The sequence below is a fragment of the Balaenoptera ricei genome, chromosome 11, assembly GCF_028023285.1.
Source record: "Balaenoptera ricei isolate mBalRic1 chromosome 11, mBalRic1.hap2, whole genome shotgun sequence".
Classification (NCBI taxonomy): Eukaryota; Metazoa; Chordata; class Mammalia; order Artiodactyla; family Balaenopteridae; genus Balaenoptera; species Balaenoptera ricei.
The window spans coordinates 60,497,597-60,638,482 of NC_082649.1; the positions used below are offsets into that span (position 1 = coordinate 60,497,597).

Consider the following 140,886-nt stretch of genomic DNA (forward strand, 5'->3'; position numbering starts at 1 on the left):
CATTGTTGTGCAACCATCACCACCATCCATTTCCAGAACTTTTTCATCTTTCCCAACTGAAATTCTGTGCCTATTAAATAACTCCCCATCCATCTCCCCTCCCCACACCCCCATCCAGTGTTGGTTTTCATCCTTCAAGGAGCCCTGCAGCAGTCCGCACAGAGTTCTTTATACATCTCTCTGTCTGAAACACTCTTCTTCCCTTTGCCTAGTTAGCTACTACTCATCCAGTGTCACGTTCTCAGGGAAGCCTCCTTGAACCCCCAAGTCCAGACCAGATGCTCCTGTAAATTCTTTCAAAACCCGTGCTCCTCTCGGAAGAGCACATAGCTCGGTTTGTACTTAAACATGTGCTGTGTGTTGTGGGATGGGTGCTCTCACTCTGCTCTCCTATCGTAGTTTTTACTGTCAGGAGTTACTCGCTGTGTCCACAGTGCCCGGCATAGTGTCTGGTTCGCAACAGGTGCTCAAAAATTGTTTAATGAATAAACGGATGAACACTCCTTCCCAATCTCCCTTCAGCCGGTCATCCGTCTGTGAGTACGTCCGCCCCCAGACTGGGGTGTGTTCCTGGGGGTCGGACTTCGGCATCTCATCCAGGCTGGCAGGTGGCTGTGCTCTTTGGTTTGCCTATCTCGGGCCTCCCGCCAAGCAGACAACTGAACCCACGCCCCGGGCGTGTCGCGGCGTCACGCGGAACCTCCCTGCCTCCACACGTCAGTCCGTTCGCTACCCTGGCAGGAACTGAGCTTAAACTGCAAAACTTCTCTCACCTCCGGACGTGGGAATTACAGGCTTGGAACTCAAATCCACGCGGGTGAGAGCCGAGAGATGTGAGGAAAATTGGGAGGCGCGCCCCAGCCACGCCCCATCTACATTTCGGTCGCAGTCCTTTAAGAACCGCTTCATTCAAGACTCCGCCGGGACCAGGCAGTGTGGGCGCACCAGGATTGGTCGGTTCGGGTTTGGGTGTTGCTCAGCAGCAGCGAATGAGGGCGTGGGGTGGTGTTTCAAGACTCGCGCATGCGCATCGCCGCCTACCTGCGCCTGGGCCGCCGGTGACCCGGGCCAGGTTCGCCGGGTGGGCTAAGGTTGCGGAGAAGGCGGAAGGTGGCGCGGCGGCGCGGCGGGAGGGCGCCGACTCCCGGAGGCCGCCGTCGGGGCGAGGTGAGGGCTGGCGGGAGGAGGCGGGCGCTGCAGTCCGTTAGTCAAGAGCTGGCGGGGTCGGTTGTGGCGCAGGGCGGGCCTGGAGGTGGAGGGCCGTCCCTCCCCCCCGGGCCCGCCCAGCCATCAGGCCCGGCTTAGCTCTCCAGGGCTTCGTCTGGCGTCCCGAAGTCTTCTGCCCACCCTTTTCTGCCGCCGGCTGCTCTCCTGACTCCAGGACGATCCGAGGTGCGCGCCTGCCAGGAACCCTCAGCGGCCGACGCGGGTAGAGCGCTGCCCCCAGTGGGAGGAGACGGGGTGTGTCCAGTGATAGAGGGGATGATTGTTTCCTTAATTATCCACGAAACTCAGGTAGAGTGTTTTAATAGCAAACTTCCCTTCGCGTGCCAATATTATAAGACTTGGTTTACCAAATACTGGGTGCACTAGACCAGCTTTTCTGAATATCAGATGTTCAGAGGTACTGTATATTTGTGTCCATTACAGGATTACATCTAGACTTCCAGAGCCAGAAGGATTAAGCACCCCGGTGCTTAATTAGGTTTGTAGACATCAAAGCCACAAAAGAATATTCCCAGTGGTTAAAAGTAACTGGTGAAATTTGTGACACGATCAGAAAAGTAATAAAGCTCAGACTGTGGATAGGGTAAATTTTCATTAAATTTTACAAAGGAGGGAATGAATTAATTCCCTTCTTTGTAAAATTTAATGAAAATTTACCCTATCCACAGTCTGAGCTTTATTACTTTTCTGATAGAGATAATTTTAGTAAAATAAAAATGTAAATAATTGAAAGTGCTTTAGTGTTGCTAAACAGAATTAAATTGACATAACAGTTTGCTCTGGAAAATACATTTTAGACAATGTTGTTATAGCTCCAGGAGTTTGTGTTTACAACACAGAGGACATCTTGGGGCCCCAAAGCTTTTTATTCTTAGAAGGAGCCTCAGAGATCCACCGCATCCAAAGATGACCGATGATCAGAGAGGAAAACCAACTTATCCAAAGTAATACAATGAGTAAGGAGCAGTTGTAACTAGTGTAATCCTAGGCCTTGGCTGCTTTTATTAACAGGTCTCTGATTAGTTCTAAGTATTAGTGCTCCAGGGGAAGGAATTGTTTTCGGGAAATAGAGAAGCTGTAATCCCAAAGACTGGATTTAGAGAAGCAGAATGTAGTGGAAAGATCATAGGCTTTCCAGTATTTTGAGTAAGGAAGTTTTGGATGGAATACTGGCTCTACCACTTGAGCCTTGGAGCTACAGTTTCCTTTCTGTCCAGTGTAGATTATGCCTACCCCATAGATGGTTATGAGCATTAAATAACATTATCAGTGTAAAAGTTCCTAGCACAGTGCCTGACATATAATATTAGTTGCTATCAAATTCAGCCCCCTACTCTTCTTAGCTCCTAACAAGTGACAGACTTGACGCGTACCCTCTCCCCACCCCATCTCCAAGCAATGCGGAACCAAGGCACTTTCTTGAACTACAAATGAGGTAACCAGTTCTCAAGTCCTGTGGCTGAAGGTGAATTCAGTAAGGGTGATATAACTATTTTGTCTTCTGTATTTTTTAAATTTTATTTTAAATTTATTTTATTTTTGGCTGCGTTGGGTTTTCATTGCCGCGCGCGCGGGCTTTCGCTAGTTGCGGCGAGCGGGGGGTACTCTTCGTTGCGTTGCGCGGGCTTGTCATTGCGTTGGCTTCTCTTGTTGCGGAGCACGGGCTCTAGGCACACAGGCTCAGTAGTTGTGGCTCATGGGCTCGGTAGTTGTGGCTCACGGGCTCTAGAGCGCAGGCTCAGTAGTTGTGGCGCACGGGCTTAGTTGCTCTGCGACATGTGGGATCTTCCCGGACCAGGGCTCGAACCCGTGTCCCCTGCATTGGCAGGCGGATTCTTAACTACTGCACCACTAGGGAAGCCTCTGTCTTCTGTATTTTGGATTTGAGGAGTGGGTAATGCCTTATTGTGAACGCTTGTGTTTGAATATTTGTGTGCCAAGTGAAACTAGTTTTGCTTGTTTAAATTACTATTTTGCAAGGCCTGGTCATTTAATGCTGTTTGTCTCTCCCCCTTTCTTTCTGTCTCTCTTTTGGAGGGAGGAGAAGTGTATGTGGCAGGGGTTTGAGAGAGGGTTAAGGATACAGGGATGAAAAGAAACCAGTTGGAACAAGGGGGCCCTCCAGCTAAGCACAGTCTTTTGCCGGTAGAATATGGGTAATCTCTGACATGAGCAGTTTATAAATAGATGCTGAGAAAAGGATTTAGGAAATGGCAGAGGCAGATTAAAATATAATTTTGATAAAACCTAATAGTAACTAGAGTGCTATATTTGATTACTATTTCAGTTTCTATTTTAAAAAATTTCATTTATGTAAACCTCTTTTTTCCTCTCCAAGTAGAGATTTATCGTGGAAAAATTTTTATTAGTTTTAAAACCTAATTTTTTTTTTTTACAAGTTTTATTAGTTTAAAAGTTTTTATTGAGGGCTTCCTAATATGTGCCAGACGTAGTGCCAGGTTACAGGGCCTGCTGGCCTGTAGAAGGAGCTAGTTAGACAGATTTGTATGTCGGGGTGAGCACTCTTAGGCTGCCTTTGTCCTTGTGTAATTGATAATATTTTTTCTGTAACTGTGACATGATTTTCCAGATTCATGCCACTGCTTTCCTGTTTTAAACTGAGTACTGGTTATCTGCAAGTGGCTTTTATTTTAATGAATTCAGAGATTATAGTACCTACCAGTTTAGAAATGTCATGTAGGAATGGAGCTGCTCCCTATAAAACATGCCCTTCAACATTCATGCATAAATCATCAGAATTACAGTTAATTAGCATAAAAGATTATTGGTCTACTAGTAGAGATATTTTTAAATGACATTTAAATGTAAAAAGCAAGTATGAGCATACTTTAAGTGATATAAAAACCTTAAGGTAATACTTTTTTTTTCTGTTTTTACTTTAAAGTAATTATACTGACAGGAAATTGCAGAGATAGTACAGAGTATGATTGATAGACTGTATGATAATTGCAAGCTTAGTTTTGTTTTTTATTTATTTATTTTTTAATTAATTAATTTATTTATTTATTTTTGGCTGTGTTGGGTCTTCGTTTCTGTGCTAGGGCTTTCTCTAGTTGCGGCAAGCGGGGGCCACTCTTCATCGCGGTGCGCGGGCCTCTCACTGTCGCGGCCTCTCCCGTTGCAGAGCACAGGCTCCAGACGCGCAGGCTCAGTAGTTGTGGCTCACGGGCTTAGTTGCTCCGTGGCATGTGGGATCTTCCCAGACCAGGGCTCGAACCCATGTCCCCTGCATTGGCAGGCAGATTCTCAACCACTGCGCCACCAGGGAAGCCCCAAGCTTAGTTTTAAAATAAACTATTTTCCAGAGTGACTGTACTGTTTTACAGTCCTGCCGGTAATGTGTGAGAGATCCAGTTCTCACACATGATGCACATCAAATGCTGTGCATGCTTGCCACCATTTGATATTGTCACTTCAAAAATTTTTACCTGTGCCAGTAAGTATGTAGTATTATCTCATTGTGATCTTAAGTTGCATCTCCCTTAATAGCTAGTGATGCTAAACATCTTTTCACGTTCTTATTTGCCATTTCTATATCCTCTGGCGAAATGTCTGTTCATGTACTTTGTCCATTTTCTAACTGAATTATTTGTTTTATAACATTGAGGGTTTTTTTAAAATTTATTTTATTTTATCCATTTATTTAATTTTTGGCTGCGTTGGGTCTTCGCTGCTGCACGCGGGTTTTTCTCTAGTTGCGGCGGGCGGGGGCTACTCTTTGTTGTGGTGCGCAGGCTTCTCATTATGGTGGCTTCTCTTGTTGCGGAGCACGGGCTTTAGGCGCGCGGGCTTCAGTAGTTGTGGCTCACGGGCTTCCGTAGTTGTGGCTCACGGGCTCTAGAGCGCAGGCTCAGTAGTTGTGGCGCACGGGCTTAGTTGCTCCGCGGCATGTGAGATCTTCACAGACCAGGGCTCGAACCCGTGTCCCCTGCATTGGCAGGCGGACTCTTAACCACTGCACCACCAGGGAAGCCCAACTGTTGAGTTTTGAGAGTTCTTTAAAAATTCGAGATATCTAGAGTCCTTTATTAGGTATGTGGTTTAAAAATATTTTTTTCCCAGTCTCTAGCTTTTCTTTTCATCCTCTTCACATGGACTTTTGCAGTGCAAAAGTTTTTAATTTTGATTAAATCCAATTTACTGTTTTTCTTTTATGGATTATGCTTTTGGTGTCATACATAAGAACTCTTCCCCTAAGTCCTGAAGATTTTCTCCTATGTTTTCTTCCGCTTTTATAGTTTTACTTTTTACATTTAAATTTATGATGTATTTTGATTATCATCAAAATAATGAGAGGTGTGAGATTAGGTCAAGATTCTCTTTTTTTCTTTCATTCCTTCCTCCCTCCCTCCCTCCCTTCCTTCCTATAGATATTCATTGCTCCAGCACCATTTGTTGAAAAGACTATCCTTCCTCCATTTAATTGCTTTTGCACCGTCGTCAAAAATCATTTGGCTGTTCTTGTGTAGGTCTGTTTCTGGCTTCTGTATTCTGTTTCATTGATCTGTGTGTCTTGTCCCCCTGCCAGTACCACACAATCTTGATTACTGTAGCTATACAGTAAATCGTGAAATAGGATAGTGAGGTACAATCCACTTTATTCTTTTTCAGAGTTGTTTTAGCTATTTTAGCTTGTTTGCCCTTCCATATAAATTTTAGAATAATCTTATCTATATCTACAAGCTATCTTGCTGATGTTTTTACAGGAATTATATTGAACCTGTATATCACTTTGGGGGAGAATTGATATCTTTACTATGTTGAGTCTTCCAATTAATAACATGATATATTTCCTTATTTATTTAGGACTTTTTGATTTCTTTCAGCAATGTTTTATAGCTTTCAGCATACAAGTCCTATACATGTTTTGTCAGATTAACACCTAAGTATTGCATTAAAAAAAGTATAGCTTTATTGAGATCATTTTTTTGGATGATTGTCAGTGGTATTTTATTTTTAATTTTGGTTTCTATGTGTTTATTGCTGGTACATAGAAAAAGAATTGATTTTGTATATCAGTCTTATATTCTGCAACCTTGTTGAACTCATTCATTTTAGGAGTTCTTTTTTAGTAGGCTCTTTGGCATTTTCCATGTAGACAGTTATGCCATCTGCAGATAGGAGTAGTTTTATTTCTTCCTTTTCTATCTCCTGAGACTTTTCACATTTTTACCCTTCAATGGAAAGTGTGGGGAGATGGGACAAATGGGCTGAGTATGGTCTGTTGCCTGGTAGACTAATTTTTCTTTTTGCCGTCTCTTATTTTTACACCACTGCAGTTTCTTCACGTATAAAATGAGAATAATTATCCATTCATCCATTACAGATGGAAAAGCTATAAAGTATAGCTTTACGGAGATCATTGTTTGTTTGGATTTTTTTTTTTTAATTTATTTATTTATTTATTTATTTTTGGCTGTGTTGGGTCTTCGTTTCTGTGCGAGGGCTTTCTCTGGTTGCGGCAAGCGGGGGCCACTCTTCATCGCGGTGTGCGGGCCTCTCACTATCGCGGCCTCTCTCGTTGCGGAGCACAGGCTCCAGACGCGCAGGCTCAGTAATTGTGGCTCACGGGCCTAGTTGCTCCGCGGCATGTGGGATCTTCCCAGACCAGGGCTCGAACCCGTGTCCCCTGCATTGGCAGGCAGATTCTCAACCACTGCGCCACCAGGGAAGCCCCATTGTTTGGATTTTAAATGGTATTTTATTTTTAATTTTGTACTGGAGACAGTCCTTGGCGTGGATTTGAATGTGGAGAGCTCAGAGGAGTGTAGATATAGGCGAAGAATGCGCAGAGGCACAAAGGTGAAGAGAGTAGTGTACATCCTGGGGCTCCTGTTTCCTACAGCTCGTGGTAATTGAGATGCCAAATTACATCCCTAGTGTTCTTTGGGAGAAAAGTCCACCAGTGCCCATACCTGTTAATATCCTATCCAGGTAGAGGATCTGACAACAGGATCTGTGAAACAGGATGTGTAGATCCATAGAAAGATGCATCAAAGCTGTAATAACCTCCTCACTAATCCCTGGTTGCAGGGCTGCCGCATGCAGAGGTGCAGTTTATGCCCTGTATGAGCACCTGCAGAATTAATAGATGGGGGCTGACACCCAACTAGGCTCTGCCAGCAGAACTGGTCCAGGGCTGTTTCTACCCCGAGAAGCACCTTGTTCTAATTTGCCACAGGTGCCATGAGGCCTCAGAATCTGTCTCCTTTTGTTGCTTAATGGTGGTCACATATCATGGCTAAAAATTTAGTATCTTATTTGCTAAGTGACTTCCTTTAGCCATCTGTAGGAACTCTCATCATTTTGAAGACTGGCTCTGGGTCAGATGTGCAGAAATTCAGGAGGACATACTATCCTCTCTGTTTTATTTTTGCCTTCTGCTTTCCTTGCTGCCAGCTTTAGGTTAAAAGCTCAGAAGCCCTCCACTTCAGGTGAGGATACGGCAAGTAAACTGCTCAGCACCTACCTCGCTGGATGACCTGAAATGCACAGGTTCCTGGACCCCAACCCTGCTGCATCAGTGTCAGGCTCTTCCTGGCCCTTTGGGACCATCTTGCTACCCTTGTCCTGCTCCCCGCTGTCACTGCTGTTGCTCCTGAGCTCTTCTGGTCTCTGTTCCCTCATCCCAGTTGGTTTAATTCTGCAAATGGAGAGATTCATTAGAGAGAAGGAAAAGGAGGATTACAAGTGAAGAAGAGACAGGGAGGCTAATGGAGGGAGGACAATTGGGAGTGACATAGCAGTAGAGGGCAAGGAAATAAAAATAAAAGCCACATTTGCACTTGTGGTGGGGGTGAGGGTGAAACAACCCAGAGTGAACATTTCAAGGGCGGTGGTGTCCCTGGCTCATCACCCGGCCCTCAGTAACAAGGTGACCTTCCTTCCTCAGGTGTCCTCATGACTTCTCTTGTGGACCATGTCCATGATCCTTTTTGCCTGTGTGGTTAGGGTGAGGGATGGACTGCCCCTCTCGGCCTCCACTGACTTTTACCACACCCAAGATTTTCTGGAATGCAGGAGACGGCTCAAGACTTTAGCCTTGCGACTGGCCCAGTATCCAGGTCGAGGTTCTGCAGAAGGACTTGCCTTCAGTATCCAGTAAGCAAGCATGTTCACTGTTCAAGAACATCTTAACCGCGTGCAGAGGTGACATTATGCTGATCACACTGTGTGTTAAAAGCAGGTCTCACATCAGACAGCAGTCCAAGGTTGTGTGTCTTTACAATAGAATCAAAGGGACTCAAGCACTGTTGCCCCAACTCCCACCTTTCTTTCTTTCTTTTTTTTTTTTTTTTTTGTAGTTAGTTTTTATTGGAGTATAGTTGCTTTACGATGTTCTGTTAGTTTCTACTGTACAGCAAAGTGAATCAGCTGGCAGAGCGGCCCTGAGCATCGGCAGGCCCTGGTCACCCAGTCTTCATGCCTTTAGTTTGGTAGTTTTTTCTGCATTAGGTGCAGGGGTGGAAAAAAGGTGAGTTAAAAGGAGATACTAGATTAAAAGGTCAGGAAAGGAAAAAGACGAGAGTGAGGAAGCCAAGAAAATAAGAAAAAAGACTTAGAGTTCTTGCCTTCAGTTTTTGCTTTTTTAATTTTTTCACTTTTTAAACAAATTTTAAAGTAAAAAATGTTTATATGACAGGAGCAGGGGAGTAAAAATGAGCATAAGTAGGTCCCTCTTCTCAAGGAACTCCAGGTCTAATGAGGGGACAAGAGAAATATATAACTGAATATAACACAGTGGGGCAAATGCTCCAGTGGAAGTAGGAATCAAGTGGTTACAGTAATCATGGTAATAAGAGCTAATATGATTGTTTTCCATGGGCCAGGCACTATTCTAAGTGCTGTATGGGCTTATGAGGTAGATAATGGTATTATACCTGTTTTACAGAGGAGGAAACTAAGGTTAAGCAGCTTACCTAAGGTTAGACTGGTAGTAAATGGTAGAGCCAGGATTGGAATGGAGGCAACCAGGCACCAAGGTCTGCTCCTCATGTGTTACGTCATTTCTTATTCTAGGGGTTAGAGTAAAAAGCCGTACTATGGAGGGATGGCGCAAGGCAGGTTTCGAAATCTCAAAATGGCTTGTTATAGATTTTACATCATTGTTTTCCAGAATTTAGGCCTTCACTTACCAAGTTCTTTTTGTTCCCCTTGAATAGTAAATTTTTGATTGACCTGATAAGGTGGCATCCTTTCAGGGGAATTCAGTCTCAGAATTAGGAAAACAAAAGGAAAAGTCCAGGCCTAATTCCAGGCTTGGTGGTATTGTCAGGCGAGAAGGGTCGTGGCCTGAAGAGGGATCCAGATGGTAGGCATATGAAGCTGTCACCCTGTGGTATGGGCTCTGGGTGCTCAGGAGCAAAAGCTGAGCTGCATCTGCCCACATCTGCAGCTCCTTTCTCTGGGTGCCTGGAACCACCTTCCTCGGTGGTCCCTTCCTCATTATGCTGTGATTATCTAACAGTCTATGCGGACTTTGTGCTGTACCTCAAATAGGAAACCTTTTCTCTGTTCAAACAAACAAACAAAAAAACCTATCACTTCAAATGAAGTTCTGGGTACTTCAGTCATTTTTTGAAAAGTAGAATGTAAAATATTCTACTCATTTGTATTTTGACTTAAATAGTCACCATTATTTTCACAGAGGAAACTAAGGCTTTTGTTCCTTACAGGTGAGCGGTCCCATAGCTTAGTTAATAATAAGTTAGAGTGATCACACATTGTCAGTGGCAAATGCCACTATACATTTTAAAGGAAGTGTAAGAAAGGCACAGTCCCCGGCAGGTCTAGCTGAAGAGATGCAACAAGCAGCTCCAGGACTATTCAAGGCCCAGCAGATCCAGAGTTGAGGCAACGTGGCGTCTGGGTGCAGGATGCGAATACGTGGGTCTGTTCCCCGGTAACGCAGCTGACATTCTTTTGTTCCAGTTTCTCTTCTTCGAGGGATGTGGCCTGCATGGCTATCTGCTCCTACCAGTGTCCAGCGGCCATGGCCTTCTGCTTCCTGGAGACCCTGTGGTGGGAATTCACAGCTTCCTATGACACCACCTGCATTGGCCTAGCCTCCAGGCCATACGCCTTCCTCGAATTTGGTTCGTAACCCTCATTCGTATTGCTATTGTTCTCTCTTGCGGCATTGTATGTGTAGGATTTCCAGTTTGGATTTGGCTTTGACCATCAGGGAACACCACTGGAGGTGCTGTAACGTGTCACTGGAGAACAGCCTTGTACGATGAGATTTCACAGCAGTGGAAGGGGCCTGCAAGCGTGGAGGTTCAACACTCTGGCTTTTCATCTCTCCAGAGCCTGGGGCAGGGTGGAAGAATGGCGAAACCTGTATCTTATTCTGGAGCAGACGTCAGCAAACTGTGGGCCAAGGGTCTGTTTTTTGTAAATAAAGTGGAACGTAGCCGTGCTTATTCTATTACTAACGGGTTGTCTGTGGCTGCTTTTGCCCTTCCCTGGCAGAGGTGGGCTGTTGTGACGGACCATCTGGGGCCCATAAGCCTAAAACATTGACTCTCTGGCACTCTGAGAACACTGCCAACCCCTGCTCTAGAGCGGCGCTGCTCAAGGGTGGTACGTGGACCCGTTCTTCCAGCATGAGGGACGTACAGAGAGTGAGAATAAAAGTTTAGAAATTCTTGCAGTAATTTGGCACTCCTGCGATATTTTCAGTTGTATTTTATCAAAGTATCTGTCTGCAACCATTTGGAAATAAGAAAAAACTGGTCCTTCATGCAGAGGTTTGAGGAGCACAGCTCTGCCAGAGGACACTCCTTTTCTAGGCCCTGCCAGAGAGGCCCTGTGGAGGCTCAGGGCTTTGGAACACAGCAGGGTAATTGTAGCGTATGCTATCAGTATCTGTCAGCTGTGATTCAAGTCATTTTGAGCTCCTGGAGAGGAGGAGTAGAGGTGGGAGTTGGGGGACATTCTCTGGTCTCGATGTAAATCGCCATGGTCCCTATGATGCTCTTGAACGAGGGGCTGGCAGCATTTGGTACTCAGGGTCAGGTGCAGGGCTGGCACCTCGAAGTGTGGCCACTTATGCTTCTGGCAGCTACTGCTCACATCCCCTCATGTGGTCTCTGGCTGGCCCATCAGTGATGGGCCCAGCACCCCCTTTTGGTGTCACCCAAAGGTGCTGGGGAGCTAGCTCCCTGATACTCGGGCCCCAGCCTGGTAGCCCTGTGACATAGACCATGAGTTCTGCCTGAGTCTCCCTGTGAGGATTGGTCCAACTGCCGCTCTCAGCCCCACTTCTTCTTCTGAAGGGCATGCTGTCCCCAGTCAGACCACAGCTGCAGCCTCCCTTGGCTGTTATATGATTGGCAGCTGGTAGACCTGTGTTCTTCTCTCCCCTCATCTCTGCATGCGCCTTCCTTCCAAAGCGGTGGGCTTGGTCTCACAGGAGACCCTTCCCAGCATCACGTTTATTCATTATTGAGTGCGAGTAGAATATAAGTAAAAGTATGTGGATATTAGAATTATACATGATTTTGCTTTGCCAATATGTATGAAACTTCACTTCAAATACTTATTAAAACTTGGTAATGGTTAATACTAATGTAAATAAAAGAATTGAAACCAGTACCTTTCAGATATGTAATCCTAGTTTGCACAACATAACTCACAATGTTCACATGCCTTTTCTTGGGATAATCAGGTCAAAAATGACTGTCCCCATTTTTCTATCTTAGAAATATTCTGTGAATGGCCCAGGATTGTACTGTGAGTCGTGACTGAGCTAAGACTCAAGCCTCTGTCCCCTGACTCCCTTGCCACTGAGGTTCTGATGGACAGACTGTCACGTTTTAATTATTCTGCTTTGAAGAGATTGATGAGACCAGTCCTGATATGTACTAATCATGTGTAGTTGACACTCTTCAGAGTCTGGCTGACTTATTAGCTTGCTTAGAAACGTAAACTTCATTGTGTACGTGTTGTCTTATAACATCCCTTGTAATGAAGACACTCAGCTTGGGTTGCTCTCTTTTCGCAGACAGCGTCATTCAGAACGTGAAGTGGCATTTTAACTATGTAAGTTCCACCCAGATGGAGAGCAGCTTAGAAAAAATTCAGGAGGAACTCAAGTTCCAGCCTCCAGTGCTTCTCACTCTGGAGGACGCAGATGTGGCTAACGGGGTGATGAACGGTCACCCACAGATGCACTTGGAGCCTGGTAAGTGGCCTGCTGCTCTCTGACGTTGATAAAGATGAGGTGAGATTATGTATTTCAAATGCACAGTGACGGTTTTAGTAGGAAGGTGTTTGGGTGGGGGGGGCAGTGTATAAAATACCTGGGGAAAAACATGGGCTGATCTTGTTCCAGGTGGCTGTTATAAAAAACTCAACTGTTGTGACCAGTGAGTCGATCTGAAGAGAGGCAACTCTTCTGACGAAATGCAGGAGGAGAGTGACTTGGCAGGTTGTTTCCTTAACCAGGGTGAAATCTGCACATTTAAATGGTGTAAAGGAGATTTCACTCTCTTTTGCTGGAAGTCACTTGTTGAACTGTACAGATTTGTACATTCTCTCTCTCTCTCTCCTCTTTTCCTTTGACAGTGAGTCCCTATCTCATCATTTAGTGAAACATTGGGAATCTCCACTGAGAAGCCCCCGCTCCTTGATAGAGGGAGTGGAGGGCTATGGGGGTGAGAGTGGGCAGGGGCCAGAGCCAGGGCTTCTAGACCTCTCGCTCTCTGCTTCTCTGTGGGACCCGGGAACATCGCTCTATCCCTTTGGATTCCCGAGTCCTTATCTGAGGAATGAGGTGTTAATGGACGCCCACAGTGCCCTGGCGTGCGTCCGTCCGTGACTTAGTCTGGCATTAACACCAGTAGCCACTCAATGCCTAGCACATAGCAAAGCATGCATTTTTGCATTCCTTGTTTACAGTTACACACAATTAAACCAATCTTTAATTAAAGTTGATATTTATATTCTAAGAATTCTGTAATGGTGTAAAAGCTGAATCCTTCCCTGGAAGACAGAACCATCTACATTATAACAGTCTAATTACTTTGTTTTAACAGTTTTATACTAAACTCATTCCTTGAATTTTGAAAGTGGTGTATTAAAAATGTTCACATTTTTGGCTTAACTTTGTGTTTCGATTTGATCTGTTTCAACCAGTAAATTCCTGGATTGGCTCTTACGCCATTCAATAAGTTGTTGTAATTTATATTGGGATTGAACTTAACTTTTGTGGAAGGAAGACTGGGTAATCAGACCCCAAGCTTCTCCTTTGCCGTATCTGTAGACAGGGTAACTTTGTGATGTATGTTTTGTTTTATAAACACTTAGACAAGAGGAGAAAATCCAGAAAGTGTCAACTTGCCTATCTTTCTAGGATGTTTTACTGTGGTTTGACTCCCCCTATTGTTCCAAGACTAGAACCTTTACAGGTAGCATGCTCTGTTCTAACAGAAACTTTGAATTGCTCGGTGGAAACTCTAACACACTAACAATAGGCATCAGTTGGCTTGTGGCTAGATATTTGTGTGTGTGTATGCGTATGTGGGAAATGTAAGGACAAGAAAGGATGATTTAAAAGGAGCATAGCAAGAGAATGGGTGGGACACTATTTAATTGTGTGAACCAGAATCCGTTTCAGCAGTTACCTTTAAGGAGAGAATGATCATTTGTCCTAATTAGAGTTCCAGAAACAGCTTGTAGCTGAAATAATCAGTGTTCCCCTCCTCTTCCCAATAATTTTGGAATTAAAAAAATTGCATTTGCTGTGAATTGCTCCAGAAGCACGCATGACACTGAATGTTGTCCTTGTCAGAAAAAGAATGGAACATTTTACAAGCTGAGGGTTGAGCTGTGTAATAGAAATGCTTCAGGATTTGACAACCAATTTACAGCTAAAGCCATAAACTGCTTTAAATCAGGATTTCTCAACCTTAGCCCTATTGACATTTTGTACTGGAAATTCTTTGTTGTGAGGGCTGTCTTGTGCATTGTAGGACGTCTAGAAGCATTCATGGCCTCCACCCACTATAGATGCCAGTAGCAACCTGTCCCCAGTGGGGACAACCCAAAATGTCTCTAGACATTGATTGAGGGGCCATATCATCTCTGGTTGAGAAGCACTGTTTTAAATAGAAAGGAAATGAAGCACTTGAAAAATCTGTGCTTGCTCAGAGAAGGGGCCTCTTTCTGGAAGAAATTCACCTTGGATTCCCAGATCCATTCTGTCCTTCATTTCTTGCCTTTTCCCCCTCTAACTACAGCTGCCTTTTAAATTAATATGTTTGCAGTTGTGTGTTTAACGTAATAAACCTTTTCATTAGCAGAGGTCTAGTGGATGTCTTTATTTTTCCTTCATATGGAAATTGTTTTCACTAGACACTTCTCGTTTTTCATTGTGAAGCTCCTAATTTCCGAATGGAACCTGTGACAGCCCTGGGCATCCTCTCTCTTATTCTCAACATCATGTGCGCTGCTCTGAACCTCATTCGTGGAATTCACCTCGCAGAACATTCTTTACAGGTAACCTTTTCTATACCTTTTAAATCAAAAGACACATGATGGAAGAAACGGATGGGGATCCATATTATTTATAAGGTTATTATGTACTACATTTTTAAAAATTGAAGTAAAATTTTTACTTCTCGTTTTATTCTTTGTCGTAAGTTGAGCAAATATGAAACTTGCTCTTTTGTATCTGTTTTCCTAAGACGCCCAAGGGCCCTGCTGGGATATTGGTGAGAAATGGAAAACTTGCTTCAAGGACATCAGGCCTCCCCATGGACCCGGGGACTCCAGGAGTCACTGCGGGGGGCTGGATTGTTCATCCAGGGCAAAAGTTTGATGCTCAGACTTTAACGTTCAGGCCCTTTTTTCCCCTGGGGAGAGTGGCCTCATAGTCTGATTTATATCTTTCAGATACCAGCTTCCTGGTGTCTTTGTCAAAAGAACTGTATCACTGCGAAGTTGCTTCGCCAGCCTGCTCATCTCAAAGCACGTTTCTACTTCAGTGCTTTTTAAATATTATCTTTAAATTTTGAAGTATTTCCAACACTTTAAAAAATAGTATGGAACCACTATGAACATGAACAGATAGATGTTACTTTTAAAAACAAGAGCCGTAACGCTCACACCGAGGCATGTGGTGGCCAAAGCCTGAAGCGCAGCTTAGACTGAATCTCAGGTGGCTTATGGGGACCGAAGTGTTTGGGGAACAGCAGCAGGCCTGGGCCACGAGTGGTGGCTGGCTGTTTCCACACCCCGTCTCTGGCCAGTGTGTGGTATGGTTCCCACTCTTACTGTTTACGACGACTCATAAGCAGATGCTTACCGAGTGTCTGTATGCACTAGAACATGCGTTCGTTGGTCAAGACATAGTCCCTGAGTTGGGGCACATAGCAGAGTGCGGCAACATCACTAAGGAGGTGGCAGTCCCGGGGGGGTGGGAGGAGTTGGGGAAAGTTTAGCACTTACGGATGAGTTGGATTCTGAGAGGTGGCAGGGCTGGGGGTGGGGGCATTCCGGGTTGAGGGCTCAGCACACATGCGTGGGGACTGGAGGACGCTTGGTGTGTCCAGGCCACTCAAGGATTTCACGTCACCCCCGGTGCGATGCGTGAACGGGGGCTTATTTCTCACCCAGCCAGGGATTTTGTACCGTCAACCATACCAGACCCAACGCGGAGTAAAGCGCTTCACGTCGTAGTGTTTTGTGTCCTCTAAATATTCCTTTCCTTGTGTTCCTCATATCTGTCTTAGGTTGCACAAGAAGAAATTGGAAGTATTCTGGCTTTTCTTATTCCTTTTGTAGCCTGCATTTTCCAGGTGGGTGAAACGTTGATGTTTTAGTGAGTGCGTTAAACCCATGGCCTTATTTTGTTCTGTTGGAACTATCAACAAGTTTCTAGATCCTGCTTTTGTTCCACCAAGGCCTTGGTTCAAATCATGGATATAGTACCAGCCCTTAGTGGAAGGACCCTCCACCCATCCTGCCCAATCCTCTCATTGTACAGAGAAAAGACCTTTGGGCTCAGAAAGGGAAAGCCACTTGCCCTAGGCCTCAGGGCCTTTGACAGTGCAGGACAGAAGCCAGGAATTTGAACTGGGCTCCCAAGAAGCGAGGGATGAAACTGCGGTGGGGGTTGGGTTGGGCCTGACCAGTATGAGGCAGGGTCCTGCCTCGTGCTTATTGTCGGGGCGTCCAAGTATGGAAATGTCCTTCTGCAGAAGTGACACCTATGTCTATGTGTTTCTTTTCAAACACAGGACTAGGTTAAAAAATTTGTTGTTTTTAATAGTAATACCATCTGAGTCAAATCTGTCCTTAGGAAATGAAACAAAAACTATAACACTAACTAGAGCCCTTTGATTCTTAGTTATTTTCAAATAAGCTGTGTACTTAAGGAGTGGGGTAAAAAGGAGCTTTTGAATCCCCTATAGGCAGAGTTAATTCTAGTAAAAACCTGACTTTCTTTCCTCATCCTCCACATGGACCAGGATTTTAGTACCTTTTCTGCATGTTTGAGCTTCTTCTTCTTCTTTTTTTTTTTAAATTGAAAGTTCTGTTCTCAGGGCACTTCCTCTCTCTCCTGCATACATCCTAGATGGCCTGTTTTTAAGAATTACCTGATTGTGCAAAAAGAAATTTTCATCCCAAAATTGAAAATGCACTCATTTTTTTAGAAAACAAGTCTCCAAGACCTTGGGTGTTGCCAGGAGGAGTTTCCTGGAGCCTGCATTTCAGGGCTGCAGGTATCTTACAGTTCCACCTTCATCCCCTCAACTGCAGTCTTACCTGGAGAGCTCTTTTGATGGGAACTCTCTCCCTCCCCCCCCCTGAGCTTTTGTCAGATTGTTCTGTGTTTTGAGAATGTGTCTTTTTAAAAAAAAAACAAAAAACACCCCAACATTGAACCAAAAAACGATTTCCACCTTTTGCAGAACGAGAATGGCCTCTTTCTGTGTGATAGCCCTACAGGAAATATCAGTCACTCTCCCTGCTATAAGACCTTTCCCTGAGTCAGAGATGCTTTTTTTTTCTGTCTTTTTTTTTTTTTTTTTAGTCTGTGCCACTCGGCATGTGGGATCTTAGTTCCCCGACCAGGGATCAAACCCGTGCGCCCTGCAGTGGAAGCGTGGAGTCTTAACCACTGGACCGCCAGGGAAGTCCTCAGAGATGCTTTGGAAGACATAACAAGGAGGCTGTCTAGGGAACGGTGGTCCCCTATGCAGTTGTAACTCAGGAAAAGCTAAAAGAGTAAAAGCACGGCTTCTCTCAGCAGCTTTCTCACCTGTTATGACCCCCCTGAAGGAAAATTCATTTGGAGGCCTGTCGACCTTGTTAGGGTATTCTGGCCTGGCTGTCTACCCCTGACCTGCGCCTCTTCTCTCTCTACAGCACAGCCTGGGCATTTCTGTCTGTCTTTCTTGAATTCTTTCAAGAGTGCTGTGTTCTAGTTCCTCCTGTGATGTCTTTTTCAATTTTCTTATCTCTTCCAAATCCCCACTTTCATCCAGTGATTAACAGCAGCTGATCCAGGGAGTCCAAGCTCCACTGTAACGAATTCAGTTTAATAAGCTACTGTGTATGAAGTGACACTGCGTGGCAGGTACGATAAGTGAATCCTGCGTCTGACCTTGGCCATTTCGTTATCTCTGATGGGACTTCCTCTTCTGGTGTCATTTCAGTGTTATTTGTACCTGTTCTACAGTCCAGCCAGGACGATGAAGGTGGTGCTGATGCTGCTTTTTATTTGCCTGGGCAACATGTACCTGCATGGGCTGAGGAACCTCTGGCAAATCCTCTTCCACATAGGAGTGGCTTTCCTGTCTTCCTATCAGATCCTGACGAGGCAGCCTCAGGAGAAGCAGTCTGACTGTGGAGTGTGAGGATGACGTCATGGGCTGAACGGATCCTTTGATTTTCTTATGAGGGTCATGGGTGTTCCCCTTTTTGCTTCTCGACTTCACCTTAAGTTTCCATCCTTGAAGTTCCTTTCAACCAAAGCGGATTGATCCCGAGAGCTGAGACTTTTCATAGGTGCAGTTGAAAGCGTGAGATTGCTTGACATCAAGTCCGAGTTTTGTGCTGAGGGTTACTGCAGAATCTCCAGTTCAGCACGTTTATCTCGGACAGCAGAATCTGGGGGCTTATTCAGAAAGAGCATTATTGGAAGACCAAAATGGAATTATTTTGGTCTTTTAAATTGAGTGATGCAATAAACCACTAGATTCAATAATAGTAGTTTAAAGTAATTGGCAGTTGTCTCTGAGGAACCACTTAAAAATCTGTATCAGCTTTTCAGTGTAAATGTGACTTGGTTAGTTTTTTTTTTGAGGGCCAGAAGAGGGTGAATTTAAAACTTTAAAAAGTGGTTTATAACTATAAGATGGATAAATTTTGTTTACATTTTTTGATAACTTAGGTCTGATATGATACCTTTAGAATATTTAAATATATTTTAGGTATAAGTTGAACATGTCTTCACTTAGGGTAAGGACAAACTTAAGCTGAGAAAATGGTTAAGAAAGCTGAATTTATTAAATTTATATATAACCTTTTATGGTAGTGGGATTGTAGGGATATAGAAATGTTTTGTATTTATTTGCAGGGTATATCTGAATATTTTTAAAATTGAGTAACCAGCGCTACCGGATCATTAACTTATAAGCATGAGCAGAAATGAGTATATCAGGATTCCTTGCAGTTGGCCACAAACTAGAGTAGGCAAGTCACACATATTCATACGGTGGCACTTTACAGTCACAGGTGGGAGAGGCTGCTGTCATCAGCCTTTTAGGTGGCGGCCGAATACCTGTCACTTTAATCATGTCATTTGATACTTGACCCTGTGTACTTGTTCTCAGAAGATCTCCCAAATTAATTACTCCTCCGCAGCTTTCCCAATCACCTTCATTAGATTAAGGGCCTCATTTTTTTATGAACAAGAGTTAAGTGTGTGTTAACTTTTTTAGAGCTTTATAGCTTATAAAGTTTTATAATTAACCCTGTGCTCTGAAAAGTTACTTTTCTTTCTCTCATTGTCAAAATACTGACTGATTGTAATTTTCCAAAATTTAGATCTGAATATGATCCCTCAGGTGTCTAGAAATTTCAGACTGGGTTGCCCAGTACCATTCAGGAGGCCATTTTGGAAGTTTGCCCTTTGGATTGTTCTTCATAGAAGTCCAGAATCTGAATAGCTCCACCACAATTGCATAGAATACTTTGGGTTGTATTATGTGATCTTGATAAATTAAAAAATCCTATTTTGGTAGTTTTTAATAGTCAAAAACTGTTGCAAGGGTTATTGAGCAGATGGGGAAAGCAAGGATGTCATTTTAGGGAATTCAGTTGTACTTGGTCATTACTGGTGGTGAATTGTTATTGAGCTACCTTGGTGTCACTTAAAAGTCCATGTGACTATGAACTGTGTTGGGAAAATGTTGCCATGGTAATTTTATTTTCTTATAATAGAATTTCCTATTTTTAATCAAACAAAGTATCTGGATATGAAAGTTATGCTGGCAACATCCTCAGATGTAAACTTCAGAGTTGTCTCTCCACTGATTTTGCATCTGCATAATTTTCCGCATAGCCAGCAGGTGAATTTTCAGGCTTTCCGGGACATAATTTTGAAGAGATGGTGAAACAGAATGGGAAGCTAAGGAGGGGAGACAAATCTTTTTATATTAGAAGCACACACACAAAGCTTTAAAAGTTGATTAGAACTTTAAAAGCTTTAAAAGTTTGATTAGCTTACCCGATGTATTGTTTTCTTTTTGAGCCTGTGGGCTCTTGGTGTTGCCATGTAACCCTGTACCCCAGATGGTCTGGGGTCTGAGCCTGTGATCCACATTCAGCAAGTAGTGAAGAACAGTCCTTGCAGAGGAGACCTTCCTGGTGAATGCCTCCTGCCCTAGTGGAGAGGTTATTCACACCTGGTTGAATGTGGTCTGCATCCGTTAACATCTATATGGGGTTTGAGATTTACTTTTGCAAACAAAAGGGAAAAGATGCAGTCGACAAACGCTGCAAAATAATGACCACATAAACATCATTTAACTGAAATCCAGCTAAGAGCAGTCTCAGTTCACTGGTGGTAGAAGCTAATGATAGGAAAGGCGTTCTGGAGATTTTATCCAAGGGAAATCCCAGGCTCAGGGGTTGACTTGGTTCAGGCCTGGAGTTTTGTAGCCCTGTGTCATCCTTGATGCTAGAAAGTTGACCCCCACGTTACTCTCAGTCCACCACACACCTCTGTTTTAGCTGTTCTAGCACCTTGATTTTCTCAGACGTTAACCGATCTCACAGGGCTGGATCCTGGGATAGATGAAATAATGTTGGAAAAACCTTAAAAGTGCCTTCGGGTGTCAGATGTGGCAAGACCTTGAGCAGCAGTGTGTGAAGTGTCCCATCTGCTGTATCTGGGCGGGGATGTGGCTCAGTGCTCTCTGGCAGGGGCCAAGTCCGAGAGTTCCCAGTCCGCAAGTGTGCTAGTGTGGGAACCACATAGGCTCTGCTTTTCTTTCCCCAGGCTAGCCTGAGTGTGACGAGGACCATGCCTGGGTTTCCTGTCCTGGGCGGGGGCAGTCAGGCGTATATTTGGGTGGGATTTCCTCTCGGTACTAGAGGCCTCACTGCCCTCAGCGGGAGGAAGGTGACCATAGGCTCCTGGTTTTGCTTCTCCAGCTGGCACTCCTTTTATCTGTGAATCAAGGCCCAATGTTTTAAAGCTCTTCAAGGGGTGGGAAAAAGGGTATTAGAAGGAGAGCTGAAATTAGAACTTTTAGCATCATTGCTACCAACCCCCCCTTGAGCTCCCTGTTCTTTTCCTAGGTGCCCCCGTTCAGGTCTCCCCTGCCTCTTTCCACTTCTGCCCCCCACATTCCAGTCCTGGGGACCGAGGCTGAAACTGGAATCTCTGGAGGGACGGGGAAGCCACCTTTCATCTTAACGGATAGGGCGGGTCCAGGAGATTCAGAGAGGGCGTGCATGGCCCCAAAGCCCAGCCCTCTTCCCTGTGCACCCCCAGGCACACAGCAAGGCTGGCTGTTTGCGGCCCAGGAAGCAGGGCTAGATGAGAAGCGGAGCTGGGGGCTGGCTGGCTGCTGGAAGACAGCAGCTGCCCTTGGCACATGGGGGCTGCACGCCACACCTTCATCCAGGGCTGCCGTCTGTTGTTCCTTGAAGGAGTTGGCTGCTTGTTACATGAAGGACAGGTGGCCCTCAGAAAACAGTGCAGTGCAGGTGAGGACCGGTGGGGAGGGAGGGTTTACGGTGACCAGATGAGTGCACAGACCCCTGCCCCGATGTCGCTCACATTCCAAGTGATTCTACACAGAATCCTGCCCAGGTACGGGGAAACCCTATCTGTGCACTGTGAGTGTTAATAATGGTGGAAGAAGAGAGAGTAGATGTGCCCTGGAGAGATGGGGTGGGAAGGAGCTCCCTGTCAGCTGGCCCGAGGCCTGGAGGTCGGCGTGGCTCTCCCACTTGGTCCAGCCCCACAGTGGGTGAGTCGCAGCCCGTTGGCCGGGTATCCTCTGGAAAACGGTGGTAACGTCAGCCGGCTCCCCTGACGAGCTGTCAGGAGGGTAGAAGCAGTAGTGGAGGGGATGCTGGGTGAATCCATTGTTCATGTGCAGGAGGAGAAAGGCTTTGAGTTGGTTCACCCAACAGGCGGAGGTCCTGCAGGCTTCAGGCAGTGCAGCTCGGCACAGCTGTGTCTTCTGGCCTTTACAAAAAAAGGCCTCATGCTTTCATTCCAGACAGGTAGCAGCCTCTCTTCCTCCCCCTGGACCTGCCTCCTGCCTTCCAGGCACAGAGCCTTTGGTTCCAGTGGCATTGGGTCCTCCAGGATCCAGGGAGGCTGGTTGGACCAAACCTCATGGCCTGTTTCTGACCCAGATGAGGAGAGCTGATTCTCCCTTCTGGGAGCAGTGATGTCAAACTTCTGTTGCTGGGGAAACGTCATTGGCAGAGAACCTGTGGAAAAAGACTTGTCAGTAAAATCTGGGAATGGCCGGATATGGAAACATCTGCCCATGTGTACCGATGGCAGAGCTGTTGCCCACAAGCGCCTTTCATTTAGGGTAAAATTATCAAATCCAGTCTCTTCCTCTACCCTGTGCTTGGTACATATGACCTTCTTTAACCCTTATACTTACATGATTCTGGGTTGTTTCAGAAGTGTTATTTAATGAATGATTCATATAATGTGGCCCCAGGATTCCATTTTGTTTAGTGGACTTTTTTACTAAGAGCATTAAAGATTGAGGCTGGTTTAGCCAGAGAAAACAATTTCCTTCATGTATTCATTTTGAATGCTTGCTGCCCATGTTATACAAGCTTCTTACTGTTTTCATGTAATAACAAAGATCTATTTTGAGTAAACGATGAGTGCATTTTAACAAACTTTCACACAGTAGTAAAGCCTAAACTTGTGTTAATGTTGGTAACGAATGTCGTATAGCCGTTTATATACTATGTATATATAAATTAAACGAGGTGGCCTCAGAAGTGGGAGGAGAGTAAATCTAAGGTGCTTATCAACCTGTGTGTTTGTATTTGTGTGAAAAGTCCTGAGTTATGGGTCCATTTTCCTAGATGAGGTGATGTGGGCCTGGCATAATGGAGGGGGGTGTGTTGAGAGAAGTGAAATTCAGGTCCTCTTGTCCAGTGAGGTCTAGACAGGTGCAAGGGCTCAAATAGTCTTCAGCACTAATCCCCAGACTCTGGAATGCAATCATGGGTCCAGGAAAGACCTTGGAAAAACCAAAATAGCAATTGCCGCACTGCCCTGGGGACTGGAGGGGGCTGCCTTCTATGCAGGCTCTGCTTCTGCCCAGCCCTTTCCCTGCTCTGGGCTCTGAGCTCCGGTCTGTATGTACTCTAAGGGTGATGTCGTTTTCATTTCCCAGGACGAGCCCTGTCAGGAAATGGCCACCAGGGGGCACATCATCAGGTTCCCAGCCCAGGGGACTGCGCTGTTTTGCAGGATCGTTCCTTTAGCAGCTGATGAAATTCCCAGAAAGGAAAAAAATGCACCAGCCTCTCCTGACGGCACTTTAACCACACTGGGGGATGCATGTGCCAAGCTCCTCTTCACTATCTGTCCTGAGTGAAGATCTTTTGGAGGAGGGCAAAGACCTCCAAAATAAGCATCTGAATTACTGAGTTCTGGGATTCGGGCGTTGGCAGACCTTTTAGATACCACTGGGTTCAACCCCCTTGTTGCTCAGGTGAGGAAGTTGAGGTCTGTCCTAGGTAGCCAATGACAGTGTAGCCCAGAGCTCTGTCCTCTGGGCTGAGACCAAGGTGCCGTCAGCCCACTTGGCGGAACCCACAAAGAATAAAAAGGGATCTTGGCCCATGAAGGATGCCCTTTCTGTGCCAGGAGGGCTGGGTGCCAGTTCAGGCTGATGAATTGCCTTCCTTTTTCTTGGACTCTAATCCCCTGTGGGGTCAGGTAGCAGAAGTGCTGCCTGACAGCTGCCCAGCATCCTTGGGCAGTGCCAGCGGAGGAGTGAAGGGGCTCAGAGAGAAGGGGCCCACCTGAGTGCGCCTGGCTCTGCTGAGTCAGCCCTAAGACATCCCCGGATCGAATGTGCAGGGCAAAACCTGTTAAGTTCACTGAAGAGCACGACGGAGAGTATCTGTGACCTGGGGTGAAAAAGTACTTCTTAAACAAAACGTCATAGGCACGACCCTTAAGGCAAAATGATTGATGAATCTGATGACATACAAATAAGGATGTCATGGGCAAAGTTAAAAGGATGAGAGAAGATATTTACAATGTCTGAAACCAGTAAGGGATTAATATACAAGCACTTCCTTAAATCAGCAAGAAAGACGAGCAACTTCAATAGAAAAATGAGCAATTTGCAGAAGAGAAAACCCAGAAAGCTAATAAGCATATGAAGATGTTTACAATCATCAGGAATACAGAGAAATACATATTAAAACAACCATAAGACATCACTTTACGCCTGTGAGTTTGGCAAAATTTAGAAACCTGGATGGGAGTATTGGCGCGAGTATGGGTATCTAGGACTTCGTGTACAGCGAATCTGAACAGCAGTGCTACTGTTATAAGCTGAACTGTGTTCTCCCCAAAGTCATATGTCGAAGTCCTAACCCCCAGTACCTCAAAACGTGACTGTATTTGGAGACAGGGTCTTTAAAGAGGTAATTAAGGTTAAAAAAATTAGAGGTCATATGGGTGGGCCCAAATCCAATATGACTGGTGTCCTTATAAGAAGAGATTAGGACACAGACCCATACAGAGGGGAGACCATGGGAAAGTCCAGGGAGAAGGTGGCCGTCTGCAGGCCAAGAAGAAACCAGCCCCACTGACACCTTGATCTCCAACTGCTAGCCTTCAGAAATGTGAGAAAATAAATCTCTGTTCTTTCATCCACCCGGCCTGTGGCACTTTGTTCTGGTGGCCCTAGCAAACTAATACAGCTGCCTACCCAAATTTAGTGTACACATACCTTAGGATGTGGAAACTTCACTTCTGGTTCTATGTCCCTGGGAAATTCTTACACAGATCCTTAAGGAGTCACGTATGAAGAGAAATGTTTACTGAAGCATTATGTGTGTTGGCAGAAAGCAATCTGCGTGTCTATCGTGGACAGATAAAGCGTGTAGGCTCACCACGGAGCAGCAGACAGGAGGCAGAAGTACCAGATTTAGATGTAGTCTCATGGATGCATCTTCAAAACATAGAACTGAGTGAAAAATAACATTTATACGATTAGAGACATATGTGCACAAAATGATCTAATATTTCCTAAGAATGTACTCCAAAAGATACATGTCAAATGGTTGCCTACGAGGGGCCAGGAGTTTGCGAGTTACGTATAGAGATAATAAGGAATTTTTAAAAAAAAGGAGGGCTAGCTAAAGTCAGCGGTCAGGTCTGAGAGCCCTGGGAGAACCAGGGGGCCCGCGTTGCCCCTGGAGAGCTTTCCCAGGGTGCCCAGCCCTGACTGGACTTGACGAGGCCGACAGAGCCTGCCCCTGGGGGCCTCCAAAGCCCCGCGAGCTGCCTGAGTGGTTCGGCCTCCAGAGCTTCTTCAGTGGGCGACAGGGGTGGGGGGAACTCGAGCCGAGCTCAGGGGCTGTAATGGGCAGGGAGGGTTTCTGGGACCCAGGGGGGCAGGGGCGGAGGGGAGAAAGCAGGGAGGAGGGGGCTCCAGAGGGAGAATGCAGGCGGGTGGGAGCTGACCCTGGCCACCGGGACTCTCTCCTTCTCAGATTTGTAGTTTCCTGATGGAGACTCTCTCTCACATGAGGCTCTCAGGTGGACAAAGAGCACACAGCTGCAGGGGGACAGAGGTGCACCCAAGGCAAGGCCTTCCTCCCACCCCAGAAATAGCCTGTTCTGGCCACGGAGCCAGCAGTGTGAGCCCGTGCAAGTGAAGCAGGAGGGGCCTGGGGCTGGGAGGCGTGAAGGTGACCAGGACCACGACTGCCCTGAGGGGTGGTTGCAGGCACATTTTCTGAGGCCACAGGGATGAGAGCAAGGGCCATAAGCAAGGAACACAGGGCCAGAATGAGGATGCACTTTCTCACAGAGCTGTCCAACAGCGCTTGGAGAGGTCTCCAGCACTCCACCATGAAGGTGTGCAAGCAGATGTGAGACGAATCAGATGGGACCTTGGAACATGCTGTCCCCATCTCAAAGACATCGTCTTGTCCGGGATGCTGGTGTCCGCGGGGACATCTGCCTATCTCCCGGAGTGCCTCCTGTTGTGTCCATCCCACGGGGTGAGCCAGACGCCAGTTGCAGGAAACAGCCTGTGCCAGCTCCCATTTGAAGAGCAAATATTAGTCTTTTCAAGAGCTGCCTGTTCTCTGTCACTTGGCACGGAGGACACTGAACCGGGGGTGGGGGGGGGTGCCTCTTGGCCCCCATGCCCAGATGGAGTCTCTGGACCCGGGTCACTGCCACAATGTAGCCCCAAGGAACAGCCCTCCCCATGTCCAGGCAGGTATCCCCTCCTGGTGAGTGTGCGATCAGTGGGCACTGGAGCCCCTACCTAGGGGTGGCTTGGATGGCACCGAGGCCCCAAGTCCCAGTACATGGCTCTCACATACTGTCCGGGCTGCTGCTGCAGAGGCAGGAGACTGGACGTTTTGACCTAGACCTCAAGGTCTCTGGGCCCCAGTTCTGACATATATATGGTTTTAAAACCGTCTGATTACCAGGAAAGGGGAATGACCTGTTGCTGCCCCACTATCTCCCTTTGGGGAGACCTCTTCCAACTACTCCAACCAACAGAGCGCCCCTTAGCCAAGCCCCGCTTCTTGCCTTGTTTCTTCTGTAATTTTCCTCATTTATTATCGACTCCTCCATTAGAGGCTTAGCTGCGTGAGCGCAGGGCCTCTGCCTTGGTCGCTGCTTGGAACTGTGCACACAGTACGTGCTCAGTAACTGTTTGCTGAGTGAATATGATGACGTTAATACTTTGAAAATATTAAACCGATAGCATTCTCATCCGCTGAGCCCTGAAATCGTATTCCTCTGAAGGCCCTCCACCAGGATGACTGGGGCAGGGTGGGGTGGGTGAAGCCATCTCAAGGAGAAGGGAGGATGGAGGGGGAGGGAGGAAAGCCCAGCCTCAGCTGGTGAGTGGTGGGAACAGGAGGGGATGCACCTCTCAGACGCATGTCCTGGTATCATCCTCTGGGATGAAATCTTGAAGGGAAAGAAACTGAAAGCTGAAGATAGAGGGGGCGTGTGTCCCCCTCTGCATTGGAAGACGGCCCCCCAGGCAGCCTGTGGCCCTCAGGTGGCCCTGCAGGGTAAAAACGGTGGAGCTACAGATTTGATGGCAAGAAGGTCGGAGTGGGCGTCTTCTCTCAAGCCTCCCTCCACTCCCAGAGGCCTGGAAGCGTCCAGAAGTTCCTGTGTGCGCCACAGGGCACGGGGAAGGTGGCTGAGCTGGGACTGGTGGGCCTGTCTCAGCACCGCCGGGGCCAGTGCTGAGGTGAGAGCAAGTCATCCCCAGGGCCGGATGGAGGCACGGCGGAGCCTGGAGGGGTCTGAGGAGCCAGAGTGAGCTGAGGTGGGACCCCAGCCAAGAGAACAGACTGTGAGCTCATGAGCTATGAGCGCCCGGCCACCATGAGTGTCCACCAAGACCCTAGTAGAAGACCCTAGCCCTAGCTTTGTGCCAGGCTCCGTTCTCTCCTGCCAGGAGGCCAGCCGTATTGGACTCTGCCTTGTATCCTCTTCACCTACCTTTGCCAGCTCCTGCAGGAATAACGGGACCATCCCCCATCTCAGCGGTCCCACACAGCTCTCGCTTTCTGCCCCAGTCCCTCTGGAGTCACCGTGTAGGATGCCTGCAGGGACCCGCTTACACTCAGGCCTGCCCAGCCTGGCAGTGTGAGGGCATTGCCGCGGGCAGACCTTGAGGTGTGTTCTGCCCACTCCTCAGAGGGTCCCAGTGGGACACAAGTTCCTGTTGGCAAAGCAGTGACCAGTTCAATAACCCACCTTGATTTTGGCTTTCTCCGTTTCCCTGCATCACACTTCTCTGTTCCCTGTTCCTGTTTCCTGGTCACAGGCTCTGCTTTCTGGGGACTCGGGCTACAAGGCCACCTGAGCCTCTGTGCTAGAAATTGCCTATTGGCACTCGGCTTCCCTCTCTGGCCCCTTCCATATTTCCCTGTGTTGCAGGGGCTAGAAGGCTAAAGACTACCTCTCCCAGGCCCCCATGCTGCTGGGGATCTAGATGCAACTTAGAGGGAAGCGCTGTGGGAGAGAGTTGGAAGGCAGAAGGGAGATGGAGGCCTTTCTACCTGCGGTGCGGTGGCTGCCGGGTGGGATCTGGCAGACGTGAATTTTTGCAGCAGCAGGACGCTTTGTTCCTTCCACTTCCTTGTCACCAGTTTAATGGATGTGCAAGTAGGACACTGACAATAATTTCCTACAAGGTGGCAGCTGGGGTGGTGTGACCATGAAGCTAGGTGTGCCCTATTTTCCATTTCTCCAAATCTTTATACATTTAATTTCCTGCTTTTTTTTTTTTTTGACATCTTTATTGGAGTATAATTGCTTTACAATGTTATGTTAGTTTCTGCTGTGTAACAAAGTGAACCAGCTATATGTATACATATATCCCCATATCCCCTCCCTCATGCGTCTCCCTCCCACCCTCCCTATCCCGCCCCTCTAGGTGGTCACAAAGCACTGAGCTGATCTCCCTGTGCTATTTTACATTTGGTAGTGTATATATGTCCATGTCACTCTCTCACTTCGTCCCAGCTTAACCTTCCCCCTCCCCGTGTCCTCAGGTCCATTCTCTTCGTCTGTGTCTTTATTCCTGTCCTGCCCCTAGGTTCTTCAGAACCACTTTTTTTTTTTAGATTCCATATATATGTGTTAGCATACAGTATTTGTTTTTCCCTTTCTGACTTACTTCACTCTGTATGACAGACTCTAGGTCCAGCCACCTCACTACAAATGACCCAATTTCGTTTCTTTTTATGGCTGAGTAATATTCCATTGTATATATGTGCCACATCTTCTTTGTCCATTCGTCTGTCGATGGACACTTAGGTTGCTTCCATGTCCTGCCTATTGTAAATAGAGCTGCAGTGAACGTTGTGGTTAACTTCCTACTTTAAATCTCTTTCTGTGCAAAAGACCTAGAGTGTTTTCTCTTCCCTGCACTGACCCATGACTGGTTTGGCTTCCTCTCCTCCACCATCTACCACATCACCAGGCTCAGATGGAGGGAATCTGAAAGGCCACACACTTACCCAAAGAGACGTCCAAAAGGAGATTGAGAGTCAGACTCTGTTGGTTGCCTACTCAACAACCATCTTCCCTTAACAGATCAATCCTTCTTCCTTATCAGATCAACTTCCCTCTGGAAGCCTGGTCTCTCTTGCAGCCAGGGCTTGGGTGTGTGACCTAGTCCTGGCCAAGGAGCCTGAAGAGAGTATGTAGAAGGTGGGTTCTGGGATAGCTTATCTTCCTGACAAAAGGAGACACACAGGAAGCACTCTCCTCCCTGCCAGTGGATGGAGTTCTGTGAGAACATGATGCTTGGGGCAGAAACAGGTGCAATCAAGAGGGGATAAGTCTGCGGATGAAAGTCAACACACTGAGGATGGCAGAGTGGACAGGTAGAAAACATCTAGGTCTATGTTGACATTACTGAACCTCTGAATTAACCCTGGAGCCCCCTACTTCTCGTGGGCATCACCGTGGCAGGACCCCTTCCCTCTGGGCCACATAGAGGCTTGTTCAGAGCTCTTCAAAGTTTTTTCCATGCCAGTATGCTGGGCTCAGAGATGCTGGGATCTCTGGGAGCTGGGCTGGGACTAGGGTGAGGCAAGTGAGGCACTGTCCTCGGATGCAAAATTTAAGGAGGGTCACAAAAAACTCAGTAGGTAATCAGGATAAACGATATTTTACAGGACCTAAATTCCCTGACCAGGGATCGAACCTGTGCCCCCTGCAGTGGAAGCACAGAGTGAGTCCTAACCACTGGACCACCAGGGAATTCCCTTTAATGTAATATTTTTAAAAAATCAAAACTAATGTAAAAATACAAAGAGAACAAAAAATGTCAAGATTTTAAAATAAAGACGATGAAGATTCAGGGTCACCAGCCAGGTCGGCTTCTATGTTTCTACACAGGGCAATCCCAGTGAATGTCACCTATGACAATTCATACAGTGAGGCAGGGTTCTGGGACTGTGAGAATTGGGTTCAAGGCCGGGCTGTACCAGTGACTTGCTGGCGATCCCAAGCAAGTCCCTTCCCTCCTCTCTGGACATAATCTGCCCTGCATGGGGGCTGGGGCATCGCCAGGATGGCCTCCTGACCCATCCTCCTCATCCCCATGGCCTGCAGACGTTACTGTCCCTCTTTCTGGGTGGCTGTGTCCTGGCTATTAATATCTCGGCCATCCCTGGCCTGATCAGGGTGTTTCATGACTGCCAGCTGTGGCTCCGGCCCGCTCCCCCGGGAGAAATAAGAGGAGTTGCTGTTCCCACATGGGGGTGGGGGGCGGGCCTTGCTCATTAAAACAGGACCCGGGCAAGTGATGGGGACTGAGGCGCTGAGACCAACTCTTCACCCCACCTGGCCTGGCCCACCAGATGGAGGTGCCTGGGGATACAGACCCCCTGCACCCCACCCCCCCGGGGGCTGCCCTGGTCTCCCTAACTCCTGCCTGGGCCCTGTTGCCTTAGGTCAGTTTCCAACAGCCTTGGGACTTCTCCCCAGATGCCCCACAGACATTAGCTTCAGCATGTCCCAAACCAGGTCCTTCCTCACCTGGATGACGGACTGGCAGCTTTTCCTTGGCCTGTCCCCAGGGCCCTTCTCAGCAGCCCGAGTGGCCTGCCCCAAACCCACCCTCATCCCCTTGGCCTCATTTAAGAAGTCCCCCCTGAATTCCTACTGCAAAGGGCTCCCCGCACCTGCTCACCTCGATTCAGGTGTCCCTGGCATCTCTCATGCTCCCTTGGGATCTGGAGACTACTACCTGGTCCTCAGGGACCGCCCCTCACCTGGGAAGATGCTCCCTAGCCATTCTACTGGCAGACTGGTCACCCTCCTTGGGCAGCCTGTCCCCTGGAGTGGCAGGAGTCATCCACATGGTGGCCGTCTGTGCCAGGATGGTGAGGGGCTACTTGTCTTTGCCTTCCCAGAGGGAGCCCACCTGAGTTAACTGGGCTTTGTCCTCAGGGTCTGGGTTCAACCTTGGTAAAGGGTCAGGGCCTAGCCTGTGGGCAACCAGAGGTCTGGTTCCACCTGGGGTCACAGCCGGGTCTGGGACGGGAATCACTGCCACAAGGTCAGGGGCCTTGGTCTGAGGGCCAGGTCCTGGGTCTCCTTAATCCCAAACTGTCCCTGGGGTCATCAATCCTGTGTCCTCACCACTTCCTCTCTCTTGTATCTTGTTCTGAAATGGAGCTGAGGAGAGAGGTCTGCCCTCTGTGTCAACTGGCCTCCTGGGGAGGGGCCCGCACTCTGGGAGCTGGGAGCTGGGCTGGGACTAGGTATTTGGGCCCCTAAGGCCAACCTTGGTGATGTCCTTGAGGCACCACCAGGTGGCAATAGAGATGAGCCGGTCTGGTCTGTGCCGGGAAAGGCAGGAGAGGGACCGGGGAGCTGGAGGAAAGAGGGGCTGCAGGAGAAATTCTGCTCGTGGTCACCCCTATTCCACTCCCATTCCATGCGCAGCCTGGGATGTCTGCTCATGACCTCTGCTGGCCAGGGACAGTGTCTCACCTTCTCCCCATTCCTGAATGCTCCCCACTCCCAGGGGTTGGGGGGTGGGGAGCTTTTCACTTCCTGCTACCTCCCAGGCGGGGCCCCACTCCTGTCCTCCCTTTTTTGTCCCTGTCTTGGGTCTCTCTCTGTTTTATTCACTTTTTACCCTCCTGGCTGGTAACTCTGCTTCTCCCCAGACATGACTCACTAATGGTGGGATTTCAGGCACGGTGGTGGATGGGCCAGGTCCAGGCAGGAAGGTTGCAGGAAGGGGAAGCCAGGGAGGTCAGCTGGAGCAGTGGCTTTGAATCCATCCCTTGCTGACTAGCGTCATCTTCTTCGCCCTGCAGCCTCTGTGTCTAAACCTTTCTATTCGCTGTATTGTCTCTGTTTTGGTGACATCTGTTCTGTCCTCTATCTGCCACCTCTTGGCAACATGGTCATCTCACATGTGCTCCTTGGGCGCAGGTACCCCCATGTAACCATTTTTGGAACCGAGGGCAGCTCTGTCAGCTGATTTGTATAAATCCAAGAATAGAACTATCTCTTCTTGGTTGGATTCAGGGGGTGGGAGGACACTATGAGGATGGGGTATAACTTCACCACACTCAGAGGAGAGAGGGTACCACTCAACAAGATGTGAGTTGAAAGCCCTTAGAACTGTGTGTTCCTCACATGGAAGCCAGAGGGGTGGTGGCACCTGGCTTCAGTGATGTCTTGGACCAGCCCTTCTTGGAATGGGGGTGGGGGGCGTGGCCGCAAGTTGGAAGCTGGTCTCCATTTTAGCCCACATGGGAACACCAACCACCAGGAAAACCAAGCGAATTCAACCCAGTGTTTATTGTTGCACAAGCCTGTTTGCAGTCCCAAGGGGATCTTCCAGCTGGGGCGTGGGTAGGAAGCCGTGTGGCCACAGGGGTGCAGGGCGGACACAGGACATGACAACCACCAGTTTCTTGTCCAGATGGGCTGGAGGACTCCTCAGCCACACTCCAGGGAGGGTGGGGTGGGAAAGGGGTTTGGGGGATGGTGGTAATAACAATATCAGTGGTGATACAAATAAGCAAGAGGATCCAGCTTGTTACAATATATCAAAGGCAGCAGTTAAGAGTCTGTGCTTTCCCTTTCCCATCAGCAAGATCTGAGTTCAAATCCTGTCTGTGTGACAAGATGAGGTACCTGCTCTCTGTGAGGCTCACTGTGAAACAGGGACAGTAGTGCCCGCCTTGCTGGGTTGCTCTGAGGATTAAGGGGCCCAAGAGTGTACATCTCTGAGCCCGGTCCTAATAGTTGGCCAGCCAGGGGCAGCTCCCACAGCCCATAGGGATTGGTAGGGCTGGTGGCAAGCTCCTGAAATTGTTCCAGCCATCCCGGGATGACTCCACTTTAGCGGGGACTATGAAGATAGCTGCCCTCCCCAAACTAAAACCCCTTGTTTACAACCGCATCTGCCGGAGGCAGAAAAACTCATTCACCTTGAAGAGCTGGCAGCTATGAGGAGGCACTGAGGGAGGGGACCGCATCTTTGGAGAGATGCCTGAATGGTGATGCTTAACCCAAAGGAAACTGACAGCAATGGTGGAACTTCAGGCACTGTCGAGGTGGCGGTGGCAGGTGACCTTTCGGGGCAAGACCTCTGTCCCCTCAGATCACACCACGTTCCCACATGCATTGTCAGGGGATAGGCAGTGGCCCTCCTCGGATGGGTAGTGAGATCTACCAGGGGGTGGAATCAGGTGAGAGTATGCAGATTTCTTGCCCTTAATGGGCAGAGGGGGCCTTTGGGGGCGGAGTCTGAAGACTGAGCTCCACCCCGCATCTTCTAGGTAGGAGCTCCCAGCCCTCTCCCATCTATGCGTCCTCGTCTTCCCAGGCAGGCGCAAGGGCAGCGTTCTCCAGGGGCTTCCGGACAGTGAGCTGGGGGTGCCCGGGCAGCCTCCGAGCTCAGGGCTGGGGCTGACCTCGCCTGGCAGGTCTCTGCCCCCGGTGCCGCGCGGGGTGGGGGGCGGTGCGGACGGGAGGGGCCGCCCACCCGCCTGGGCACCTGGCGGTCAGACCAGGGAGACTTCGGCCTGGAAGCTGGAGGAGCGGCGCGCGCCGGGGCTGACGCGGGTCAGCATGGAGACCTGCGTGCTGCACGTGGCCCCGCTGCTGCCTGCTGACGGGGGCTGGTATTTGGGGTCCCAACACAAGACGCCCTGCAGATGCCAGCGCCGCCACTTCCGCCGCAGCTCTGCCTGCACCTGGGAGAAGGGAGGGTGGTCAGGCCCGCCCCTATGAAGCCTCCTGCATTGCTGATTGGGCTGCACTCCGTCTAGGGTGCGTGAGCCAGACAGTCACAGCATCTTGGGGAATCTACCTTGAAAGGCCAGATGCTACCTTGGGCAGTGCAGAGATGGGACCTTCTAGGGGCCAGGTCAAATCCAGGGATTGGAGTCGGGGGAGGTGGGAGCCAGAGAGGATCAGAGAATTCAGTCCAGGGAGGGAGAGGTATGCGGCCCAATCTCCTGATCCCTGCCCTCCAGCTCACTGGAGCTCATCCAAATAGATTTCTGTGCTTTGTAACCAGGGCTCCACAGTGACTCAGCCTTCACTTCACCCATCCCCACTCACTCTGCACACAGCCACCTAACACAGCACTTCTAAAACTCTGATGTGCACATGAATCCCCTGAGGTTTTCTTCAAAGCAGATTCAGAGTCAGCAGGCCTGGGGTGGGCCCAGAAATCAGCATTTTAAACAAGGTCCTAGGTGCCATCACTGATTTACTAGTCTGAGGACCACACTTGGAGTAGCAAGGTTTGACTCTTCTTTGCACATATCCCGTCAGGGGTTTTGGACCTTGGGGCTACCAGAGTTCTGTTCCTTGACCCCCCAAGGTCTGAGAAGGGCTTACCTCGCCATTGAGGAAGCAGTAGAGGATGGCCACCACAAAACCCTGGGGAGGAAGGGAGGGGGAGAGGTGAGGTTGACAGACCCCGGGAGCCCCAAACCCTGCCCCACTCCTGTGTTCCCCTGGTGAAACAAAGGACTAAACATACAGTTGGTGCTTAATAAATACTTATTGCAATGAAAAGATTGGAATCTAGCGGCAAGAGGCCAAGGCCCCAGGTGAATTTCCTCCCTTAAAGCCCAGAGAAGAACGCAGCCTTAAGTCCACAGTTCATACCTGGAAAGACCCCACGACGAGCTCAAAGACCATTTTCACTTCAGCCTTAAAGTTGTCGGGGAAGAAGGCAAACATGATGTAGTGCACTCCAAACAGGGGAATCAGCAGAAGGGTGGACTTGGCCAGCCTCCTGGGGGCAGGGGAGGGGCAGGCAGTGGGTATGGGTGTCCACACATGTGGGCACAGAAGACGGAGACAACGACCAGGATGTGTGAGGATAGACTGTTGGTTCCCATCAGTCCTATGTCCACAACTGTTTCTGTTCCCTATCTGCAGTGCCTATGACCTCATGCCCCCTGGGCCTCCTCCCTTGGACTTCCAGCTCCAGTGAAAGAGGGACAAAGGGAAGAGGTGGTTTTACCAGAACCCAAGGACAGGGCTACCTGGAAAGGGTTGGGATTCTGATGGTGGAGGCCTTAGTCAGCGCTAAAATCAACGTGGGAGGAGTCCCTTGAATGAGATGGAAACATGTTGAGAAGGGCTTCTTGAATGACCTTGAGCCACAAAGAGATATAGTCAATGCCAGAGACCATGCCAGGGTCAATGCTGGAGCCATGAGAGAGGGTCTGTAGCTTCCCTCCCCTTTGTCCTATCTAATCCCCTTCCAGAGCCTCCCACTGGTCAAATTTAACTAGAAGTCAGTGGATAAAGAATCCTAGCAAATGTAGCTTGCAAGGAGAGAGAAACCCCTCTATTTTCACTTTCTGGAGGAGAGAGTATAAAGGAGGGCCAGGGCTGAATCCCGAGGATTACGTGTAATAGTGGTATTTCCGGCTCTATGGCCGCTAATGGGGATAGTTTCTTGAGCAACAGGAGATCCTGGTTTCCCTTCCCCTGGTCTCAGTTTCTCCAATCTGTACAATGGGGCAAGTGTATGCTCAACATGGTCAAGTAATAGAAGTGCGGCCCACTGTAAACTTGGAAGCACTTTGGGTGCTATGAAATACAGTGCATTTATGAGAGACCAATACTCTACTGGAAATGAGGGCATTTGGGAAGGAAGGTTTTGTAACTGGGTTGCTGACCACAGATGCCCAAGGCCACTTGGGAGGATGACGGGTGCTCAAGTTTGTGTCTGGTCACCAGGGATGACTCAGGGTCAACTAGTAAAGCCCTGTCTTTGGCTTCTCTGCTGTATCCACTTCCCCAGGAGTTGCCACCTTTTCTGGGATTACCCCTTTCCCCTCCCCCCTGCTCCCCACACCAATACACGCACCCCCAGAATTCTCTGCAGGACCAGCTCCTCCTTCACCGGCCATGTGTGCTCAGCAGGGTCCACAGTCACTCTAAATGAGCTGCCCCTTTCCCATGGAGCAGAGCTCATCCTGGTTCAGGCCTCCCAGCCACTTGACCTCATAGCTGGTCCAGGCAGTGTGAACCCACAGTTCCCTGGCTGCGAGAGGTCTGAGGAGTGAGTGTGTCTCTGTCTCTGTCTCTGTCTCTCCTGCCTTGGCAGTCAGTCCAGGTAGGCCTGGCCCTGGGCCTGAGGACCCACAGCAAACTGGGGGCAGAGGAGCTGGCCTTGCCCCTCCCACTCCTTCCTGGACCTGGTTCCCAGCCACGCCAGTATCCCCGAGCACTGCCCACCGCTCCTTGACTGCAAACCTATCCCACGCGCCTGAGGCTGACAGATGGAGGCTTTCTTTAAATTGAAGGCTTGTGGGGAGGTAGAGAGTGGGAGCTGACAGTCTCTCCGCGGGGAGCTCCATCTCCTACTCCCCCCACCCCTTCTGCCTGCCGACAGCTGTTCAGTTTCCACCTCACCCACGTGGACCTGGTGATGACCGGCTCTCTTTGCCTCAGATTCAAGCCCTTTTGAGCAGCTGTATGTTGGGGAAAACAAGGCCCCACAGGGAAAGTAGAGGAAGAGGGGGCACAGGCCTGATGTGCTACCCCCTGGCAGACTGCAGACCCCCGCAGGGCCTTCCTTTCTCAAACTGGAAGGGAAGCTCCAACTCCACACCCCGAGGGAGGAAGTGCTGTCACACCAGGAACGGGAGTCTTAGTCTCATCAGAGAGAATCACAGGATTCCAGAATAGAATCCTAAATCCAGCAGCTCGTGACATTCTAGCCAGGAATCTTAGAACCACAGCACAGATTCCCCAGGAGATTCGCCAGGCCCAGGAGAACATTCTGGATCACAGGACTGGAAGGTCCCTGTGGGACACCCCAGGTTTGTCTTGTCTGTGCAGTGCTGATAATCAATCTCCTGTTCCCATCTGTGGGCACACAGACCGACTCACACTCCCACAGCCACCCCCTTCATGTTTCTGTAGTTCTATCTTCCAGCCTTGTTGTTCTCATGAAACCCTGCCTGTTCTCCAGGCCCCCCAAGCACAGGAAGAGCCCTCACACCTTTCCAAGCAAGGATATGACCCCTGTCCCACAGACACCGTGCCCTCCCCCTGCCAAGACAATGTGCTCCCAAACCCTAGAGGAGGAGGGAGTATGTGTCAGTTTCCTCATCTGTGAAATGGGGACAATTTAGAGGAGACTGTACAGATGAAATGAGATGATGCTTGGAAACCCCGTTGCACACACCTGGCATGTAACCTGTGGATGCCGTTACTACTCTCAGGGAGAACTGAGTCCCGAATATGGCCATTTCCTTGGTAGACTGGGGGCTCCCCAGGGGCACGCATCTACTGTGCCCCTTTTCTGTGCCAGGCCCATGCCAGGGACTGGGCACACGGTGTGAACAGGACACAGGTTATCTACTGTGTTCTTGAGCTCCCTGGCTTGACAGCAGATACACAGCGGGGCCGATCACCTGCTAGGTAAGTCATGCAGGAGAAGCAGACCTGGGACTCATGGGCCTGGTGAGGGTGGGACTGGGCAGGGGACACTCGTGCACTGAGCCAGGCCATGGGGGCAGAGGTGGGCAAGAGCAAGGTGGCTTTTTGATGCTTCTGGAGGGGGACTTCCAGGGGACGTGGGATGATTTGTGGACTGGGGCTGGGGATACCGGGAGAGCCGGGGCCCTGGGCCCATACTCACGAGTATGGGCTGCTGTCACTCTTCCCGACATCTGGGGCCCGCAGTTTGTGAACCAGGATTCTGATGATGCGAACAAAGAGGATGAAGTTCACCTGGTGGTTGGGGGCCGTGGTCGGGTGGTCAGAGAGGGGAGGCAGGGTGTCCAGCCCCCTGGGCTGATGGCCTGTCTTCTTCCCCAGGGCCCAGCTATCCATCCATCTTACCTCTCCCCTAGCTCTTCCCGCTTTGGGAAAGTCATCCAGGAACTCTCCCTCACATCCCTAAGGGCTGGGCCTCCCAATCTGCTTTCTCTACTCTAGAGGAAGAACTGGTGGGGAAAGGGCTGGGGACAGTCCTGCATTAGGCATTGGGAAGCCTAGGGTTCAGTTCTGACCTAGACACGAATTTCCTGTGGGACCTTGGTCAGTTGTCTACCCACTCCGGGCCTCAGTCTCCCCATCCCTAAGTGGTGGGAGGAGGCCTTACCAAGATGGAGGCGAGGATGGGGGCCTTTATGATCCACCACAGTGAGGAGATGATGGTATCCCAGCATCTGGGCAGGGTACGGTGGGGGAGAATGAGAGAGATTGTCCTTGGCCAGAGAGAGTCAGCAGTCCTCCTGTTGTCCCCGGCTCTGCCCCCAAACCCTTTAGAGACCACTGGCCCAGAGTCTGTTCCTCCATGGTCCCCCTCATCCACCCGGGGGATCTGCCCCGAGTGACAGCAGCCAGGAGGAGGGGGCAGGGTGACAGCTCACCCGTAATCCTCAAAATGGATCCTGATGATGGTCCACACCATGGTGAATGTGCTGGGCACCCCTGTCAGGGCCAAAGGAGAGAGAAAGAGGAGAGGGTGTGGCAGGGAGAGAGGGAGATCAAGGAGGAAGAACCAGGAAGAGGCAGGGAGAGAAAAGGGTGGGTTTCCAACGTGGCCACCTATGGTGGCATATATAGGTAGTTCAGTGCGCAAAGATGCCTCACTGAGCGGGTGACGCTCTAGGTCCGAGGGACTGTGTCTGCCTAAAGGGGACTCGTTTTCTCATTTTGGCAGAGGCACTGTAGAGATCAGCAGCGGCCCTGTGTGTTTCAAGGACTGGAGGGGAAATGGAAGGCTGCTCAGAGAACCTGCCTGTCCCACAGGTCAGCTCGAGGTGCAGCTGCAGCCAGAAGGCACCTGCCCAGGGGTCAGACAGTTGGAGGACTTTTATCAACCCATGGCCAAGTGCCTTGCAGGCAGGATCTGCAGCCCAGCAAGACCTAAGGCGGCAGGCTGGGTTGGTACCCACCCCCCTAATGAGCTCCCCAGGCTTTGCCCCCTTGTTCCCAGCCTGGCAGCCCTCCCTGGTACCATACCCCAGCCGATGAATATGTACCCCCAGAAGTACTTCCTCTCGGAGAAGAAGGAGACAGCAAGCAGGGTGTGCAGGTAGAGGCCCTCCACCAGCAGCCAGAAGAAGTTGGCCATGACACAGTACTGGAATAACACCACGGCTGCCTTACAGCCCACCTGCAGGGGGAGGAGAAGAGGGGGCCTCAGTGGAGCTAGCAGGGGCCCCTGCCTGCCCACATCTCTGTCTGGGGTGACAAACAGGATTGCAGTACAGCCAACTTACTCTCTTAGTTATTTTTGTATTATTCCTTTATAAATATACTCAGTGGTTTTCCCATTATCCCTAATTTTAGATCATCTGATGCTTTGGAATAAGCTTGCAATTTTAATTATCCACCCATCAATTTATCATCTATTCATCTTCCTATCTATATATCTATCCACCCACCTACCCATCCAACCATCCACCTACCCACCTATCTATTTATCCATTTACTTACCCACCCACCCACCAGACATCCACTGCCAACTCACCCATCTATCCATCTACCATCCATGCATCCATCCATTAACTATCTATCTGCATCCATCATCTTCCATCTATCAGTCCATCCACACACTCACCTGTCTATCTCTCCATTCATCTACTATCCACATACTAGACATCCACTACCAACCCACACACCTAGACATCTATCCATCCATTCTTTTATCCACTTGTCCATCAATCTGCTCATCCGTCCACCCACCAATATACCCCCACCCATGATCTATCCAATTTTTCTTACTTTATCCATCTATCCTTCCACTTAGTCATCCACACACTATCTACTCAGTCATCCAGCTACCAACCCATCCACTTACCATCTCCGCTACTCATTTATCTTATTCTTATTATGATTGAAGGTAGCTGGAAGACGTATGAGGGAGAATTCTTGCTTGCATTAGCAAGAATCCCTTGAAAGTGTAGGGATATGGGCTGTGGACTGTGGAGTGGGGTTTAGATGGAATTGTTGGGGGAAAGATGGGGACGGAGAAGAGGGAAGAGGAGGGTGAAGTAGAAGTTAAGAAAAAGAGGAGAGTGGAGGGATGATCATTCCTCCTGGGGGCCAGAGGAGCTAGAGGAAGAAGGGGTTCCCCAGGCAGGTGAGGACAATGGAGGAGTTAGGGAGACCCCTGGGCAGAGCAATCAGGGGCTCTGGGCAGCCCAGCTCGCATGATTAGAAGGTCTTCTGGGCCACCTGTCCTCTCCCAGAAACTATTTGCCGTTTCAGATTGAGCCCAGATACCTGTAAGCCAGAGCTTAAAGCCACCCTCCTCCAGGAAGCCCCCCTGCTTTCACTCCTCCCTGTACCCAGAACACAGGTTCCCACCCTTTCCTCCTGTGCCCTCGGCTTTGAGGCACCCTCAGAGAGCAGCCTAACCTCCTCTCCCGATGGTTGGAAAGTCCTTCCTCAGGTCTTACTTCAGTCCCTCCTGTTACAGGCACTCTGTTTCCCCCACCTTCCCTCATCTGCTTTACAGCAAGAATAACCCAGCTCTTTAACAGGACAATTATCTGTGCTTCTCCTTGCCTTAGAAAAGCTTCACAGAGCTGCTAATGAATCGGGAAGCTCATTTCCACGATTGTCCTCAACAAGTGCGCTGGAGGCTTCCGGCTGCTCCCCAGGCTCCGGGTAGGTCTGAGCCCTGCTCCCAGGCGGGATCATCTGAGGCGCTCTGGGAATGGCCAGGGTGGCTCCCCTGGGTGTTCCCTCCCCCTTGTCGAGATGTCTGAGATACCACCATCACTCTCTAGAGAAAGTCACTTCTTTTTTTTTTTTTTGGCCACACCTCGCGGCTTGTGGGATCTCAGTTCCCAGGTCAGGGATCAAACCTGGGGCCTTGGCAGTGAGAGCGTGGAGTCCTAACCACTGGACGGCCAGGGAACTCCCTGGAGAGATTCACTTTCAATTTCACTCTCTGGGGAGAAGGTACTTCTGACCCCTGAAATAGTGCACTGCCTCTGAGGTCACTCATGAGGCAAAAACTCACTGACCACAAGGGACAAATGGGAGCCAGGGCTGGTCTTGAGCTCTCTGTCTCAGCTCAGGGGGCACTCAGGGAGGGGGCCCTGAGCACAGAATCACCTGGAGATGGATCCCTTAGTGATGGGCGATGAATTCCTTATATGCTCTCTTAACCTCCCTTGCCTAGGAAGGTCCAGAGGACTGAGGGCAGGGGAAGAATAGAAGAAGAGGAGGGCTGTGTGGGTTTGGACTGGCTCCAGAAGGCAACGGGGGGAGTAGGAAGGCGGGCACGGTGAGCAGAACCATGGGTATGAAGATGGCAGAGAGGAGGGATGGAAGGAAGCTTGAATGTCCTTGCACGATGGGGAAACTGAGGAAGGGATTTCCCTAAGGTCACACAGGAAGTTAGCAGCAGAGGCGGGAAGGGGGCTGTGGGCTCTGGCACAAAGTGTACCACTTTGCACCCAGGAGAGGTGTTTCTCATTGGCAGGAGTGGGTGTGTGAACTCCCAGATGGCCAAGCACCATCTCCTGCTGCTGGGAGGGAAGTGGGATCCAAGGAGCTGGCAGGCAGGGTCGGAGGGGGGCCATCTTTGGAGAGAGAGAGAGAAAGAGAGAGGGAGAGAGAGAAAGGGACAGAGAGAGAGAAAAGGGGAGACAGGAGGGAGGCGAGGGAGAAGAGGAGATTCAGGTGAGAGATGGCAGAGGTGGGCCAGGGAGGTGGGCCTGGGCGGGTCCTCACCGAGCCCTTGGAGCAGTGATCCGACTCCCCGCCGTCGAAGAGGGCCAAGTCTTTGATGAAGACAGCGGTGGCCCTCAGGATGAACGATATGAAGAGATGCATGTGGATGTAGTTCCGTGTGCAGTGGAGCTTCCTGTGGGAGGTGGCCAGATCTGGGAGGCCGAAGGGGCCTCAGACCCCACCCCAACCAACACGTCCAGTGCTCTGAGGAAGGGTAGGGCTTATAGCCTCTGAATGCAGACCCCACCCTGAAGGGGGGCCCTGTCCCCAGATATCCTACCCATGTGTGCAGCCTGGCTTGCAGGTGCCTCATTCCAGGGCACAGGCCCCGCCCTCTGGTGCCCTATCCCCAGGTACAGGGCATCCTGTGAGGGATGAGGCCGACACAGGTGAACACTTCGAGCACCCTGCTGTCTCTATGGGAGGCTGGCCTGGCGGGGGCGCTGGGGCAGGACTGTGTGCTGCCTGGGAGCTGACAGCGGTGGGGGCAGAGCAAGCCTGGGTGAGGAGTGACCTGGCTGGTCTGCTCTGAGACCCGTTGCAGGAGCTGGTCCTCACCTGAACAGGCTCAGGATGGCAGTGGCGACCAGCAGGGTGGCGAGGGACAGGCTGTAGCCGACGGTGTAGCCGGTCTTCACAGAACTGTAGAACATTGTCTGCTGCTGCTAGAGGGAGGTGGGTGAGGATCTTGGGTGGGGGTGGGGGGACTCACCTAGGGGGTGTTGGCAGATGCCCTATGCATCCTGCCTCCCATCCCTGCCTTGGCAGATGAGGAGGCTGAGGCCCAGGGCTCCCAGGAGTAGCTGAGTGGCCCCTTCCAGTCCCCAGAGCCCCTTCCTCCCTGGTTTCCACAGATGAGACAGGACTGCTTCCCAGGGTGGGGCGGGGGTTGAATGCCCTTTCTCTGCTCCTTCACAAGGGAAATGTCAGCGGGGGAAGGAGCGAAGACCCCACACGACCCATTGGTCCATCCATTCATTCTTCAGTCACGTGTCCAACAGCCCTTCTGGGCCAGCTCTGGGCTTGGCATCCTCAAGCACAAGACTGCTTGCCCTTCAGACCCCCCCAATGAGGCCCTCTCGCCAAGTGGTGAGGGATGGACAATGGTAAAGAAGACGCTAGGGGGAGAGTAATTTCTCATTTGGGACTCTCAGAGGCTGGATTTAGCAGGAGGAGGGCAATCTGGCCTTTCTGGGGAGGAGGGACAAAGCTGGACACCAAGGGCTTCCTGCTGGCCCCTCCCCATGGACACACACACAGAGCCATGGTCACTGAGCAGCCCCTCCTTCCTCCCCACCTTCCACACCCTGCTGGAACAGAAGCCAGTGGTCAAGAAGGATCCTGCCCGAGGATCTGGTGGGCTTTTAAGGCCTCTGAGGAAATTGCTCCCCTCTTGGGAGGAGTGAAAGCCTTGTCTGTGAAGGGCTTCGGGAGTGGGACAGAGGTCATCACAGACAGACTACATTCACCCACCAAAGCAGAGAGGGGCTCCTAGCTCGGGACTTAAGTTATACTCCAGCCTCACCATCAATATCCTTCCCTGGCTCCTGGCCCCACATCCTTACAGAGACCACCTATGCTTCACCTGCTCCAGGGCAGATCCCCATCCTGGGACTGAGGACAATGGTCCTGTCCCTGTCCCTGCCCCTGACTGGCTCCTGGGTATCTGAGGCTGGTTCCTTCCAGGATCCGCACCTCAGTTTCTCCTCTGCATGTGGCAGGTGGGATGGGCTCTGTCTGCCCTGCCAGGGCTGGATCAAGGCTCCCACGAGGGAGTGGGGTGGCCTGGCCTGGGGGTGCTGCTTCAGCTTTGATGCTGTGAGTCATCCTCCTGGAAGCCCCCTCCTGGACCCTGTCAGGGGAGCCAGAGGATGCGCCCCTGGGAATGTGGGCCTGGAGAGGGAGGAGGCTTGAGGAGGGCAGACCCTGGGAGTCCTGGCTCCGACATGGAAGGCAACCGCGCCCCTTGTGGGGAGAGAGTGTTAGGAGCTAGCAGGCCCGGGTACTCTAGCGCGTGTGTGTGGGGTGCACTGAGGCCCACCTCGTCCAAACTCGATGCGTTGTCATCCAAGCCACAGGCAACGGGGTAGGGACCAGGCTCCAGGGGCGTCCAGCCCTCGTCAGTGCAGCTGCGGCTCACGTTGCGGCCTGGGTGGAGGGCAGGGGTGAAGAGGAGAGAGGTTGAGGCAGGGAGTGGGTAGGTCGGCGGAGTAGGCATGGGGCCTGGCTGTCTCTGTGCTCAGCCCTACTCTCACCACCCTCTACGGCATCAGGCTCCAGCTGTTCTGACCTAGACACCCAGGGCATCACGGGGCAGCCTGGGGCAGGGAGAAGCACCTCCAGGGCGGCCAGGGGACGCACCAACACAGATGACAGCCAGAGCAGACATTCCTGCCCCTTGTCGTGTCTGAACCTGACCCCAGGTGCAATTTAAACTTTGATGCTTGTCACAGGCAGCCTGGATCCTTGGTGTGGAATGATCCCTGACCCTTGTCATGAGCTGAATGCTGACCCCCGTCACAGGGCCATGGATGCTGGTGTGGCAGATGCTTCCTTTGTCTGTCCTGTAGGTATAGACAGCAGCCTTCTGGCTGGGGCAAGGGGCCCAGGCCTGCCCAGTCCTCCTGGGTCAGCCTGCCTGGGCCTACGGGTCTGGGTTTCCTCCCACGCCTGGGGGCTGGGGGTTCAGATGTGCTGCTGGAGAGGGACCAAAGGTGAGGCAGGAGGTGGGTGGGCGTCGGAGGATCTCTGATAAGGGCGCAGGTGTGAAGTCCTCACACACGGAGAAGGGGCACCTGCCCAGGCAAAGGCAAGTATGAGAATAATTGAGTGGCACACCATTGCAGAATCTCGGGGCTGAACCACTAAGGCTGGGGTTCCAGGACAGCGACACTGTCTGCTGTCCCTGGAGGACCAGGGCTGCAGAAAAGGGGCAGGACCACTGAGGGGCCATGTGAGGTGAGGGGTGACCCCAAGGCTCCCCACTCTCCAGGGAGGGGAGAGGCTGAATAGAAAATGGGTGAGCCAGAGAAGAGCCCTCTGCCCCCATCCCAGGACTCATTACAGAGGCACTGAGTCCAGGACACAGCCTTCCTGCCAGGCTTGTTGTGGGAGAGGAAAGGAGAAGGAGGAAGGAGGAGGGGAAGGAGGAAGAAGGAAAGGAGAGGGAGGGAGGATGAGGGGAGAGAGAACAGGTAGGAGGAGGAGGTAGGAGGATGAGGAAGAAGGGGGAGGGGAGAGAAGAGTAGGGAAAGAGATAAGGCGAGGCGATGAAGAAGAGCCGAGAGAGAAGGTGGGTCCTGACATCCTTGCCGTCTAGCTCCTTTCTCACCTGCACCACCACCATCAGCACCACCAGCAGCACCATCAGCACCACCAGCATCAGCATCAGCATCAGCATCAGCATCAGCATCAGCATCAGCATCACCATCAGCACCAGCACCAGCATCAGCATCAGCATCAGCATCAGCATCAGCATCACCATCACCATCACCACAACGCACGCTTTGAGAACTTTTCCCAGGTACACTGCACAGAGCACTGCAGGCATATTATCTTTTTGAAGCCCCTCAACCATCCAGTGGGAAAGTAATCCCATTTCACAGTTGAGAAGTAAGGCTCCGAGAGGCTGGTCACTTGCTCAAGGCCACATACATAGGACAGGGTAGGGCAGGTGTGGTCCCATAGTCTTCCCAGGTAACCTTGGCCCTCATCTGCACTGAGGTGACTGGGGACTTGTTTCGGGTGTCCAGGTGCAGAGCTGTAGGGGGCGTCAAGCCATCCTGAGCTCAGGGAGGGTCCCTGTGCATATGTTTAAAATTTCCAAACTTTGCCGTGTGCTCAGAACATCCCAGGTGATTCCCTATTCCCTATTTCTGTAAATCCTCCTGGCCACCATTTGAAAGAGGTTCTTGTCACCCTACTTTATGGATGAGGAACTGAGGGACAACTAGGGGTAGGGGGATAACCAGAAAGGAGCAGCCCATTGGGTCTCTTTCCTCTGTGAGGTCCCAGGGGTGGCAGGAAGGACTTTGCTGAGGAAGGGACCCTAGGCTGGGCCAGTTTCTTGCCCTGCTGGCCCACTTCTGCACAGGCCTCCCAACCGCACTGCCACAGGAGGCTCCCAGGGCATGAGAAAAATCTTCACACTGCCCCTCTGCACACCGGCCCTCCTCACCCCTTCAGCTTTCTCCCGTTGCAGCAGAGGGTGGGCCGGCCTGGAGGCTTCAGGCAGCCGCTCATCAAACTGCAGGCCCTCCTCAGCCCCAGATCTCAGGAGCTCACTGGGGACCCGGAGGCCATGCCCCTTCCCAGGAGCTGATTCTTGGGGGACTGTCCCCGACAGACTGGGGCAAGTAGGAAAAAGGGGACAAGGCCAAATCAGCCAGCCTTAAAGCGGGGGCACTAAAGCTCAGGCTTTGGGTTCCCCACTGGCTGGAGGGTCCAGGGCTTGATGAGGCCAGGCCCATGATGTAGTGGACACCTGGGATTATCATGAATTAAGCTAGCGAGCCTGGGTGACCCGTCAGTGTCTACACAGCAGCTTCACATGCCTTCTGTGGGAGCAGCGGGGAGCAAACATTAATGTGTTAAGGCTCGTGATCAGGAGTTACTAATAGTCCCATTGAAAGGGGGGATGCCAAGGGTGAGAGAGGTTGGGTGACTTGCCCATGGTCACACAGCAAAGAAGCAGCAGGCCTGGGATGCAGACCGAGGTCAGCCTGACTCCACATCTTTTTGGGCTCCCAGCAGCGGCTGAAGGGGGACCTTGTCCCTTGGAGCCCCGACTGCCCAGAGAGCAAGGGAGGGAAGGGGATAGTGGGTCATCTTCAGGGCTGGGTGGCCTCTTTGAAGAGCCTGGGTCTGAAGCCCAGGACTCCAAGGGAACTGCTCTTGAGATGATCTCAGTAGAAGTCACCATGGGACCCTGAGGATCAGCCAGCAGTCTCTTCCCCAGTCTGGGCTGGGGAACCGACAGACCCTGTGTGTGTAGAGGGGGATACGGAGGGTGCGAGAAAGGGCAAGGGACCTTAACCCTGTGCTGGGAGGGCCACTCCACATTCTCCCAGTCTCCTCCCGTTTGTCAGGTCTCAAAAAAGAAGTCACGGCCGCCCTGCCCCCTCTCCTCCCTCAGTTCTCCACGTGAAAAGCCCTACTCGGTGACTGGGGGTCGAACTTGGGGGTCATTTTCTCCCCACTCACCTCTCTCCTCTCCCCCATCAGTCACCAGGCCTGCCCCAGCTTCTCTTTCCTCGACACCAGCACCGACCGTCTCATCTCCCCTGGATTAGGTAGGAGCCTCCTGATGGGTCTCCCTGTTTTCCTGCCCCTCCAACCTGCTCCGCACCCTGAATCCTGGAGGGTTGTTCTAAAATCTAGACCTGATCGTGGCACTCTCTTGCTGAAATCCTGTCAATGGCGCCCCACCCCAGCCAACCAGGGCAGACGTCTCAGGTTGACAAGACCTTCTTATCTACGGCTTCACGTGATGCTGCGGGGAGGAGATGTCCCACAGACCCCATAGACACAGGTAATATAGACTGTGGTGTCTTCTTATCAAAATAGCCCTGCTACTTTTTACTCTTAAAAAACGTCTCTTCAAACATTTAATGGCAAAAACACCGCAGGTGAAAGACACGCAGACCACAAATAAAAGGACTAGACCTCCACAGTTGGGAGACTGGGATTGACATATATACACTACTATGTATAAAATAGATAACTAATGAGAACCGACTGTATAGCACGGGGAACTCTACTCAGTGCTCTGTGGTAACCTAAATGGGAAGGAAATCCAAAAAAGAGGGGATATGTGTACGTGTATAGCTGATTCACTGTGCTGTACAGCAGAAACTAACAACATTGTAAAGCAACAATACTCCAACAAAAAAAAATAAATTGAAAAAAAAAGGACTAGACCTCCACAAACATTTTGGTGCCTTGGTGAGCAGTCTTTGCCTGGCCACCCCTCCTTCCCAGGCTCTTTACCCAGCCTGGCCAAATGACGTCTTTTAACTCTCTTCAGCTTTCCCTGTAGAACCAGGTCCCTTCCAACCCTTCCAGGGAAGACACTCCTTCCCCAGTCCTGTTACCCAGAGGGGCAGGAGTTGGGGTTGCCATCACTCCTATCCCACACTTCCCTTACTTGCAAACTTTCCTCTTTGGAATTGAGGCTCACACCTTCTTCATCTAGTTGCCCAGGAAAACACAGCCTCTTTCCTTTACATATTCAGCCCCTAGCCCAGTCTCCTATTTCTTGCCATCATTTTCAGAGGCTAAGGCTGCCAAGTATAGCTGCACAGGTTGTTCACTGCACAAGGGCATCTGGCTGATGAACACTGGGGGCTAAAGTGTACTTCATATTCAGCTTGTCACTAGGTAGGGTCTGGTGAGATGTTGAATCCACCTGAGGAAGGGCTGCCTTTCTCTCATCTGCCGAAAGGCTTGGTGTGGGCCCCCCTGAGGCTGGCAGCCTCGGGGTTAGCCAGATGGTGGGCTGCAGTCCAGGTTCTCAAGTGAAGGATCTGCCTTTACAATTCCAGCAGGGACAGAAGGAACAGCATCAGGAGGAATGCAATTAGCAGGCGCTTCCAGGGATCCCAGGAAAGGCTGGTTGCCAGGCTCTGCTGAAGGGAGCATTATGAGAGCTGCCAGAGGAGCTCACCTCCTATCTGCCCAGGTGCTGGGTCCCCCTGGAAGAGGGCTGGGTTAGGTGGGCGCTGGCTTGGAATACAGCACACCTGTGGCTGACCCTCAGGGAGGGCATCCGGATCTCTCCTTCACTGCTGAGGTCACAACACCGGGCACTGGGGAGCGAAGCTGGCCTGCTCCAAAGAGACCATTTGGTCCACCTCCCGTTCCCACTTTACAAATAGGGAAACAGGTCCAGAGGGGCAAAGGCCACCTGGAGTGAGAGACTTTCTGCTCATCCTCTGAGCCCTTATCTAGGTCCCATTCATCACCAACCCTTCCCACCCCAGCCCTGCTCCTCCCTCTGTCCTCCCCCAGCTCACCAAACCCATACCTGAGCGGGGCACACTCGAGTCCTAACCCCCCTCCACCGCACCTTCCCGCTTCCCTCCTCTGCCCTGCTCTCCACCCGAGTCCAAACCATCATCATCTCTCGTCTGCCTTGGGGTTGGGTCTTCCTATTTGTACTCCTAGAATCCTCTCTTTTCACAGAAACCAGTTATCAGTTAAAAACCCCAACTGGACTGTTTCCGTCGCCTGCTTAACCCCTGCAGTGGCTTCTCAGTGAACGTAGGAAAAGCCCAAGTCCTGTCAGTCCTTAAGGCCTGCGTGGTCTGGCATCTGCCCGCCTATCTCTTTCCTCTCCTCCCTCCCCTGGGCTCCCTGCTCTAGCCACACTGGCCTCCACTGAGTTTCCTCAGGGCTCATCCCATGGGCTGTTGATCCTCTGAGCGATCCCCCCGCCAGGATCTTTGCGGCTCTTTCCCAGCCCAGGTCTTCAGACCGCAGCTGCAGTATCACCTCCTCGGAGAGAGGACGCCTGCCTTAGGTTGCTTCCCTCTCTTCTCTCTCCCAGCACCGCTTATCATTTATAATACATGCATTTGTTTTCTTGCTAAACGCCTCTCCAACTAGAACGTGAGCTCCCCGAGGACAGAGCATTTTATCCCTCTGCCCCCCACTGTGCTTGTCTAGCTCAGTGCCAGTCAAGATAGTAGGTGTTTAATGAACATTCATTGAATGAAAGGATGTCTTACTGTGTCATCTTTAATTACTGGTAGCAAGACAGCCCACTTCCTAAAGAGGTTCCCGCTTTTCTTTTCTGCCTTATATGTGAACATTCACTTAAGCAGAACATGACAAGGTGTGTAAGAAAGGTCAGTTTCGCAAAGTCTGAAAGGTCATTGCCTCCGAGAAGTGAAAGACTCATTCATGGCCAGCCCCAAATAATGGGAACATGGCAGCCATAACTATCAGTCAATCAGTTATCAATTGCTGAGCAAATATTTAGTGAGACCTTCCCACGTGCTTATCTTTCTGTGAAGAGCTAATCGAATCCCATGAGTCCTTCAGAGAACTAATGTCAGTGCAACCTCTTTCAGGAAGCCGCCCCTGATTGCTCCAGCCTCTTTGAGCACCTCCTTTGCCTTCTCACTTCCTTGAGAGGTGAGTCCCCACTCCAGCCAGCTCTACTCCTGCCACCAAGCTCCTGCCCTTCAACCCGGGGTTCTTACCTTGAATGGGGGAGAAGAGTTTAAAGATGAGGGGGCAGGCCAAGACGACCACCTGGCCCCGAGGGGTGGCTGGCCAGCAGGTGAGGTTGTCCCACATCTTGCTGCAGCCTGTGGGATGAAGGCAGAGGACACATGGGTCAGCGTGGCCACCAGGTGCCTCCAGCCTCGGGGCCTGAGCCCACAGGCACCCACCCTTTTCCTCCTCCTCCAGGCTCCCACCTTGAGGAACCTCCAGTCTGAGAGGGGAGGCACAGCCCTGCCCAGGCTGTACAGGGAAGGGGGAGAAGGAGGCATAGGTACAGCCCCATGGTCCTTGGTGAGAGACAGAGTGCCCCCTGTGTGTTTCAAACAGTGGTGGGGTTTTGTTTGTTGCAGAGACTGGGGGGGCTTCCCTGGCATTCAATGGGCAGGCGACAGGGATGCCAGGCAGGTACCCTGCATGGCCCTGCACAGCGATGAACTGTGTAGCGTTTGGGACTTTCAAATGAGTTGCTGGGCGTTTGCATAGACGAAAACCTTTTGTAACGACCAGAGGCTAGACTCTTACTCCATTTGACATATAAACACAAGGTACTTATTGTACAGGTTTGACAGTACGAGTTTTCCAGGAATGCAACTGCCAAGTAAAGGGAGAGAAGACTGGGCTTCGTTGTGCTCTAAGAGTTGTTCTCACTACGAGCTGTTCAATGTTTTGGAAAATCACGTTACCTACGGCGATGCTGCCGTGAACCTGGGTCGGTGATGCAACCAGCATATATATCAATCTATATTTAAAGCTCTCACATTCCCAGAATTTATATTTATAGGTACAACCTTTAGACTATGTCTTCTTATCTTTTGGTGTGATTGTGCTGGAATGTACACATAGTATTCCAGCACACGTAGTATTTTATTATACGTGTCTTTATTTTTGTTTTACGTTATAACTAGAACATCATTAACAAAACTGTGTGTCCTAAATTTCATTTTATAGCAGTAAGGGAGGCATTAGAAAATATTTGTTGTAAAAAGGAGCTGTTGGGTATGATAGGGTGATGGGTATGTTGGGATTTAGCTAGTTCTTGAGGAGTCTTCATAAAACTCACATACAACACAGATGCCTCCAACCCGGTCACGCTGTGAATTGTGACAGGGGTGGTGATTAGGGAGTGAGTTTGGAGAAAGCCCTGCATCGCAGGCTGAGCTCTCCACCGCGTACCTATCAGCCTTGAAGGCCTGGCTGGTGACGGATGCACAGACCCCCTAGGGGTGTCTAGGGGTCCACTTTAATAGGCAGATGCAAATGCCACGGTTTTGCCTGTTCAGGGTCTGGGTGCCCCCGAGGAACAAGGACTCCTCTGGATGCCGTCTCCGGACGGAGGTTTAATTGTCTCTTTGCAACCCTGCCAGTCCCATAGATTTACTCAGGAAACCCAACCCCTGAGCTAAAGTCAACTCCAGCTGGGCCAAACCCAGCCCAGCCCAGGTCCGAAGGTTCCCAAGTTCCCAAGGAGGGGGCCTGGGGAGAGGAGGTGGAGGGACATCCCCACTTGGGGAAGAGCCTCGGGCCTCTGAATGCTGAAGTGGGCTGACAGCGGGGAGGGGTGCCTTCCGGGGCTGCGGTAGCCAGGTGGCACCTGCAGCTGAAGGCTGAGAAAGCCTGGATCTCCGCGGCCTGGCCAGAGCGCACAGCCTCCCTGCCTTGGGGACCCCATCCGCTACCACTCGTCCTATCCTGAGTCTTCTGTGGCCTCACCCTGGCTCCCAGTCTCTCCTCCATTCCTGTGCCAGCATCTCTGGAGGCCATGTAGCTGCTCTTCAGGCCAGTCAGATCCTGCTAGTGATTTAAGACCCTGTTCATAATATCATCGGCAAACATTTATGTAGCCTTTATATATGGGAGACACTGTTCTACCCTCTTTACATAAATAACTTATTTAACCCCCTCCCATTTTACAGATGAACAACTGAGGCACAGAGCAATTAGGTAGCTAGCCCCCCAGGTCACGTCGCTGGCGAGGGGGACAGCCTGTTCACACGCTCCGTCTCCAGCAAACCTCTTGCGCTCTGCCTGGTCTGAAGGGCTCAGTGCCATTCCCAGGAATCTTGCTTGGCAGGACTGTGTATAGCCCTGACAATGCTGGGCACACCCTGTCTTGCAGGCCAGCTATTGTGTCTGGGTCCTTGCCAGGCTTCAGGCTCTCTGGATCTCCAGCGGCGGTCCAGAACAGGAGTGGATTCAGAGCTGGGTCTCTGGCCCTGAGTTCAGCTTCACCAGAAGTGGCACAGAGGGGAGGGAGGCTGGGCTCTGCCCTCAGGGCGGCCACGCTTGGCCTCAAGGAATCTCAGCACCACCAGGGCTGGGCTGTGAGCTGTGCTGGGGTGCAGGCCAGCAGGCAGCGGGGGAGCCAGGGAAGAGGGGCCGGTAGGGGGCACGTGGTCAGGGAGGCGTCCTGCTGGAGACAGCAGGGTCGGGAAGCTGAGAGGGGGTGACAGGCAAGAAAATGCTGGGCGCCTGGAGGGCCCGTGGTTGTGAGCTGGGCCCGGGAGTATTCCCTGTGCGTCTGCCCCAGGGAGGCCACTCAGGTCCCACCGCACACGTCATCAGGCCCACAGAGACCCAGGGCCCAGGCTGGCTGAGCATGCCCACTGGGGGCTGCCACCTCAACAGGAAAGAAAGCCCAGCCTGGGGTGGGGGATGGCGAGGCGGCGGCGGGGCTCTGCTTGTCCTTTTATAGACGTGTGTGCACAGAGAGACACGCACACGGACAAGCATCCCAGGCACACAGACTCACAAACACACACGCAGATATACATACATGTACACTTACTTGGACATGGAAAAACCAGACACAAGCAAACACAGGCACAGAGAGACACACACAACTCACAGACACACACGTACAGACATGACTGAGCGTGCCACAGACACACACACACACACACAGAGCACACCAGGCAGACACATCCAGGCAGGTCCAGGCTTACACAGACACATGCCTCCAACACACAAAGACACTCAGAGTCAGTCACGGAGCTACACAGCCCAGGGGCACAGCCGTAGCCCTAGACAGACAGGGGCCAGGAGCACACAGCTGGATGTGCGTGAACGTGCACAGAGCCTCTCACGAGGTCATGGGCAGACTCACCGCCCACAGACCCATACATGCCCTCCTCTGGATCTCGGGCCAGCTGCCTGGTGACAGGGTGTTGGCACCTGCCATGCACCCTGTGCCAGCAATGACCTCATTGGGACCACGAGGGTGGCCTGCCCTTGGGGCCTAGGAGGTGCTCTAGTGGGGCCTATAGTCTGGGGTCTGGGCCTCTCTGGGCTGCGCATGAGCCCGGATCCCACTGTGGAGCCGTTCCGAGGCCTGTCTGCAGCCTGCTCCTGCCTCCCTGCCCTGGCGGGGGGTTGGGGCATAGGCAGCAGGCCGGTCCGGCCACCCCTCTACCCAGGCCGCAGTCTCAGGGCCCTGGGAGACAAGGGGCCGTCCCTCCTTGCGAGCTGGGAGAGGCAGAGGCCATCCGTGATGCTATACACACACTCACTGCCTCTACAGGAGGCAGACAGCCTGGGCGGCAGGGCCCAGGAGGAGGGGCCCAGGACGGGGTGCCTAACTGCCAGCCTCAGTGAGATGGGGGCACCGGGGAGCCAGGAAGAAAGATGCTCCCCGCTCCTGAGCCAGGCTGCTATGTAACCGTAAGCTCAGCCTCGGGGGAGGTGACCTCTGGGAGGGAGGCCCAGAGCTGCTCCGGGCTCCCCACTGCTCCGGCCCTCCCCCTCCCTCACAGGGAGCCTTGAACGTCATAGCCACTCCCCACCTGCCACGGGCAGTCGGCCTCGGCGCCTCCCAACTTCCCAGCCTCTCTGCTTCTCCCAATCCTGCCCACCCTTCTGAGCCTGGCTCAGGCTGCAACTTCTGAAGGAAGCCATCTACTTCCTTCCGTTCTCACCCCAGGGCTGCTGAGCCAAATGCGGGGAGCACAGGACTGGGGGGTGAAGACCAGAGGGTGCTGCCATTTGATCTGATGGCCCTGCAGCTGGGCAGCCTCGACCTGAGGGTGGATCTGGGCTCACGGTGTGAGGGAGGGGGGCTCCTTGCCAGTGGGGGCCTCACCTGTTGTTTCATTCTCCAGCTGGGCCTCCTCCAGGCACTGGTTGTGCTGTACCTCGATCATCTGCATAAAGTCACACTCCTCCTGCTGCAGCCCGACTTCCCAGCCGCCCTGGGGAACAGAGACAGGGAAGAGGAGCCGTCACCCTCACCCACAGCCTACGTGTCATCCACGGACTCCAGGAGCACGGCGCCAAGCAAGGCCCAGTCACCGGACGGATCCAAGTTCCAGACTAAACCCCAATCCCAACCCCAGGCTGAATTCGACCTTAAACTGAAGCCTGACCCTGACCTAGATCTGACCCCAAACTCTTGTCCATTGTCCCCAAAGCGGGGGTCTGCCTTGAGGGCCCTGTCATGGCTTCCTGGTGGCCCTAGCAGTACCATGGCTGTAACAACACTGTCTCTTTGTGGGTGGTATGGCTATGGACAGAGGTTAGAGGGCCTCTCCTTAGAGCCCAGGGCTGGCCCACTGGACTTTGCAGTTTGGGTTGGGAGCCCTCAGTCCCTGCTTCAGTCTCCATGGATGAGTGGGGCCCAGCAGGTGCCACCTCGTCATGAGTTGGACCCTGGCTTCCTGTTCTTGGAGCCAGGCCTGGGAGGAATCCAGGAGTCTGGCTGCATCTTCCAGCCTCTGTCCCCATTCTAGGAGCCTGTGCTCAGTCCCCCTGGGTCACCAGGCTGGGAAGGGAATTCTGGGCTTCCTTGGCCAGACCCCACCCCCCCACCCCCCCACCCCCCGCCTCCTTAGCTTCTGAATAATTCAAGCTCTATCAGATCTAATGAGGGTGAGGGAGGTCTCAGGAAGTACAAGAGGCCCCTTTAGGATGGCTGGAGGTAGGGAAAAGGGATGGGAAAGCCCAAGCTTCTCCCCTCCCCTCCCCTGTGCCCCGGCCGGGGATTAGGGGTGAGATCTGACCTGTGTGCCAGGGAGACATTGGCATTGGGTCTGACACGTGAGTAGGGGTGATAGCTGCCCAGGAACAGCCAGAAAAAACAGGTCTTGGGAGCCACTGAGTGGGGAAGGTGAGTAAAGGCCTCCGTGAAGGAACCACTGGGCTGGTGGCAGCTTCTGCCTGTCTCTTTGGCTTTAGGGAAGTGGCTGCCACCTTACATCAGCTTCCTCATCTCTGCCCAGGGAGAAGAATGTCACAGTCCCAACAGGGCTGTGGGCAGAGGCCAGCAAGATTGCTCCAGAATCAGAGTTTATCAGCGTCTCTTCCACTTGTCCCCCCTCACCCTGGGACATGGTCTTCGACTCCCTGGACCTCAGTTTCCTGGTGGGCCAAATGGGCCTCAACCACCTCCCTTGCAGACCCAAAGGCTTCTTGCAGTAGGGCTGTGGGCAGAGCATAGGTATGATGGGGTTCCCCTTATTTCCTTCTTTTAAGGGGGTCCCCGTCTGGCATTGTTCTAAACAAGTCAATCCCATTGTAAGCATGTGACCCCAAAGAGGGACCACACTCTTAAATCTCATTATCTTTTCTTTTAAACAGTTATATGAACAAGTGTATCCTGCTCCATAATAGATCTGTGTTACTTTCCATATGCCAAGTTTTAAATGACTTTCCAGCTAGTATCTTTACCCTAATTGGCTGGTAGAGTTAATGGTCCAAGATGGAACCCACGTTCGCTGTGTGGCTTCCAGGCTCGTGGCACACAGGCGAGTGAGGTCTGGGTGCTGGGGTCACATGCTTCCCCTCCTGCCCAAAAGGGACGGAAATACTCATGGTGCTTTGTCTTAAGGGATCTGTGTCTGGCTCATCCTGCTGGGGCATGGGAAGAGGGGTGGCCAGAGGGATCCCAGAGGTGGCCTCTGGAAGAGGAACCCAGGGATTGGCCACCCCAGTTTGTGTCCCACCATTGGTCTCTCTTGCTTGCTTGGAGCACGTTTCTCCCCAAGGTAACTTCCCAGCTTGTTGTCCTCCAGCAACAGGGTTTGTTCTGCCTTCTGGTTCTTCCCTAGCCTTGCCTGCTTCTCCTGCCCATTTTCAGCTGCCATCACCCCACAACATGAAAGCAGAATGGGTAGTATTAGACATCTGTGTTGCTGCCTTCTACCATCCTTTACCTTCCTCGGACGCCATGTCCTCATCTCTACCTGGGAAACCACGTCCTTCCCCACTCTTAGTCCATGGGGTTCTGATGAACCCTCTTCCAGGGGATCAATATATGACCAGACTTAAGCCAGTCAAAGTGTTCCTGGCCATAGTCCCTGGCACGTGGCCTAATTCAGGCTCCTCAGAGCCAGGAAGCTCATTCCTGGGACCCTGGATTAAGCAATTAGGCAAGTGGATTTGTTCTTTCCCACTGGACTGGAAACCTCAAAGGACACAGGGGCTAGAACTACTGCCACCACCTTGTTGCCAAGTATAACACAATGATGAAGCCACACAGCTAAAGGAAGGATAAAGAGGTAGAGAAAAACTGGATCCTCTTGATATTGTCTGAGCCCCTGAACGCAGCCATGCCTGAAATCAGCCCTGCTTCCAGGAACATGACTCAATAACTTTCTGTATGGCTTAAGCCAGTTGAGTTTTCTGTCCTTGTAACCAGGAGTCCAGACTTGTGCTCTGAAGACAGGACAATGGACGCCCTCATTTGCTGAGCCCTCTTAAGCCTGGGCTATGGCCATGCTGTTTGCCGGGACACATGTATTTTCCAGTCACTGAGGGCATCATAGGGCTCCTGGTGGCTTCTGCCTGCTACTTTCTGAGGGTGAAGGGGTGTGGGGTCAACTTCTCTAGGCAACTCTGCTTCCCCAGCAGCACAGCCACAGTGTCTCTCCTGAGAGGCAGTGTGTAGAGGAAGGGCAGGAGCCCTTGGGATAACCTGGGAGCCTGGGGGTATCTCTGAATAAAGTGAGGGTGGTCTAGAGCACAGGTCCCCAACCCCTGGGCCGCAGGGTTAAGAACCGGGCCACACAGCAGGAGGTGAGCGGCGGGCAAGCGAGTGAAGCTTCATCTGCCGCTCCCCGTTGCTCACATTACCGCCTAAACCATCCCTCCCATCACTCGCATTACTGCCTGAATCATCTCCCCCCCACCACCTCACCCTGTCTGTGGAAAAATTGTCTTCCACGAAACCGGTCCCCGGTGCCAAAAATGTTGGGGACAACTGGTCTAGAGGATGAGTTCTGCTTTCACCACAATTGGGTGCTGGGCCCCATCTGGAGAAGGGTAAAGGAAATAGAGACCCAAAGTGGGGCTGGAGGTCACTCAGAAATGCACATTTCCAGAGGGACCTAAGTCTCTGGCCACTGGTCTGGACTGCATCAATCCCACTCCATGGCCTTGGGCCATCTGGTCAACCATTGCCCTTTGGGGGACAGGGCCAGGACAGCTCTCTCTAGCCCTTATCACTGAGGAATTCAGGCAGACTATGGACTTCCTCTTCTACATACTTCCCTATTCTAAACATCCTCATTATCCCTCTGGACTCCAGACACACAAAATTAGAAAATTCCCAGCCAGATGTAGCCAAGTTTAATGGTCCCAGGGGAGGGTTCCAGGGGAGGATACAGCTGGTGTGTGGGGTTCACAGAGAATGAGCAGTAGTGGTGGGCCTTTGAGGTTGTGTAAGAGTTTGACAATTAGAGGTAGAGTAAGAACATTCCAGAAAGTAGGAGAAGTGTGTGCAGAAGCGTGGAGGCATGAAAATGCCTAATACATTCAAGGTTGCAAGAAGCCCGATGTGGCTGCAGCAAGGGGCGCTGGAGGCATCAGGAGACAAGTTGGGAGATGTAGGCAGGGGCCAGGCCTCATCAGTTCTGCCTGGACTAGTGTAGTAGCTTTCAGCCCCACCACCTGCAACCTGAGGGATCTTTGTAAAATGTGTATCCCCAGCCTCGTTCTCCTGCATCAAATCTCTGATGGTCCTAGGAGTCAAAGCCCAGACATCAAAACTGGCATTCAAGACCCTTCCTAATCCCACCACTGCCTAGGTCTCCCAACTTGTCTCCTGCCATCTCATGTGGAGAGGAGGAAGCAGGCCTCAAAGTCAGTCTCACCTTGCAGTTGGTTTAAGGTGAGAGTTTCAGGCCAGACTGGACCCCCCAACACCTTCTCTGTGACAGCAGTTCCTGAGCCCAAAAGAAGGGACCAGGCAAGAGTGCAGAAGTCCGTAGCATCCCTTCAATCCTGGTCCTGTGTCTCCTGCCATTTTGTTGGCTGGATGTGGGAGGTGACTGACTGGGGGTTTGTAGGAGAGTCCTGAGTATCTGGCTGGGGCCGTGGATTAGCCAAGTCTTGTTAATTCCACCTGCTCAGTAGGCCCCTTCCTCTCTATTCCCACTGTGAGGGGCTTGGGAGAGGCCCTGCTTCCTCTTCCTGACGTGGGGCTCCCTGAGATATAGGGCAAAGGCTGAGGTTCTGGGGGAAAGGGTGAAGATGCTGAGAGTTGTAGCTGTTAGATGCTAGGGGCTCAGAGAGACAGGGTGAGGCCAGCTCAGGTGCTGTGGGCCATACCCAACCCCCTCAAGGGAAGCTTGAGACCACGGCTACCGGTCTTGAATCAGAACCTCCAGCTTCATCCCAGGGCCAGAGAACTACGGCTGGAGAAGCCACGGGAGACAGAAGCAGGGTGGTGGGTGCGCATGAGTCCCTCTGAGGAGCAGCTAGTCTGTGAGAGGGGTCTAAAATGCAGCAGGCCGGAATAGGTGAGATAAGAGAAAGAACTTCCTGCCTGTAAATTACCAAGCAGTGTGGGCCACCATAGATGATTTGTGCTTCTGAGGTTTGTCAAAGGAGGGCTCTTTTTTTTTTCCTGCTAGGGATGGTTGGAGCAAGCTGGGGAATGGGGAGTAGAGAGCAGGGGCTCGGGAGGGTCACATTTACCATTCTCCCATTACCATCTCATATCCCATGATTTATTTAAGCTCCTCCCCGCCCCCCACTGAAATAAGGGGGCAACAAAGAGTCATGAAGGGAAACTGAGGACCCAGAGAGAAAGCAGTGTGATCAAAGGCACATAGGACTGCAACCCAGCTTCGCCCGCTGCCCCCTTCATTTTGGCTTTTGTGTTTGAATTGGTAAGGAGATGGAGATCTTGTAGCCGAGGAGGAGGTGAAAGGGAGAGGAGAGAAGGAGTAAGAGGAGAAAAGAATGGGGGCAGGCATAGGAAGGTAAGGTAAATCATGGGATCCAGCAGTCAGAGAAAAGAGGAGAAACATGCTCCTGGCTTTGCAGAGGGCACTAAAAGAAGTTGAAATTATCATCTTAGTGGGAAGAGACACAAGGGAGTCTGTTGGGCTGATGGAAATGTATAATAGCTTGATCTGGGTGGTGGTTACATAGGTGCACACGTGCGAGACAATCCCCTGAGCCTGCAAATTCAGATTCGTACATTTCACTAATGAAAAACTGCCTCTAAAGTCCCAGGGCGATATGTGACATGCCATAACCACTTTGGAAGAAGTAGCTCCTCTTATAAGACGGCAGAGCCTAGTTAAGTCCACAAGTTCTGGAATCATACTGTCTGCCACTTCCGGGCTGGGCGACCTTGGGCAAGTCACCTCACCTCATCTGTAAAATGAGGACAATGGCGGCACCACCTACATCCAGGGTTGTTTTGGGTCACATGTAAGGGACACGAGGGGACTGCCAAGGGTTAGCAGTTGTTGCCAAAGCCCCAGCCCAGCCCAGCCCCTCATGCCCGGCTGCCTTGCTGTCTATGCCCGGACCCAGCCTAGCGCCAGCCTGAACGCCCTGCGGAACCCCAGGCAGTCTGAATGTCCTGCCCACTAACAAGTGGCAGCAGTGCCCTCCAGAGGAAAGGTCTCAAGCCTGGTTTTCCCCTACCCCCTACTGCCGTCTGATTTCTCTCCCCCTCACTGTATTTTCACATCCTTTTGCCAATAGTCCAAAGCCTCCTGTCTCTGCAAGTCCTGGGGAAGGCTGAGCTCTGGCGGGGTAGGAGGGTGGAGTGAGAATTGGTGTTGGTGGATGGGGGGTAAGAAAAAGAGGCAGACATAGGGCTGGGATGCAGGCTTGGGTTTGGGGCAAGAAAGAACTTTCCTCATCTTAGGGTGGTACCAGGGCAAGGGCTCTCATTATTAGGAGAATGCAAGCAAAGGCATTCAGCCTGGGGTTAAGCCTGGTCCCTCAAGAGGCCCTTCTTGCAAGGTTTACTGAGGGGCATGAAGCCTTACAGGCTTTCTTTGCAGAGGATCACCACGACGATGGCCAGCAAAGCCGGGGCGGCAGGGACTCAGGTTTAAATCCTCTGTCCTTTGAAAGTCATCCTGGGCACCACTGGGGAAAGAACACTCAGTTTCAAACACGGTGTCTGTGGGTGATGTTGATGTCGGGTCACCCACAGAGAGCAGGGCAGTGACACAGGGGGCCATGACTCCTCGATACGTCGGCTGGTGACCTCTTCTCCTCCTCTGATGACCCCCTGAGCAGGAAGAACTCGTTTTTAAGATGGTGGGAGGCACTTCCTGGGAGATATGGACCTTCACATCATGAACCACATGAGAGGAGGTGCATATAAGATTGGGTCCTGTCCAGTGAAGCCCAGCTTCCTGCCCACCCACCCTGCTCCAGGCCCCCTGCTCATCCCCTCACCCACCTGCCAGCTCGCTGTACAGTCCCATCATGGCACAGGCAGGAAAGGTCCTTGTAGTAGGTACAACCCTCCCACCCTAATAATATCACCACTCATCTTGTGATGCTGGATTAAATGCTGCTGGGGGATACCTGAATATCGACTATTAAGGAATCCCTGTTCATTTTGTTAGGTGTGATAATGGTATCATAGTTACATAGGAAAATATCCTTTGATTTTAGAGATGCATCTTAAAATAATTTGTTCTATGATGTCTACAGTGTATTTTAAAATGCTTCAGCCAAAAAAAGCAAATGATGCAAATATTAATGGTCAAAGGTTAATAATTTTCAAATCTAGAAATTGGGAGTGGACAAACACTGGAAATTCCTATACTGCCATTTTGCTGACATCACTCCAAGAAATGGGTATTTCCATGTTCATTATGCTATTCACTGCACTTAAAAAAAAAACATGTTTGAAAATGTTCACAATAACAGTTAAAAAAAACCCCATAATGTGATGGAAAGATTAAATTGTATTTCTTTTTCTTCTGAAATACATCTAAGGTATGTGGGAGAGTTTGCGTGTATTGTACGTTTTCCTGAGTGCAATGAGAACAGCTTTGTGTTGGGAAAGTCAGAGAGGGGAGGGCCGAGTCTGGGAGGATGAGAAGAAGCAGGGAGAAAGAGACGGGGCTCTGTCTAGTTCCCTGGCCCCATTCCTGCATCCACGGCCAGGGGTGTCACAGTGAAGGGCCCCTGCGAGTGGCAGGCTCCACCCAGGCTGGGTTGCCATGAGGCTGCCCGCGTGCAGGGAGGCCCATCATCTGTTGCCTGCCTGGGCCTGGAGCCTCACCCCCCAAATTGTCTGGCCGCCCATGAGGAAGCACTACTCCCTGTCCCCAGTACTCCTGCCTGCCCTGGAAGCCCCTGGGCAAGGGGGGCAAGAGAGGGCTGAAGAAGGGTCCCTAGGGCTCCCTAGCTGGGGATCAAGAGGAAAGAAAGACCTGTCACATAGTTCACACAGCACTTTCACCTCCTTCAAGTCTCACTGAAGTCCTGACTGGACAGCCAAGCCCATTTCACAGTCAGTCGTGATGCTGGGGGTGGGTGGGTGGGTGGGAAGACTCTGCCCCAGCCAGGGTGGAGTTGGCCTCTCTTCCCATTTCTCCTGAATCTTGGGCCAAGGGTTCTCACCCTCCCTTTTGTGATGGGTTAACAGAGGCCCTTCCACAGAAAGGAAACATGCTCTCCGGGTCAACTGGTCATTGCCATGGAGTGAGGGGAGGACCCAGCTCAGGCTCCTTATCATGGAAGCTCTAGAAACGTCAGGAAAGACGGAGACTCAGGGGAGCATGGGAGGGTGGAAACCTCCGAAGGGAGCTCGCTCTTCCAGTGCAGTCCCTGGGGAGCCCTGGGCAGGCCTAACTGACGTTGTCCCTTGACTTAAGGAGGAGACCTGACCCCTCTGTAGCAGTGTTTCCTAAAGCCCACAGGGTGGCTTGCTGGGGGCCAGGAGGGCTGGGTAGCCATGGACAGCTTCTGGAGCAGCTGGAAGCAGAGGGCTGGGGCAGCATGCCTACGGCAAGGTGAAGCCTTCAGGAGCAGATGGCCAGCAACCCGCTTCAGAGAAGAGTCAGAGGAACCAAGCGTCCCCCGAGCCCAGGGCCATCCCAGTCTCTGGGGGGAGCTGAGGGCTTCCTCCTCCTTCTGGGGTCAGGCTCATTGGTCCTGCCAACAGAGGCTGTTTTATGGTCTCAGGTGGAAGGTTGGACCATTTGGCTGAACGCTTCAGGGACTGCCCTTCCTCCTCCAGGGAGCCTTCCCTGACTGCTCCTCTCAGCGACCCTTGCCCCATTTCTGGGCAGCTGCACCCCACACCCACCTGGGCTGGTTCTCCTGGGTCACTGGCTCTGCTCTCCCCTACCAACTGGAGGATCTTCCCAGGGCAGGGCTTGGGTCTGTTCCTTCTCTATGACACCTCCCGTCCCTGCCCTGGGCTGGGCGCTGGCCTGAGCAGTTCTGCTACCAGTGAGGAGCACCTGTGCCTGCTGTCCAGGGGGTGGGGGTAGTGGAAGGCCTGGAGGGTGGTCTTGGGGCGGACTTCCTCTTCTGAGACACTAGAGGTTTTCTTTCCTTTTTTTGCTTCCCTGTTCAGAGATTTCCTCTTCACAGACTGAGGTCAGGGCTCCATAAACAGGAGTGATAAGGCCTTGAGCTTTCAAACTGAACTTTGCAGCTACGATTTTATGACTCTGGTAACGTACACCACCCCCCCTCTCCCCCCCCCCGCCCCCACCAAATCTGGCTGGAGCAGGATTGCCTGGTGTCCATTCCTTATGGGAGCAAGTGCTGGCTGGTGGGGAGGAGGGAGAAATAGAGAGGGAAATGGGGGCCCCTCATTCCAGCCTGCCCTCATCCACTCCTGGGTGAGTCCCTTCTGCCCTCATCCACTCCTGGGTGAGTCCCTTCTCCCTCTGTGGGCCCAGCCCTGCACTGGGCTGTAGGGGACATGGGAGGGTGAGAGACCTTAGCCCTTGATCCCATGGGATGGTCAAAAGAGCCCAGGCTGGGAGATGAGTAGGGTTGAAGGGTGGGGTCAGAGGGGGAAGGGCTGAGTGGGCTGGAGCAATCAGGGAAGGCTGTCTGGAGGAGCAGCTCAAGTTGGGAACTAACCAAACAAAATGTGGAAAGACAGGGGAGGGTAGGCACGGGAAGAGCCAGGTTTTGGACTCTCTCAGGAGGTGGGGGGCAGATGTTGCACGAGAAGGGGCCCCACTGAAACCACTCTGCCCCTAGGCTGAGAAGCCTCCAGGGATGGGAGAATGGGGTGCCAGTGGTGGTCCCAAGATCCCTGGCTCATCCAGGGAGAATCTGAGTGGTTGGAGCCCAAGGGTGGGAGAGCCCGAGGGTTGCTGGTGAGGCCTGAAGGCTTTGTGACACTGAGAGGCTGTAAGTGGTGCCAGAGCTACGGCCTCAGGGCCAGAACTTGGTGGGGCTTTGAGTGCTCAGGAGGTGGGTCTCACCACAGTGGGAGGAGAGGAATTATGCCAATTGTTTTAAGGTCTGCTCCCAGGACAAGCAATGAGCACCCCATCCCAGAGTGTGCAAGACATTAGCTAGACGGAAGAGAGATTCCTGCCCTGGTGGAGGTGATGGTAAGGGAGGTAATCATGGGATAGAAGAAACTAGATGACCAATAGACTCCATCCACCCACCAGCCAACCTGGAGCTGGTGCCAGACCTGGAACCCACAGGTTTTAGGCCCTGCCCAAGCAGCAACTGCAGATTCCTCAAGTCCTGGGGTAAGGGTAGAAAGAAATCAACCTCAGTCCAGGTCTGATGGGTGGGGGACAGGTGTGGCTCTGTTATCTTTGGGCCTCACTTTGCCCATCTGTAAAATGGGCATGGGTAGTCTTCAGGTCTTCCCTGATCTTACAGAGAGATGACCCATGCATCTCCTGCCTCAACCAGAATCTGCCCTGCAGCCCAGGTGAGCCACACCCCCAGGCACACACATGGGCACACCCACATATGGGGCACGAGGGCACACATGCACCAGGGGCACACACACACCCATATGGAGATGAAGCAGAAGTGGGAGGAAGAGGGTGGCCACTGCTTGTTGGTTGTTTGCTCCCTGGTCAGCTTTCCCCATGCACATGTCTGGCCCTCCCTGATAAACACCACCCCAAATCCTTACTGCCCACCACCTTCCACCTTGAGCTCCATACCTTTCAGCTCTGCTCAGTGCGAGGGCACAGAAGGGTCTGCCTGCCAGCCACCTGATCCCAAAAGCCCCTTCCCAGGTCCCGGGGTCCTCGGTGCTTGGTCTGCTGCTGAATGTCACTCCTACAAGTAGCTTAACGCCCCACAGACACCTCCGGTCGGGCACAGCACACAACGACGACCCTCACAGCCTGCTTCCAACCTCCTGTCTAGCAGACCTTCCATTTCAGTGGACCACAATCCCCGACCCTGCATCCACTGACCTCCCCGACCCTGCATCCACTGACCTCCCCAACCCACAGGTACTACACGGAAGGCAAGTTTGGAGTCTGCTCTTTCCCGCCTCCCCTCCACCGGTGTCCCAGATCCCGGCGCTGAGCGGGCTCCAAACAGCGCGGGAAGGGACTAGGCTCGACGGAGACCCCACCCAGCCCTCGGGTCTAGATCCGGTCTGAGGCGCAAGGGAGGCGAGACACGGTGCTCCGCGCCCCTTATCCCCTCCACACAGACTTGAGCACACGGCTGGGCTCCCGTCACCCTCGCTCCACCCCCAGCTGCCGGGACTCTGGGCGGCCCGGCGGACACTCACCGCTGGGCCGAGGGCGCAGGCTAGGGCGCCGACCAACACGTAGAGCCAGCGGGCGGACGGAGGGCTAGGCGGGCGCATGGTCCGCCCCGAGTCCGCGGCGGGCGGCCCGGCGCCGGTAAAGGGCGGGCGGACGGGCGGCGCACCGCGCAGCGGACGGCGGGGAGACTGACAGAGTGGCGCTGCCGCGGTGCCCCTGCGCTAAGAGGCTCCGCTCGGGGCGGGGGAGGGCCCCGGGGGCTCGTCTGACGGGCGGCGGGTGCAGCCAATGGCTCGGCAGAGGCGGGGCGGCCGCGCAGGTGTGGGGCGGGGCTGGGGGAAGCCCCGGCGAGCGGGGTGTCCCAGCGCTCCCTCCGCCAGTCCCACAAGTCAGTCCTCAGACGCGAGGTGTGGGCAGGCCTTTGTCCCTTCGGACCGCATCCCCGGGAGACCCCAACCCGTCCCATTCTTCCCTGCTTGGCTCACGACTTTTCCAAGCGCCAGGCTACGATCTCCCACTCCCACACGCCCCCTTAGCCCCACCCCAGGGCGCTCTGCGCGTCCAACTTCCAAGCCACCTCCTCTAGGAGGTCTCCCCGCCAGCCTCGCCATTTTCCACTTCTGCGCCTCGGAGGGCTGGTGCAGGCCGGCCGGATTAGGAGACAGCACAAATCACTTCTGATCCTCTAGGCTGAGGGCGCGACCTGCCTAGGGTCCTGGGCTGCAAATGCCCCAGATAGGTGAGGCTCACTGTTTGATCCAGTTTCAGTCGCCCCAACTCATCCCTCGCGCCGGAGAGGCCAGGCGAGGGGAAGCTAGGGCGCGAGTGAGTCCCGACTCTGGGTTCCTTGGTGCCTCCCCTGAGCCCTGGCGACCCGGCAGGGCGCGCTCGGCACCGGCTGGGCTCCCGGACCATTCACGACCAGGCGGGGGCGGGGCGTCGTGCTTCAGGAAGGCTGGCGAGTCCGCTCCCTCGCGCGTCTGGGCCGGGGCACCTCCGGAAGGAGGCAGAACCGAAGCTCCAGCGCCGCCACGCGGGGAGGGAAGGTCTGTTGCCCGCGCGCGGGCCCGGACTGCGCGCCTCCGACCTAAAACAACCAGAGCCCTCCTCCTCCAGCCTTCCCTATTTTACGTACTGGGAAACTGAGATACAGAGAAAGGCCCGGAGCCGGCCTCTGATGCCTCACTTCCAAGGTTCGGCGGGTGACATGGGGCCAGCCCTCCTCCACCGTGAGTCCTCAGAGCTCGGTTTATTCTTCCTTAGAATAAGGGGCAGGTTCACTGGCTCCGCGCCCTGGAAGGGCGCCTTCTTGTGGACCAAATGCCGGTGGCTGCCTTGCCCTCTTTCCGAGGGTTCGAGACGGTGCAGTCGAGGCTGGAGGTGGCGGTGGTGGCAGTGGGGTAGGGTGGCTGATGGGTGGCTGTGATAGGGGGATGAGGGCAGGCGATGTTCAGTGGAGAGGCGGAGAGGGCTGCGCGTCCTTGGGCGCCTGCGGAATGTGCGGCTGCTTGAAGGAAGTCTTACTCCAGGCGCTGGCTGATCAGCAAGTGCGTCAGAGTTCCCTGCGGGCCCACCCTGCTTTCCCTCCCTACAGCGCGGGGTACTCGGGCCGCTGACCTTCTAAGGGTAGGATGGAGTTATGGAGAGACAAGGGAAAGCCAGGAAGGGATGAGCGCCCAGCCCCTCCTCGATTTCGGCTTATTTGGGGTGCTAACATTTGCTTTATATTCTCCCTCCCTCCCTCCCTCCCTTCTTCCCTCCCTTACACAATCATTAAGAGTATGCTGTGTGCCAGGCTCTGCCCTTTGCACTGGGGCACAGAGATAGATAAGACAGTGGCACCTGTTGCCTGAGGAGGACTTGGGGAGCTATTGTACTCCCTCCAGATTTCTTCCTCCTTCCAGATATAATCTGTAAGCCTGGACATAAGCCCTTCCCCAGACAGGAGAACTGTGGAGATGCCCTTGCCCTGGCCATTCTGGGGTTTGAACTCACTTTCTCAGGGGAGGAAGTGTTTGAAAAATCACCAGCCATCTCCTCATCCATTCTCACTTCTGGAGGCCAGGTTAGGCTCAGGAGTCAGAGGTCCTTGCCTCCCCCTGCGACCCTGCCAGTACTCCCTCTCAGGCCTCAGTGCTCTAGCAGGGCAGTGGAATTTTGTCCTCATTCTGGAGAGTCACCTCTGCTTGGCACAGTGACCCAGGAATCCTAGATATGAATGGCAAATCCATGAGCTTTGGATCTCATAAACCTTTGCCCACTCCACACACACACACACACACACACACCCCATCTGATCAGCTGCAGAATGCTGATGAAATCCCACCATTAAAGCATGTCCTTTGGCCTGTTAAAGTTCTGCTCTCTCTGAGGACAGGTATCTTGGTTACTTGAGAGTGCATTTGAGGGAGGTGAGGATTGGGGAATAGGAGAGAGTCAAACCCCACTTTGCCAAGTGACCCTTGGCCAGGCCCAGAAGGGGGCAGATGGAGGAGGGGTGGGAATCTTAAGGCTCTCAGCTGGGGGTGGCTGCCTCTCCCCTTGTTCTGGAGGGTGTCCGCACGACGCCCCCTCCTTAGCTCAAGGACCACACGTGGGCAGGCTGGAAGCAGCGAGAGTGACTGGCAGGGCCCCTGGATGCCCTTGCAGTCCTCAGGCTCCCAGGAAGGAAGCGGGTGACTGAGGAATAATAGTTTCCATGCAGATTCTTTGCAATGAAAATGACTTCTTTGTTCTTTCAGAATTGTTCTCCTGGGAGACCCACCCTTCCTTACTTATCAAAAGTCACAAAACAACTTCAGAAGTGAAAGAAGCAGGAAAAAGAAAATAACAAAAACAAACCAATACCTGAACAATTCAACCAAGAGTATGTTTGTCCTTGTTTTTTCTTTTTTTTTGACCTTGTTTTGACGAATTGTTCCTGCATGTCCAGTTCTATGTCCTGAGGCATTGTGGGGATCACCCGGGGGCCTACTCCTGGGGAGTCCTTGTGATCTGATGAGAAAACCATCCTTTCACCTGTTTGATGATCTGGGAAAGCTTCTGGGGTGGGAGTGGGATATCAGAAACAGGAGGTGTGTGTGTGTGTTGGGGGGGGCACAGAGACAGACTATTTGAGGGGGTGGGAAGCAGTGACTTGGATCTCCGTCTCCATCCCCCCCCCCCCCACAAAGCCCGAGTCCCTCTGGAGTTGGCCTTTGCCTCATCAGTCCAGGTTTGGGGAGGGGGCCACAGCCACCTCTTTCTCTCTGCTCCCCCGTGTCCTCTTGAATGGATTCCTCCACGGGTATTCTGTTCTGAAGTCTCTCCTCCTGGATCCCTGGAACCAGTCTCCAGTCTCTGGCCCAAGCCCCACCTCCCTTCTGGATGCGGGAAACAGAGGGGTGCAGAAGGTGGGGGGAAAGAGAGAGAGGCAGAATCACTTGCCTTCCCCCGTGATGACAGGCGCGGCAGGAAAGAATCGGCAGTTACTCATCTGGAGCCTGCCTGGCTTCCTGACTGCCTGCCTCATTCTTGCTGTGGGTGCCACCTTGCCTCCCCCAGTCCTTCTCCCGCCTCTCTGAGTCGTGCACGCAGTGCTTCAAGGCTCCCAGCTCAGGAACTCAATGATGGTGAGGTCTGCAGTGGGGTGGGAAGGGCAGCTGGGGACCACGGTGTGGTCTTGGCTTCCTTGGCAGGGACCTGGCCTGGAGAGTCACTGCTCAGGATGCCCCTTCCGGAGCCATCCACATTTCTGTGTGGATGCAAGCAAGCTTTGCCCTTTCTGGGCTTCTGAGTTGAAGACACCTTAGGTCTTTATTCATCGAGTGGGGCTGGCAGCTCCCAGGATATGAGGTGCTCATCACCTCCCCAGGCCTCTCCTTCTTTGGGGCCGGTTCTTCCTGTGAGAAGATGTTTCTTAACTCCAAGCCGTGGTTTGGTGGAGGGCAGGAGAGGCCTATTGCTTAAAGAAGCAATATTCCCTTCATCCTTTCTGTGACTGCTTGCAGTGAATTGCATTCCTTCCTCCCTCTGGTATCACCACCTCCACTGACCTGGCCCTCTGATGAGCACTGGGGACGTTTCGGTGACTTAGACATTGGCTGCCCCTCTAGGACAGCCTAGCACTGCTTGAGCAGGGCACTGGAGGGACCTTCTGGTGATGCTGCAGCTGCACTAGCTAAAAAACAAAAGTTCATGGGAGTGCAGGTGATGGAGGGAGAATTGTCCTGACTTGAGAAATGGGGAAATGAAGCCCAGGGACGGGTTCGGAAATGGCCAGCATCACCCCTTGGTCCTGGAGGCTGGGGCTTAGAGCTCGAGAGGGAGGGGGCGGGGGGGAGGTGATGGCGCCAACTCTAGGTGCATCAGTTCAGGCCCCCCAGTGATCAGATGCTAAGACGGAGTTAGTATTATCGGAAGTTTATTGGATGGCGGGGGGACCCTGTGAAAGACAAAGGAGGAAAAGGCAGGACCCAGCAGGGAGAAACTCAGACTGCGACCCAGCTCTGACAGAGCCTCTGCTAGCCTGACCCTGAGCTGCAGAGCAAAGGTGACACGTGGACGCCTTAGTAACCCTACTCTGCACAGTCAATGTCTGGGGGCCATCTGGGAAGAGAAGCACCCTCACCTCAAATGCTGTGGTGAATCCTGAAAGCGCTACTCAGAGAGGCCGTCAGCTCACTGCATTCCCCACAGCTGAATGGCATGTTCTTTCTTGACAGGAGATCCAAGTGAGGCATGTCTGCGGCTACCACAGAGGGGAAACTGAGGCGTGGAAAATGAAGTCCGGGGGAGAGATCCTGCTCCAGGAGACAGAGGAAGAGGAGCCTAAGGTCCTACCCTTGGGGAATGCCTTATGCTGGGCACAGACAGGGATGACTCAGGAGGGAGCTCCTTTCCTCAGAATCCCAGGGCTCATTATGATCCAGGGGGTCAGCGGTCTGTCATCATGCGGCTTGGCATCGTGGTACAGCAAGTCTGGGAGACTCCAGAGGGGAGGACCGCCCCCTCCCCCATTTACTCTGTAACAGCAGCCACAGTTTCTTGGTCAAATGCCTACTGCCATATCTGTGTGCATGTGTGTGTCCGTGTATAAGAGCACGTGAGTGTGTGTGCTGTGTATGGGTGTGAGTCAGGACAGACGCATCTGCTCCCAGCCGGGTGTGAGAGTAGGGCGTGGCCAGCGTGTATTGGGAGGAGGCTGAGTTAGGGGCAAGGCTCTGCGTGATTAGTGGCAGAGAGGGAATGAGTCGCAGAAAGGGTTCCCAGGACCCCAGCACCAGGCTGTGTCTCAGAGCTCATTCCTGAGGCAATGAACTCTGTGGGCATTATGGCACCCCGACCCCAGAGGGAGCTCAGCCTAAGTCCACAGAAGATCTCAGTTCCCACGCTCACCTCTCCACTCCCAGCCCCGGGTTCCTGTGAATTGTTGTGTAGCTGGCCTTGGACAGAGATTCTGGAAAAGGACGATAACGTCAATGGGACAAAACAGACCTGGGGATTAAGTAACATAATTGATGCCATCAGAGACTAGTGTGTGTGTTAAAAATTTAAGGCTATCGACTGAAAAAGATGGAAGTCTCTATGGAACTCCCAAACAACTAGAAGAAGGTAAGATAACACAAAGAAAACTCCATCAATCCAATAAATTATTGTATGTGTGTGGGGGGGGATTAGAAACAAGAATACATGATACATGGAAGCATAAAATCAAATATCAGGAGTAATGACAAACATTAATCATCACAGTAAATGTGAAAGGAGGAGAATTTAAGATGGGAAATTTAAGAGGAATAGTTCGTATTATTAGAACATTCAGTCTATCAAAAAGATGAAATAATCATGAACATCTAAGCATCTAATGATATAGCCTCAAGATACATGAAAAAATGATGAATTGTCAAATCTGCAGTCAGAGTGGAAGACCTGAACACCCTTCCCTCAGGAATTCCATTCAGCTGTCAAAAAAAAAAAAAAAAAAAAATCAACTAGAGCCACATTTCCCAGCAGGGATAGATATCTCAAAATATGGTATTGAGCAAGCAAAGCAGGTTGCAGAATGAGGTGTACAATACAGTGTTCCTTATATAGAACTTAAAATCTGCAAACAATACTATGTAACTTTTATGGATACAAAAATATATAGAAAAAGTCTAACAAATGTCCAGGAAGGATAAACGTCTAAGTCCTGTTTTCTTTCTGTAAGGCGAGGGAGGGGAAAGGGATAAGGGAACTGTATTAGTTTTCTGTTGCTGTGTTACAAATTACCACAAACTTAGCATCTTAAAGCAACACCCATTTATTACCTCATATTTTCTGTAGGTCAGAAGTCCAGATATGGTCTACCTAGGTCCTCTGTGGAAATCAAGGTGTTGGCCCCCTACTCTCCAACCTCAGCAGGCAAGTTGAGTATTATTCTTGTTTTTTAACTTGTTAAGAAAAGCTTCAAAATATACAAAGTGGATAAAATAACATAATGAACTCCCATGTATCCCCCATCACTTTGTTTTCTTTGTGTCCCCACCCCAGCCATGATCATTTTAAATCAAATCACCGATCTATCATTTTACCTGTAAATATAACTCAGTAGGTACCTCTACAGGATAAGCACTCAAAAAACAAAAAAAAGACCCACAATATTATTATTACACAATACCATTTTTATGCTAACCACACCTCCCTACCTGCCAAAATTCCTTAACAGCATTAAATAGTGTCATTATTTAATTTTCTTTCTTTGTCTTATAAATGCTTTTATTTTCTACCAGTTGTTTGTTTAAATAAGGGTCACATATTATAATTCAATATAGAGGCTCCCTCATCTCTCTGCCTCTCCTTTCCTCACAAGTTCTCCTTGGAAGAAATTGGACTGGTCCTGTTCACTGGCTTCCCACAGTCGCAGTTTTGGTGACTGCGTTCTGTGGTGTTATTCAACTATTTCTCTAAGACTGATTATTTTAAAACACATCTTAAAACATAAATGAGGTGATTTGCTCCTTAGTTCAAAGTGCTTACAAATCCTGAGTGAGACCCCCATCACCTCCCCTTTACCTCTCCTCTGCTTCTCCCACTCTTGTCTCCAGCCACCCTGGCCTCCCTGCTAGTCCAATAACTCATTCCTGGCCCACTCTTTTTTAAAAATTGAAAGGTAGTTGATTTACAATGTTGTGTTAGTTTCTGGTGTACAGCAAAGCGATTCAGTTATATGTATACGTATATTCTTTTCCATTATAGGTTACTACAAGATATTGAATGTAGTTCCCTGTATTATACAGTAGGTTCTTGTAGTTTATCTATTTTATGTATAGTAGTGTGTATATGTTAATCCCAAACTCTTAACTCATCCTCCCCCCACCTTCCCCTTTAGTAACTGTAAGTTTGTTTTCTGATTCCCAGCCCACTCTTGCTCTTGGGTCTTAGGTCCCTCTGCTTGGAATGATTTTCTTCCAGGTATCGCCATAGCTCCTCACCTTTCTCTTTAAGGCTGACTCCTCTACTTCATACTAAACTGCTTCCTCCGCTCCGAATCCTGGGCTGGGCCCCCTCACCCTGTCTACATCTTTTCCCCATTGTGCTTGTCACCTCCTAAGGTACAATGTCCTTTAGTTATTTGTGAATATACTCTATTACACATATTGTCAGTTTCTCTCTGCTAGCATAGAAGTTCCACCAGGGCAGGGTTTTCCAGGTGTTTTGTTCCCAAATGTATCTCAAGTCCCTGGCATGGTGCCTGGCACATGGCCCTCTATTAGTGTTTATTGAATGAACAAATAAGTGAATGAGTCTTCCTAAAACCCATAGCTGATGCCGCCCTCCCTCTGTCCCAGGATTCTAATGCTGCCCTCTCACAGGCTCTGAGGGAAGCTCTTCCCAGCCCCTCCTTAGTCTGGCCTTGGATACTCTTCCCCACCCCTGCCCAAGCCTTGGGCTCTGCCTTGTAGAACACCAAGCTCTTTCATGCCTCCCTGGCATTGCCTGTGCTGTTCCTTCTGTCAGGAACGCCTTCCTCCACACGTCTCTCAGGGCGGTCTTTGTCATGCTTCAGGGCTTGAGTCCGTGTCAGTCACCCCCTCTGGGAAGACCTGGGATGATAGGCCCAGAGTGGTGATGATTGGACAGCAAGAGAGATGGAGCTCCTCCAGCAAGCCTATCCTGCTTAGACCTATCTTTGACTCTAGGCCAAATCTGACCCTTGATCACAGGCTGATCCCTAATGATCTAAGGCCTCCACCCAGAGTTACACATGATCTTAGACTGATCCCTGACTCTGACCTGACCCCTGACCCTTATCATGGGTCTCGATTAAAAGTAACCTTCGATCCTGATCACGGGCCTCAATCCAGAGTGACCCATGACCCCAGGATCATACCTAACTTCTGAATATGGGCATCAGCCTAGCCTGACTTCTGACCCCGATCCACCTTGCCTGTCACAGGGCGTGAGAATGTGTGGCTGGCTCCCGTCAGGCAGTGCCTGAGTGTCCAAGTCCACAGTCCCTAGAGAGGGGCCAGGGCCTCAAGGCTGGGAGTCTCCAGGACCCCTGCGGGAAGTTCTCACGTCTGCCTGTCCTCTTCCCATCCCGCCCTCTGGCTCCCAATCCGGTGGGTGCTGCCCCAGACTGACGGGAGACACCTCCCTACCTCAGGGAGCCCCACTACGAGGAAACACAGCCCTGCTCTCCAAGAAGCACAGTCTGAGGGGGAGACACAGCCCTCGCTCAGGGAGCCCCACTCTGCGGCAGTACAGCCCTGTCCTTGAGCGTCCACAGTGAGGAAGAGATACAGCCCTTCCTCAGGGAACAGGAATTTGAGGCGAGACATGACCCTGTCCTCAAGGAGCTCCAGTCAGAGGGGAGACACAGCCCTAAATCAGGGAGCCCGACTCTGAAAAAACACAGCCCTTCCCTCGAAGAGCCCCAGTCTAAGGGGGGAGACACTGCCCTGCCTCACGGAGCCCGGTATTGAGATCAGAAGCAGCCCTGCCTCAGGGAGCCCCTCTGAGGGGAGACACAGCCCCGCCCTCAGGTCTCTTGACTTTGTGGCCAGGCACCAAGGGATGGGACTAACTGGCCAGAGCAGCCCACACTTCTTTTTGCTCAGATCTGGGTAAAAATAGCCTCAGCTGCACATGCCTCTCTCTTACTCCCCCTTTATCCTGGACCCTGCCTAGGCCCAAGTCACTTGTCATCTCCTCCTGCCCCTCGGCCTCTTCTTGCCTGGGATGGGACAGGGCCCAGAAAGATGGGGCCAGGGGCCCAGACAGGTTCAGCAGTTCTGCTGCCGCCCAGGTGAATCCTGACACCCGTTGCTGCTTCTGGGGGGCCACGCTGGATTGGCTGTTGGCTCTCTTGCCTCATGATATGAGATAATTTGCTCCAGATATGAGATGATTTATCCGCCCCTGAGGTGCGTAGACATCTCTGTCCTCTGCCTTGAAAGGGGTGACGAGGCAAGGAGGAAGCTCAGCCCCTGCCCTGGGAGCCCTCAGAGTGGTTGAGGAGACCAGAATCTTCTGCAGGGATGAATTAGGGTGTGTGAGTGGAGGCCGCAGGCTGGGCTTAGGCTCTCTGAGTGATGCAGCCCAGAGGAGGCGCTCAGTGGGAACAGTGCTCTGAAGGGGACGGAGCGTCAGGGAGGGGAGGTCTGGAACTGGTGGTGGAGGCGGGATTGCGTGTGTGTGTGTGTGTGTGTGTGTGTGTGTGTGTGTGTGTATAACCTACAGCTGGGGAGCAAGAAGGGAGTAGAGGGTAGAGGCCTTGCAGGCTAGAGCCAAGGCCACATTTGAGGACAACTGGGCACCACCAGAGGACCAGGAGAAGGGGACTTGCCCCAGGAAAGTACACAACTGTGTGCATTAAAGAAAGGTCCCATCCCTGGTCTCAGAGAAGCGTCAACTCATGGGGAAGCTTGGGCCTGAGGATCCCTTAATCTGCGGCCAGAGTAGGGTTGGGGTCGTGGCCTCCCCTCCATGTGGAGGGGCTGGATGTATTTTATCAGGGCCAGGCTGCTCTAGCCTGGCACATGCTGGCCACTCAGCTATTGGAGACTCTTCCTTAGTCCTCCTGATGTCACGGTGAAAAATATATCCATGTAGAACACGTGCCCTTCTGGTAGCACCCTCTTGATTACTGGGGTGGAAACTACTGCTCCCCTAGTCTTGGCCCACATGGTTCAATGGTTGAGTGGGGGTCAGCCTTACTCTGGCTCCAGTAGCGGGTACATGCCCTAGGCCTGACCAGTGAGAGCCTTGCTGATGGTCACATGCCTCAAGCTGAGCCAGTGAGCACCAGCCCTGGAACTTTTGCCAGAACTCTGGGACAAAAGTGTGTTTCTCTGCTAGTAAGCCAGGAAAATATAAGCCTGCTGCTGTTGTGGCCATATTGACCTGCCTGAGATTTGAGCCAGGACACAGGAAATCAGACCCAAGAGATGATGAGAGACATATCTGCTGACATTATTTGAGTCCCTGGATCCAGATGCACCTAAGGCAGACTTTTTTTTTCCTTGAAGCCTTTTTTTTTTTTTTTTAAATTGGGGTACAGTTGTTTTACAATGTTGTGTTATTTTCTACTGTACAGTGAAGTGGAGTAGAGTTCTCTGTGCTATACAGCAGGTACCTAAAGCCGATTTGCCCGTGGACTTTTTAGTTTCTGAGATACAGCTCCCTTCTTTGCCTAAGCCAGTGTCTGCTGGCCTTCTGTCACATGAAACAGAAAGAGTTCTAATACTGAACCCCTTCTCCCCACCAGAGCCCAAGCTGTTCAGGGAGGCCACCCTCGGATCATGCTAAGCACCTCCATTGTGAATATACAGAAGCCCAAATCTGACCTCTTTAGGTGAGTTTAGGTGCTCTTTTAGGTGCTTTAAGTCCTTCTGAATGCATCTTCTCCATCAAAATTTACCTGTCCCATGTCCCATCCCCTTGACTTTTCTCCTGCCCAAGAGCTGGCTAATCTGATTAAACAACTAATCACACATGTAGACCTTGGCAAGCATTTGTCTCAAAGAGCCTTTTCAAGAAGGAGAGATTCTAATCTCAAGAATCTTGAGCCCTCTGTGGACAAGGTTTCCAGAGAGGCTTTGGGGACCTGTCTCATTTCACTGGTCCAGCTGCCCCTTGGGAGTCCTCAGTTCTGAGGACTTACCTTCACCTCTGGTTGCCTTCAGTGGGAGTCCCAGCCACGGGCCATGTGGCAGCATCACCACCAGGGGGCAGTGGCGCCAAGTTCCTGAGGCCTCAGGACACCGCTTAGCCCAGTTTACTCGATGTAAATAGAAAGAGGAGGGTGTAAGGAATGGAGCCCTGGCTTTGGAGCCATCCAGATAAAATGGGAATTACTGCTCTGCTACTTAGCGACTCCAGGCCTTGGACAAGGGGCTAGAATTGTGCCTCAGTTTCCTCCCTCAGACTCAGAACTAATTGTGTCACTGCAACAGCTTTTAAACTAAGCCCCACTCTCCCAGAATCTTAACTTCTTGAGGGCTTTTATGTTTCAGGCCTGCTCTAAGATCTTTACATATATTATCTCATTTGCTCCTCAGAAAGATTGTGAAGCACGTGCTATTATCGTCCTTATTTTCCAGATGTGGAAACTGAGGCACAGAGAGGTTCAGGAGCTTGTCCAATGTCACCCAGCAGAGCTGGCATTTGAACACAGGCAGGCCGGCTTCAGAGCCTCTCTTACCTAACCATTATGCTATTCCATGTCTAACACCAATGTGTGTTACATTCTTTTTTTTTTTTTTTAAACTTTGGGTTTATTTATTTATTTATTTATTTATGGCTGTGTTGGGTCTTCGTTTCTGTGCGAGGGCTTTCTCTAGTTGCGGCAAGTGGGGGCCCCTCTTCATCGCGGTGCTCGGGCCTCTCACTATCGCGGCCTCTCTTGTTGCAAAGCACAGGCTCCAGACGCACAGGCTCAGTAGTTGTGGCTCACGGGCCTAGTTGCTCCGCGGCATGTGGGATCTTCCCAGACCGGGGCTCGAACCCGTGTCCTCTGCATTGGCAGGCAGATTCTCAACCACTGCGCCACCAGGGAAGCCCCAATGTGTGTTACATTCTACTCCCACATTACTGTCATTGGCCACAGCCTGTGGCAGAGACTGAGTGTTGGGAAGATAGTAAAATCAGAAGAAATACAAAGGGAGTTGCTTCATGATCAGGTCACCCCAAATCCTTGCCAGTTTTCCAGAGTTCATGACCTGGGGCCCTAAGACTCTGTTGGGAGAGTCTTCTACAAGACACTGATGTCTTTTGTACCTGGAGGAAACAGCTTCCACCACCCGTGCAAATTCCTTCCACTCCAGATCAGAGGGTCTCTGTGTCCTGGCTTAGAGTATGTGGGGATTTGTGAGGGAGGCATTGCTGGTTCTCTTCTGGGGCCATTACTCCCTTTTGTGCCCGTCCTCAGTGTCTAAAGCTCATCTCTTAATCCTCCTTCCTGTGTCCTGGTGTATCCCTACATTCCCGGCAGGCCAGGGCTGACAGGAGGGATGGCTGGAGACCCCGAGCATCTTTCGGGCTGGGCTGGCCTTCTCCACAGTCCTGGGAGTGTTGTTGCCCGGGCTGCCCTAGGTCATAGACCTGCGACAGTGGCCTCCTGCTCCGGAATTCCTCAGGCCAAGCCCGTGGAGGTTGAGAGTGCGGGTTCCGGAACTAAACAGCCGGCCTCACACCTCAGTTCTGCCACCTGCCAGCAAGGTGACTCTGGGATACTCACCTAACTTCTTTGTCTATATTGCCTCATCAGGAAAATAGAGATAAAAAACACCTACCTTACGGGGTAGTTGCAAGGGTAGAGGGCCTGACAAAGGAAAGAATAATGCATTTAGAAAGTATTAAGCATAAAAGTGCACCAACTGGCACAGGGCTTGATCCGTGGGGGATTTTTGCACAGAGGCACACATATGGTGTGTGTGTGTGCATGTGTGTGTGTGTGTGTGTGTGTGTGTGAAAATCTGGTCTGAGTCCCACCATCAATCTGCTCTGGTGCTCTGAGGGAAGTGCTCCCTGCAGGTGGCAGCTGTGTTCTCATCTGATTTCTGAAACCTTACCCCGGCGGCTGGCTCTGGGGCTCCCTGGGATGCAGAACAAACATTTTGCTTCCCCAGCTGCTGGCCACGGGGTGGCGATGCACCCCAGACTGCTGTGTCCTGCGACCCTTCCTTGCCTGTGTCTCCCTCTTCAAGCTCAGAGTGAGGGGGCCTTTTAGATTCTCCCAGTAGTAGGGCTGCCAGATTTAGCACATAAAAATACAGGTCACCCAGTTAAATTTGACTTTCAGGTAAACAATGAGTGATTTTTTAGTCTGTCCCTAGTATTGTGTTTTATCTGCAACCTTAGGCGTGGACCCCATGCCTGTCTGAGGTCCCTGTCCTATCCCCCTGGTCCCTAGGTCCCTAGGAAAAGCCCCCCCCCCACAGTTTCCACCTAGCAGGTGGTGGAGGAGCAACGCCATTTCCAGGGAAAGCCCCAGTGTCCACCTCCCTTGCTGCCCACATGACTCCCCAGAGGCTGTCCCTTCTTTGATCCTGGGACCCTCCTCTCCTCTGGGGCAGGGAAAACTGGCCCTGAGCTATCACAAGTCTTCAAAGTTTCTAGATGATCTGTAAATTTCACGCCAAGTCCTTCAGTTTCTTACAACTCAGAATGACTTTTGACGTTTAAAAGCCAAGCCAAGGTTTTGACTTTCTTGTTCTCTCATCCTGCCCCTGTGGGAGGTCTTAGCTATTGGGCTGAGAAAGAACAAGGACACACGAGGAAATGCAGCTAATATTTCCACGTGTTCCCCAGCAACACACAGAGGGTCTCAGGGAAATCTCCCCACAGTCTCAGCACTATTCCCATCCCAACCCTGTTCTTTGTTTCCACGGCCACTGGGGTGCTGGTTGTTCCAGGTGTCAGGCTATTAAAGGACAGGTGTACCTGGTCCATTCATATCCTCCTCCCTTGTCATCTGTCAGAAAATACAGCAGTCAACTCTCGGAGCTGCTTCCCAGAGGGGACTGTCATTGTGTCTGTTCTATCAGTCAAATGCATCGCATCAGAGAATCAGAATCGTAGCCCATCTCTCTGCCATGAGCTCGGGAGGGAGAGAAGACAAAGGAGCCTGCAGAGACTCCTGAAAACTGAGAAGTGCTTTATCACAGCCAAGGACACCCTCCGGTAGATGTTGCCTCAACATCCCCTTGTCATTCAAGCGTCGCTGCCGAGTGAGCTGGGAACGCGCACTGCCAGGCTCAGGAGACTGAGGGGACCTGGGCATGACGTCCCCACATGGCACAGTGAGCCTGCAAGACAAAGGGAAATGGGAATTTAATTCTGGTAAGAGTTCTTCCTCGGCCATCAGGCTAAAAACGCACTCATTTGTGTAAGACATAGGTCTCAGTCACTGAAGAAAGTGAATGTGTGATGAAGGGAAGCGTCCTACACTTGGCAGACTTGCTGAGAATTCACACTTCCTGAGTCAAAGCCACTGACATTTCAGAAGAGCCAAATTTAATCAAGGCGTTTTGAAAGATCCAAACTGAATCAGAGAGACATGAGGCCCTATTATCAGCATGAATCTCGATGACTACTTGGAACTGTGTTTGCTGGGAAGTATAGCTTTCTCTGAAAGTGATGGGAAAATCGATTTTGTAAGAGGGCCTGTTTTTTTTTGGGGGGGGTATAATTGTTTTACAATGTTGTGTTAGTTTCTACTGTACAGCGAAGTGGAGTTTCCTGTGCTATACAGCAGGTTCTTATTAGTTATCTATTTTATACATATTAGTGTATATATGTCAATCCCGATCTTCCAATTCATCCCACCACCACCCCCGCTGCTTTCCCCCCTTGGTGTCCATACGTTTGTTCTCTACATGTGTCTCTATTTCCGGAGGGCCTGTTTTAAGTCAGGTCATTAGCGTCAAATATGGAAAGAATAGTTATGCCTGAGATGCCAAGTTTGCCCCAAGATGCAGCTTGGAGTGTCTTGGGAATACCATGGGCAGAAGTTTTGCAAACTTGAGGATTGTAGCCTTGAGGATTATGGGTTCAAGGGAAACCTCATTTAAAGGCTGAAATGCAAAACCTGAAAACGAGCTGCTCTGAGAAGGCCTGGAGGCCTTCGTCTGTCCCTGTCTGATATTTGCCACGTCTGTCTGTCTGTGTAGTATTTCTCCCCCTTCTAGAATGTAAGCTCCACAAGACCAGGAGTTTTTTAAATATAATTTTTAGAATCAGAAAAAGAATGAATATATGTATATGTATAACTGAGTCACTTTACTGTACACCTGAAACTAACACAACATTGTAAACCAACTATATGCCAATAAAATTTTAAATTAATAATAAAAATAAAATATAACATAATTTTTTTAAGTTTGCAGTTATTACAAAATATTGGCTGTATTCCCCGTGTTGTATAATGCATCCTTGTAGCCTATCTTACACCCAAATATTTGTACTTCCCACTCCTTCACCCCTGTATTGCCCCTCCCCTCTTCTCTCTCTGCACTGGTAGACACTAGTTTATTCTCTATAACAGTGAGTCTGCCTCTTTTTTGTATATGCACTAGCTTGTTGTACTTTTTTTTTTTTTTAATATTTATTTATTTGGTTGCGTTGGGTCTTAGTTGCGGCACACAGGATCTTCGTTGTGGCATGCGAACTCTTAGCTGTGGCATGTGGGATCTAGTTCTCTGACCAGGGATCGAACCCGGGTCCCCTGCATTGGGAGCACGGAGTCTTAGCCACTGGACCACCAAGGAAGTCCCATGTTGTACATTTTAGATTTTACATATAAGTGATATCGTACAGTATTTGTCTTTCTCTGTCTGACTTATTTCACTTAGTATAATGTCCTCCAAGTCCACCCATGTTGCTGCAAATGGCAAAATTTCATTCTTTTTGTTTGGCTGAATAGTATTCCATTGTAGGATTTTTTTCCCCTGATTTGTTCATTGCCATATCCCCAGTGCTGTGAACATTGTCAGGCACAGGGTAGCCCTTGGTATGTATTCACTCAATGAATGAATGAATGAACGAGTGAATGAATGAATGAAAAGACCTCTGAGGCCATGCACGTCACATCCTTTAATACTATTATTAATATTACTATTAGCATCCACTTATTATGTGCTCTATCCTGTGTTCTTACAGCATATTTAGCAGCTCATACACCTGATCTTATTCAGTCTCAGTCCTCACAATAAGCCTGTATAGTAGGTATTTAAGTCCCTACTTTACAGGTAAGGAAACAGAGGCTTCGAGAGATTTCCACATGGCCAGTAAGTGATGGAGCTGGTATCAGCACAGGCCTGTTTGGCTCAAAGACTGAGGTACCCCACTGCTCTCTCTCTTTCTTTCTCTCTCTTTCTCTTTTAAAATAACAGCTTTATCGAGATATAATTCAGTAAGACTCAACAGGGCCCACATCTGGTCCACAGGACACACACACACACACCCTTGATTTCCCAGGCAGGAGTACTGCTCTAGACCATGTTGCTCCCCAGCTCAGAGAACCCAAAAGCCTTCTGGATATTCCCACTGAAGTCCTCTCTCTCTAGACCAAAAGCAATGGAGGTAGCATTCCATCTAAGCTCTTGAGGTCCCAGCACAGTTTTCTCCAAAGAATTCCTCCTCAAATCATACCTCTTTCCATACTTTCATCTTGTTTGACATCCTTGATCCAGCTGAGGGTTCCCACTTAACTTGGTAAGTTTGTGTATTGGAAGGCTGTGTCTCATATTGACTTGGCTATCTTGTGGTTAACATAGTGAAGCATCTTCTGAAACTGAGGCCAGAGGAGCCCCGTTTTAACATCCTTGCACCAAGATCATACAACTACTCAGGGTTTCCTTTCCTTTTGTCCTCCTGCCTGGACATTGGGAGCTTCATGGTTCGTAGAGCCGAGTTCCGTTAGAGGAGAGTAGAATCAGAAGTAGCAAGATGCTGTTTTCCATGAATTTATGGAGAGATGTTACTTTCAGGTCCTGTTAACATTTATGTCTTCCCAGAAGTACCTGGAGAGGATCCAGAGATGCTCAGATGATGATTACCTCCACCTGCCTTCCTTCTTCCTCTTCTTTCAACTTATTTATCAAAAATACTTCATACATTGAAGGAAAGTCCCAGAGGACTGGAGTTGGTGGCAACATGGAGGAAGGTAGATGAGTTGGATACATCTCTGGGATCATGAATCTTGGGTGGAATTGAGGTTTTTACTCAGAGATTTTATCTGTTTATCCCCAAGAATCACTAACATCCACCAGATTTCCAGGAAGCCTGAATTTAAATTCACAATAGCAGGTCTTCTGTGTCTTTCTACCCAGGAGCTGTACGGAGGAAAAAATGAGTGGGGATTTGGAATAGATACTTCAAAGACTTGCAGTCCCTGATGAGATATATTTCCAAATAGTTCTCTAGTTCTCCAAAGCTTTTACGACTTCTTTTACACACACACACACACACACACACACACGTAAATTCAGGCATTTGATGTTTCTGAAACCCAGCCCGAGGCAGAACCTTAAACACATCTCAAGTTGTGATCACAGAAGCAACAGGCTCCCGCTGGGGTTGAGGTTCTGTAGGGCATTTCATGATAAATTTATCAAAGCCACAGGAGCCAGATCTTTATAAATAATTCTGACATCCTTCATTGCTCCTTTTTTTGCCATCAGCCCCTGGGGGGCAATTAGTTTTCATAGAAAAGAGAAGCTTCTCATTTACACCGTTGCATTCACAGCACTTCTGTTTTTATGAACACTTCATTTCCTCGGTCTCCAGATGAATTTTTGCAATATTGGAAATTTCTTATTTATGAAAACCCTGTAAAACTGTTATGTTTCAGTTGAACTTAAGGTTTTTCTATCCATTTGGGGGTCATGTTCTGACAAACTGCGGCCCCTCTGTTTGCTGGGCACTAATGGAAGGGGAAGTAAAGCCCCCGCAGACATGTCTCTGGAGATGAGCTGGAGAAATTCACAGAGTTGAAAACAGACAGAGTTCAGTGGGAAGAATTCTGACACAGAGGCCATGCATGGAAAGCAGATAAAGGAAAGGGCGAGGATACCAAGAAGGCTGGTTAGGTTTTGAAGGACGTATGGAAGTCAGACATGCCAGGAAAGAAGGAAGGGTTTTCCAGGCATAGGGAACAGCATGTGTGAAGGCACGGAGGTCTGAGACAAAGAAGACCTTGCCCACTTCTGGTGGATCCTGGGGAGGCAGCAAGATCTCAGAAGGAGGAAGGTTATGCAGTGTGTTTGAGCAAAATGGTCTTGATCCCTGGTGTGCTTGAGAGTAGTACTATATGACTCCTGATGAGTCAGCTATTTAGAAAATAGCTAAAATTAAAAGCTTAAAATATGTTTTTGCCAACAGTAGAATCATATTAATAAAATCAAAATTTAAAGAGAAGAAAAGGAGACTGATTTTGAGGAAAACAAAAATCAAAACTGCCAGGAGTAAAAGTAGCCAAGGGACTTCCCTGGTGGTCCAGTGGTTCGCCTTCCAATGCAGGTGGTGTGGGTCCGATCCCTGGATGGGGAACTAGGATCCCACATGCCTCACAGCCAAAAAAAAAAACCAAACCAAAACATAAAACAGAAGCAGTATTGTAACAAATTCAATAAAGACTTGAAAATGGTCCACATCAAAAAAATCTTTAAAAAAAGGTAGCCAAAAGAATAATTTCTTTTTATTTATTTATTTATTTATGGCTGTGTTGGGTCTTCGTTTCTGTGCGAGGGCTTTCTCTAGTTGGGGCAAGCGGGGGCCACTCTTCATCGCGGTGCGCGGGCCTCTCATTATCGCGGCCTCTCTTGTTGCGGAGCACAGGCTCCAGACGCGCAGGCTCAGTAATTGTGGCTCACGGGCCTAGTTGCTCCGCGGCATGTGGGATCTTCCCAGACCAGGACTCGAACCCGTGTCCCCTGCATTGGCAGGCAGATTCTCAACCACTGCGCCACGAGGGAAGCCCAAGAATAATTTCTTAATTAGACTTGGAAATGGTAGCATGTATGTAGTATATAATACATATATTTATAAAATAGCTACATACAGGCATATATATTATATATATAAAATGCATATATATATATTATATATGTGTGTATATATAATGTGCATATGGTATGTATATATATATATTAGTCTGTGTTTTAAAAAATTGAGGTATAAGTTACACACAGTGCAATTTTAAAGTCTTAAGCTTGATGAATTATTTTTTATTGACGTATGGTTGATTTACAGTGTTGTGTTAGTTTCTGGTGTACAGCAAACTGATTCAGTTATACATATACATATATATCTATAATTTTTCAGATTCTTTTTCATTATAGGTTAATGGAAGATATTGAATATAGTTCCCTGTGCTATACAGTAGGTCCTTGTTGTTTATCTATTTTATATATAGTGGTGAATACATCCATTTTTATAGATGGGGAACCGGAGACTCGGATGCAGCATGAGTTAGTAAATTGGAGGAGCCAAATTTTATCTCAGGTCTGCCTGGCTTTATTGCATGGCACAACCTTTTTCACAGGGCTGAAGAGAATTCACCTAAATCTGGGATCTGGCTGGCTGAAGCCTCTTCCCACTCTGGCTTGCTAGAAATCAACATTCTGTAATCTGAAAAAAAAATAACATGTGTATCGTTGAGGCCTAAGAATGATCTTGCTTAAGTAAAGGAGCTGTTACAGTGGAGGATTACTGGACTGAATGTCAATATTATGACATAGTATGAGTGTGTTTCGTGTTTGGTAATTGCAATCATTGTTGCTTTTGTTGTGGGCATCCATTTACAATGCTTGGTGTCAGTCTATTTATCTCTTGTAAAAATAAAATACAGTGTGTATGTGTGTGAAAAAAAAAAAAGAATGATCTTGCTTAAAGTTGCATTTAATGACAATTATAGCATTGAACCATTTGATTTCAGAATACTTGTGTTGTTAAGTATTGAGGTCCAAAATTGGGACCTCAGGTTAGGCTGCTTTAATCAGATTTACACAGTTCAGCTATTGCAATATGATATCACTATTTGCAATTCTGTGGTACATGATAAACATCACTGGTACATGTAAGTGAAGGAAACTTGTATCAGAAAGGGTTTATTTATACAGGAGTCTGGGATAAGCAGAGGAGTAACTGTAGGGATGAAGAGATTTACTGAAACTGAAAGGCCAAAACAAGTCATAAAGAACCCTTGTGTAGTGACATTATTTGTTTAACTGGTAGCTGCATGAAGGGCCATCAGGCTATCCAATGAGTTAATGAAGATTATCCATCTGAGCACTTTCTGTTGCATGTGACTCAAACTGCTTTAAGCATGGGCTTATGGTTTTGTTTACTAAACCATCCAAAGATAGATCTGACAGGACTTCAAGGCTCAAATGTCGTGTTCAGGACCTGGTTTCTCTCTTAATTTCTGGGCTCTGCTTGCTCTGTGTTGAGTCCATTAGCACACAGACTCTTCCCTGTGATCCCAAGATGGCAACTGCCAGCTCCTCGCTGCTGTGGCTACAGCCTTCCTGTTCCACATCAATAGGAAAGAGTAAAGGGCCTTCCTTTAATTTTCTCTGAGACTTATTGGTCTATCCAATAAGTCTATGGATCCTATCTATGGGTCCATGTGTCTATCCCTTGGCCAGTCACTGTAGCCAGGAGTATGGGATGTAATGCGTGGCTCAGCCCCAGGTCACATGCCCCAACCTTGAGTCCAGGAACTGGACGTAGGTGGACCCCGAAAGAAATAAATGTGGCATTATCAGAAGTGCTAATGAATGGTGGGAAGCAAACCAGCACAATTCCATTTTGGTCTGCTCCAGGACACTCTAAGATGGATTCAAGGAAGTGATTCAGGGGTCTGTGGCTTCCCTGAAGTTGCCAGTACTTTCTGTAGGTAGTTTGTGTTTATGTCCATTTTTTTTTTAATGTATTTATTTTTATTTATTTTTGTCTGCATTGGGTGTTTGTTGCTGTGCGCAGGCTTTCTCTAGTTGTGGCGAACGGGGGCTACTCTTCATTGCGGTGCGCAGGCTTCTCGTTGCGGTGGCTTCTCTTGTTTCGGAGCACGGGCTCTAGGCGCCCGGGCTTCAGGAGTTGTGGCTCGCGGGCTCTGGAGCGCAGGCTCAGTAGTTGTGGAGCATGGGCTTAGTTGCTCTGCGGCATGTGGGATCTTCCCGGACCAGGGCTCGAACGCGTGTCCCCCTGCATTGGCAGGAGGATTCTTAACCACTGCACCACCAGGGAAGCCCTATGTCCATTTTTTAGAGAGAGGGCCCATAGCTTTGATTAGATTATCAAAGGCCAACCCAAAGAATTGCCTCTGCTAAGATAACGGTGAATATTGAACCAGACTGAACTGCTTTTTAAAACTGAGTCTTCGTGTTTATACTGTCTTCTTGAATGCTTTCGGTATAAGATGTAGAATCTGCTTTCCAGCTGCCTTTTATCAAATGATGTTGAACCCATCGGGATTACCAGAGATAGTAAATACTGATTAAAATTTAGTTTATAGGACTTTCCTGGTGGCACAGTGCTTAAGAGTCCGCCTGCCAGTGCAGGGGACGCGGGTTCGAGCCCTGGTCGGGGGAGATCCCACATGCCGTGGAGCAGCTAAGCCCATGTGCCATAACTACTGAATCTGCGCTCTAGAGCCCACGAGCCACAACTACTGAAGACCCTGCGCCTGGAGCCCGTGCTCTGCAACAAGAAAAGCCACCGCAATGAGAAGCCTGCGCGCCGCAACGAAGAGTAGCCCCCGCTCGCCGCAACTAGAGAAAGCCACGTGCACAGCAACGAAGACCCAACACAGTCAAAAATAAATAAATACATTTATTTGTAAAAAATTTACTTTATACCATTCCTTCATGGTCCAGATGTTGTAGACCCCTTTTCCCTCCCCAGAAAGTCCTGTTTGTGGGGCCACAACAGAGGCTGCCCCAAGCTCTGTCACAGAGGTTGAGCTCATAGCCCTGCTGGGACCCCAGCCACCACTCACTCTCCTCAGACCCTGCCTCAGCAGCCCCTGTTTGCCCAACGATGAAGAGCTGCTCATTCTAGGTGAGGAAAAGGCCCTTTGGGAATTATTTCCCTATCATGATTCCAAGGCTTCATGCAGGCTGATATCTTCCTGCTAATACCAGGCCACGTGCATTGTTGACACCAGATAATGTTAGTCTTCTGGCTGATACAGTGGTGGATGAGCAAACACTGGGCGGCTGGTAGAATCCCTGACTTCCTGAGTGTCCGCGATCGTGGATTCATTGAAGTTTAAACATATAGAGACCTACCCCACCCTTGCCCTTTGCATTTGCCAGGAGATGAGCTTATCCGTGAATGATTGCTGTAAATAGCTGCCCCTCATTTCCCCCCTCACTTGCACTTTGGCTTTTAATGGGGTTCAAAGCCTGGCATTTTGCTGATTTTCCCCATCTGTGACCCACAGGCTAGCCCAGGGATGCTTAGAATTTAATGTACACACAAGGGACTTCCCTGGCGGTCCAGTGGTCAGGATTCCGTGCTTCCACTGCAGGGGGCACAGGTGCAACCCCTGGTCGGGGAACTAAGATCCCATATGCTGTGTGGTGTGGCCAAAAACATTAATTAATCAAAATTTTAAAAAGTAATGTGCACACGAATCACCCAGGGATCTTGCTCAAATGCAGATTCCGATTCAGCAGATCTGAGGTGGGTCCGAGATTCTGCATTTCCCACACGCTCCCAGTGACACCCATGCTTCTCGAAGGTCCTCACGTCTAAGAGCAAAGGGCTAGGCCAATGGCTTTCAACTCTGGCTGTACACTGGAGTCACCTGGGGATTTGCAGAAATACCGATGCTTGGGTCCTACTTTCAGATGTTCATAATTACCTGGTTTGAGGTGTGACTCCCCAGATGATCCTGACACACAGCCAGGGTTGAGATCCATCGGGCTGACGCCCCAGCCTTCAGCCTCTGCCTGTTAGCTCCCCTCACTGCCAGTCTGGCTCGCTCATACCACCTCTGCGCTGCACTCCTGGATTACCTTCTCCTTTGCCCTTGGCATTCATGGAGAGCTTATTATGGATTAGAACTTTCCACATAACCTGATGAAGTCAGCACTACTTCTATCCCCATCTTGCAGGCAGAGAAACTGAGGTTTGGAGAATGAAGTATCTTGTCCTAGGTCACACAGCTATTAAGCAGTAGTATCAGGACCCACCCAGGTCTTCTGTCCCTGGAGCACAAAAGCAGCAGAGCGTGGGTTTAAGAGGATGGCCTCTGGAGTCAGACAGACCTGGGGTCCACCACTAACTATTGGTGTGAACTTGGGGTGCACCACTCACTATTGGTGTGATCTTGGGGTCCACCACTCACTATTGGTGTGACCTTGGGGTCCACCACTCACTGTTGGTATGACCTTGGGGTCCACCACTCACTGTTGGTGTGATCTTGGGGTCCACCACTCACTATTGGTGTGACCTTGGGGTCTACCACTCACTATTGGTGTGACCTTGGGCAGGTTACCCTGATCCTGAAAGAGTTGGGTCCTCCTCTGTGAAATGGAGCCCCTTCTCAGGACTGTCAGGAGCATAAAATGGCATGATCAGTGTAAGCCATGCCCCCAGAGCCTGGGCCCTAGGACAGGTTCTGGCAGTCTCCACACCATAGTACTTGCTGTGGGCCCGTGTGCTTTGGCACTGGGCACAGACTTCTAGATTGTAACTCATCTTTTCTGTGCTCACAACAACTCTTCAGATGGAACTCAATTTCCTTCAACGAAGAAAGGTGCAAGTATGAGTATGGAATGTGTGTGAATGTGATTTTTTTATATTCATGGCCTCAAATGAGTTTTCCTTTGCTGCAAGAGGGCTTGATGGGGGAGGTAGTGGGTTCACCAGTGTTGGCCTGTTCACTCTGACCCTATGGAGTGACCGAAGACAACTCAGCCTGAATCCCCCAAACCATACGCCAGGCTGGCTATACGGCTTGTTTCTCCCCATGGTGGCGGCTGGAGGGATGAAGAGGTCGGGACTCCATCGCTTGTGAATCTCATGTATGCAGGGAACTACATTTTTAGAAGCTCCACATCTAGGACTTTCCCAGTTTTAACTCTAAAAGTCCCACAACCCTGGAAAAGCTTCAGTCCCAGAAAGATGGGGACAGTTGGTCACCCCACCCTGAGCACATGTGTCTGGGAGACGTCCTTCCATAAACAACCCAGATGGCTCCAAGCCTTTCTGCCTGCCTTCTCCATGGAGGGCTCTTTGGAGTGAGGTGGTTTCTCATCCTCTTTCTGATGTGGGCCCTTTGATGTGAGGTGGTTTCTCGTTCCCTTTGTGATGTGGGCCCTTTGGTGTGAGGTGGTTTCTCATCCCCTTTCTGATGTGGGCCCTTTGGTGTGAGGTGGTTTCTCATCCCCTTTCTGATGTGGGCCCTTTGGTGTGAGGTGGTTTCTCGTTCCCTTTGTGATGTGGGCCCTTTGGTGTGAGGTGGTTTCTCATTCCCTTTGTGAGGTGGGCCCTTTGGAGTGAGGTGGTTTCTCATCCCCTTTCTGATGTGGGCCTTTGGTGTGAGGTGGTTTCTCATCCCCTTTGTGATATGGGCCCTTTGATGTGAGGTGGCTTCTCATCCCCATTGTGATGTGGGTCCTTTGGTGTGAGGTGCTTTCTCATCACCTTGGTGATGTGGGCTCTTTGGTGTGAGGTGGTTTGTCAACCCCTTTGTGATGTGGGTGCTTTAGTGTGAGGCGGTTTCTCATCACCTTGGTGATGTGGGCTCTGTGGTGTGAAGTGGTTTGTGATCCCCTTGGTGATGTGGGCTCTTTGATATCAGATGGTTTCTCATCCTCTTGGTTATGTGGGCCCCTTGGTGTGAGGTGGTTTGTCATCCCCTTTGTGATGGGGGCCCTTTGGTGTGAGGTGGTTTGTCATTCCCTTTGTGATGTGGACCATTTGGTGTGAGGTGGTTTATCATCCCCTTTGTGATGTGGGCCAATTGGTGTGAGGTGGTGTGTCATACCCTCTGTGATGTGGGCCCTTTGGTGTGAGGTGGTTTGTCATCCCCTTTGTGATGTGGGCCCTGTGGTGTGAGGTGGTTTCTTATCCCCTTTGTGATGTGGGCCCTGTTGTGTGAGGTGGTTTCTTATGCCCTTTGTGATGTGGGCCGTTTGGTGTGAGGTGGTTTCTCATCCCCATTGTGATGTGGGCGTTTTGTAGTGAGGTGTTTTGTCATCCCCTTTGTGATGTGGGCCCTGTGGTGTGAGGTGGTTTCTCATTCCCTTTGTGATGAGGGCCCTTTGGTGTGAGGTGGTTTCTCATCCCCTTTGTGATGTGGGTGCTTTAGTGTGAGGCGGTTTCTCATCAACTTGGTGATGTGGTCTCTCTGGTGTGAAGTGGTTTATCATCCCCTTTGTGATGTGGGCCCATGGTGTGAGGTGGTGTGTCATCCCCATTGTGATGTGGGCTCTGTGGTGTGAGGTGGTTTCTCATTCCCTTTGTGATGAGGGCCCTTTGGTGTGAGGTGGTTTGTCATCCCATTTGTGATGTGGGCCCTTTAGTGTGAGTCGGTTTCTCGTCACCTTGGTGATGTGGGCTCTTTGGTGTGAAGTGGTTTGTCATCCCCTTTGTGATGGGGGCCCTTTGGTGTTAGGTGGTTTCTCATCACCTTGGTGATGTTGGCCCTTTGGTGTGAAGTGGTTTCTCATCCCCTTTGTGATGGGCTCTCTTTGGTGTGAGGTGGTTCCTCATCTCCTTTTTGATGTGGGCCCTGTGGTATGAGGTGTTTTCTCATCCCCTTTATTATGTGGGAGCTTTGGTGTGAGGTGGTTTCTCATCACCTTGGTGATGTGAGCTCCTTGGTGTGAGGTGGTTTGTCATCCCTTTTATGATGTGGGCCCTGTGGTGTGAGGTGGTTTCTTGTCCCCTTTGTGATGTGGGCCCTGTTGTGTGAGGTGGTTTCTCATGCCCTTTGTGATGTGGGCTGTTTGGTGTGAGGTGGTTTCTCATCACCTTGGTGATGTGGCCCATGTGGTGTGAGGTGGTTTCTTATCCCCATTGTGATGTGGACCTTTTGTAGTGAGGTGTTTTGTCATCCCCTTTGTGAGGTAGGCCCTGTGGTGTGAGGTGTTTTCTCATTCCCTTTGTGATGAGGGCCCTTTGGTGTGAGGTGGTTTCTCATCCCCTTTGTGATGTGGGTGCTTTAGTGTGAGGCGGTTTCTCATCAACTTGGTGATGTGGTCTCTGGTGTGAAGTGGTTTATCATCCCCTTTGTGATGCGGGCCCATGATGTGAGGTGGTGTGTCATACCCTTTGTGATGTGGGCACTTTGGTGTGAGGTGGTTTCTCATCACCTTGGTGATGAGGGCCCTTTGGTGTGAGGTGGTTTGTCATCCCTTTTATGACGTGGGCCCTGTGGTGTGAGGTGGTTTCTTATCCCCTTTGTGATGTGGGCCCTGTTGTGTGAGGTGGTTTCTCATCCCCTTTGTGATGTGGGTGCTTTAGTGTGAGGCGGTTTCTCATCAACTTGGTGATGTGGTCTCTGGTGTGAAGTGGTTTCTCATCCCCTTTGTGATGTGGGACCATTGGTGTGAGGTGGTGTGTCATACCCTTTGTGATGTGGACCCTTTGATGTGAGGTGGTTTGTCATACCCATTGTGATGTGGGCTCTCTGGTGTGAGGTGGTTTCTCATTCCCTTTGTGATGTGGGCCCTTTTGTGTGAGGTGGTTCCTCATCCCCTTTGTGATTTGGGTGCTTTAGTGTGAGGCAGTTTCTCATCATCTTGGTGATGTGGTCCCGGTGGTGTGAGGTGGTTTCTCATCCCCTTTGTGATGTGGGCCCTTTGGTGTGAGGTGGTTTCTCACCTCTTTGTGATTTGCGTACGTTGTTGTGTGGTGTTTTGTCATCCCTTTTGTGATGTGGACCCTTTGATGTGAGGTGGTTTCTCATCCCCTTTGTGATGTGGGTGCTTTAGTGTGAGGCGGTTTCTCATCACTTTGGTGATTTGGGCTCTTTGGTGTGAGGTGGTTTCTCATCCCCTTTGTGATGTGGGCCCATTGGTGTGAGGTGGTGTGTCATACCCTTTGTGATGTGGACCCTTTAATGTGAGGTGGTTTGTCATACCCATTGTGATGTGGGCTCTGTGGTGTGAGGTGGTTTCTCATTCCCTTTGTGATGTGGGCCCTTTTGTGTGAGGTGGTTTCTCATCACCTTGGTGATGAGGGCCCTTTGGTGTGAGGTGGTTTCTCATCCCCTTTGTGATGTGGGCCCCTTAGTGTGAGGTGGTTCCTCATCCCATTAGTGATGTGAGCCCCTCGGTGTGAGGTGGTTTCTCATCTCCTTTGTGATGTGGGCCCTTTGGTGTAAGGTGGTTCCTCAACCCCTTTGTGATGTGAGACCTTTGGTGTGAGGTGGTTTCTCATCTCCTTTGTGATGTGGGCTCTTTGGTGTGAGGTGGTTTCTCATCCCCTTTGTGATGTGGGCCCATTGGTGTGAGGTGGTGTGTCATACCCTTTGTGATGTGGACCCTTTGATGTGAGCTGTTTTGTCATCCCCTTTGTGATGTGGGCCCTTTGTAGTGAGGTGTTTTGTCATCCCCTTTGTGATTTGCGTACGTTGGTGTGTGGTGTTTTGTCATCCCTTTTGTGATGTGGACACTTTGATGTGAGCTGGTCTGTCATCCCCATTGTGATGTGGGTGCTTTAGTGTGAGGCGGTTTCTCATCACCTTGGTGATGTGGGCTCTGTGGTGTGAAGTGGTTTGTCCTCCCCTTGGTGATGTGGGCTCTGTGATGTCAGGTGGTTTGTCATCCCCATTGTGATGTGGGCTCTGTGGTGTGAAGTGGTTTCTCATTCCCTTTGTGATGAGGGCCCTTTGTGGTGAGGTGTTTTGTCATCCCCTGTGTGATGTGGGCCCATTGGTGTGAGGTGGTGTGTCATACCCTTTGTGATGGGGGCACTTTGGTGTGAGGTGGTTTCTCATCACCTTGGTGATGTGGGCTCATTGTTGTGAGGAGGTTTCTCATCCCTTTTGTGATGTGGGCCCTGTGGTTTGAGGTGGTTTGTCATCCCCATTGTGATGTGGGCTCTGTGGTGTGAAGTGGTTTCTCATTCCCTTTGTGATGAGGGTCCTTTGGTGCGAGGTGGTTTCTCATCACCTTGGTGATGTCGGCCCTGTTGTGTGAGGTGGCTTCTCATGCCCTTTGTGATGTGGGCCGTTTGGTGTGAGGTGGTTTCTCATCCCCTTTGTGATTTGGGCCCTTTGGTGTGTGGTGTTTTGTCATCCCTTTTGTGATGTGCCCCCTTTGATGTGAGCTTTTTTGTCATCCCCATTGTGATGTGGGCTCTTTGGGTGAGGTGGTTTCTCATCCCCTTTGTGATGTGGGCCCTTTGTAGTGAGGTTTTTTGTCATCCCCTTTGTGATGTGGGCCCATGGTGTGAGGTGGTGTGTCATCCCCATTGTGATGTGGGTTCTGTGGTGTGAGGTGTTTTCTCATTCCCTTTGTGATGCGGGACCTTTGGTGTGAAGTGGTTTGTCATCCCCTTTGTGATGGGGGCCCTTTGGTGTTAGGTGGTTTCTCATCACCTTGGTGATGTTGGCCCTTTGGTGTGAAGTGGTTTCTCATCCCCTTTGTGATGGGCTCTCTTTGGTGGGAGGTGGTTTCTCATCACCTTGGTGATGTGGGCTCCTTGGTGTGAGGTGGTTTGTCATCCCTTTTATGATGTGGGCCCTGTGGTGTGAGGTGGTTTCTTGTCCCCTTTGTGATGTGGGCCCTGTTGTGTGAGGTGGTTTCTCATGCCCTTTGTGATGTGGGCTGTTTGGTGTGAGGTGGTTTCTCATCACCTTGATGATGTGGCCCATGTGGTGTGAGGTGGTTTCTTATCCCCATTGTGATGTGGACCTTTTGTAGTGAGGTGTTTTGTCATCCCCTTTGTGAGGTAGGCCCTGTGGTGTGAGGTGTTTTCTCATCCCCTTTGTGATGAGGGCCCTTTGGTGTGAGGTGGTTTCTTATCCCCTTTGTGATGTGGGCCCTGTTGTGTGAGGTGGTTTCTCATCCCCTTTGTGATGTGGGTGCTTTAGTGTGAGGCGGTTTCTCATCAACTTGGTGATGTGGTCTCTGGTGTGAAGTGGTTTCTCATCCCCTTTGTGATGTGGGACCATTGGTGTGAGGTGGTGTGTCATACCCTTTGTGATGTGGACCCTTTGATGTGAGGTGGTTTGTCATACCCATTGTGATGTGGGCTCTCTGGTGTGAGGTGGTTTCTCATCAACTTGGTGATGTGGTCTCTGGTGTGAAGTGGTTTCTCATCCCCTTTGTGATGTGGGCCCTTTTGTGTGAGGTGGTTCCTCATCCCCTTTGTGATTTGGGTGCTTTAGTGTGAGGCGGTTTCTCATCATCTTGGTGATGTGGGCCCTGTGGTGTGAGGTGGTTTCTCATCCCCTTTGTGATGTGGGCCCTTTGGTGTGAAGTGGTTTCTCATCCCCTTTGTGATGTGGGCCCTTTTGTGTGAGGTGGTTCCTCATCCCCTTTGTGATTTGGGTGCTTTAGTGTGAGGCGGTTTCTCATCATCTTGGTGATGTGGGCCCTGTGGTGTGAGGTGGTTTCTCATCCCCTTTGTGATGTGGGCCCTTTGGTGTGAGGTGGTTTCTCACCTCTTTGTGATTTGCGTACGTTGTTGTGTGGTGTTTTGTCATCCCTTTTGTGATGTGGACCCTTTGATGTGAGGTGGTTTCTCATCCCCTTTGTGATGTGGGTGCTTTAGTGTGAGGCGGTTTCTCATCACTTTGGTGATTTGGGCTCTTTGGTGTGAGGTGGTTTCTCATCCCCTTTGTGATGTGGGCCCATTGGTGTGAGGTGGTGTGTCATACCCTTTGTGATGTGGACCCTTTAATGTGAGGTGGTTTGTCATACCCATTGTGATGTGGGCTCTGTGGTGTGAGGTGGTTTCTCATTCCCTTTGTGATGTGGGCCCTTTTTTGTGAGGTGGTTTCTCATCACCTTGGTAATGAGGGCCCTTTGGTGTGAGGTGGTTTCTCATCCCCTATGTGATGTGGGCCCCTTAGTGTGAGGTGGTTCCTCATCCCATTAGTGATGTGAGCCCCTCGGTGTGAGGTGGTTTCTCATCTCCTTTGTGATGTGGGCCCTTTGGTGTAAGGTGGTTCCTCAACCCCTTTGTGATGTGAGACCTTTGGTGTGAGGTGGTTTCTCATCTCCTTTGTGATGTGGGCTCTTTGGTGTGAGGTGGTTTCTCATCCCCTTTGTGATGTGGGCCCATTGGTGTGAGGTGGTGTGTCATACCCTTTGTGATGTGGACCCTTTGATGTGAGCTGTTTTGTCATCCCCTTTGTGATGTGGGCCCTTTGTAGTGAGGTGTTTTGTCATCCCCTTTGTGATTTGCGTACGTTGGTGTGTGGTGTTTTGTCATCCCTTTTGTGATGTGGACACTTTGATGTGAGCTGGTCTGTCATCCCCATTGTGATGTGGGTGCTTTAGTGTGAGGCGGTTTCTCATCACCTTGGTGATGTGGGCTCTGTGGTGTGAAGTGGTTTGTCCTCCCCTTGGTGATGTGGGCTCTGTGATGTCAGGTGGTTTGTCATCCCCATTGTGATGTGGGCTCTGTGGTGTGAAGTGGTTTCTCATTCCCTTTGTGATGAGGGCCCTTTGTGGTGAGGTGTTTTGTCATCCCCTGTGTGATGTGGGCCCAGTGGTGTGAGGTGGTTTCTCATCCCCTTTGTGATGATGGCCCTTTGGTGCGAGGTGTTTTCTCATCACCTTGGTGATGTTGGCCCTTTGGTGTGAGGTGGTTTCTCATCCCCTTTGTGACAGTGGCCCATTGGCGTGAGGTGGTTTCTCATCCCCTTTGTGATGTCGGCCCTGTTGTGTGAGCTGGCTTCTCATGCCCTTTGTGATGTGGGCCGTTTGGTGTGAGGTGTTTTCTCATCACCTTGCTGATGTGGGCCATGTGGTGTGAGGTGGTTCCTCATCCCATTAGTGATGTGAGCCCTTGGTGTGAGGTGGTTTCTCATCCCCTTTGTGATGTGGGCCCTTTGGTGTAAGGTGGTTCCTCAACCCCTTTGTGATGTGGGACCTTTGGTGTGAGGTGGTTTCTCACCTCTTTGTGATTTGCGTACGTTGGTGTGTGGTGTTTTGTCATCCCTTTTGTGATGTGGACCCTTTGATGTGAGGTGGTTTGTCATCCGGATTGTGATGTGGGCTCTGTGGTGTGAGGTTGTTTCTCATCCCCTTTGTGATGAGGGCCCTTTGGTGTGAGGTGGTTTCTCATCCCGTTTGTGATGTCGGTGCTTTAGTGTGAGGTGGTTTCTCATCATCTTGGTGATGTGGGCCCCTTGGTGTGAGGTGGTTTCTTATCCCCTTTCTGATGTGGACAGTTTGATGTGGGGTGGTGTGTCATCCACTTTGTGATGAGAGCTCTTTGGTGTGAGGTGGTTTCTCATCCCCTTTGTGATGTGGGCCCTTTGGTGTAAGGTGGTTCCTCAACTCCTTTGTGATGTGGGACTTTGGTGTGAGGTGGTTTGTCATTCCCTTTGTGATGTGGGCCCTTTGGTGTGAGGTGGTTTCTTACCTCTTTGTGATTTGCATACGTTGTTGTGTGGTGTTTTGTCATCCCTTTTGTGATGTGGACCCTTTGATGTGAGGTGGTTTGTCATCCCCATTGTGATGTGGGCTCTGTGGTGTGAGGTGGTTTCTCATCCCCTTTGTGATGTGGGTGCTTTAGTGTGAGGCGGTTTCTCATCACCTTGGTGATGTGGGCTCTGTGGTGTGAAGTGGTTTGTGATCCCCTTGGTGATGTGGGCCCTTTGTAGTGAGGTGTTTTATCATCCCCTTTGTGATGTGGGTCCATTGGTGTGAGGTGGTGTGTCATACCCTTTGTGATGGGGGCACTTTGGTGTGAGGTGGTTTCTCATCACCTTGGTGATGTGGGCTCATTGTTGTGAGGAGGTTTCTCATCCCTTTTGTGATGTGGGCCCTGTGGTTTGAGGTGGTTTGTCATCCCCATTGTGATGTGGGCTCTGTGGTGTGAAGTGGTTTCTCATTCCCTTTGTGATGAGGGCCCTTTGGTGCGAGGTGGTTTCTCATCACCTTGGTGATGTCGGCCCTGTTGTGTGAGGTGACTTCTCATGCCCTTTGTGATGTGGGCCGTTTGGTGTCAGGTGGTTTCTCATCCCCTTTGTGATTTGGGCCCTTTGGTGTGTGGTGTTTTGTCATCCCTTTTGTGATGTGCCCCGTTTGATGTGAGCTTTTTTGTCATCCCCATTGTGATGTGGGCTCTTTGGGTGAGGTGGTTTCTCATCCCCTTTGTGATGTGGGCCCTTTGAAGTGAGGTTTTTTGTCATCCCCTTTGTGATGTGGGCCCATGGTGTGAGGTGGTGTGTCATCCCCATTGTGATGTGGGTTCTGTGGTGTGAGGTGTTTTCTCATTCCCTTTGTGATGCGGGACCTTTGGTGTGAAGTGGTTTGTCATCCCCTTTGTGATGGGGGCCCTTTGGTGTTAGGTGGTTTCTCATCACCGTGGTGATGTGGGCTCCTTGGTGTGAGGTGGTTTGTCATCCCTTTTATGATGTGGGCCCTGTGGTGTGAGGTGGTTTCTTGTCCCCTTTGTGATGTGGGCCCTGTTGTGTGAGGTGGTTTCTCATGCCCTTTGTGATGTGGGCTGTTTGGTGTGAGGTGGTTTCTCATCACCTTGGTGATGTGGCCCATGTGGTGTGAGGTGGTTTCTTATCCCCATTGTGATGTGGACCTTTTGTAGTGAGGTGTTTTGTCATCCCCTTTGTGATGAGGGCCCTTTGGTGTGAGGTGGTTTCTCATCCCCTTTGTGATGTGGGTGCTTTAGTGTGAGGCGGTTTCTCATCAACTTGGTGATGTGGTCTCTGGTGTGAAGTGGTTTATCATCCCCTTTGTGATGCGGGCCCATGATGTGAGGTGGTGTGTCATACCCTTTGTGATGTGGGCACTTTGGTGTGAGGTGGTTTCTCATCACCTTGGTGATGAGGGCCCTTTGGTGTGAGGTGGTTTGTCATCCCTTTTATGACGTGGGCCCTGTGGTGTGAGGTGGTTTCTTATCCCCTTTGTGATGTGGGCCCTGTTGTGTGAGGTGGTTTCTCATCCCCTTTGTGATGTGGGTGCTTTAGTGTGAGGCGGTTTCTCATCAACTTGGTGATGTGGTCTCTGGTGTGAAGTGGTTTCTCATCCCCTTTGTGATGTGGGACCATTGGTGTGAGGTGGTGTGTCATACCCTTTGTGATGTGGACCCTTTGATGTGAGGTGGTTTGTCATACCCATTGTGATGTGGGCTCTCTGGTGTGAGGTGGTTTCTCATCATCTTGGTGATGTGGGCCCTGTGGTGTGAGGTGGTTTCTCATCCCCTTTATGATGATGGCCCTTTGGTGCGAGGTGTTTTCTTATCACCTTGGTGATGTTGGCCCTTTGGTGTAAGGTGGTTCCTCAACCCCTTTGTGATGTGAGACCTTTGGTGTGAGGTGGTTTGTCATTCCCTTTGTGATGTGGGCCCTTTGGTGTGAGGTGGTTTCTCACCTCTTTGTGATTTGCGTACTTTGGTGTGTGGTGCTTTGTCATCCCTTTTGTGATGTGGACCCTTTGATGTGAGGTGGTTTGTCATCCGGATTGTGATGTGGGCTCTTTGGTGTGAGGTGGTTTCTCATCCCCTGTGTGATGTGGATGCTTTAGTGTTAGGCGGTTTGACATCATCTTGGTGATGTGGGCCCTGTGGTGTGAAGTGGTTTGTCATCCCCTTGGTGATGTGGGCCCCTTGGTGTGAGGTGATTTGTCATCCCCTTTGTGATGGGGGCCCTTTGGTGCGAGGTGATTTCTCATCACCTTGGTGACGTGGTCTCTGGTGTGAGGTGGTTTATCATCCCCTTTGTGATGTGGGCCCATTGGTGTGAGGTGGTGTGTCATAGCCTTTGTGATGTGGGCACTTTGGTGTGAGGGGGTTTCTCATCACCTGGTGATGTGGGCTCTTTGGTGTGAGGAAGTTTCTCATCACCTTGGTGATGTGGTCTGTGGTGTGAGGTGGTTTATCATCCCCTTTGTGATGTGGGCCCATTGGTGTGAGGTGGTGTGTCATACCCTTTGTGATGGGGGCACTTTGGTGTGAGGTGGTTTCTCATCACCTTGGTGATGTGGGCTCATTGTTGTGAGGAGGTTTCTCATCCCTTTTGTGATGTGGGCCCAGTGGTTTGAGGTGGTTTGTCATCCCCATTGTGATGTGGGCTCTGTGGTGTGAAGTGGTTTCTCATTCCCTTTGTGATGAGGGCCCTTTGGTGCGAGGTGGTTTCTCATCACCTTGGTGATGTCGGCCCTGTTGTGTGAGGTGGCTTCTCATGCCCTTTGTGATGTGGGCCGTTTGGTGTGAGGTGGTTTCTCATCACCTTGGTGATGTGGGCCATGTGGTGTGAGGTGGTTTCTCATCCCCTTTGTGATTTGGGCCCTTTGGTGTGTGGTGTTTTGTCATCCCTTTTGTGATGTGCCCCCTTTGATGTGAGCTTTTTTGTCATCCCCATTGTGATGTGGGCTCTTCGGGTGAGGTGGTTTCTCATCCCCTTTGTGATGTGGGCCCTTTGTAGTGAGGTTTTTTGTCATCCCCTTTGTGATGTGGGCCCATTGGTGTGAGGTGGTTTCTCATCCCCTTTGTCAATGGTGCCGTGTGGTGTGAGGTGGTTTCTCATACCCTTTGTGATGTGGACCGTTTGATTTGAGGTGGTGTGTCATCCCCTTTGTGATGCGGGCTCTTTGGTGTGATGTGGTTTCTCATCCCCTTTGTGATGTGGGCCCTTCAGTGTGAGGTGGTTCCTCATTCCATTTGTGATGTGAGCCACTTGGTGTGAGGTGGTTTCTCATCCCCTTTGTGATGTGGGCCCTTTCATGTCAGGTGATTTGTCATGCCCTTTGTGATGCGGGACCTTTGGTGTGAGGTGGTTTGTCATCCCCTTTGTGATGTGGGCCCTTTGGTGTGAGGTGATTTGTCATCCCCTTTGTGATGTGGGCCCTTTGGTGTGAGGTGGTTTGTCATTCCCTTTGTGATGTGGACCCTTTGGTGTGAGGTGGTTTCTCACCTCTTTGTGATTTGCGTACGTTGGTGTGTGGTGTTTTATCATCCCTTTTGTGATGTGGACCCTTTGATGTGAGGTGGTTTGTCATCCCCATTGTGATGTGGGCTCTGTGGTGTGAGGTGGTTTCTCATTCCCTTTGTGATGGGGCCCTTTGGTGTGAGGTGGTTTCTCATCCCCTTTGTGATGTGGGTGCTTTAGTGTGCGGCGGTTTCTCATCATCTTGGTGATGTGGGCTCTGTGGTGTGAAGTGGTTTGTCATCCCTTTGGTGATGTCGGCCCCTTGGTGTGAGGTGGTTTCTCATCACCTTGGTTATGTGGGCCCTTTAGTGTGAGGTGGTTTCTCATCACCTTGGTGATGTGGGCCCTGTGGTGTGAGGTGGTTTCTCAGCCCCTTTGTGATGGTGGCCGTTTGATGTGAGGTGGTTTCTCATTCCCTTTGTGATGAGGGCCCTTTGGTGTGAGGTGGTTTCTCATCCCCTTTGTGATGTGGGTGCTTTAGTGTGCGGCAGTTTCTCATCATCTTGGTGATGTGGGCTCTGTGGTGTGAAGTGGTTTGTCATCCCTTTGGTGATGTCGGCCCCTTGGTGTGAGGTGGTTTCTCATCTCCTTTGTGATGTGGGCTGTTTGGTGTGAGGTGGTTTGTCATCCAATTTGAGATGTGAGCTCTTTGGTGTGAGGTAGTTTGTCATCCCCTTTGTGATGTGGATCCTTTGGTGTGCGGTGGTTTCTCATCACCTTGGTGATGTGGGCTCTTTGGTGTGCGGTGGTTTCTCTTCCTCTTTGTAATGTGGGCTCTTTGGTGTGAGGTGGTTTCTCATTCCCTTTGTGATGTGTGCTCCTTGGTGTGAGGTGGTTTCTCATCACCTTGGTTATGTGGGCCCTTTAGTGTGAGGTGGTTTCTCATCACCTTGGTGATGTGGGCCCTGTGGTGTGAGGTGGTTTCTCAGCTGCTTTGTGATGGTGGCCGTTTGATGTGAGGTGGTTTCTCATTCCCTTTGTGATGAGGGCCCTTTGTTTTGAGGCGGTTTGTCATCCCATTTGTGATGTGGGCCCTTTAGTGTGAGGCGGTTTCTCATCACCTTGGTGATGTGGGCTCTTTGGTGTGAGGTGGTTTGTCATCCCCTTTGTTATGTGGGCCCTTTGGTGTGAGGTGGTTTCTCATCCCCTTTGTGATGAGGGCCCTTTGGTGTGAGGTGGTTTCTCAGCCGCTTTGTGATGGTGGCCGTTTGGTGTGAGGTGGTTTCTCAGCCTCTTTTTGATGGGGGCCCAGTAGCTCCCGAGTCGGGATCGGTGCCTGCCCCCTGCGATGCCGGCACTTATGGTCATGATGTGTCCCCCGCTTGCTTCCTGCTCAGAGTCTGTCTCATCTCAGCCTGAAGTCTTTTTCCTTCCATCTCTGCAGCCGAGGGAGGTTTCGTTCTACTCGGGCAACAGGAAAAATCTTCATAAAAGAAAACACCTCCTCTCCTCTCCCCCTTTCGGCGAAGACACTTTGCCTCAGACAACCACTCAGTGAGTACACAAAAGTTGGGCTGTTTTCTTTCTGATGCCATTTCAGATGAAGTTTAAAAATATCTTTTTAAACTAGGGAAGCAACAGCACAGCTAAAAATGCTTGGATTTGAAAATAAACGTGTGGCAGATTTACACAAATCCCTTGAATCTGTCAGAGATGCTTTCAGCAGCAGGTACAATGCGTGACAAAAGGGGACTCACGCCACAGAGCTTTGTTTTTCTTGCGTAAGAAGAAGTCTGGAGATGGGCGCCTGCTGATAGTGATTCAGGGATCGGGGTGTCCGGCTCTGATTTGGTATCAGTGTCATTTTCTAGGTCCCCTCATGTCAAATAATGGCAGCATCATGCCTTGTGCGGCTCAGTTCAAAGAGGAAGCAGGGTGGCCTTGAATGGGACTCTCTCCTTCCTTGTCTCTGTTACCAAAGGGAAATCATTCCCAGGAGCCCTCTCCTCAGTGCATTTCCCCTTACATCCTACGGGCCAGAACTAGGTCATACACCCATCCCTAGGCCAGAGACAGGGGTCCTGCCCAATTCAGGGCTCCCTGCCCACTACTGAGGTTCTTTTAGGGAGGAATGGTTTTGGCTGGACGACCAAAAATGTATTCTCAGACCTCTTTCTTCGGGCTCAGAAGCCCTGAGTTCCGGACCTGGTCCTGTTTCTGCCTTCCTCAGATATGAATAACATGATGAACTGGGTGCATCTTCCTCAAGCCCTGATATCGTCCCTATGGGCCACTTGCAAAGGCAGCAAAGAAGGTGAGCTGGCATCGAGGGTTTCTGCATGAGACTGGCTTCACTGGCAAGAAACACTTTTGAGAACAGGTAAACTAGATCATTTCAAAGGGAACTTCTACCTTGAATGTTTTTGAGTGTCTGTAGGATTGGCTGGCCAGCATCTTTTCTTGTCTCCAGGCTTTTTTTTTTTTTTTTTTTTGCAGACGCTGTACAGATATAGATGCAGATATTGACACACATACAAATGTAATTATAGATTGTGTTATCGGGCGATGTCTGAGGAGCAGATGGAGATCCATCTGTTGGGGAAGGCTCAGGAGAAGTCCGGCTAGGGCCCAGGGCTGGGGCAAACCGAGAGGGCTCAGCCCTGCGAGAGCAGGTGAAACTCAGGGATTCAGGGCTGGCTCCCTATCCCCGACTTAGAAGTGGCTGATCCTGGCCCCAGTTCAGGGATCCTGGCTCCTGTAGTGGACTTGGGACTTGAAGCGGCCAAATTTATCTTACAGTTGGATTATAGTTGACAAATGATCTTTACAAAAACCAAAGCTGTGATGGAACAGTTGGCAGGGGCCCCCTTATGCGCACATCTCTGCATTCTGGAGCTAAAGGTGGCCTTCTTGTATACGCAGGTGTTCTCCACTTGTGGGAAGAGGGATCCTAGCAGCTTTGCTGGAAGACTCAGGACCATGGAGCTTAATGATTGATGCCTTTTCCTGGGTCACCAGGCCTGGGGAACAGAAGGTGAGGGGCCAGTGTGATGTTGTGTAGCTTCCCCCGTAGGGCACGAGTGACACGTAATGTCAGGCCATCCCACTACTGTCAGTGCCAAGCCTGATACCTTGGTTAGAGTGGTGCCGTCCAGATTTCTCCACACAAAGCACAATTCCCCCTTTGTAATTAATACAGGCCAGGGAGGGAAGGAAACTACATCAGGTTCTAGGGCTGCAGGAGAGGATGGTCCCACAGTGCGCCTTCCTCAGAGCAAGCACATGCCCTCCCACTCCCGGAACCCAGAGAATGTCCAGATAACAATAAGCATGCAAATTCAGTTAGGTCATGGTCAGTGAGGAATGGGTGCTGATGCATTATTCCTGGGAGAGGGATTATAGCAGCAGAGCTACTGGGGACCCCAGGACCCAGCCAGGGCCGCTCCCCTGGAAAACCTCCCAGAAGCAGCATGTGGGTGCCCCATAGTAGAAATGAACATACCCTCAGGAGAGTCTGGGTGAGCCAGTGTAATCACATGTGTCTTTAAAAGCAGGAGGGGAGGCAGAAGGTGAGTCCATGAGATACAACAATGGAAGGAGAGGCAGATGAGATTCAGCATGAAAGAGAGTTTTCACCCACCCTTGCTGTCTTTGAAGATAGAGGAAGGAGGTAGAGCCCAGGAATGCAGATGGCCCCTGGCAGCTGGGAATGACCCTCAGCTGACAGCTGGCAAGGAAACAGAGATCTCGGTGCTACAGCTACAAGGACTGTATTCTGCCAACAGCCCAAATGAGCAAGGGAGTGGATCCTCCTTTAGGGCCCCCAGAAAGGAGCATGGCCCTGCCAACACCTTGCTTTTAACCTGGTGAGCCCTGTTAGACTTCTGACCTATAGAACTTTAAGTTCATACATTTGTGTTGTTTTAGCTGCTAAGTTGGAGGTGACTTGTTATAGCAGCAATAGAAAACTAATACAGATGTCCTGGTGGCCAACCCCTCCCTGTTTCAGAATACCCTGGTGCATAGCAACTGATGTCATAGAAAAGATTCTAGAAGAGCAGGTCACGAAGAAGGACTTATGGTTTGGAAGCTCTTGGGTGAAGGCAAACGGGTTATCAAGGAAGTGACATCTGAAAACTCCAGGGAGCGGAGTGTAGATAGAGCGACTTTCCTGCAATAAACATTGAGCCTATCGCAGTGGCTGCTTCCCTTCCCCCGAGGAGGCACCAAGAGCTTGCAGAAGGACGGTAAGTGGGTGTACGGTGGGCACGAACTGGGACAGGCATGAATATTCCCAGCTGCAGGACATGCTCATCAGCACATTCACTTATTGCTCATCCGATGACACTTCTGTTGGGAAGAGTAGGTTTTTGTTCAATCATTCATTCATTCATTCATTCATCAAAGGTTCACTGAGCACCTACTGTGCCCCAGGTTCTGTTCTAAGTTCTGAGGCTAAAGCAGAGGACAAGACAGGCTAGTTTTCTGCATGCCTGGTGCTTACACTCTGATATGGGAGGTAGACAAATGAACGAATAAATGAACGAGGAACTTTCTGAAATTGACTTATATTGTAAAGAAAATGAAAACTATTTCCTGGGATGGGGCAGTGGTCAGACAATCCTATTTGAAGTGGTGAGCTTGTCTGAGCTGAGACCATGACAGGAAATAGCAAGCGCTGCGGTGGTTGGGAGAATCACGTTCCGGGCAGAAGGAATAGCAGGTGCAAAGGACCTGGGTGGGAATGAGATGGGCAGGTACAAAGAAATGCACAAGGTGAATGTGACGGTGTGAAGGTGAACAAGAGGAAGACAGGTGTGAAAGCAGAGGCGCTGTGAGGCTAAGAGACTTCTCTGCTCTTTCCAATGACGACCCAGCTAATCACTGGCAGGTCCGGGCTGGACCAGGTCTCCTTGTGAGGACAGCGAGAGAAAAGGTCACTGGAGTTTGGTTTGTAGAAAATCTGGAGTCAATTAAGACCACAGCTCAGAATATATTCCAGGATAAAAGGCAACGGCGGAAGTAATTCAACATGACAGTGTCTGTTGTGCCTATCATGGTGGGAACATGATGAATTATTTTTTTCTTTTCTCATTTTCTATTTTCCAAAATGTGTTTCATGAACAAGTTCTGCTTTCACAGTAAAGAGGAAGAAAGCATTTTTGAGCATCTGTATCTACTGTCAAGGAGAAATGAGTGCGAAAAAACCCAAGAAGCATCCATTGGGTTTTGCTGGAGGGAAAGAATGGGGATAGGGGGGTGGGAAGGAGACCTTGGAGAGAGCAGTTTCCTGAGAAAACAGGAGGTGAAGGGGAGGAGGAGAGGCAGGGCCTCGGGTACCATGGGTTTGCAGTGACACGGAATTAGAATGGGAAGAAGTATTGTGATTAAGCCAGGAGGGCATCCCCTTTTTCTGAACGCACTGAATTGCACACCCCCAGTCCCACAGCGCCCTTCTCTTCGGCCAGAGTCCCAGTGATCTCGGTGGGAATTACCTGTGACTCCGTCCACTCGCCTGGCGGCCGTCACCCTGAGCTGGAGAGGATGAAGGCGTCCATGGTGCTCTCCCTCATCGGGTACCTGGTGGTTCCAAGTGGCGCTGCAGTCTTGGGGCGCTGCGTGGTGGCTAAGAAGCTCCACGAAGGAGGCCTGAGTGATTTTGAGGGCTACAGCCTCGAAAACTGTGAGTAGCCCCTCTCAGCCCCACTCCTCATGTCTTTTCCCACTGCCGCCTGCCCAGGCTTCCCCAGCTCTCCTCTGAGCCACACCCCTCCCGTTCCATCTTAGGGGTGTGCCTGGCTTATTTTGAGAGCAAGTTCAACCCCACTGCTGCCTACGACAGCTTGCGCGGTGGCTACACCGGCTACGGCCTCTTTCAGATCCGCAACAGTGACTGGTGTGACCATGGCAAGAACCGCTGCCACGTGTCCTGCTCTGGTAGGTCCCTCCCTCCTTCCACCCTGGGGCCCGGGGGCGGCCGCGTTGAGCTCAGAGGGCTGGCCAGCGTTTACAAGTTTGGAGCCGGGAGGAGGAGGGCCTGGCAAAGACGGGGCTGAGCCAAATCCAGGGTGGACCCCAGGGAGGCCGGGCAGAGCACTGCACGGCCAAAGGTCCGCGAGGGGAAGGGGCTGCGGCAGCCTGGGACGCAGCGATGGAGACCCACGTCCAGGTGGGCAGAGGGGCAGGCAGGGAGGAGCCTGACAGGTGAGGGCAGAGGGCGCCGGCTGGGCCTAACGTAGAAGACACTCTTCTTCAAGGGGAGCGGAGGCCGCCACTTTGACAGGCAGAGTGATCACCGGGAGAAGACGGGCTGTCATTTATGTCTCATAAGAAGGTTATGTATGTTTATCTCCAGAGTCCAATACAATTATCTGTAATAGAGGTGGTATTGAGTGCTGTGATGAAAATACGGTGGGCTAGATATCCTGAAAAACCCTCCCACTAGAGAAAATGTAAAAAAAGTAAAAAAACAAAACCAAAAAAAACCCATCTTTTAAAGTACCTATAGCTGAGCTGGCAAGAAGGTAAGAAATCCCTAGAAGCTAAAAAGAGGAGCAAAAATGCAGATAGATAAGTGAAGGCTGAAGCCGATGATGACCCTGGGGGTTTGAGGTCACTGTGTAGACAGGGTCTGAGCAAGGTACGGAGGTGCACTGGCGACCTCCTAAGAGACCTGAGACCCCTGAGAGCTACCCTGTCAGCTGAAAGGGATAAGCTAGAAAACCCCAAAGGGAAGACACTCTAAAGACAGGGGAAAGACAGTCTTCCCTGGGAATTTGCAACCACAAGCCAACAGGACTCACAAGGCACCATCTAGAGGAGCTAGACCTTGTGCTGTGTACTGGGGGCAATTCAGAGGAATCGCATAGTTTTCCTGTCGGGCAGGGTGGGAAACAGAAAAAGCATAGGCTTTGAAGCCAGACAGAACCTTGGCTCTACCTCCTACTAGTTATGTGATTTGAGCCTCAGTTTTCTTATCTAGAAAATGGAGTTATGGGGCTTCCCTGGTGGTGCAGTGGTTAAGAATCCGCCTGCCAATGCCGGGGACATGGGTTTGATCCCTGGTCCGGGAAGATCACACATGCCATGGAGCAACTAAGCCCGTGGGCTACAATCACTGAGCCTGTGCTCTAGAGCCCATGTGCCACAACTACTGAAGCCTGCGTGCCTATAGCCCATGCTCCGCAACACGAGAAGCCACCGCAACTAGAAAAAGCCCACGTGAAGCAACGAAGACCCAACGCAGCCAAAAATAAATAAATAAATAATAAAATTTTAAAAAAGAAAATGGAGTTAATAATAGTACCTACCTGACAAGGCTTTTATTTTATTTTATTTGATCTTAGCAGCTTTTTTTTTTTTTTTTTAAATAAAACCCAAAACCTGGAGCAAATGTCCATCAACAATTGAATGGATAAATAGATCATGGTATATTCTTATTTGCAGACTCTTTTTAAAAACCAAAGTGCATGAAGGAATGTTTTCCTAAATATGTTCTTTTTTTTTCTAATCACACATTAATGGAAATGAATAAGTTACAGCTATAAGCAACAACATGGATAAATTTCACATAATGTGACACACTTTCACATAATGAACACACTTATGTAAAGTTTAGAAACGAGCAAAACTAATCCATGAGCTACAGAGCAGAATAGGGATGAGGCTTTTTTTGGGGGGAGTGAGCGGTGCTCCAAGGCTTTTACAAGTTTTAAGTCCTGAGCACGGTGTCTCGTGCTTGATGAACACAATTTTCCTTTATTTGAATAATTTACAAGATAGTTGGGCATTAGGACTGATACATGTATGTATGCATGCATACTATGCAGGTAAGTATGTTTGTATGCATGTATATAACAGATAAGTGCTGAATCAAAGTGACGTTTTATTCAGAAAAGGGGAGAGGGCACAGTGGGCTAGGTGGTCAGTGACAGACTTTTAAGGACTGTACTTTTGGATGAGCAGATGCAGGTTGGGAGATGAGTGTGAACAAAGTCTGGGAAGAGGATCTGTGTATGACCCCCAAGCTGTGGGTATCGGTACCATCAGGGTTGGCACTGTCTTTGCCTCCTGCCCCTTGACATGTCTTGAATGGTGGGGTCGTGGAGGAAAGCAGTGGAAGTGGAAAGCCACGTTGGGCAAAGTTGGACTAAGCCAAGGATTTGAGGTTCTGTTTTCCGGGCAACAAGGGGGCAATGAAGTAGTGTTTTAAGGAGAAGCAATCAGACTAGGTTATGGAAGCGGGGAGACCGTAGTGCGGGCAAGAAGGAGGGGGTCCCAGGTGGGAGGTCTTGGTTTCATGGTCCAAGGAAGGAATGGAAGGATGGATACATAGACATGTTGGTTCTTCGGGGCACCTCTGAGCCCTCTCACATGCTGTTCCTTCTGCCTGGAACAGTTTTCCTTCTGTGATGTCCTCAACCCCTTTTCCTTACCTACTCCACTAGATGTCACTTGGCCCAATAACCCTTCCCTGACCCTAATTCAACTCTGAATTAGGTGTCCCCACTCAATGCTGCATTCCCCCATGGTTCCAGGTATCCTTTGTATTATAATTGTCTATAATCTTTATCTACCCCCTTCCAGACTGTAGGCTTTATGAAGGCAGGGATGGATTTATTGTGTTTCTCATTCTATCTCCACTGCTTCTATAGCCTAGCACAGGATATTCACTATACATATACATTTTTTTTGGCTGCATTGGATCTTAGTTGTGGCACATGGGCTCTTTCTTGTGGCGCGCAGTCTTCTCTCTAGTTGTGGCGTGCAGATTTCCTCTTCTCTAGTTGTGGCGCGTGGGCTTAGTTGCCCCGCAGCATGTGGGATCTTAGTTCCCCGACCAGGGATCAAACCCATGTCCCCTGCATTGGAAGGCAGATTCTTTACCATTGGACCACCAGGGAAGTCCCCATCATATACATTTTTAATGAAAATATCATTATAAGAATTATAAGGAAAAATCAATAGATTTAGTAAAAGATGACCACATCCTGCTACTTCCCAGTGTTGTCTGAGAAAAATACAGGGATAGATTTATTCTTGGAATCACATGGAAGCCTCTCTAACGTGAGCCCCTGGTAGCTTGACATCACTCTGACTTAGCTGCCGAGTGGTGACATGGTATCATTCCACTTCATTTCCTTCACAGCTTTACTGAATCCAAATTTAAAAGAGACAATTGAATGTGCCAAGAAAATTGTAAAAGGAAAAAGAGGAATGGGAGCGTGGTAAGTAGCCTGTATTAATGACTTTCACCCACTCATCAAGTCCCACTGGTTTGGGACTGTAAGTGTATAGCAACCAAGATTAAGATGAAAGATTCTAAAGAAATCAAGCCATGTTTTCCTCTATATTAGAACAGTCCCTGGCACAAAATACCTTGTGTTAAGTTTTTGTTAAATAAATTATAAAATAGAATTGTCATGGTTTTATACTTAAATGTTGGTCCTTCTTGGAATTTATTCTGGTATTAAAAAGTCAGACAGGGCATTCGCCTTCATATTTTTCAAACGGCTGGTCGGTGGTCTCAACACCACTTATTCGTTAACCTATTTTTCTCACTAATTTAATAGATTGCATTTTAAAGTGGGAATCCTCTTGTTAATGTTAGCTGTCTTCTGAGTGTTGGAAATATCTTTTGTGCATAGTCTTGACCTTCCAATTAATTTGGAAGCTTGGCTGGTCCCCTAGGGTAAGCACTAATGAGCTAAAACCATCTTCATTGTATGGCACTAAATAGAGATGTGCTGGGCCAGTCTGATCAAGGCCTCTTACTTGCTCAGGATTCCCAGTGAAGTGAGCTCTTATTAAGCTAATAAGCTGCCACAGCTTTTCCAAAGCTCAGATCAGGCTGCTCTGTGGAACTTGGGGCGGACAGGAAGGGAGAAGACCCAGGCCCCCCTCACCCGCCTCCCCAAGGAGTCCCTTCTGCAGTGCCTGCCAGGGGCTATGGAGGGCGCTGCAATTTCTGAAAATACGTCTGTGTGTGTTTTCCCTGCTGCTTTGTAACTATGAGGGCCAGGGGGTCACCGCCCCTTCTCCAACTGTGTGACCCCCTACCCTGGAAGACTCATGGAGCTTCATGCCCGGTCGAGGCATGGGACGAATTGATGTCTAATGGCCTGCAGTGGCCTGGTGACTCCCGCCACTTCTAGGATGGGAGAGGAGGACCTGGGGTCTGGATTCTGGCCAAGGGGCTGAGAATAGGAGGGTCATGTTTGGAGGACCAGGAGAAAAGATTAGAGAAACTCAGTCCAGCTGACCTAGGTTGAGGAGCTGGAAGGAATTTTGGAAGGTGAGGGGTGAAGCCGGTGCATGGAAAGGTAACAAGAGGCCGTGGCCCTGGGACAAGTGTTCCTGTTTCAGAACTAGGATCTGCCAAGTACTCACCATACATGTCACAGAGCTTCTCTGATGCTCACTTCAGAGAAGTTACAAATGCTTTGCAGGGTTAGAGAAGGGTTTCGCAGTTCACAGCTCGGCCTCCCCATCTTGCAGTGTGGGGTTTATGGGAAGGGGAGACGTTGTGAGCAGGATGGAGGGAGCACCAGTCCTCATGCCAGCGGGTGGTGGAGCCAGCCAGCGAGAGAGACATACTTGGGATGCAAGAAAGCTTTCAGAACTGCGCCCACTCAAATGCTCCAGGGGCCAGGCAGCGGGTGTAAATGGGCCAGCGGGGGCTGAGCTCCCTGGAGATGCCGAGCTGTGACTATGGGGAGCCCCCTCCGGTTCACTCTGCTTGGCCTTCCTCCCCGCAGGACCTCCTGGACCCTCAACTGCCAGCACTCCGACACTCTGGAGCGGTGGTTGGACGGATGCAAGCTGTAGCTACTGGGAAGCCCTCGCTGCACTTGCCGCTGGCATCTTCCTGGTGAAGATGCTCTCCTGTTCACTGCCTTCACTCATCCCGTTGATTATCTCACCGCTTGATGGCTCCAGATGGAAAAGGGCAAAATTTGCTTCATCCAGGGATGCAGAATAAACCACTAATTATTCAACCTGGGTCAAAGGGCTCCACTTGTCCTATTATACTGTGATTGTTACGATGAAAATCATTATTTACCATTATCATGCTTTCTTATTATTTAATCTCAGGGGAGGATTCGAAGGAAGGAAAACATCTGGAAAATAAGATGTGCCCATGAATGTCAATATTAATAGAGAAAGGAAGAAAAGATGCAGAGGACGGGAAGGGGAGTCAAAGAAGAGAGGAAGAGATGCCAGTGCCAGCAGGACCCCCAGCTCCAGCTACGGTGTCCACACTGGGAAACAGGTGGCAGTGAGGAGACCACAAAAATCCTCTCTGGGGCTTCCCTGGTGGCGCAGTGGTTGAGAATCTGCCTGCCAATGCAGGGGACACGGGTTCGAGCCCTGGTCTGGGAAGATCCCACATGCCGCGGAGCAACTAGGCCCGTGAGCCACAACTACTGAGCCTGCGCGTCTGGAGCTTGTGCTCCGCAACAAGAGAGGCCGCGACAGTGAGAGGCCCGTGCACCGCGGTGAAGAGTGGCCCCCGCTCGCCGCAACTAGAGAGAGCCCTCGCACAGAAACGAAGACCCAACACAGCCAAAAATAAATAAATAAATAAATAAAATTAAAAAAAAAAAAATCCTCTCTGCACTTTTGTGGAGAGACTCTGGTGACAGTTGATCTTTCTTATAAAATGTTCAGTTTTAAAAACTTGTCAACACGTACTTGTATTAGAGAAATTGTGCAAAAGACAGAAACGTAAACAAGAAGAGTCCTCCCGTGATCTTGGAAGCCAAAGACCATCAGTCACTGTCATGCTTTGGTTGCATTCCCTTTCGGTCTTTTTTTCTGATTGGGGTTTTTCTGCTTTTCCAACAAGGCTGTGATAATGCTCTAGAGAGAGTTTTGTACCTCACTTTTTAGAAAGGAAGAACATGGTAATGAACCTTTCCCTACGTGTATTTCCATTGTAAGAAGAAAGGGGTTTATTTCCAAAGCTTCGTGGCTCACAGAATCCTTGCACGGAGTGGAGCCGCAGGTGGCAGTCTGGGTTCCCAGGGCGCACATGCCTGAGATACGGGGAGCAATAGTAGAAGCAGAAGCCCTGCTCCTCAGAAGCCAGTTCATCTGCGGGAACCCAAGCTATGACGGGGGACCCTTGTACAAGAGGGGAAGAATGGAAGTGGCCCCGAGAGAGCCTGTCTGCAACATCCTCACCAAGGTGCTAGAGCCTTCAGGATGAAATCTTAAGGCCAGTTAACATGCCGTTGGATGAACACACCAGATTTTACTTAACTTTTCCCCCTACTGTCAGATTGTTAGATACTGCCACTTTTTAAACCATTACAAAGAATGCTGTAGTGCCTGTTTGCGGCTGCCCCCTTTTCGTTTCCTGCACTTTTAAAGCTAAACGACATACATTTCATAAGGAGAACTTGGAGAGTACAGAGAGTCATAAGGAAGGAAATTTAAAACGCTCGTCATCCCCCCACTGGAAACAGAAGTTTTCATTATTGTTACGTAGACACAGTCGAGGGCACCCTGCCGCGGGGGTGGTTGGTGTCAATCTCTTCATGTGTGCTCTTCCCGACTTCATTGTGGGTGTGGGCACATTTTCTTCCTTATAAACATGAACTACTACTGTGTATACAGTTCTGTATCTTGCTTTTTGACTTAATATTTTGTGGTCTAGTATTTCCATGCCTATGACAGGGATCCCAGAACCATTTTTAACAACTGCACCGTATCCACTTAGTGGACAAACTATAATGTATATAAGCCGCTCTTGTTTCTCCGTTCAATCCAGACAGAAAGTAAACAATATGAGTGAATCATGGCCACCTGAAAGGCAGGCAACACTGAGAGCAAGTCAGCCCTTCCTTTGGTTTGCATCCTGGTCATTTTCAGAAAGGAGAAGACAGAGCTGCAAGTTAGAAGTTCAGGGGCAGAACTTTTCATCATTCTCAGTACTGACTGATTAGCTTAATCAGTTGGTTTTGTGTGGCTTCTCCTACCTCTAGAGAAAAGTGTATTTGATAGTTGCTGCCCGCACAGCATGAATCGTACAGTAAAATTCCTGCTGGCGGCCTCCCTTGCTGTTGAGGTCATTGAGAAGCTTCTGAGACCTTGAGAGCCCCTTCCTTATTGAGCTGGGAACCCACATTGTTTCTGAGGTTGGGTCTGCGTGCGGTAACAGACCTGACCTCAAGCCAACCTTACCCCAGACATTAATGACCACCTACAATTGATTAAAACACTATCTCCTCAAGTGCCACATCCAGCGTGCTGCCGCCTCCTTCCAGCCCATTACTTCTGCCACGGCTCATCGTCCTCTAATGGCCACTTGTGTCAACATGGGCATGAGGCTTGAGGACAAAGCAAATGTTAGTGTATTGATTGGACTGGCCTCTCTAGGGTTTCCCAACACCAGCTCCTGGCGTGATGCTTCAAAGCCACTGATAATGGGCGTTACGATGAGCATTCACCCCAGGGCCAGATCTCCCCGTCTGCTTTACAGAATGATCAAAGCTAGGTTTAAAAAAATCACTAATAATGACTCCTGTTACTATTACTTCTATCACCAGCAGCTACCATATTAACACCAGTTTTACAAATAGTACACATAGGCCCTTACACGCAGTATTTTCAGACCTTGCAAAATCTTACAGGGTAGGTATGAAGGTATGAATCATAACTAAATCATAGGTGGAGAAATGGAGGTTGGAGGAGCTAAATAACTTGGCTTTACTCCAGCCTGGTAAGTGATGGAGATGGAATGGGTATCTCCCCAAAACCTATAGCTTCCCCACACAGCCCCTCCAAACTCTGGTACAGTACTGGTGTTAATTTTCCATCCCATTCATTAGCTGGAAAATTGGGTCTCCAGCTTTTTAATTAAAACCTTTGCATTGAAGAAATTTTAGGCAACTGGCACATAATAATGGGTCACTATCCTAGTGCCCCAGTCAAAGGCTGGAAATTGAGGCCCCAGGAGATGAAGTAACTTTCTCAGCTACAGAAAATCAATAGAGGGGCTTCCCTGGTGGCGCAGTGGTTGAGAATCTGCCTGCTAATGCAGGGGACACGGGTTCGAGCCCTGGTCTGGGAAGATCCCACATGCCGCGGAGCAACTAGGCCCGTGAGCCACAACTACTGAGCCTGCGCGTCTGGAGCCTGTGCTCCGCAACAAGAGAGGCCGCGATTGTGAGAGGCCCGCACACCGCAATGAAGAGTGGCCCCTGCTTGCCGCAACTAGAGAGAGCCCTCGCACAGAAACGAAGACCCAACACAGCCAAAAATAAATAAATAAAAAAGAAAAGAAAATCAGTAGAGAAGGCAGCGTGGTGACTTGCAATGTTTCCACACTTGTGTCATGATAAAAATCACCTGGAGTGGCTGTTAAAAATGCTGATTCCCAGGCCATGCCCTTTATCTACTGAGTCATAGCTGCTGCAAAGAACTCTGACCTGTGGAGTCTCAATGTGCACCAGTTTCTGTGAGATGGAGAATGTCTATTACCTCCTTTCTGCCTTCTAAATTTCTGCAAATGTTGCTCAGTGGGGAAACCAAAACTGCATCTGGAACCCTGTTGGTGCAGGTACCTCCCAGGCCCCCAGCTCCTCCAACCCCAGGGAAAACAAAGAAGCAGGGGTATTGCTCACGACACCATCTTTTCCTCAGTGGGAAAAATTCATTTACTTGAAAAGAGACAAAAAGGGTTGTACAAATCCTCACAGAGGTCTGATTTAATTAGGTTAATTTGTTAAGTACTTACTGCAGCGAAAAACTTTTAGTGCGGATTGTTTCTTTTAATTATTAATGTTTACATCGCTATATAAGCTCATAATATAAAGAGCAAAATAGGTTTTGTGGTGAAAGGGATGAGCGCTCGTTGTAACGCACTCATGGTGCTTTGAGAACATCACACCAGGAGCTGGCGTTGGGAAACCTGGGGACCTTGCCACTACGGCATCTCTGAGAACAACAGCTCACAAATCCAGCATGGATGAGCCCTCAGAGGTTTTGTCTACACTGCATGTCTCCACCCTCTTGGCCATCCCTGGCTGATATAGGGGAGAACCCAATTTTGGCCATGACCATCACGTTCTCTGCCCTTGAACTGAGGGGCTGGACCTTGGGTTGCTGAGTCACGGACAAGTCAGTTCACCAAAGAGGTCAGCAGCAAGGCTACTGCTGAGTCCACAGACCCGTCCCTGGCTCCTGCCCTCCTCCAGCCTTGGGTTGGCTGTTCCTTTTTACTCTGCGGGATCCAGCAGCATTTACACAGTGAGTACTGCTTTTTGTTTAAGCTAGCCAGAATTGGCTTCTCTCATTTGCCACCCTAAGAAACTTAATATGATGGATATTTTAAAAAAAAACAACAACAAATGATTTACACAGTGAGGGTTCAAAGAGATGCTATTATATAGTCAAGGTTACCAGCCCTGTGTCTGCACAAAGTAGGTCATCAGGACACCCAACGCGTACCTCGTCTCCCTTCCCCCTTTCCTTCTCTTGGGTACCCTACTCGGGAGAGAGACACTCATTACCACAAGAATGCTCTAGAGTGTTGTCCTATTGCTTCAGGAGCCCGTAGCCCTCTGCCCGTCTCATCTACATACTAATGCAATTTCTCAGTATGATATATCGTAAGTGTGGCTAAAAATCCTGGAAGATTTATTAAGTTCCCTAGTTCTTATAGATCAGGGACAATTTTTTATAAATTCTTGCTTTTGCTAAACACTTTAATATGCCATCGTCTAGGCAACAAAATTTTCCTCGATTAGATTTTAAGGCTAATCTGGGGAAGAACTTTCCCCCTTCCTCTCCAACACTATTAGGAAAGGCCATAAGTCCTGATCAAGAACATTTGCTGGTGCCTCACAGGGAACTTCAAACCTGATTCTGTTTTGCAGCAGTACTGGGTCCTACTTTCTGCCCCAGACCTGATGTCTTGTTGAGGTGCTTGAGGCTGCTAGGGGAAAGAGCCCTCAATCACACTGGGGATCCTGGTACTGGCCATACAGAGAGGCCCCCACCAGGGAACACTGACCCTGGAGAATGAGTCACTGATCTGGTTCTGACCTTCAGCCACGTAAGCTTAGAGATTGAATGTTTTCAGTCCCAGAAGTTATTGATGCTTGAATAAACATAACCCATGAGGGACCTGAGAACAAACCAGAAAGCAAATTACTAATTTCAAGCAGCCTGGAGGTTGACAGCAGTGGGGTGAGAACATTCTCTCCTTGGAGGCATTGCTCCTCAGGAAGCCAGGTTATCCGATGGTGCCTTGGTGAACGTGAACTCAGTAAGCGAAATTTTAATGGCTCCAGCCTCTCTCTCGGGCAGTGGGTGGGCAGACCCCACCAATGTGCAACTTCTGCCTCTCCTTCAGCCTTCCCTGGTTCATCAGCCTTCACCAAGGGACCCATTCTCCCTGCAAAGGGGTGATTCCATCGTGGGCCTAGGGCCTCTGCACTCCTGTTCACTTGATCACTAGCTGATTTTCTGGTGTAAGTCTCAAGACATCGTTAATTCCTTCCTTCCCATGCTCCCTGGGGTCTCTCTCTCTCTCTTTTTTTTTTTTTTTTTTTGGCTGCACCACGTGGCACATGGGATCTTAGTTCCCAGACCAGGGATCGAACCCGTGCCCCCTGCAGTGGAAGCCTGGAGTCTTAACCACTGGACCACCAGGGAAGTCCCTCGGGGGTCTCTTTTAGTCACCATGCAGATAGAATCTTGGTTTGGACTGGACTTGAGGGTGGGCAGGAGGGAGGAGTCAAGGCTGACTCAGGTCGTAGATTTGGGTGGCAGGCTGGGCGGTGGCACCGTTCTGAGCAGTGTGACAATAGTCCCTGTGTATGGAGTGCTAGGCTGTGGACCTCAGAATCATCATCTCGTTTAATCTTCCCAGTGTTCCAATGAGGAAAGTACCAGTATATTTCCCACTAGGCTGAATGGCAACTTTGATAAATTCACTTGTTTTGTTTAATCATTTCATTTTAATTGAAGTTTTCATTTTGTCTTTATAGCAGCATTTAAAAGGAACATTCAGAGTGTCCTTGCTCCCGTTTCCTGCTGCTGCTGTTGGAGCCTAAGGGTGGAGAGGGGGAGATGGAGGGAAAGGAGAGTAATATATTCTTTAATAAGGAGAATTCTTATGAGCATATTCTTCATTCATGTTTCTTATTCATATAGATAATATATTTATGAGAGTCTTCATAATAAAGAACACAGGCTCATGAATGTATTCTCTTCATGCATCGCCCCCAGCCCCCGCCCCAGCCTGCCTCTCTTTAATCCCCTTTCTCCCCTGTAATCTTCTCCCCCACTTGGTGCTTCAGTCTCCAGCTGCAGCAGTGGAGAGCTGGGGAAGACAAGAGCTAAATATCCCGTAAAATTCTGATATGGGGACAAGACAAGAGCTGATCAACGGAAACAGGATACTTCAAAGAATCAAATGATTTGGTGACTCGCTCATTTGGCAGACTGGCTCTCAGTGTTTTGGGCGAACTGAGCATTTGGCTTGCCTTTTGCCTAACTGCCCACGTTAAGTGACCTGGAGTCCTTTTCCAGATGAGGAAGCAGAGGCTGGGGAAGTTAAGGAAGTTGCCTGAGGTCACAGTAACTAGTGTGAGATCCACAATTTTAAAAAGGCTCATTCGCGGGTGAGTTGGTGTCTTTGTGCCATTCAGCAGGCTAAGAGCACAGGAGAGAGGACAGTAAACCTAGGATGGTTTCCTGGTGTCTCTAAAGAACCAAACTGGCGAAGTTGATTTTCTTTTTTAAACAGTTAAAGAGGAATTTGTTTATTAATTTTTAAATGGATAATAGAGAGTATCAAATAACCATTGCATTGAATTCATCTAAAGAAGTTAATTTTTAAGTGTCAAAACTTCAAATGCCTACAGAGGCCAGGAAGGTGAGAAAATAATTGAGGGGGTAAAGGAATTAGAAAAATCTAATTTACTCTAAGAAAAAACACAGTGCAAAGTGTGATGCTACCTGGCTCCTGTCACTTGGCACCAATGACAGGGAGGCATTAGAGATGGGTGGCGACTGCGGTGGACAGAAGAGGGAGCCGCCATCAGTGTTATAGATCCTCTGATTATTCACAAAGAGCTGGAAATCTTGATTTTGATATCAAATCTCCCAAGCTGTAAGTGTAACTTCAAATTACTTTTAAATACCGTGTAGGCCAATGTAAGCAAATCTGCATGCTGGATCTGGTCTATAAATTTGCAGCCTTGTCAGCTGGTTGGCATGGAATCATCACCAAGTCTGGAAGTCGAATCAAAACCATGGGTTCCATGTGGCTGTGGGAATTCTGCAAATTCTGATTATGATAAAGACCACTTTATCTAAAGCGGTCAAGAAATGACCTCAATACTTACAAGAATACCATTTTACCACTAAAAGGAAATCAGTTTCAAATATATCACCTTGTACATGGAGTGAAGAATTTAAAGATCAGGCTTTGGAACTTGAGAAGTCTGGTGCTGAATCCCAGCCCTGCCACTTAACGACGGTGCAGCCTTGAGCAAATCAATTAACCTCTTGGTGCCTTTGTTTCCTCATATCTGGATTCTTGTGAGGCTTCAATGTAATAAGATACGAAAATCAAGATAACTGGCACATGAGAGATTCTCAAGAAATGGTGCTTGCTAAAATAGCAATAGTGATTGCTATCATTGATAATAATGATTATTATCAGTACGTGTATTTATAAACTCTGAGGAAAACTCTAATGAAACTTGTGTTCTAAAAGCTCCTTTTTTTGGTTTTCGGCAGCAGCACGCGGCATGCGGGATCATATTTCCCCGACGAGGGATCGAACCTGTGCCCCCTGCAGTGGAAGTGCAGAGTCTTAACCACTGGAGGGAAGTCCCCTAAAAGCTCTTTTCCTGGGTGATTTTTCCATGAGAATGGCAAGGCATTTTGACGTTACTTTCTCGTTTCATTATACTTACATTTGGAAGTCACAGTCTCTGTAATTCTGTCTGCAAAGCATTCAGGGGACCCAGCTAATCCGTTCAAATCCAAACCGGGTGGGAATTTCTGACACTTGACTTAGACAGCATAAGGCATCTCCAAATACTGTTATCCAGTGGCCTTTGAGGGAGGCTGCACCTTGAGAGGATTCACGCAGAATTCAGCCCGTTTCTCCTGCACAGGGCTCCTTAATTCTGTTCTCTGCCCCTTCCATGTTGCCCATCTCTTACTGTGCTATTCATCTCAGCCCAGTCTGCAATCACTGTATTCGATGCGAGAAGTGGTCGTCCTCCAGGCAGTCCTCCCAGGACCTGCACACACACACACACACAACACACACACATGCACGCTCTCTCCCGCTCTCATGCTTGGGGTGAACCTAAAGAGCTGGTACTGAGTGCTGAGTGAGGGTATGTGTGGGAAACAGGGACCCTTATGTTTTGCAAAGACTGAGAAAATCTCTCAACATAGTCCCAGGTCATCCCGGCAGAGAGAAAGCTGACCTGCCGCACACTGTGGCTAGTGCCCAGGAACACAAGACCTGGGGCTCCAGGACAGTTGATGACAAACGTCCAGGACCCCTCACCTCATTCCTGGCTCACTCCCCACCTCCCAGGGCCACCTGCACCAGCTCCTGACTTTCAGGTTTCGTATCCTAATTCTAGCCCAAGCTCAGACCTGATAGGACAGATCTGACTTCTCCTCATGAGCTGTGTTGCCTCGTAGCAGATACTGTGGGTGGCTTGCCCTGACCGTTCCCATCCACGTGGACCCCATGATGTCCCCAGCAGCTGCAACCTGCTGCCCAAAGAAGGCTTTCTCTGGCTACTTACACCCACTGAGCTGGCACAAGGAGCAAGCTGTGCTGGGAAATTAAGCCCAGCCCCCCGGCAGCCCGCAACCAATGGTAGATGGTCACTGGGGTGGATAAATATTCCAACTTCCTCACCCTTTCCTGGAGGGAAAACCTGAGGTGTGTTCCACCTGCCTTCCAGAGGTCCCAAAGGGGTTGAACTCCAATTGCTCACAGGGGTAGGCTGCACATTAAAACATTCCCTTTCCTGACTCACTTCCCCACTCTCATCCTGGTGTTTCCTAAGATCACCCCCCCAAATAAACTCCTTGGCTCAGGGTCTGCTTCTGGGGGAGCCCAGCCTGAGACTGCCCTCTTTCTTATTCTACAGAGGAAGATAATACTCACTGACCACCTTTATTCACCTCACATCAGCTCCCCGGGGTGGATGTTGTTAATACTCCCACTTTTCAAGTGAGAAAATGAGGCCACAGGGCCAGCAAGTGGCAGAGCCAGGATTTGAACTCAGATCTTTCTGGCTCCAAAAGTCCTGCCTGTCCCATCACAAGACACTCACCTGGTTCCTTCCATCTTGGATGTCTCTCCTGCCTGTTCAAGCCTCAGCTACCAGGAGACAAGTGGGCATGGTTGACCAGTTACTGTGACACCAATTATCACCACAAGTGAAGAGCAGGAAATTGTAATTCAGGAACCGAGTGTACCAAGACAGCTGGCTCCAGCCCACAGAGGCAGGCAGCACTATTATTTTGAGAATCCTCCTGGGCACAGAATAGCAGCCTTTGTGTCTGTGGAGGTTGGCACAGGGATGCTGGTGCCCTCCCCAGAGACAGGCTGTGTAGGAAGACCCAATGGAAAAACCCAGCTTGGACCCTCTCTTGTCTGTCACTCTTTGTAAGAAATAGAGGACAAACAATCTGGAGTCTGCGCTTCTACTTTCCATGCTTCCCTTTATTGTCTGTGTGAATTTTGGTTTCTTGCTTCCCCACTCTGGACCTTGGTTTCATGGGTTCCATGTGCTGAAGCTATGAGCACAGGCCACCATGGTCCCCTCAACAGCAGCAGGAAGGTTTGAGTGAATTTTAAGTGTTGGGGGCTTCATTCGGATGTTTTCCCATAAGGTTTGGCCCGTGGCTGACCCCAGACCCAACTTCGTCCTTGGACAGGGTAAATAAGATGATAGCCATGTCCCATCTCAGGACAGAAGGAAGCACATCACTGGCCCCAAATTTATTTTTATTATGTGCTTATTCTGACCTGAGATGCTAGAAAAGATGGACATTTGTTCATGCCTGCATTCAAATAACCAACAGCTCTTTAGAGTATAACTTTGTTCTTGGCTCTGAGCTGGACACCATGGATACAAAAATAGATACTACAAGACCTTTAACCCCAAGCGTCAGTGGCACCCCAAATGCCGCTGGAAAGTGGCTAACAGGGATGAATATGATGGAAAAGGTCTTGGGCTCCCTCTGCTCCCCCTGAGTGCTGGTCTCAATGAGTCCACCCTGGTAAGGGAATAAACCATACAGCTTGTAAAGGAAGGTAAGCTGCCTCCGGACTAGGGGCAGCTGCTTCCAGTATTGCAGAGGGGAGAGGGGATGCCCAGAGAACCTAGACATGGTGTTTGGGTGAAGTCCTGAAAGGTGCACAGGACATCAGCCTCTGGAGATGGAAGAGGATGATCCAGGCAAAGCAACTGTATACAAAGCCTCCTGACATTGTCCAGGGCACATACTGTTTCAGTTGGAAGCAGCAGAGGCCATTGAAAAAGAAAAGGATGGTGGGGAAAGGCTGGAATGGAGCATTCAGGTCGTATGATAGAGCTTCTGAATTCAGCCCGAGGAGTGGGCAACTCTGCAGAGGAGACTTGGCCCATGAGTTCTACAATCCGAACTGTGTGACAAGCCACAGAAATCAATTCCAACTAACTTTAGCAAAGAGAAGAATTTTTTAGGAGGATATGATGAAGCTTGCAGAACTGAAAGGAAAGCTGACCAACCAGGCCTCAGAAAATGCAGGAACCAGGACATCTAGAAGAAAATTGTGGTAGGAGTAAAGAGCAGTGTATTAGTCAGGTCTTGCTGCAATAAAGCTGCTTGACAAACAGTCCTCGAATCTCAGTGACTCACAACCTTTCATTTTTCTTGTCCTGGGCAAGGGGGTTGGCTGGGATGGCTCTGTTTCAGGCTATAGCTAAGTTCAGGTTGTGCAGTACATGTCTCCTCATTCTCCTTGGACCTGGGGCTACCTGGGGCTTGTCTTTTCATAACAGAGAACAGAAGAGTAAGCCAAACCACAGAAGGACATTTGAGACCTGTGCTCCTGTCAAGCTCAGTAATATTCCGTTGGCCAGAGCAAGTCCCATGGAGAAAGAGAAGGAAAAATAAGAAGGTGGGAATCCATGAGGGGTGTGGGTATGTATGTGGGGGAGGGGAAGGTGGTTTTTCAAGGAAAGATACTATAACTACCAAATAGGGGCAGTTTGTCAGTAGGATTACAACACCAGCCAGAGCCCCCTACTCTCCTCAGAACTCCACTTCCTGGAGAATGCCCTGGAAGCGCTAAAATCCCCCCCTAAGCCTCATGGTATGGGAGACCCTCAGGTGGTTTTACACATTACTGCTCAGACCCAGATGATAAGGCTGGACCCCCAGGAAGCAGCCTTTGTGCCCACATTCTTTTTTTTTCCACACCTTTTATTTTATTATTTTTTTAAACATCTTTATTGGAGTATAATTGCTTTACATTGTTGTGTTAGTTGCTGCTGTATAACAAAGTGAATCAGCTAAATGTATACATATATCCCTGTATCCCCTCCCTCTTGCATCTCCCTCCCACCTTCCCTACCCCACCCCTCTTGGTGGTCACAAAGCACCGAGCTGATCTCCCTGTGCTATGCAGCTGCTTCCCACCAGCTATCTATTTTACATTTGGTAGTGTATATATGTCCATGCCACTCTCTCACTTTCTTCCATCTTACCCTTCCCCCTCCCCATGTCCTCAAGTCCACTCTCTACATTTGCATCTTTATTCCTGTCCTGCTCCTAGGTTCTTCAGGACTTTTTTTTTTTTTTAGATTCCATATATATGTGTTAGCATACGGTATTTGTTTTTCTCTTTCTGACTTACTTCACTCTGTATGACAGACTCTAGGTCCATCCACCTCACTACAAATAACTCAATTTCGTTTCTTTTTATGGCTGAGTAATATTCCATTGTATATATGTGCCACATCTTCTTTATGCATTCATCTGTCGATGGACACTTAGGTTGCTTCCATGTCCTGGCTAGTGTAAATATAGCTGCAATGAATATTGTGGTACATGACTCTTTTTTTTTTTTTTAATGACTCTTTTTGAGTTATGGTTTTCTCAGGGTATATGCCCAGTAGTGGGATTGGTGGGTCGTATGGTAGTTCTATTTTTAGTTTTTTAAGGAACCTCCATACTGTTCTCCATAGTGGCTGTATCAGTTTACATTCTCACCAACAGTGTAGGAGGGTTCCCTTTTCTCCACACCCTCTCCAGCATTTATTGTTTCTAGATTTTTTGATCATGGCCATTCTGACCGGTGTGAGGTGATACCTCATTGCATGCCCACCTTCTCGAGTGAAGCTTTGAGCCCTGTGGCTCCCAAGTATTGACCACTGGGGAGCACCAAGGGTTCCAAGAGCCTCAGCTACCTGTCTCAGATCACTCAGGGGTTGCGGCACCCAAGTTGAAAATACCGAGCTTCTGGTCACCCCTCAGGGTGGGGATCAAAGCTCCCAGAGGTTGTCCCTGAAGCCACGCCCCACCCCAACTCTGCCTCAGGAGTCAGTGAGCCTAGGGTTCCCCTGGGAGAACGATCTTGGCTCTTCCTTCTCACTCAGTGCTGTGCCTCTGGCTGCTCTCAAGTTCAAAGCTAAAACTTTTCATTCCAGTGGGTGATTTTCCCCTCTTGGCCAGGCCACAGCTTAGGTTTCTATAAGCAGAGCACTGGTTGCTAGGTGACAGCCTCACTCCCGGTTCCAGAGGCAGCCAAGGCAGATATGAACCTGAGAATCTGAAGCTTCCCTTTTCAAGACAAAATATGAAAACTAAAAGAGGAAATACGACGCTAAATTAATTGGAGGGTTATATAACAGCCAGACACGGTCCTCATGCCCTCCCCACCACCCTGCCAAGACCAGTGGGATATATTTAAATGTATTTTTCAAAATAGAGAAAAAAAGTAGGAAGTTGAACTGATAAATATAGTTGGGTCTTTTGATCGGGAGAGGAAACTTCTAATTACATCGCTTTTCTAAGCTCCCACAATCAGATCTACACCTTCATTAACCACTGAGTCATTAGTGAGACTTATTAAAACAATTAGATCTGCAGAGAACTGCAGCCATAAGCAGTTCTGACAGCTGCATCAGGAATTTAAACTTTTCATGAAAATTGGATGGAGGCTCTTGCAAATCAATATGGAATAGATGAGCATTCCCAGTGAAAAATGAGCAAAGAACGTGAATAGGCGATTCATAAAAGAACCACAAATGGCCAGTAAACAAATGAAAAAAAGTCCCAGTTCATTAGCAACTGAGGAAATATATTAAAACAATAACGAGAAAGCATTTTTTAACCTGTTAAATGGCAAGAATTTTTAAAATGATAATATACTGGATGGTCAAATATACAGAATATCTGCTTTTTTGATACACTGTTGGAATGAGGATAGAGAAGACCTTTCTGGAAAGCAATTTGGCCACATATTGAAAATGGTAGACATATAAGCATCTTTTGACAGAGTAACGTGATGTCCTTATTTACAAAGACGTTTGTTCACGCAGCAGTATTTATAAAAAGGGAGAAATTTGAAAAAATATCTATCTAACAATGGGATGTTAGTTAAGTAAAAAGAAAGCATTTAAACCTGCAAGCCATCCTTCTCCGGATGTGATAGGAAAGTGTGCAGGGAAGAGGGGCCAGTTCTCATGAGTTGAGTGCACACATGTACCAGGTAAACTCCACGTAGAATCAGGGCGGGACTCCTTGTCGCCTGGGTGATGGCTGCTTTAGCAGTTGCTTTTCTCTTTTGCTAAGAAACCCAGGGGATTGTAGAATGTGAGGTGATAACCCAGGGTGGGGTTCCTACCTTCAGCCTCACCCTTGGACGTGAGGCCCTGAAGATAAGCCTGCCCCTTATCACGGATTCATTTTTACTGTCTTTCAAGCCCTGGACTATAGGGCTACAAGCTGTTTGTAGGTGGTTGTTGAGTTGAGTGTTGATTTCGCTCTGGAGGATCCATGTCCCTGCAGTCTGCACGTCGACAGCCTCCATCCATAATGCATGAGGCTGGAGACCCAAACAAAGAGTACATTCATGCGATGGCCTGTGGGAGTTGATTATCCATACGGAAAAATGAGGAACATTTTCTCCTGTAAGAGTTAGCATTTATCATCACTCTGTTTCTGTCATCGTCCTAGGCTTTTATTTCTCTGCAATTTTGTACCTTTCAGTGCTTCATGATTAGAAATGAATCAAACTCAACTCACCATATCAACCAGGAACAGAGCACCCCGAGGACTCAGGGGATGGGCATGTAGTGTGGTGGGAAGAGCACTGGTCAGGAAACTGGAAGATCCAGACCTGTCTCCAATTTTCTGTCCCTTACCAGCTTTGGGTCTCAGCTTGTTTTTGGTTTTGTTTTTAATTTATAAAATAAGATATTTGCATGATATTATAACAATCAAGTGTCTGGTATATCATTTGTGTCAAATGTAGCTGCATCAATATTTACCCACCAAAGCTCAGGCATAAAATGTAATTTTCTTTGTGTGTGTGTATGCATGTATCTGTGTGTGTGTGTGTGTGTGTGTGTGTGTGGTGTATGATGTATATGAGAAATATATATGACCATATCTTGCTTCAGAGTCATTTCCCTCTGAGGGCAGAAAACATTTACATTTATCAATTAAAGGTAATTAATTCTTTTAATCAAATTCTTCTGATTTGAATGCCTCTTTTGTGTAAATATTCAGTTAATTCTAAGTTCAAACTTCATGTCTGGAATGACGATGCTCGCTTCTCAAGAAGTCTCCTTACCCCTTTTCCTTTCCAAGGAAAATGCAAATCAAAACCACAATGAGCTACCACTTAACACTCAGTAGTGTGACTGTAATCAAAATGACAGCTAACAAGTGTTGGTGAGGATGTGGAGAAACAAACCCTCAAACGATGCCGATGGGAATGTAAAACTGTGCAGCCTTTTAGGAAAACAGTCTAGCAGTTCCTCAGAAGGTTAAACACAGAATTACCGTATGACCCCCTAATTCCACTGCTGGGTATATACCCAAGAGAAATGAAAACATATGTCCACACAAACACTTGTGCACAAATGTTCATAGCTTCATTGTTTACAATAGCCCCAAATTAGAAACAACTCAAATGTTCATCAACTAATGAATGGACAAATAAAATGTTGTATATCCATCCAGCAGAATATTGTTAGACAATAAAAAGGAATATAATATAATACTGATATATACTACAATATGGATGAACCTTGAAAGTCTTAATGCTAAGTGAAAGAAGACGGTCACAAAGGACCACACATTGTTTGATTTCATTTATGCGAACAGTTCAGAATAGGCAAAGCAGTAGAAACAGAGAGTAGATTGGTGGTTGTCTAGGGTTGGAGGTGGGAGTTTGGGGAAAGGGGGAATGACTGCTAAAGGATATAGAGTTTTGTTTTGGGGTGATGAAATGCTCCCAATTGATTGTGATGATGGTTGCGTAATTCTGTGAATAAATATACCAGAAACCATTGACTTATCAAGTGGATGAACTTTAAGAGAGTGAGCTGTTTAATACGTGAATTATATCTCAAGAAAGCTCTTACAAAAAGTGAAGAGTCGGTCTCTTACCTCTGATGTTGAGCTGGTAGAATAAAAACTTGAAACTGCTAGTGGTCATATTTGTCTATTTCTGAATGAAGCCAACACAAAAGAAAGCAAAGACAAGAAAGGTAGAGAAAGTTTCCTGTAGATATTATCTGAGCCCCTGATTCAGCCATGCCTGAAGCCATATACTCCCGGGACTTTTTTGGTTATGCCAACCAACTAATTCTTTTGTTTAATAAATTTTATTTTGAGTCTCTCTCTCTCTCTCTCTCATAATTGAAAATATCCTGACTTGTATAGCAAGATGGGCAATCTGTTTTTGTAGAGTTTACCTTGGCTATGATTCCAACTCTACTTTTGAACAGGACTTCCAGAATTTCCTCAGCTACATAAACCTTAGTGTGGGTAAGAGGTGGCCGATTCTGTACACAGGTGTGCTGGGCCCTGAGAAACATCTGTACTGAGTCCACTCCTCACCAGGGATGAGCATGGATGGGACCCCAGTGTCTCGGGGCTCATAGTCATAGGCTGGCCTGTAACATGAGGCTGATTTTGCTGCAGGGGTAACTATTTCAATCTCCACAGCTTCTTACTTGAAAATGTCTCAGGACTTCCCTGGCAGTACAGTTAAGAATCCGCCTGCTAATGTAGGGGACACAGGTTTGATACCTGGTCCGGGAAGATCCCACATGCCGCGGAGTAACTAAGCCCATGTGCCACAGCTACTGAACCTGCCCTCTGGAGCCTGTGAGCCACAACTACTGAGCCCGCGTGCCACAACTACTGAAGCCCGCGCACCTAGAGCCCATGCTCCGCAACAAGAGAAGCCACTGCAATGAGAAGCCCGCGCACCGCAATGAAGAGTAGCCCCCGATCGCTGCAACTAGAGAAAGCCCGCGCAGCAACAAAGACCCAATGCAGCCAAAAATAAAATAAATAAATAAAATAAATAAATATATTTTAAAAAAAGAAAGAAAATGTCTCAGATGCTCAGACATAAAGTATAGAGTAAGGGAACTCATTAAAGCCATGCAATACTTGAACTGAGGATAAAAAGTTACACAAAACCCTGTTTGTTTCTGAAAAGCTATGTGAAATTTATGCAACTTATTCAATTTAGCAAAAGCAAGACCATAAAAACAAATGTTTAAGCTGGAAGACATCTAAGGCATTGTCTGGCTCAGGAGCTTCTATTTTCCAAACTGAGTTAATGAAAAAAGAAAAAGAAAAATACTTTCCTTCCTGTACATTTGAAATAACAGTACTAAGCTCTGATTTCACTCCAAAGAAGTGTAGGGTGGCATGGAAAACCAGATCCACATGGTTGTCTGTCAAAGGTGCCATGGGTTGGCCATGCAGGGACCACTCAATAAGCCCATTTTCTTATTTAGACCAAACACCATCATCTTATTAAAATTCACTTTAGAGCAGATTTCATGTTACAATTTAATGACACAGTTTGAGTTTGTCAGGAAGTGAGGATGAAGTAGATGTAGGGCTGCAGACCGAGGGGCAGTGGTCAGGCTCAGAAAGAAGGGCAAAAATGGAGAGAAAAGGCAAGGTGTCTGAAGCTCAGGAGGCAAGAGGAGGAGTCCAAGGTCAGTCAAAGGTGGAGAAGAGAAAAAATAAAAGATGGAGGAGAGAGAGGCACTAAATCAATCAGGTCTCCATCCAGGGCTCCAGCGAGAGCAGGGACTAGGGGTGCTGGGAGGGAGACTGGAGAGCAAGAACCTAGGAGTTTGGACAAAGGAGGAGTTTGACCCCTCTCTGGGTCAGCAGAGGTCAGGGAGGGGACAGAGCCTGGGAACCCAGTGGAGCTCAAGGCCAGCAGGAAGGGCTCACGAAGCTCCGCCCTTGGGCTGAGGGCTGCCAGTCAGGGCAGGTGTTCCTGGCTGGGTGGGGAGTCAGGGGCCCGTTCTTCCTGCACCCCAACCTGGCTCTCCCAAGGTCTCTTTTCCCACCTTGACCCGGCCCACTGTCCTCCAATGCTGGGCTCTGTTTGCTTTGGCTTTGGACCTGGCTCCTGTACTCAGAAGTTAGCTTCTGACCTCTGGACTGTCATCCTGCCTGCCAGAGCGCTGGTCTCTACCATAACTCGCCCCACAGCTTGGAGCCTGAAACCCACCACTTATTCCCAGTGTCACTGTCACTGGCCTGTGGTGTCCATTGTCCCTCCCCCCTCCCCCCGTGCCACCTCTGCTCCCACCAGACTGTCCCAGCCTTCCGGGCACAATTCCCTCCTCCCCAGGAACCTGCCCAGTCCACTGCAGCTTGAGGGAACAACGCTCAGACCATGATCTGAGCTGCTCCTTTAGCCCTTAGATTGCCCGTAAGTGTTAGTCATCTGTTTTGTGCAAACGTCTTACCTCTCAACTAAAGTGGAAAGTCCCTGAAAGCAGGGACTTCCTCGCAGCCCTTATGCAATGCCAGATATACATGTCGTTGATGCCCAATGTAAGTTTCAGTTGAGTGAATGAGGTCTTTGGGTAGAGTTTTCTTTTCCAGCCAGCTTCTCAGCCTGATCGCAGGAGGCTTTTGTTAACAAGCTGTTCTAAATAACGCTGGTTTTGTACTTCAGAGTTTGGAACTGCTTATTGGGCTGTTGGTAAAAACCAAACCCAAGGGTGCCTTTTAAGTAAAGGACCCAATGTTTAAAGCTCACGGTGAAAATAAAATAATGAATACCCTGGAGGGATCTTGAAGTCAGGGCTGGAATTTCAAATTCGTTATAATTATTTTCTGTCCAGCTTGAGAGCTCTGAAAGCAACTCAGAATTTCCCTTAAATATAATAAACAACCTCAAGTAAGGGAATAAAAGACTGTCCCTGGACCAGAGTCACACGGGGAGGGATGTAAACGGGGACACCTGTATAGCTGGGCCAGGCGATTTACCTGAGCAACAGGGGGCTGCTTCCAGGCCAGGAGAAGGAAGAGAAAGATGGAAATGCAATGCTTGTTTTTGTAGAAAAGTGCCAATGAGTAAAATAAACATAAGTGTGATGATATTAGATCATTATTGAGAATTTTTGATGTTGATAATGGTATTGTGGTTATGCTTCTAATAAAAGAATCTTTGTATTTTAGACATATCTACTGCATGATTTACTAATGAAGTGATAAGCACCCTCCCTGGGATTTGCATAAAAATAAAAATAGATGCAAGTAATGGGTAAATGAGAATTTGTTTATACTGTTTTCTCTACTTTTATATGTGTCTGAAATTTTCCATAATTAAGAAGTGAAAATGAACAATAAAATAATCCTGAGCCATCCCAAATTGCTTACTGCTGTGGCTTCAGAATTTCTCCATGAGCTGACTGGGGGAGGTAGGTGGAGTGAGGGTAGGCTAAGAATAATTGTTTGCCTAACAAGGGCACTCCTTTTACTTAGATGGTTTATTTGGAATGGCCTGGTGAGGGGCTTTTGGCAGTTATGCGAGAGGGGATGGTAAAGTCCCCCAAAGACTGGCTAATCCTAGGGACCTCCCGGTGAGTTTTTTTCTTGAGGTCAGAAACATTCTGGAACATGTGACCTGTTCCTGCAGGTTTGGGGACTTAGAGGAGAAAGAGAAGCAGCCAAACCACAACCGCTGTGTTCTCTGGCTGTAGAGGGACTGGGTCTACTCCTGTGATCTAGGCTGGTCTTGCTCTGTATGGCCAAGCCCTGGACTCAGAGTTCAAAGAGTATTTGAGGACTGATAAATGGATTGATTGACTGATCAATTGATGATCCCTGTAAAGCCAAGTTATTGGGAGGATTGCTTGAGAGCACACACCTGGCCCAAGGCTAGGCACACTCAATAAATGGTCACCCTCTCCCTCTGATCCCACATATTATTTATGCATACATCAAAACTGCACAGAACAGGGCCTGGAAACAGAATTTTTCTCATTTCCATTTCCTTGCTTTGCTCTATTCAGGTTCCGAACTTAGTAATTCTTTACCAGCTTAAATTTTAAAAGAGTGGTTTTTGGAGAAAACCTCCTACCTAGATGCTGCCTAAACTCAGCAACCATGTATTCTTTCCCTAAAAAAATATTATACACAGTTAAGCAGTCAGCTCAGGGTCCTGAAGATGCAAAGTGAGCACTATTCACTTATAATGAATACGGGAAAGGCACACGGAAAAGCCCACCAGGTCATTTACTTACCTGTGAGGACCTGCAATTTTAACTTGCACGTGCTTAAGATTCTCGAATCCACTTCCAAAGGCCAAATAACTTTCCCAAATTCTAGGTCTGTATTTCACTGGTCTACTAGGTATCTCCACTCTGGGATTTTCTTCACAAAACCCAATTCAGCATTTCCAGTGCTGAATTCATTATTTTCCTCCAGACTTGTTCCTCGTCCTGTATTACCTGACTTGGGAACTGGCCAGACCAGAAACCCTAGTGTCATCACTCTGACCGTCACTTCTTTGTCCCCATGCACAGTTGATTCTGTCTCCTGAACACCTCTGGAATCTATTCACTCTCTTCAATCTGAGGACCATTTTTTTTTTAATACATATATTTATTTATTTATTTATGGCTGCATTTGGTCTTCGTTGCTGCACGCGGGCTTTCTCTAGTTGCAGCAAGCGGGGGCTACTCTTCGTTGCAGTGCGCGGGCTTCTCATTGCGGTGGCTTCTCTTGTTGCGGAGCATGGGCTCTAGGCACACGGGCTTCAGTAGTTGTGGCACACAGGTTCAGTAGTTGCGGCTCACAGGTTCTAGAGTGCAGGCTCAGTAGCTGTGGTGCATGGGCTTAGTTGCTCCGCAGCATGCGGGATCTTCCCGGACCAGGGCTTGAACCCGTGTCCCCTGCCTTGGCAGACAGATTCTCAACCACTGCGCCACCAGGGAAGCCCAATCTGGGGACCACTGATGGTTAAGAAGTTCATCATCTTTCTCCTGGATCCTGACAGCAGACTACAGCCTCGATACTTCCAAGTGAATGGATTTAGGGTATTTCCTTGAAAAATGAGTGAATAGACAATCTCAGGAAGATAAGTAGGGGCCAGTCCATACTGAGAACTGGGTCTTTATCTATGCTCTTTACACTGTCTTTGCAGGGAGGGGTGGGGGGGGAAGATAAGGTTCTTAGCCAAGAGAAGGGCACCATGGCACTGTTTTAGACACCACAGACAAATCACCTTTGTCCTTGATTTCAGGTAGTCTCAAATGGGTACATTAGCTCGGCACAACTTAGGAAACCTTACTTACAAAGAAGTCTGGAAAATGTAGTTTTTAGTTTTCCAGAGGCTGCAGGACCAGAAGGCAAGCAGAAGAGGAAAGTGTGTGGTGGGTATTGAGTGAGTCCGTCTACAGTATCTGCCCCAGTGGCTCCCCAAACTCTTCCAGTGAAACTTTCAAGAAAAAAGGTAAGAGGAGAATCAAATAAATACTATGAAAGCTGTGAAGACAAATAGCCTAAAGCCACCCTCCATAATTCTAACATTTCTTGGACATCTCATATTTTATCTTAAAAATTAATGGTGAGATTGCCTTCTACTCCATAATATGTCTATGTTTGTTTGTTTACATAAAATTGTGATGTTTTCCCCTGAAGCTTTCTGGAAAAATTATACTTTAGATAAAAGCAGCACTTTTACGTAACAGCTGCTCATATTCCTGGGATGCTGAGACGCTCCACTGGGGTAGATCCACCTGCCCTGGCCTGAGAAGCTTGGGATGAAGCCAATATGACAAAGTTTGGAGACGTGCCTGGAGCTCACCCAGGAGCTCACCCAGGTCCCTGGAGCTCACCCAGGTTCCAGCACCACCAGCAAATGAAGTTGAGAATTTCTCAGCGCTGAGGTTTCCACTCTTACCTTCTGTAGGGTCAGGAACCAGGCAAGAGGAGCCCACGGGTGGTGAGGGATACTGTTTAGTTCTCCTTCTCAGAGGAGCTGGGGAAGGTAGAATAGTGTGGGTATTCTTATTACCTCTACTGCTTTCATGGGCAATTTCTCCTGTACCACACAGATCCCTATCAGTTTGCAGATAAACTCAACCTCTTTCTGCCATGATGACTGCTTCCCATTTGTAATTCTCAAGCTCTTACCTGCAAAACATTTAACATTCTTATTAAAGCTTGTTTAAAGATGTCTTCCTTGGATAAAGTGACCATTACCAGGTATATGGGTTGTGGCTTGGGATCATCTATCATCTTATGATCAATGGGATTGATTTAGATTCTGAGCACTATGGATCTGAATGTTTTCCAGCCAATTGTGGCATCACGGAATGGCAACAAAGTCAGTGTTATTACAATGGATGATAGAGGAATCCCTGACAGGAATGGGATTCGAGAACACCATGATTCCCTAGGGTCCTTCCTTTGCAGTCTTAGGATCATTAATGGGAAATAGTCCAGATCCTAATTTGGCAGTTTCCATTCCTACTCTGGGAACCCAAGGACAATTTTGTCAATGCGGCCTAACTGCCTGCTTGTACTTTTTACAAAGTATAACCTTGGATCAAGAGACTTATATGTATCCACTGCAGAATCCTCATTTAAATCCCTAGAAATTCAAGAAAATGTATCTTTTTAAAATTCATAACTATTTTGGAAAACAAGAGGTGGTGCCATTAGTGGAAATTGTGAGGGACACCTGAAAGTCAAAAGGCAAATGGGATCGATTTGAAGGAGGAAACTAAATTCCAAAATATGGGAAGGAAAGGACTCAAAAAGGAGGAAGGGATTCTAGGGGGAGCTCCGAGTTGGGGAGAGGTGGGTACAGAGATCTGAAGGAGTTCTGGCTGGGATATGACAGGAGAAGCAGACAGGTGGTTCAAAACATCTCCCACCTTCCACTACTTATGCTACTAGTAGGTGACAGAAGTGTCAGCGTTCAGGTGGGAGCAGTGAGCGTAGATGCTTAGGTCACCAGGCAGGCAGTATCCTTCCTGGCCAATGACTCAGAAAGAAACCAGTGGTCCCCACATCCAGAAATCTGGACTCTCCCCAGGCAGCTGTATGTCACCCATTGCCTGCGTCAGTGATGATAAACTGTGGTAATAGCACACACACAGACAGGCTTTCAGGACAACTCAATTGCAAAAATGAACACACAACCAAATTTACAAAACCCCTGAAAAAAATCAAGATCACATAAGAGAGGCACTAATGAACAAGAGAGAAGAATGAACACCTGAGGAAGCACAGTTAATCAAGAGAATAAAACTTCAGAAGGATGAGAGAGAATTTCACATTAAGCAAGAATAGGTTAGCTTGAAAACCAGTTTCAGGGGGACTTCCCTGGTGGCGCAGTGGTTAAGAATCCACCTGCCAATGCAGGGGACACGGGTTCGAGCCCTGGTCCGGGAAGATCCCACATGCCATGCGTGGAGCAACTAAGCTCATGGGCCACAGCTACTGAGACTGCACTCTAGAGCCTGCGAGCCACAACTACTGAGCCCGCATGCCTCAGCTACTGAAGCCCGTGCGCCTAGAGCCTGTGCTCCGCAACAAAAGCCACAATGAGATGCCCACGCACTGCAACAATGAGTACCCCATGCTCACCGCACCTTGTGAAAGCTTGCGCGCAACAACGAAGACCCAATGCAGCCATAAATAAATAAATAAATTTATTAAAAAAATAAAAATAAAACACCAGCTTCAAGTGTTTAAAGGAATCCATCCATATTTTCCTTTAGTACTTATGATTTCATTTTTTACATGTAGATCTCTGATCTATTTGAAGTTTATCTTACTATACATATGAAGTATAGGTCCAGTGTGATCTTTTCCCAAATGGCTGGCCAGTTGTCTCAAACCAGTTATTACACATCCCATTTTCCCCACTGATTTGAGACACCACCTTTATCCTGTACTGGATTGATATATGTACTTGGGTCCTACTCCAGGTCTTTCTATGGTGCTCCACTGGTCTGTCTCTTCAGGCACCAATTAGTTTAAATATTGAGGATTTCTAGTATGTTTTAATATATGATAAAGCTATACCATATTCTCCAGTATTTTTCTTTTTTTCATGGTTTTCCTGGCCAATTTTGCCTTTTTGGTTCTCCATAGGAACTTCATATTTATCTTAGCAAGTTCCTGGGGGGTGGGGGTGGGGGGAGGAGGAAAGCTTTGTATTTTTGTAGAGATCACATTAAATTCTTTAAATAATCTGAGCAGGATTTAAATCTTTATGATGTTATCTTCCTATCCAAGAATACGTTATATCTTTCATTGGTTTAGGCCTGCCTTTTTGACTTTCAGGAGTGTTTCAGAGTTTTGCACATAAAGGTTTACACATTTCCTGTTCAATTTATTTCTAGATATTTTATCTTTCTGATGCTAAAGTGTAGTGGCAACAGTTTCTTTCTTGCCTTGTTCTTATCTTTAGCAAGAATGTCTTCAGTATTTCCCCATTAAATAAGAAGCTGGCTTTGGGTTGAAACATATCTATTTTAGCAGAACGTGACCTAACTTTTGACATATTCTTTAGCCAGCTGGAGAATTAGCAGAAATTGTGTTCCAGGATTGTGTAAAAGAAAGGCACATTTAGAGAACAGTAAGTAATTTAAAATAATTGTAAGTGGCAGGAGAGTAGGTTGCCTGTTACAGGCGAGGCAGGAAATGGGGATGGAGACGGTTAGAAGCAGATCATGAAGACCTCACAGGCTGTGCTGGGGAGCTTGAACTTTCTTCCATAGTATAAAAAACCACCAAAAGGTGTTAAGCAGGAGAATGGCATGATTAGATTTATATTTTAGTAAGATTCTTCTGGAGGCAATGGCTGTTGATTTCCATTAACAAAACATTTCCAATACGACTGCAAATCAGACCAGATACGACCCCACTGAATAAGCCAGGAGGATGAACAAGATCGGTCCAGAAAAAAAAATTGCAGCCATGTCACTTTTTTTCCTTTAATGTCTTAAAAATTATGGAGTAAGTAAATCTATTCAGGACTAAACGTGAAGGATATTTTCTTTTTCTTTTTTTCTATATTTTCAGGACATTTTCAGGTTTTTTTCAAAACCTGAAAGTCTTGCTGGGGAGATGCAGCTCCAGGAGGCTGCTGAGTCCTCATCTGACCTCAGCGTGAGCTCAAGTGGGCAGACCTAGTCAGGAAGTGGTCCCAGTGGCATGGCAGGGCCTGAGGGACACTTACAGCAAGCCCCAGAATCACTTCCTTCTGCTAAGAACATGACTCTCATCTCTCCCTTTCTGTTTTCCTGAGTGGAGTGCTGGAAATAGTCAAGCACAAAGCACAGTATAGTGGACAAAGAATATGACGTTTGCGTTCATGAAAAATTCAACCCTAATTATACCTCTGGGAGCCAGTGGGAGTTATTGAAACAGTGTGCCCAGAATGTTCATCTTGTTAATAGATGCTGGCCACGGGGTACTTATTTTCCATGCCATTTATAAAGCCTGTGATGGACAGAAAGAAGCTACTTGTGTCAGTCCATAAAATAATAAGATATGAAGGATATTATGATAATTCTTTGGGGTGATTTTCATTTAGTATCTGGTCTAGGAGAATGCCGTTCCTCCCTTTAGTGCAATATTCCAACAAATGCAATAGTCAGCTTAGCAGGAGCTCTCAAAATATACACACTAACTTTGGTTCAGACACCAGGGATGCATTTTGCTGCCATTTAAAAGTAATTATTTTCAATATGTTTGTGAAGGAAATAGTCTTTAAATTTTATTTCTGACTCTCAATGTAGGAGTGATAGCTCCTAGATTGCAATCACATGGACTGACATAGAGAAACCTTTCAATCACATGGTTTTTGACCCAACTGAAATGGGGAAAGCTCAAAGAAAGTTTTCTAAGGACCAAGGCAGACAAGATCCACTTATTCCAGCATGACAGCCAGTTTTCTGAAAACAAATGAGCAGTCAGATAAGGTAAACACAAAAGAGTGAAAAGGGAAAACTAGCTGGTCCTTTTGTTAGAAGGACAGAGAATATACAAACAAGGGTCTTCAGCCTGAAACCAAGTTCAAAAACTCTACTTTATCGACTTCCATCAATGCTTCTGTATGTTGAACCATATGTAATTCCTGATATTCTACTGCTTTTGACCTACAAAATCAGTCATTTTATACAGTTCAACCTAATGCTTTAGGAATAACATCATGTCCACACCCTAGAACTTGGCATAACCTGCCATTGCTTTAACTCTAAAGCCTTAAACTACCTGACTGCAGCTTCCTGTCTTTCTAGACCCCTTAGGTCCTCCCTTCCATCACAAATCCATGTCTACAGCCCAGACCAGTTTGCTAGTCTTCAGGCCCATGGAGCCAAAAGTCCCCTGGGTGTCTCTACAAGGAACTCCTGCAGATACTTCAGTGTGATGGTTTAAGAAATATGTCTACAAATTCTTTGAAACTCTCCCCTTTAAGAGGTGGAGTCTAATTCTTCTCCTCTTGAGTGTGGACTGAAGTTAGTGACTTGCTGTTAATGAATAGAATGAAGGAGAAGTGTGTAGCTTACAAAATTGGGTCATGAAAAGCCTGTGGCTTCTGTCTTGGTCTCTCTCTTATCTCATCAACTCAACTCGTCTGTTGAGTTATTTTGAAAGTGGAAAGTGGTTCTTTCAGTTCCAGTCAAGCTTTCAAAACCCTGCATCTTTGGCTAACATCTTGACCACAGCGTCATGACAGACTATAGACAGACTTACCCAACTAAGAATGTCCTAAATTCCTGACCCACAGAAAATGTGAGATAATAAATGTTTGTTACTGTAAGCCAGTAAGTTCACGGCAATTTGTTATGCAGCAATAGATAACTAATACAACCAAGAACAAGAAGCCCAACTCTTGATTCACCATTTTATTGGTTTCCCAGGATTACTGTAGGAAATTACCACAAATTACCTTTCAACCCAGTCAGTCATTCCGGGAACCCAGGAATGTTTTAGACTCTTCTGTTTTACTCACTCTGACCACCAGTTAGTTACTGAGTTTTGTAGACTGTACTTGCTAGACACCTCAGATCTGCCCCATTCTGTCCATCTCCACTGTCACTGTCTCAGTTGGGGTCCTCATTTCCTTGTAGCCAGATGGCTGGAATTGCTTCCCAAGTGGGCTCCTTCACTTCCATCTCACTTCCCATTTCTTTGCAACCAGAATGATTTTCCTAAAACTCACCATGTCACTCTTTTGCCTGCAAAACTTTGATGACTGCTTGTTTCCTCAGGAACTCTTTGGTTAACCCTAAAACAAATCCATGATCTAGACTCCCCTACCTCACCTCCTGCCATTTTTTACAAGCATCCTTGGCTTTAGCAATACCAAATTTGCCTTCAGGCATCAGAAAAGCCAAGCTGTTTCATGCAGGTGCTGTTCTTTCCGTCTAAAATGCCCATGACTTTCTCCTTTCCCACCTTTATCTAGCTACATCCAAATGTGTTTAAAATTCAGGTTATATTTCATCTCCTCCTAGAAGACTTCTCCAAGTCCCCAGAGGGATTCTGATGCTTCCCCCTACAGCCTTCCTGGGCAGAGGGTGTAATTCTAAATCCATCTTCCCCTTTAAAAGTGTGCTTCCATGAAATTCCAGGATAATGTCCATGTTCATCTACCTTTTTATCCCTAATGCCTGGCACAGTTGTTGCATGTGGTAGGTAACCAGTAAGAGTTTGCTACCTAATAAGTGAGTGAATGAGAGAGTCAGGGAAGGCAACATTTATGGCATGATTATAGAGCCCCGATTGAAAAAAAATCTTCTTCTTTGATAACATAACTTCACCCCTTTATTTAGATTAACATGGTGGTGCCTTTTAAAAATTCACCTTGTGTATTAACTGGGGCCCTGCTCACACCTCTGACCACGGAGGAAAGGGACAAAGCAACAGGGAAACGTCACAGTCATCATTACCTCCATGCTTGTCATCCAGGAAGGATGGGGTTAAGTTTCCTCATTCCTGAAACAGCCAAGGGTAAAACAGACTGAGCTTGAGGGAATCCAAAAATCGTCCACTGCTTCCAGAAGACATGCTAGTCAAATTAAATGGAGGCCTGAAGAGTGTTGCCAGATCTCTGTTTTGGAAAAGGAGGTGGTGTCTCCTCTTCCAGCAGATGGAAGGCCTCTGTGTCCTGAGGGGGAGGGAGCATTTCTAAGGTCCATACCAGGGCTTCCCACAGGTGCATCTCCATGGCTACCTTTTCATTATCACCAGAAACAAGGGCCAGGCTGATGTAGACATCCGCCAGAGGGCAACTGGGATTTTCCAGATGGAACTGCCACACCCTTGATGGAGAATACCCAGGAAAAGAGGAAAGGAGGGCAGGGCTGGTAGAAGGGGTGACCTGAGGGCTTGATGGGCCAGCAGAGGGAACCACCAACTAGCCTGAGAGAGCGGCCCAGGACACCAGCCTTGGGGAGCACGCTGGAGAAATGGGCAGATGGCTGGGGTCACAGGAGAGGATGGTGACGCTCACGCAGCAGGATGGGCAGGCTAAGCAGTGTCCTTACACATCAGGAAGAGAGGCCAGGAAGGTGACAAGAGGCTGACAGGGAAAGGCTGAGCTAGGCAGGGCTGCAGAGTCTCAGGATCTTTATACCTGTCCCTGGGCCTTACAGAGGTGAGCATTGTCTTTTGGTTCCGGTAAAGATGGTCACAAAGCATGCCCCTAGGTCTGAGCAGAGGGACAGAGATGTTTCCTGAGCAGATGGGGGGAGAAGTTAGAGCCTAGAGGAAGCTCTGCACTGATCACCTTCAAGAATGGGGGGTAGGAGAACACTGCAGGTGAGGGGCGTTTGCCAGTTTCCTAAGTGTTCTTGCCTGCATGCTCTCATTTGTGGTGCAATCTGTGATTCTTGAGTATAAGAACTAAAACCTGCATGAGAGGGACCCCTCCAATTTCCTCCTTGCCTTCTAACCTCGTCCCTTTTTCTTATTTCTTCGCTATATAGCTCCCTCATGCTGGAAACCTTGACTAGAGGATAAGCCATGGCTTACAAAAATGCTTCTTGGGATATACTATACTGAGGATGGTATTGGGATTGCACTGATGACATGAGCAAGAGGCAGAAAACCAGGAGTGACTTTTAAACCATGAGTTTCTATCAAAGGTGAAAACTGTTGCCTAAACCCAAACCACACGTCCACGTGTTCAGCTTTCCCGTCCTATAAAAACCCTGACCGTGGTTTAATCCAGGGTCACCTGTCCTTTAGGTACTCTTTGATGTGCCTTAGTTGAATAAAGTCTTTAATTTCTATTTGAGTCACTTAAATAATTTTCTGATAGTCAGAAAAATGGTCCTAGAATGTTATTTGGGTTGTCTGTCCCAAAAGCCACATTTTGGCAAGTGTGCAGTGGCATTCAGGGAGGGGATTAGCCTCTCTCTGCCATGGTTTTGGGCTTCATCTGACCTCGCTTTGCCAGGCACACAGCTGTACAGGACGGGGAGAGTTTGAGGGCAAGCATGTAGGAGTTAGTGCAAACCAGATGGAGAATAGCGGTCAGCTCACCCCGTCTCAGTCCATGTGCAAGGAAAGGAGGTGGGGTGGAGTAGGGGCAGGAGAGGGGAAGTTTAATGTCCTTGGGTGTGTGATAAGCATAAGTTTCATCCTATGAAATAAAGAATTCAAGAATTAGAACTTGCTTTATATCCCATGACTCTACTTAATTTCTCACTCAAGTCTCCATTCTGCTGGGCTACAGGAAAAACAACCTCAGTCCTTCCTGGGAAACCCCACTCTCTAGGTGGTCCCACAATCCCCGGTCTTGCACAGCGCCAAGGCATGGGGGTAGGGGAACCCTATTTGTTCCTTAGTCATCGGTGCTCACAGAGAGTCATGACAACACCCGTCATCCTGAATTCCCAACTCCTTCAGGCTGGGCAGCTCTTGAAGAGAATTAGTATGTCTTTGTGAAGCACCAATTCAAGTGAGGTCAACATGATCTCCAGGCTGGGGGAGACCATCTCCTCTGGCAGAGGGAGGAGGTTGCTTTTGCCAGCCAGGAAAGTTCATGGGAATCTGGGGATTCAACACTGTTGGGTTCAGCCACCAAAATGTTTCCCGCCCAGGTGTCAAGCTCTCACTCTTTCCCTATTAGCTACTCATATAGTAAGTGGGATTGTTTTCTTAATTTCTCTTTCTGATAGTTCATTATTAGTGTATAGAAACGCAACAGATTTCTGTATATTAATTTTGTATCCTGCAATTTTCCTGAATTCATTGATGAGTTCTAATAGTTTTTTGGACCACCAAAAAACTTAGGATTTTCTCTAGGGTTTTCTATATACAGTACCATGTCATCTGCGAACAGTGACAGTTTTACTTCTTCCTTTTCACTTTTAAAAATATATAAAATATATAAGAAAGATAAGAAGATATTGACATTCTTTAATCTAATAATCTAATTCATGGAATTATGTTTTAAGGGAATAATGAACTTAAAGGAAAAAGATCTATTCACGAAGAAATTAGACCCTTACCTCCTTAAAAAAAAACAC

General features: G+C 49.4%; 3 protein-coding genes and 2 long non-coding RNA genes across 18 annotated transcripts; 4 read left to right on the forward strand and 1 right to left on the reverse strand.

Annotated features, from left to right (window-relative positions):
- The first annotated feature begins 1,027 nt into the window (after window positions 1–1,027).
- On the forward strand, window positions 1,028–22,779 carry SEC22C (SEC22 homolog C, vesicle trafficking protein). Of its 13 annotated transcripts, none has more exons than XM_059939333.1 (9): window positions 1,028–1,392; window positions 7,648–7,743; window positions 8,141–8,349; window positions 10,180–10,343; window positions 10,433–10,630; window positions 12,254–12,433; window positions 14,630–14,748; window positions 15,984–16,049; window positions 17,913–22,779. In XM_059939333.1, the coding sequence occupies exons 3-9, from the start codon at window positions 8,168–8,170 to the stop codon at window positions 18,111–18,113; spliced, it is 1,110 nt and encodes a 369-aa protein (XP_059795316.1). In that variant the 5' UTR covers window positions 1,028–1,392; window positions 7,648–7,743; window positions 8,141–8,167; the 3' UTR covers window positions 18,114–22,779. The 13 variants fall into 13 exon arrangements, with proteins under 13 accessions (XP_059795316.1, XP_059795317.1, XP_059795320.1 ...); XM_059939334.1 differs by lacking the exon at window positions 7,648–7,743 and having other exon boundaries at window positions 1,028–1,167; window positions 1,306–1,392; XM_059939337.1 differs by having other exon boundaries at window positions 1,028–1,167.
- A 9,531-nt stretch (window positions 22,780–32,310) lies between these two features.
- On the reverse strand, window positions 32,311–54,106 carry VIPR1 (vasoactive intestinal peptide receptor 1). 2 transcript variants are annotated; one of them, XM_059937593.1, is made up of 12 exons: window positions 54,003–54,106; window positions 49,903–50,010; window positions 43,740–43,846; window positions 42,257–42,360; window positions 41,699–41,831; window positions 38,972–39,125; window positions 38,377–38,437; window positions 38,106–38,172; window positions 37,641–37,732; window positions 34,643–34,772; window positions 34,370–34,411; window positions 32,311–33,717 (listed from the first exon to the last, which is right to left on the reverse strand). In XM_059937593.1, exons 1-12 carry the CDS (start codon window positions 54,067–54,069, stop codon window positions 33,526–33,528), a joined length of 1,257 nt encoding a protein of 418 aa, XP_059793576.1. In that variant the 5' UTR covers window positions 54,070–54,106; the 3' UTR covers window positions 32,311–33,525. The 2 variants fall into 2 exon arrangements, with proteins under 2 accessions (XP_059793576.1, XP_059793575.1); XM_059937592.1 differs by lacking the exon at window positions 34,643–34,772.
- An 11,767-nt stretch (window positions 54,107–65,873) lies between these two features.
- On the forward strand, window positions 65,874–69,943 carry LOC132374096 (uncharacterized). Its single transcript, XR_009505584.1, has 3 exons — window positions 65,874–66,071; window positions 67,584–67,708; window positions 69,546–69,943. It is a non-coding gene; the product is annotated as an uncharacterized LOC132374096 (long non-coding RNA).
- Window positions 69,944–75,488: 5,545 nt separating this feature from the next.
- LOC132374097 (uncharacterized) lies at window positions 75,489–102,146 on the forward strand. The gene is made up of 3 exons (XR_009505585.1): window positions 75,489–75,658; window positions 101,277–101,386; window positions 102,063–102,146. It is a non-coding gene; the product is annotated as an uncharacterized LOC132374097 (long non-coding RNA).
- Window positions 102,147–105,328: 3,182 nt separating this feature from the next.
- Window positions 105,329–110,751, forward strand: LYZL4 (lysozyme like 4). The gene is made up of 4 exons (XM_059937595.1): window positions 105,329–105,515; window positions 105,620–105,769; window positions 108,981–109,059; window positions 110,590–110,751. Exons 1-4 carry the CDS (start codon window positions 105,377–105,379, stop codon window positions 110,657–110,659), a joined length of 438 nt encoding a protein of 145 aa, XP_059793578.1. The 5' UTR covers window positions 105,329–105,376; the 3' UTR covers window positions 110,660–110,751.
- The last annotated feature ends 30,135 nt before the right edge of the window (window positions 110,752–140,886 follow it).

Bases quoted from the DNA above. Each gene is read 5' to 3' on its own strand.
- SEC22C (XM_059939332.1), top strand. From the start codon at position 8,168: ATGTCCATGATCCTTTTTGCCTGTGTGGTTAGGGTGAGGGATGGACTG. The intron at 12,434-14,629 runs GTAAGTGGCCTG...TTCATTGTGAAG, and splicing joins ACAGATGCACTTGGAGCCTG to CTCCTAATTTCCGAATGGAA. The intron at 16,050-17,912 runs GTGGGTGAAACG...GTGTCATTTCAG, and splicing joins TTGTAGCCTGCATTTTCCAG to TGTTATTTGTACCTGTTCTA.
- VIPR1 (XM_059937593.1), bottom strand. From the start codon at position 54,069: ATGCAGATGATCGAGGTACAGCACAACCAGTGCCTGGAGGAGGCCCAG. The intron at 50,011-54,002 runs GTGAGGCCCCCA...TTCATCCCACAG, and splicing joins GCTGGAGAATGAAACAACAG to GCTGCAGCAAGATGTGGGAC. The intron at 39,126-41,698 runs GTGAGGACCCGC...CTCCCCCTGCAG, and splicing joins ATCACTGCTCCAAGGGCTCG to GTGGGCTGTAAGGCAGCCGT.
- LYZL4 (XM_059937595.1), top strand. From the start codon at position 105,377: ATGAAGGCGTCCATGGTGCTCTCCCTCATCGGGTACCTGGTGGTTCCA. The intron at 105,516-105,619 runs GTGAGTAGCCCC...GTTCCATCTTAG, and splicing joins GGGCTACAGCCTCGAAAACT to GGGTGTGCCTGGCTTATTTT. The intron at 109,060-110,589 runs GTAAGTAGCCTG...TCCTCCCCGCAG, and splicing joins AAAAGAGGAATGGGAGCGTG to GACCTCCTGGACCCTCAACT.